Raw genomic sequence first — 144,179 nt, 5'->3', positions numbered from 1 at the left:
GAATAAAAAGATCTTCCTGCCAGAGTTGGCATAAGCATTCAAAGAGGTAAGGGATATACATCTCTGATCACACAGACTTAAATATGCTAATGTAACATGTAGAAAGTGGTAGCTAGTGTGTTTGTGCACACACACACACACAATCAGCTTAATAAAAATGTGGGGCCTGAACAGAGTTGAGTCCTGTGCTGAGAATAGAGGGGTTTATGGATTCCAAGGCTAAGATGTAAACCGAAAGAACAGTCCACTGACAACATTTGTTCCTTTACTTCTTTGGCTCCAGGAAGCTCCAGAGACACAAGAATTTCTGGAACTAAAGCTCTGCAAAGCTGAGAGTCTGCGTTTCTCCTCCCGCGCTCAGACATATGCACTGCATGCCCAGACACAACAGATGGCCGGTTCCCTGCACACAAACCAGCTCTGGAGAAAGGCTCTGGGCAGAGCAAAGGAGAAAGAGCATCTCCACACCCCTGTCCCCCTCTCCTTGAAGAAAAGGTTCCTGTTACTTCTCTTCCTTGACAACAAGGAACCAGCTAGACTCTGGGGACGCCCTCTAAACCTAATCGGTAGCACTGATATTATTCTGTTTCCTCTTGAAAATGTTCACTCCCTAGCCCCACAAGAAAGCTACAGATTAAGGAGATAGATCTAATTATTTATTTTTCCCTGGGAGAAGGATGGTGGTTGGGAGTGCTGAATTTCAGAAACCCTTTATCCATTGAAGACAGTGGGTACTTCAGCTAAGCCAGTGCTTGCGTGCATGCAGTTCAGCTCCCCAGAATCACACAGCATGCTCTAACTTACCAAAGTACAGGGAAAAAAAAAACTTTACTACCAATAAACTTGGTGAAATATATTACTAGGAGCTATATTCCATATGCTGAATGTACATATAAAATACAACTCTATTTATAAAATCTTTTTCCTGCTCCTTTTCCCAAAATATTCTACTTCTCAAACTGAGCAGATGGGGGTCTCTTTTCCCCCCTTTGGCAGCTCTGAAACCCTGAGGAATTTCAAGGTATCCGTATATAGGGTCCTTATTGTATGAGTGTTCATTACTTGAATTCAGATAGTCACGGCTGTGCAAAAGTCTCAAAAATATTCAAAAAGCTGGTTGTTAACGAATTTAGTCTCCACCAAGGTATTTACCCTGTTTCCTCCCATCTTGTGAAAATAATTTTTTGTTGTCTAGGCTATCACTGATTTTATAAAATGTTTTGAGCACGCACAATCATGGTGAGAATACAATGCTTATCACCTGCAAAACGAAACTGCAGTCTGGAGAAAGCTGCACAGTATCCTGAAGTTGATGAAACTCATGCTAAGATTCCCTGGAATCTCATTCTGAGCCATTGGCAAAGGAGGATTAGGCTGAGTTAGACCAATTAACAATTGAAAAAGAGAAAATCAACAAGGAAGATGATTAGAAGCTTCAAAAGAGAAATATTTGAATATCAAAGGATTAGGAAAAGCCTTGGGGGAAAATGATGAATCTCTCAAATATTTTTACAAAAATTACCTTCCTCCTAATCATGATATGAAAGTTAAATGCAAAGTGAAGGATTTCATTTCATTTGATCATACAATTTTGTCAGAAAAATTACTGTTAAAAAATCAAGACCTGGCTCATTTTCTGATCATTTTGTGAATTAGCATGCAGTTAAAATTATCAAATAAATTCTGACTATATAAGCTAAAATAAACTTCTATTCATACACTTTAGTTTCATTTACAAACTGAACTTTTTGCATGCTCTCCTCTGGAATTGTGTTGCTCTTTAAGGGAGATTCACTTTTGAGTGGATTTGATTTCACATTAGAATGTTGAGTGGTAGTTGAGGTACTTAGGGTTGTGTGTAGTATCTGGAGCCAGGACATCTGGGTTTTGAATCCAATTTTTGGTTTTGAATCCAAACTGTTTAACATGGGAAGGTTATTTGACGTCCTGGTGCCAGGCGTTCTTCATCTCGAAAATAGAATTATAGCAGTTCTGTTTGAGCAGAGAATTAAGAGCAAAGCAGAAGATATTATACTGAGAGGATCCAGCCCTTCCTTTGTGATGAAGTGTGTGACTTCATCCCTCGGTGTGGGGTCTACACTCTCCAAGTAGGGATGGCATGTGAAAGTGAAAGTGAGGTCGCTCAGTCGTGTCTGACTCTGCGACTCCGTGGACTGTAGCCCACCAGGCTTCTCCGTCCATGGGATTCTCCAGGCAAGAAGACTGGAGTGGCTTGCCATTTCCTTCTCCAGGGGATCTTCCTGACCCAGGGATCGAACCCAGGTCTCCTGCATTGCAGGCAGACACTTTAACCTCTGAGCCACCAGGGAAGGCCTTTTCAGAACTCCTTTCTTGAAAAAGGAACCTTGTCCTAGTGACCTTTTTCCTCTGTTCAACCATCACTTATTTCCAGAAGCCATTCTGATCATTTCTCATGCTACACAAGATGAGGTACGAAATCACTGAAATCTCTATAATATTAGTGACTGTCTCTGTAGCTTGTCTGGTTCAATCCTTTCTTTTTCTTCTCAATCAGGAAGATTTCTTTTTCTTCTTTTTCTTCTCATGTTTCTCTGAGCTATGAGGAAACACACACACACACACACACACACATGCACAGAGTCATCTGGCATAGGACATCCCTAAGCAGTATCAGTGAACCTCTGTCTCAGTAAGGCAGTCTGGGCAGCAAAAAGAACCTTGGAGTGAGAGATACCGGCCGTATTTTTCATGGACTTTGGAGTGAAGAAGTTGAATTTGCTAAACTCAGGGCTTGTTCAGCTATAATGCCCTGGAAGTTGATAACACCGATAAAATTGAAGTGCTAAACATGAAGAGACCTATGGCTAATTTTTTCTCAACTTATAACAGGAAGTTATCCTGAAATAGTGATGAGGGGTCATTTTTCTCTTCCATCTTTGCCCACTGATGAACTTCTGGGCTTGGTGGTCTCTCTGTTTAGGTCAATCTGGATACTCTCTGCTCCACTTGTAAAACTTCAGCTAAGGTTACAGTGGTCACTAATCCTTGTCTGAGGACTTGGTCCTCTGGCTGTCCACCCAAATTATTACATCCATTACTGGTTCTCTTTGCTGTGAGCTGCCATCTGCCAGAAAATACACTAAAACTCATTTTTTTTTTCATATTATACCATGTAATCCTTGCACAAACTCAGTGGAATATTAGCCACTGTCCCCCTTTTAAGACTGAGACCATTAAGACTAAGTAGGATTGGAAAACGATCATAGAAGTCTAGTAGTAAAATGCAATTCGTATTCGTACTCTGGTCTTTCTGGCTTCAGAACCCGTGCTGTTAACCATCATGTCCCACAAACTCCTACGTTATGTCTACATTTGTTGCACTGTGCCCATTGTCTGGCAATATCGTGTACTAAGAGAAAGAATATCCTTCTTCCAAGTCACAAACCATTCTCTCCTCACTTTTGTGTGTGCTACGGGTGGACCTGGATGCATGTTTAATTGATAAGTCTTCTAAAGGGCTATAAACAAGCAAAACGATTCATACGGGAGACAGGATGGTGTAAGCTATTGAGAATATGAGCTTTGAACTGCCAGCTTTGAAAACTGGTTCTGGCACTTACCAGCTATGTGGTTTGGGCATGTTAATTAGCTGCCTGATGCCTCAGTCTCCTTATCTGTAAAACTTCCTACTTCATAAGATCGTAGTGAGAATTAATGAGCCAATAAATGTGAGAAATTTAGAATGGTGTTTTACACATATTAAATATTTTATGTGTTAGATATCATTATCCTGTACACTTCTGAGAATGTGATTCAAGTGAAATTTTCTCAACAATGTTTTTCCAAAATTCTCCCTTTGAATGCCCATTCTCTGGCATCTCACTAAAAAATTACAACAAAATAAATTAAAATAACACCATCATAAGACAACAGTAACTGTACCAAAAGCTGGCTGTAGCTCTTTTAGCTTTCTAGTGTTAAAAATATCTATTAATTGAACAGACCACTCATTTTCACATGTGACTCAGACTTCAGTGGCATAAATCTTAATTTTTTGAGACTTTTCATTTATGTGCAAAATCAACATCCTTTGACTTTTTATCCTTTGACTGTTAGGGGGCTCATAGTCATATTCTGAATCAGTTTTGCTAATTGATAGGAGCACGCACGCTAGGTCGTTTCAGTCGTGTCCAATCCTTTGCAACCCTATGGACTGTAGCCCTCCAGGGGTCTCTGTCCATGGGATGCTCAGGCAAGAATACTTGAGAGGATTGCTATTTCCTCCTCCAGGAGATCTTCCTGACCCAGGGGTTGAACCCACATCTCTTATGTCTCCTGCTCTGGTAGGCAGGGTCTGTACCACTAGCACCACCTGGGAAGCCCTGGTAAGAGCATAGGAGCTGCATAATTTTAATTTTCCCTGATCTTGTATTTCCATGTAATGTTCTGACTGATTTTCTTTTTAATCAATTTATGTTTTTGCCACTTCATAGTTCATGTTTTGGTTAATCTCTTCACGTTCTCTGTCAAAGAAAATAGAATAGAAATGAATTAATATAGTAAAGGCTATATTTGTCTTTGAAATTCCATGATTTCTAGCACTGTTTTATATATAGAGAGATTTACTTATTCGTTCAAATTTTTATTGGAATATAGTTGATATAATATTTATTGGAGTGTTTGTTTCAGGTGTATAACAAAATGAATCAGTCATGTGTGTGTTCTGAGTCGCTCCAGTCGTGTCTTACTCTTTGAGATCCTATGGATTGTAGCCTGCCAGGTTCCTCTGTTCATGGGATTCTCCAGGCGTGAATATTGAACTGGGTTGACATGCTCTTCTTCAGGGGACCTTTCTGACCCAGAGATTGAACTTGCATCTTTTATGTCTTGTGCATTGGCAGGCGGGTTCTCTACCACTAGCACCACCTGGGAAGCATATATATATATATATATATACATATATATATATATATATATATATGTATATATCTCCACTTTTTTTTTTAATGCTTTTCCCATAGAAGCCATTCCGGAGTATTGAGTAGAGTTCCCTGTGCTATAGAGTAGCTTCTTATTAGTTATCTGTTTTATATATAGTAGTGTAGTGTGTATATGTCAATCAGATTGAATCACTGACTTAAGAAATTCAGAACTGGTCAGTAGTTAAAGTGATAAAAATATATTTTAATGAGAAATTATTGCAATTGAGGAAAAGAGACCTCATTGTAGAACTGGGCTCAGTTCTGAATACAAAGAAGAGTGGGTTTTTATGGCTAAGGAGCAGAGCTGGGCTGGGAGTTGGTAGGTAGAAATTTCTAAGAAGGAATGGTCATTCTTGCTAACAGATCTAACCGTGTCCTTACTGAGGGCAGGCAGGGTGATCGGATATCACCTGGTGGGTGCTGAAGGATGAGGAGGGTGAACAGACTTTAAGGATGGTGAATTCTGGCTAACTCAACTTGGCTTGACATCATTCTTCCTAAAACTGGGCTCTTAGAAGATATGCCAATAGAATATCATTGATAAAGGGTTCAGAGAAGATTGACTAGTTTTTGGTCAAGGAGAAAAATCTTTGCCTCCACACAAACACACCAGTACCCAACTATTTTTACCTTATGGTTCTTATGGTTCAACATGATACTGTCTCAATAGTGGTTTTCTGTTTTTAAAAAACGAAACTCAATTCTGAAGTATTGATAATAAAGGAAAATATATATATATATTTTCTCTCTTTGGAAATTAAAATGACATTTCCTGAATGACTGCTGCCCTCTCAACTTTGTTGGTTTAATAAATATTACACCTATTTGCCTTGGCTCTAATGTGGCATGTAGCTGATACCTTGAAGCAGTTACTTCCAACTACATTTCATAATTTATTACATAATTCTCCATAACTGATTTTATTGATGAACTGTACAGTGTAAAATTATTATTTGTTAAAGATTTCACAGTACTTTTTAAAACTCCATATTTGCCAAAAAAACAAAACAAAACAAAACAAAAATCCATTCCTCTCTAAAGGCATTTGAGAGGGAAAAAAATCCAAGATAAAGAACTTCACAGGATTAAGGATCTGTTCTGCTTGCAGTCTTCATCCTCTGTTTCACATGAACACAGTAGCCTTATTTCTCAAACAGGCTTTTATTTAGGAAACAGATAAGAGGGATTCAGTTCATTTCTACAAATACCAAGAATCCACCATTGGTGAGGCTGAGGATAAAATATTAAAAAGTAATCATATTTCCTACCTCTGGAGACAAGCCCATGGGCTGATGCTGGAGAGACATACACAGTTTTCACTGGGATGAGATATGTTTTCATTTTCTGTTTTTTTTTTGTTTTTTTTTTTTTAAATTGAGGTTCATGCTTCCTTTTGATAACAAAATGTCTTTCACTATCCATCACCATTAGTTGTAATTTAAACATGTAAATTAAATGCTGCGACTAAACTCTGAACTAACAGTGAGTTTCTTTAAACTAGCCCTACAGGGGACTCTGAGAAAGTCTCTGAGAGGCAAAGCCCTGAACCACCACCACCATCCGCCCCTGTACCATCCACTTTAGCCATCGCAGCAAAGGAGAAAAGTAGAGGGTCCTACAGAGGCCATTTCAGGAACCAGACACAAAGGTCACATTAAAACCAACCAAGATTCCTCTCACCTGCCCCGCTTCCCCCTTGGTATCCATACATTTGTTCTCTATGTAGGAGGAATTTGGAGACTGAGATTGACACATATACAGTATTAAGACTATGTATTACAAAAATCTTCCTGCAATGGAGGAGACTCAGGTTCAATTCCTGGGTGGGGAAGATTCCCTGGAGAAGGGAAGGACTGCCCACTCCAGGATTCTTGCCTGGGAAATCCCACGGAGAGAGGAGCCTGGCGGACCACAGTCCATGGTGTTGCAAAGAGTCAGACACAGCTGGGAGACTAAGAATGCCACACAACACAATAATAAAAGAGATAACCAATGAGAAAACACTCTCTAGCACAGGGAACTCAATTTAATTCACTGTGCCAACCCAAATGGGAGGGAAGTCCAAAGGGGACATGGTATCTGTGTATGTAGGTCTGATTCCTTTCTCTGTACAGTAGAAACTAATACAACGCTGGAAGACAACTATACTCCAATAAAAATAATTTAAAAGGAAAAAACTAACAAAGAAAGAATAAACTCTGGAGAAACTGGACCTGCTGCTATTTGAACCCACTTCTGTCTCTAACTATGTCACCAAAATGATGTGGGCTTTGTTCTCACTGTGGACAGAGTCATGGGATTTAAGGCTTGTATAAGATCTTAGCGACAACCTTCTATTGAACTTGGAGTTTACAGATGAAAGAGACTGAGATTCAAAGGGGTGCAGGGTTTCATCCAAGGTTTGGAGCCAGGCCTTTGGACTAAAAGTGTTCCTTGCATCGTCTCAGGGATGTTCCCTGAGCCCCTCCATCATCCTAGTTGTGACTATCATCTACATCCTACTCTACTTTTCCTTCTTGTAAAATGACTTTTAAAAGTTTTTTTTTAATTCCTTAAGAAAATTTCTCTCTATATCAGTTTGGTCCCATTAGTTCTCCTTGTGAAATGCATTATTAAGTATCATTATCCTATATACTTCTTTAAGAAGTAAGAGCTTGGGTGCTTTTGTCTGTTCTTGCGTGGCTCTTTTTCTCTCCTCACCATCTCTCCTGCTTCTGTCCTATGAAGAGGGGAGGCGGTCGATTGAATGTAACACAGGAGAAATGTCCCACTCTTGTCTCAAAGGGCATAACAGGCTATACCTGTAGAGCTGAAGGCAATGTATAGAACTGAATGACAGCAATGACATTTGTAAGTGGCTGGGGCTTTCACTGCCTGGCCAAGGGTGGATATGATCTGGGACAGTTGTGCTGGCCTGCAAACTTTCAGAACAGCCAGGTGTGCTGGTCCAAAGCAGTTCTAGAGGACAATAGCTTGAGCTGTTTCCAGAGGCGGGCCACGAGTCACGATGGCAAGGATGATGTTAGAGATGAGGAAGAAGATGAAGCCAAAGAGGAAAAAGATTCTTTGTCACTCACGCAGCTCTTCACAATTTACAGTGGCTTTTCATGGCCACTATCTTACTCAGGTTTTGCAACCAACACTTCCAACATGTACTTTTATGCCCATCTCAGGGTTGAGATAGTTCTACCAGAGAAGCCAAGAAATCATGAAGAATCTCCTTGGAAGCTGAAGAGAGTCAGAACACATACTCAACTCAATCACTCAATAAATATTTATTGGCCGCCAAGGTCTCAGCCGTGGAGAAACAGCAGTGGACCTGAGAGAGAAAAATCTCTACCCTTTTGAAAAGTACCCATCTGATTTCAAATCTAGAGCAGCCCAAGGAGAGCTGTCGAGCTTGCAATGATTAGGAAAATAAATAGCATTTTAGAAGTTGTGAGCAACTAGATTACCAAAGGGAGAACTAATTTAAAGCTAGGTATGTTTCAAGGTACTTTAAATCTTTATCTAAATAGTGTCATTAAATATAATTAGTAAGCCTAGTAAACATAATATTCCCTATGTTTAAAAAAAGAATTCTATTGTTATGAGAAAATACTATAGCTGAATAGAAAAGCTCTTCAACGCATATGACCGTGGTTTAGAAAAATAAAACTGGGACAAAAGAGACCAGCACAGGTGCCCCCATCTATGTGGAAGCAGCTTAACACAGTCTTTGTATGTAGGGTGATAAAAATAGCATCTGAAGGGCTAATCTTTCAAACCTAAACTTATAATTATGCAAACATCTCCTCAGGACATTAGTTCACTTAAAAAAAATTATTTTAAATTTGTCCTTTGACTTCTTCTGAAATGGCTTAAGGTGACTTAGCTTTTAAAACAAGTAAGAGAAATAACATTTAAGGTTATTTGAAAAGGCATTAAAAAAAAAAAAAAGCTAGAATTGGCACTTTCAGGCACTTGAGTTGAGAAGATTATAGCACAGGGACAATTAGTTTATTTTCTGGCAGCTAAGCTATAAAGAGAAACATTTTGAATTGCACAATAATAGGAAAATACAAATTCATCTATAGAGAAAAATTCTTTCTGGACCTTAACCCCTAGAAGAAATTTAGCATATATACACATATTTAAAGAAAAAAAGATGAACCATGATTCAGTGTACTTTATCTACAACCAGAGTTTTATAAAAGATTCAGAAATCTGTTCTCTTGGGTGATGCACAGACTGGCCCTCCATAAAGGCAGAGGGTGTGACATTAACTCAGGGCAGGACATTTTGTGGGATGGTGAAACAATGGTGTCTAAGCATCCACTCCACTTTCTGATGCTCTACCTTAATGCTTCCGTAGAATTTGGAGATTTGAGATGAATGGCTAGTTGGCATGTGCATTCAGCTTCCTTCCTCAGATGGAGGGTATTTCAAGCTTTGAAAAAGGACTATATTGTGTTTAGTTCTTTTTTAAAAATTGTTTCAGTTTTATTAAGGTATGCGTGTACATGCTCAGTTGCTAAGTTGTGTCTGACTCTGCGACCCCATGGACTGAAGCCTGCCAGGCTCCTCTGTCCATGGGATTTTCCAGGCAAGAATACTGAAATGGATTGTCATTTCCTTCTCCAGATGATCTTCCAACCCAGGGATGGAACCTTCGTCTCCTGCATTGGCAGGCAGATTCCTTACCACTGAGCCACCAGGGAAGTCCCTCATTAAGGTGTACTTAATAAATATAAAGCTGTGCATATTTAATGTAAACATTTTGGTGAGTTTGGATACATGCATACATCTCTTATACTATCACAACAATCAAGATAATAAACATATCCATCACCTCCAAAGGTCTCCCTGTGTCCTCTGGTTTCTGTGTATTTGTGTGTGTGTGGTAAGAACACTTAACATGCGACCTCTCCTTTCAAGTTTTTAAGTACTCAATATCCTATCATTTGGAGAAGGCAATGGCACCCCACTCCAGTACTCTTGCCTGGAAAATCCCATGGACGAGGAGCCTGGTAGGCTGCAGTCCATGGGGTCCCAGGGAGTCGGACATGACTGAGCGACTTCACTTTCACTTTTCACTTTCATGCTTTGGAGAAGGAAATGGCAACCCACTCCAGTGTTCTTGCCTGGAGAATCCCAGGGACGAGGGAGCCTGGTGGGCTGCCATCTATGGGGTCACACAGAGTCGGACACGACTGAAGTGATTGAGCAGCAGCAGCATCCTATCATTAACTTTAGGCACGATGTTGTACAGAGAATCTCCAGAGTTACTTCATCTTGTGTAACTTATACTCACTGAACAACTCCCCATCTTCCCCAGCCCCATCCCCTGGCAACCACCCCTCTCTCCTCTGCCTGGATGAGTTTGAGTGTCATAGACACCTCATAAAGTGGAATCATGCAGAAGTTGTCAACTGTGACTGACTTATTTCACTTAGCATTTATACTGTATATAAAAGAGAATGTTGCATTAACTTTTTCATTCACATCTTCCAAGCATGGTTTTAGGAATTGAAAGCCACAGGATTGCAATAATATTCATATCATAGTTCACAGTTTTGAAGGTGTGTTTTTGCCCATAAGATGGACAAGTCACAGACTATTATTTAGTCAGGATTATGTTGAGAAAGATTGGTGATCAAAAGTGATGCAATTATTTATCCACAATCTTTGCAAGATGACACTGTAGCCTCTAACACTGAGAGCTGGAGTTCATTTCCCTGCTGCTTGAAACTGGGTTGACTTTAGGACTTGTGATTGCAGCCACGAAATTAAAAGATGCTTACTCCTTGAAAGGAAAGTTATGACCAACCTAGATAGCATATTAAAAAACAGAGACATTACTTTGTCAACAAAGGTCTGTCTAGTCAAGGCTATGGTTTTTCCAATGGTCATGTATGGATGTGAGAGTTGGACTATAAAGAAAGCTGAGCACTGAAGAATTGATGCTTTTGAACTGTGACGTTGGAGGAAACTCTTGAGAGTCCCCTGGACTGCAAGGAGATCCAACTAGTCCATCTTAAAGGAGATCAGTCGTGGGTATTCACTGGAAGGACTGATGTTGAAACTGAAAGAAACTCCAATACTTTGGCCACCTGATGTTAACAGCTGACTCATTTGAAAAGACCCTGATGCTGGGAAAGATTGAGGGCAGGAGGAGAAGGGAATGACAGAGGATGAGATGGCTGGATGTCATCAGTGACTCAATAGACATGAGTTTGGGTAAACTCCAGGAGCTGGTGATAGACAGGGAGGCCTGGTGTACTGTGGTTCATGGGGCTGCAAAGAGTCGGACATGACTGAGCTACTGAACTGAACTGAACCTGACAGATATGCTCTGATTGAAGTGACACTGTGTTGGTTCTGAGCTTAGACTTCAAGTGGTCTTTCCCACTTCATCTGGGTCTCTCAGAACCCTGCTGATACTCTGTGAGAACAAACTGGATCTCACCTGCTAGATGGTGACAGACACCAATCTTAGGCATCCTTGAACCCCAAACCCAAGAGCCAGCCAACCTGCAGAAACAGAGCTGCCTAAGGGACCTGGAGATTGTTGCAAATGCTTGAGAGGGCTCAGCCAATGCTGAAACTACTCAGCTGAATCCAGCTTCATTTGCTGACCTACAGAATTGTGAACTAAATAAATGGCTACTCTTTAAAGCCGTTAGTTATGGGTAGTTTATATTCCATCAATTGCTAACTTTATATATACATTAAGAAATTCCTGGGCTTCCATGCTGGTTCATTGGTAAAGAATCCCACCTACCAATGGAGGAGACAGGAGCTCAGTCCTGGTCTAGGAAAATCCCACATGCTGTGGAACAACTAAGCCTGTGCACTGCCACTGCTGAGGCTGTGTGCCACAGCTACTGAAGCCTGCACACCATGGAGCCCGGGCTCTGCAACGAGAGCAGCCACCACAGTGGGGAAACTGGGCACCACAGCTAAAGCAGCCCTCTCTCGTTGCACCTAGAGAAAAAGCCCATGCGGTCCTGAAGATCTCGCACAGTATGAGTAAATAAAATTATCTTTAAGAAAGGAATTACCAAGAATATTCTGTTTGCATAGAATTTTATCATGCAACAGGTATTTTGCACACATGGTCTAGTCGCCTCCTATCCTGAACCTTCTTCATAAAGAAACATGACCACAGTTTCCATACAGGGTTGGGAGGATTGATGGACGCGTGAGGGCTGGAACTTCTTGTGAGCTCAGTGGGTGTTCCATCCTTTATTCTACACGGCAGGGTTTCTCAGCTTTTTTCATTATTGCCAACCACACCCCTCTACCCAGAGATTCTCTAGACTTTATTTTTCTAGCTGTTCCCCTTCATAAAATTTTAATACTATACATATACTCTGTATCCACTTCTGTACAATGTAAATCTGTGCTTTATATGTAAAGAGTAAGACTTTCTTTTTGCTCCATAGGAACCAATTTTAACCCCTCTGGGGTAGTATAACATCCTGTTATCACTGAGAATCCATGCTCTGTTGGCATCTTGATATGCATTCTTTATTGGCATTAACCCTGGAACCATGAAATGACTTGCACTAGGTCACATCACTTCAAAACTGCTGGCTTGAAAGGTTAACCTGGGGCTTTGGACTCCAAGCCAAAGCATTCTTGGTACTCCATCAGAGAGCGTAGGTTCACATGTGCATTTAATCTAAGGTTGGATAAATTGAATCATCTATCTTTACAACTCTGGGGTGAAAACCAACTAATTAAACTGCTTGTAGCTGTTATAGAGAGAGAGGGGAAAGCTCTATAAATGCTTAAGAATCACGTTGACAGAATTGGAAGATGCTGTTTGCTTCTCTGTGTATAGAGACTGATCTTTAGACGAAGAGAACTCACTCTCTGGAGCTATTCATCCAGCCTCTCGCTGAATTCACTCACACTACATTTCTTTAAGGATTTATAAGACAGAAAAGAAAATAGCAGTGAGACAGATGAAAACATTTCCTTGATACAAGCATAAAACTCTAAGGACTAAAAGCACAGAGGGGAGCCAGACCGGGAAAGGTTGCAGAAGATTAAACGTGTACATGTCACTAATCACTGTATTCAAGCTTTAGAAATGCTCTTTGTAAGGAAAGGCATTTGGAGAAAGAGAGTGCATAAAGGAACGTGAAGCCTACCTAGCCACAAAGTTTGCAGGATGGGATGTAATGGTGATTAAATCCCCGTTGGCTTGCAGCCAAATGCAAAGCGTGCCTCTGTCCAGTCAGTTTAACCTGACCTTGGTTAAAGAAGCCATTTTGCTTATGCATATGAGGAAGCGGACTCGCAAGGAACTGAAAGTATGAAGGCACCCAGAATCTCCTCAATATTTAGCTTGATTCTCAAGGATCTCAGAGTCTAACTGATGGTTAAGCAATTACCAGCACCTTGCGAAACTAGTTTCCCCCCAAAGCCCCCAGGTTCTCTGTTGGAAGTGACTCTTTTTTTCATCCAGAGAAGAGTAATTAAATGAAGAGACGTGGCTTTTCTATTCCCAGGGATGTCCCACATCAAGAAAGAATGACAAATGTTGTTGCTGTTCACGCGATAACTCGTGTCCAACTCTTTGTAACCCCATGGACTGCAGCATGTCAGGATTCTCTGTTCTTCACTATCTCCCAGAGTTTGGTAAGATTTATATCAGTTAAGTCAGTGATGCCATCCAACCATCTCATCCTCTGCCACCCCCTTCTCCTCCTGTCTTCAATCTTTCCCAGCATCAGGGTCTTTTCCAATGAGTCAGCTCTTCGCATCAGCTGGTCAAAGCATCAGAGCTTCAGCTTCAGCATCACCTCCCCCAAACATTTTGTGAATGTTTTAAATATTTGCAAAAAAAAACTTTTTTAAAGAAAAAAAAACTCAGAGTGACCTCAGAAAACATCTAAAACATATCATTATTTTATAGATGGGGAAACTGAGGCTTCAAGATATGAGGTGATTTCTCCCAAAATCGCAGATAGTGCTAAAGGCAGAGTCCATGTAGCCAATGCTCACTGCACCGCACTAGCTCTTATCTCGCATGAAACAGTGATCCACTGACTCTCAGGTATCGATTCCCTGTTATAGTTCTTTAGGGAGACAAGCACTTCTGGAATTGGCTTTTGACTCCACCACATTTAGGCTGATTTGGGAGAAGATTCCTCTTGTGGGAGAGACCATTTCAGCCCCTCCCCATTCCATCAAGATCACCTCCTCAAGCTCAGAGGTAATTCAGCAGAGGCATCAACTGTCATTGCATCAAAATGGACCAGCCCGCTGCCTACTGTCAGCCCTTTCCTTCTCATCCTCTCAGACTGGAACCCTTCTTCAAATAGCACTCTGACATCAGCTGCTTTTCCAAACACCTTCCTCCCACGAAACTTCTCACTGCTATATCAAGTGCCTTTCCTGGCCCATTGGCCATTCCTTTGTGTGCGATTTGATGATTCTGGAGGAACCCACACAATCACTCTCTGTTCTCTCGCACGTCCTCCTGCCCCACTCTTCTTGTCCTTGGCTCTTAGAAATTCAGCTTGGTGACTTCATAGGGTTGACTTTCATGAGTCTCCTTTGCTTAGCGCAGTCTACATTTCCCACCACACTCCCTGCCCCACCTCACTGCACAGGCAGTGACCTTTTTGGTTGATCCAAAGAGTCATACCCTACACTCCTTTCTGTCTCGGAGGTCTTCTTATGCCTGGATGCTCTTGATTACTTCTGAACTCACTAGCGTGAAAGGGGACTAAAAACAGATGAAGCACCGCCTTCATGGTTTATTATGACATACCTGTATTGGATGGTCCTTAACCTCTATTCCTGCCCACTGAACCAGAATCCCTTCTACTTTTGACACTGCCACTCACTTGCTGTCAAATGTTAGGAAAAATCTTTGTCCTCATGGAGGATATGTGCTTCAATATTCATTCATTCATTCATTGGCCCTAAACACGTACATCAAGCCCCAGTTTTGTGCTAGGACGCTTATTGGTGTCAGTTTAAGGGATCTCCAAGGTGCCTACACAGAGAGGTTATTTGAGGTTACCTCCTACATATTCCTGCAGAAGCCAGAGCAACTCATTCTACTCAGGAAGTGGATTGTCCTAGCCACAGCTGGTGGGGTACACAAATACCCCTTAGCTGCAGGAATAAGACAGAGTGGGTGGTTTGGTTGGCAGAAGGGGAGCCTGGGTGGGGGAAGGAAGAAATGAAGTACCAGCAGATCCACCTTTTCACAAGTCCCTCCGGCAGTCAAGGGAGGCTGCATCCTGAAGTTGAATATAGGCTGAGAGTGGGACAGAAATAGCAGCACCTGCTTACATCTGCAGGCTCACAACCTGAGCTCTGGGAACTCGGGTGCCTGAAGGCAAGCGTGGGGACCACTGGGAACTGCAGAGGAGCAGGCTGGCCCTTCACACTGCCTTAATTACCCAGGTCCTTGCCATCCCTGGGTCTCTTCTTCCCTCTTCCTCTCCATCTCAGGTGGGGTCAGCGTGTACACTGGGCAGAAGTCTGGGGTCAACTTACTAGGTGATCTAGACAGGACTTTCATTTTTTTATAGACAGGTCTCTCCATCTATAAAATCGGACAGTTGTTCTGAAAACTCGCTTACGTTTGGAGCCAGGATCTCCTTGCTGCCTTTCTGTCTGCCTCTTCACAGTACACAGCCTTGCCTTCTTTCCTCCGTCCTCACTGTGATAGGATCCCTTTCAAAAGGACTGCAGGAAAGGCAACCTGTGTTCAGAGCCCTAATATTGGCTAGAGACGGTGACACAGCTTCACGTCTCTGTGTGTATTTCTCCCTGTTGTGGGGACCATCGGCCACAGAGCCAGGAGCTCTGGCTTCTGTGGAGGGGCCAGGGCCAGGGGGATCCAAGGTCAGTGTCCAGGTAGGCCAGTTCGGTCAGGTCAGAAGGGCCTTTTCCGGCTGCCATTTGACTCCAGGGCTGTCTCAGTGCTGTCCCTTCTCCCTCCCTCTCTCATTGCCCCTTCTGTCGATTTCTTCCACTTCAGACACTCTGGATCCTCAGTCCACAGCAGTTTTCTTATGTGTGTCCTTGTCCTCCACCCCACTCTGACCCCTTCCTCGCTGCCACCATTTCTCCGGCAGGAACCTTGCACCATCCTAGGACTATCTTGGCTCCTTGTCGCATGTCCTTCCCCTTTACCCTTCCATCTGCAGGCTCCCCACTCTCCCATCCTCTGCAGATCTTCCCTCCTCGGCTTCTTCCTTCTCTTTGTTCTCTGTTTACCCCACACCCTCTCTCACCTTCTCATCCCATTCTTTCCTGCCCTCCTCTCCTCTCTTCCACACCTTCATGTAGTGAAAGACCACAGTCTTGAGGGAATTGCCTCAACTTCAAATGTGAATTCGGATGCAGAAACGTCTGCGCTGATGTGGGATGGCGTCTGGGAAGAACCTACGTCTGGAGAGGTAACAGTAGACACAAGCGCCTTGGAAATAAACACTGGCTGTTACCACAATCGCCATTGTTTTCCTCACCAACACCAACATAAACAGCAACAACAGGACTCCCCTGGTGGTCCGGTGGTTAAGAGTCAGCCTTGCAATGCTGGGAATGTGCATTCAGTCTCTGCTCAGGGAACTAAGAGCCCACACGCTGTGGAGGAACTAAGCTCCTGCACCGCAACTAGAGAGCCCGTGGGTCACAGTAAAAGATTCCGCATGCGGCAACTAAGATCGGGCATGGCCAAATAAATATTTTAAAGACCCAGGAATGACAAAATGTTAGTCTTTCTCCAACTTTCCTATCTTTTCATTTCTGCAGTTCGTCTCCTGACCCTCGGTTTCTCCTGGGTGAGTGAAGTCGCTGTCCTATTCTATGTTGTCATAACGCGTGAGAATCCCTCTCGGAGTTCACATCTCACCGCCTCATAGTGGTCTGCTTGAGCACCCTTCTGTCATCTCCCCTCAGAGCAGGGCACTGACTTGTTCAGTGCTCTGTCTTTAGGGCCAGGGACGGTGCCAGAGTGCAGTAGGCACGAGGGCCAGGACTGAGCAGGGCCCAGATGGAAACATTTCAGGAGACACTCCCTCTGAGAGTCCTGCCCCGGTAACAGGTACTCAGTAAAAACACACTGAACGGCTTTATGGGTTAGTTCTTTCCATCTTCCCTTCCCTTACGTTCTCTCAATCACAAAGTCATTCCCTTGCTCTGTCTCTCTCCTCTCTCCTGCTCCTCCATTAACTCCCATTTTTCACCCATGATTTTCGCTGCCGGGTCCTGTCCCTTTAACAGCCCCGTGATCTCCCTCCTCTATTCCTCCTTCATTCCCCACCCCAGGCACCTTCCCTTGGACCCTCCCCAGCCCTTGCTCTGTCTGCTTGCTTGAAGCTGGCAAACTTTCTTATCTCTGCCTCTTCTTTTATTGATTTCTATGTGGTTAGTTTGTCCATAGAGGGAAAGGATTTCTTTGATACTCCAAAGGATCAGACTGGGCACAAAAGCCATGGACAAGTTTTGTTTGATGTGGACAATTTTATTCCCATTCAATTCCCTGGGTTTTCAAACAGTTGTAGATCTCTGAACTCAAAACATCTGAACCAGCTCACCCCCCCCACTCCTGTAAGTGCACAGGCATTTTCTAAGTCTTTAACAACCGGTCCTGTATCTCAGTGAACAGAGGTCACCTCATTAGTAGGGCCCTGAATTCATCCTGGAAGATAAAACTGTTAAATTACGAACAGATCTAGGCACAAGTTTTTAAATAAAAGTGAAAGGTACAAGCTAAAATCTAAACTACTTCCTTCTTCCTGTCACATGTTGGTTGCGCCCTGAACTTTCTAAGGTCAGGCTCTTTTTGAACACTTACATCTACCATATGAGCCACTTTTACCATTAGCTGCACAACCTTTCTTTAATTAGGATGTAAAATTGCCTTAGGGAATTTTTAAGGTAAAGAATTTATCAAATAGGGCACAGGTAGCTTTATAGGCTCTAAAAATTGATTGTTGTTGATACTCAGGTGCTCCGTCATGTCTGGCTCTTTGCAACCCCATGGACTGCAGCATGCCAGGCTTCCCTGTTCTTCACTGTCTCCCATGGTTTGCTCAGCTCACGTCCACTGAGTTGATGATGCCATCCAACCATCTCATCCTCTTTGCCTCACGCTCTTCTCCTCATGCCCTCAATCTTTCCCAGCATCAAGGGTTTACCAATGAGTCGGCTCAGATGAACTGAACAGACACGTGTTGGGGGGGAGATTATATGTTCCCTTTGGTGCCATCTCATTACTAAGTTTCTGTGGCTCCGGTGGTACACCGTGTATTAGTTAGCATGCCTGAGTGGTAAAGTACAATACTGGACTCAATATTTGCTCTAAAGTACTCATGGAGGAGTTGAGTTTAAGAAAGTTTAACTTACTAATAGATTCATGGAAACGCTGATCATCTCTCCCTGGAAAAGAAGAGGGAAGCACTGAGCTGGGTGAGTTCTATTTCAAGGCCAGATAGCATAAGGATAGCAAGAGACACACAAGCAAAGGAAAGCACAACAGAAAAGTTCAGGCTCCTGCTGATCCTCTGTGTCAGAAGTCACACAAGCTAACGAAGCTGGTGTCATTCAAAACAGATGTCCTCTTGGTGAACAGTTTCAGAGTCGGTCTATGAATTGTGTATGTGTACCCACACATACACAAGCAGATATGTTATTTTGTCTATTCTATTTAAAATACTTAAAAAAAGGGTACTTTTTACTGAGATATAGTTGATGTACAGTATCACATATATTACAGGGTACAACACAGTGATTCACAATTTTGAAGGTCACACTGTTTATAGTTATTATAAAGCATTGGTTTCTCTTCCTGTATTATGTATCAGCACCTTGTAGCTTACTTATTTTACACATAATGAATGGTTTGTAACTCCTGATTCCCTCCCCTTCCACTGCCTTTCTCTCTCCCCACTGGTGACCGCTGGTTTGTTTTCTACATCTGTGCATCTGTTTCCTTTTTGTCATATTCACTAGTTTGTCTTATTTTTTAGATTCCACACAGAGGTGATAGCATACAGTCTTTCTCTGCCTGACCTATGACCCAGCAATTTCACTCCTGGGTATATATCCCCAAAAAAAGAAAGAAAACAGTAATTCAAAAAGCTCCATTCACCCCAATGTTCATAGCAGCATTATTTATAATTACCAAAATATGGAAGCATCCTGTGTCCATCAGCGATTGACTGGACAAAGACTATGTTATGATGGAGCACTACTCAGCCAGAAAGAAGAATGTAGTTAGGCCGTATGCAACAGCATGGATGAACTTGGAGAATATTAAGCTAAGTGAAATAAGTCTGACAAACATATCATTTTGGAGCCTCCTCCTTCCACGTCTACTCTAGGATCACTTTGTTTCTCTATTTCCTGGCTCATCTTGTATGGTTACCAATAAATATTAAAGAAATGGCATTATAAGATTATAAGTAATATGGGTTTGGTATTCTAGAAGACCTGGGTTAAAAGAACACTCCATGGGGAAGTTACTAATCTTTAGTAGTTAGAGTCCTTACCTATAAATGATAAATTATCATGAGATATAAACCTTCTGAGGTTGTTGTGATGATGAAATGAGAAAAAAAGAAATGATTAGTATCATACTTGGCACGCAGTAAGTGTTTAACAAACAGGTGCTGTGATTGAGTTTTTAGCAAATGATCCAAAAGCAGTCTGAAAATTAAGCCAAGAGATTCCTCTAAAATAACTGCTTTGTAAAACATCACTCCATTGTATGGATGAATTCGGGTATATATATTAAATACTAAGCCTCGTTTCTTTAAAATTGTACATTATAACGTGAACAATATTTGGGCTGTCTTAATTTGGGATAATAGCGAAGGAAGTTTGGTTCATGTAATTCTCTTATACTTTCGGTGAGAAAGTAGTCTAGCGAAAGCAATGATCCATTGGCAAACTCTGAGCCGAGTGACAAATCTGAACTAGTCCAAGTTTTCTCCAAACCCAGGGAGTGGCACAGTCTGGATTTCACCTCATCAGACCCTGGAAATTCAGCACTGACAAGTTTAATCCTATCTTCCATAAGCCACACCACACCTCCCAGCTGTGGGCATTGTATTTCTTTGACCTTCTTGCTCAATCACTGATGCGGAAGGGGGCTGTGAATTTGTCAGTGGATGGTTTCTGAATTAGGGATGAGGATCATACATCCACATACAAATCAACTCTGTCTTCCTAGCAATTTCCTTCCTGCCTTCCCCTCCCAGATGTGAGCTGGAGTCTGTAAGTTGCTTGAACATTACGGCTGTTATAGAACCAAGCTATAATTTTCAGCCTAATGGAAGACGTATTGGCAAAAGTTGACATTAAGTGGAACTAATTGCACTGTAACTGCTAAATAACTAAGAAATAACTATCCTATAATTTATGGTTCAGTGTGGACGATTCAGTAACTTTGGAGCTCCTCATATAGCAAGGAGCTCAGTGAGGCATGAACTGCCAAACTTTCCACCATTCAGGGGGCCCTAGAAATTGGAGATGCTGCGTTGCACAAACATGCAAGGCTGCAGTTTATAAAGGCCACCTGCTCTGCTTACAGACCCTGGCTTCACTCCTGCCTTGGTGGATGACTGCTGTGCCTGGTAGAGTCTTAGCTTTCCATCCATTATAGGTCAAAATCCCAAACCTAGTACATACTTCAGGAGTATGTCTTTTATGCTGTAATTTTACTAGTAGATGGACATTCTGCCATGGATGAAATAAATTAAAAGGAGAAAGAGCAGGAGATGAGGAATAAAGTGGATTGCTCTCATCTGGATGAATACCCTCAAGTCTGGTTAGGCTATGAATTCCAGTCATTCCAAACCATCCACTGAGCCACAACCTTGACACAGGACCTTGACCATTTTCCATTAACGATTGTGATAATCTGCTAACTAGAATCCCTGTTGCCCATTTCTCTTTCCCACCCCTGTTGCCCACAGTAACCACTTAGCCTCCAAAACTAAATATGTGCTCAGACTATTTCCCCTGGTTAACTCCTAAAATGAACTTCTGTTATCTAAAACAGTGTTTTTCAAAGCTGTGGTCCATGCAACACCAATCCCAAGAGATGCATTTCTTAAAAAAAAAAAAAAATTGTCTGGTAAGATTCAGTTTGGAAATGTACAATTGTGTATCTCCTTTTTAAAAAGTCACATCTTAAGGCTCTAAGAAGTCTTACAGCAAAGGATTCTGTTTGACTTTGGTTAAGTTAGCTTTGCTCAGTCTTTGATCACAGAAATTCATGCGTGTATTTGTGTGTGTGTGTGATGCTTCTCTTTATACTGTTGGTCCCCCACATACCCTAGGAGTCTCTGAAAGTGCTTTTGAGAAACACTGACCCCCAAATTACGTTTGAGCTCTTTAGTATGCATGCTCCTCTGAGGTCTTCATTTTCAACCATTCTTTTAGACCGTCCACAGACATTGTCCTCATGAAACTTTCCCTAACTTGCCCAATCAGATTTATTTATTTACTTAGGTTCTTATAGTGGTCCATAGCAGAGTAATTATAGTAGTCTGTTATGGACGACTATAAGACCACATTGTTTTGTAACTCTTTCCCCTTCTGATCTAAGCCAGGATTTCTAAACTTGGGAACTTTTCATATTTGGGACCTAATAATCCACTGTTGTGGAGGAAGCGGGGGCTGTCCTCTGCCATTTATGAGGTTTAAGAGCCCTAGCCTATAGATACCAAATGTATCTATTTTTTCCACTATCCCACCACCTTGTCATGACAATCAAAAGTATCTCCAGATATTGCCAAATTTCCCATAGGTCCTAAAACCATCCCTATTTAGAACCATGGATTTGAGCTTTGCAGTACTAGAGGCTAGAACTTTTGTCTTGTTCGTGTGTATATCTTCATACCTAATACCCATGGTTGATTGTCTATATTTAATGAACAGATATTTCTACCTCCCAAATCTTTTCTGAACTAAACAAAAACAAAAACAAAATTCATTCAAAATAATTATTTGCAATGTACTATTACAATGATTTAATCATTTAATTGTTGCCATCCAACCACATTTCCAAAGGCTTATTGGCACTGGAGAGAGAGAAAAAGTTAGACTAGGTTATTGATATTGTCAGTAGTAGTCTGGGCAAAAATTAGATGATAACAGCTCCCATGTGTAAAGGAGCTACACACCCTCGGTTTCTTCGTCAGTAAAAAGAATACATTTTTATCTATTATGTTAATCACAAATGATTCTTCTGATGATAAAATATGTATTGAAGAAAGACTTTGAAAATTCTGGAGTGCTCAAGAAAGATGATGGCCTTATACTTAAGATGTCTAAAGATGAGGATTTGCTACTTATTAGTTTATTTTTCTCCAAGTAACTAAAATACAAGCATCTAAAGATCAAAACTGGTTTTTAAATTTTAATTTGACATTTTAGAGAGTAGCTTATGTGAGTTATTTTACTAATTTCCTTAAAAAAAAAAACTAATTGCATAGTATTTGCACATAATTGAACTATCACTTCCTGAGACAGAGTCATCATTATGAACACTCACATGCATGCTGAATCACTTCAGTTTCCCTCTAGAAGGTTCCGAATGGTGTCTGTTTTGCTCTCATTGCCTGGGTCTGTTTGTTTTGTGTGATTTCTGAGTTTCTCCCTTCAGTCGCGCCATCTGAGCCGCCCCTCTTACTGCTTCCTTGAGTCTTTGCCTGAAGCTGCCTTTAAAATCTGCTGACCTTACTTATCATTTGTAACAACAAAAAAACTGGAAACACGGGTATGTTCAATTTACTTAAAAGCAAAGTAAGAATAAATAGGTCCGGAGGAATTTCTTTCTTATGAAGAAAATATGTGGACATCACTACATAGATACTAAGATATCAGGTTTTGACTGTTCAGAAATCTTTTCTTCTCCTTTTAAAGTTTCAGACTCTATTATTATGGAGAAATGGCACTGATGTTTGGCTGGGCACCAGACAAGGGAAGAGTGATGTAACATTCTGTGCACAGACAGGGGTATGAAGAGTGAATGTGGTGGGGGAAAATGCAGAAGAAAACAAGGAAGAAAAGAATAACAGTATAGTGATGGCAAAAGAAGTAGATTCCGGTTATGAATCTTTTCCTCTAGATGATTTATTCTATCTGTATGATTTTCAAGTAGTAGAAAAACATTCTTCAGAGGAGCATTCTCCCTGAATGTGTAAGAATGCTCCCCATTTGAAAGAGTTCTCTCTGTTTCAACCATTTTGAGTCAAGCTAATGTTAAGTATATGGAATAAAGGCTATTTCAAAAAGCGAATGTCGGCTAGTATACATGTGTATCCTCTGGATCTGGGGCTAGGAAGCTATGGCTGTAGGGTCAAATCTCCTGTTTTTGTAAATAAAGTTTTATTGAAACACAGCCGTGTTCATTTATTTACATGTTATCTATGGCTGCTTTCACACTGCTTCAGTAGAACTGAGGAGCCAAGTCTACGGTAGTGACTGTTTGGCACTTTACAGAAAAAAGCTTGTTGAAATCTTCCTTAGCAGAAAGTAAATCTAACATCTGTTAATGGCCTACTATATGCTCTGTATTTCACCCATGTTATTTTAATCAAAACCATTTTACACACATTTCTTCAGTGACTCTCATCTGCCAGGAAGTGTCGCAGAGGCAGCAGTAATCAGTAAGACCCAGTCATGGGTGAATTATATTATAGAAGTCAGTAAATGTGATGATGCTTATTGCTGTGGGTTGTGAAATGCTATGGGCTTACACATGTATGCTGCCTAACTGATGTGGGCATGGAACAAAACACAACTTTGAGATAAAAATTATTACCCCACTTTAACAACAAAGAAACTAAGACTCAGAGAAGTTGAGAAACTTGCCCAAAGCCAAATACCTAATATGCATCAAAGCTGTATTAAAATATACATATTTCCAACTAGAAACCCATGCTTATGGCCCAATAAACACTGTGCTTCTAAAGTTGTTCAGAATTGTGTCTCCCTAGCATCTTAATAATTTTCTTGAAGAGATCTCTAGCCTTTTCCATTCAATTATTTTCCCCTACTTCTTTGGCTATTCATTTAAGAAGGTCTTCTTACCTCTCCTTGCTATTCTCTGGAATTCTGCATTCAATTGGTATGTCTTTCCCTTTATCCCTTGCTTTTTGCTTCTCTTCTTTCCTCAGCTGTTTGTAAACCCTCCTCAGACAACCACTTTACTTTCTTGGCATTTCTTTTTATTTGAGATGGTTTGGTCACCACATCTTACACAATGTTACGAACCTCTGTCCATAGTTCTTAAGATACTCTACCTACCAGATTGAATCCCTTGAATCTATTTGTCACTTCCACTGTATAATCATAAGGGATTTGATTTAGGTCATATCTGAATGGCCTAGTGATTTTCTCTACTTTCTTCAATTTAAATCTGAATTTTACAATAAGGAGCTGATAATCTGAGCCACAGTCAGCTCCAGGTCTTGTTTTTGCTAAGTGAATAGAGCTTCTCCATCTTTGGCTGCAAAGAACATAATCAATCTGATTTCAGTGATGTCCATGTGTAGAGTTTTCTCTTGTGTTGTTGGAAAAGGGTGTTTGCTATGACCCATATGTTCTTTTGACAAAACTCTCTCAGCCTTTGCCCTGCTTCATTTTGTACCTCAAGGCTAAATGCCTGTTACTCCAGGTATCTCTTGACTTCCTATTTTTGAATTCCAATCCCCTATCATGAAAAGGACAAAGGACATCCTTTTTTTTTTTTTTTTTCTCTTGGGTTCTAGAATCACTGTGGATGGTGACTGCCGCCATGAAATTAAAAGATGCCTGCTACTTGGAAGGAAATGTGTGACAAACCTAGACAGTGTATTAAAAAACAAAGACATCACTTTGCTGACAAAGGTCCGTCTAGTCAAAGCTATGGTTTTTCCAGCAGTCATGTGGATGTGAGAGTGGACCATAAAGAAAACTGAGCACCTAAGAATTGATGCTTTCGAATTTAGGTGTTGGAGAAGACTCTTGAAAGTCCCTTGAACTGCAAGCAGATCAAACTAATCAATCCTAAAGGAAATCAACCCTGGATATTCATTAGAAGGACTGATACTAAAGTTGAAACTCCTATACTTCGGCCACCTGATGTGAAGAGCTGACTCATTGGAAAAAACCCTGATGCTGGGAAAGATTGAAAGCAGGAGGAGAAGGGGACGACAGAGGATGAGATGGTTGGATGGCATCACTGACTCAATAGACATGAGTTTGAGCAAACTTTGGGAAATAGTTTGGGAAAAACTTTGGGAAATAGGACAGGGAAGCCTGGTGGGCTACAGTCCATGGGGTCACAGAGTCGGACATGATTAGCAACTGAACAACAAGTATCTTATCTCTCATCTTTACTGCCTTGTCTGGCTTCAAGAAGGTTTCTATAATTCAACCATCTTTCTGACATTTTACCATTTCTTAACTCCATATTCACTCTGAATCTGTGCCTCCCAAGAGCTTTGTCCACCTGCCTTAATGTTCCTACCAATGTCTGGTTTATGTGCCTCAATGTGAAGTTTCTTGTGATCCCTGGCTCTGCTCTGATTACATCATTTTTTGCTCTTAGAATTTCTCTCAGTATTTCTGAACTAAAGAATCCATTGTTTTCCATCAGTCAATCACTTTCAATCTAAAGATAAACAAACACTGAACCATGTCAGCCTATTTATCTTTGGGATGTAGAAGGATACTGCTGATTATCAGTCTTCCTTTCTCTTTAGCAATTCCATATGGAATAGTACACCAAAAGCCCTACAAGGAAGATCCCTGGGCATACCTACCACTGAGTGTTATTTTCCCATCTGTAAAACCAACGTACTGTGAAGTTAAAGTGAACCAAGTTATGTGATGGCACTTTATGTAAATATAGGTAATTGCATATACATAGGGTGATGGTATTAATGTTAATTTTAATATTAGGCACTGTATAAACACATTTAGGGCTTCCCTTGTGGCTTAGTTGGTAAAGAATCTGCCTGCAATGCAGGATACCAGGGCTCGATCCCTGGGTTGGGAAAATTCCCTGGAGAAGGGAAAGGCTACCCACTCCAGTGTTCTGGCCTGGAGAATTGGGTTTGGGTGAACTCCGGGAGTTAGTGATGGACAGGGAGGCCTGACTTGCTGCGGTTCATGGGGTTGCAAAGAGTCAGACATGACTGAGTGACTGAACTAAACTGATGAGTATGAAGTACTGTTTTAAGGGAAAACAGAAGCAGAGCATAACTTGGAAAAGCCAAAAGACACAGTGGCAGCAGACTTCTTCTATGGAAAATAAGGCACAAAGGAGAACACACTTCTTCATGCCCAACTCTCTACTGAGGATCACGAAGTTGCTTCTCTAACTCAAGGAAATAAATGCTTCCTCTTAGTTAATATGTATTATATTGTGTGTAAAAATTAAAGTGTTTTGAATTTAGCAAATAATGTTTCATTTATCAGTTTTCTGATCAGTTTTATTAAATCAATAATGAATAGATTGATGAATAATGAGTATGGGTTTCTTTTTGGGGTGATGAAAATAGTCTAGTATTGATTGTGGTAAGATTAAGTAATTCTGTGAATACACTGAAAAGCACTGAATTTGACATCAATTCAGATGGCAATCTCTCTGCTGATCACCAAACATATGCAGTAGTTTATTTTCTAGGCAAGCAAGGGGATTGCATTCTTTCACCCACTTTAGAATTAGGCAGGCCAAGTGACTTGCTCTAGCTAATGAACTAAGAATGGGAGTTCCATGTGTCACTTAAAGATGGAAACTTTATGAGCCAGTATGTGATGTGACACATTTCATTTTTCTGCTTTGACAATTATAGTAGAAAATGTTGTGATTAAGTCTATATTAGGCAGGGCTTCTGCTCACACTTATTATACAAATGTAAACAGAAATGAAACCTTTTCTTTAGTCTGCTGAAGTGTTGGTGGTGTTTGTTACCCAGCATAGCCTAGCCAATCCTGACTGATAAATCCTAGCCGTTATAAACTAAACTGAAAAACTCCAAGCTGTTCCAAAGAATGCTTGGCAATGGCGATCTAACCAATAAGAGCAAGCCACAGGCAGATATAGTAGTAATTTTAGGAAGAACTGAAAGCATTCACAATTCTTCTCCAAAGTTCACCAATTAAATAAAGCACTCCTTACAGATAGAGAAAGGCCATGAGTCATTCAAGAGAAAGTTCCATCTTAGACACATGATTCCATAAGAATGGAGATTCCTCTTGAACAAGGAGGCCATTCACTTAAACTCATGGAAAGAATTTTAGTTCTCAAATGAAAAATATATACAGTTCTCCACCCCCTCCTTCCTCTCATCTTTTCTTCTCTCTGCTTCTTCTTCTCTTTATATTGTGACAATTAATTGAAGTGATACGTGTGAACAGGTTTTTTTTTTTTTTTTTTAAACAGCTCACACAGACCATGTGAGCTGACTGACTTCCCCGGTCCAAATCCAGTTAGACCAGCCCTGCGGCCTCTCCTTGGACTCTGAACAGGTTTTTAAAACTGTAAAGTTCTACAGTAATATTAGTTATGATCGCCTCTGCTATGAAATGAATACAACATTCCTTGCCCTGTTCATCATCCAGAGTCCCATTCAGATGGGAGGCTACAAGTAAAATCACTTCATCAAATTTAAATGTCTGCACTTTATTCACCAATGGCTGAGAGATGATCCAATTACTGGAGATAAGGCAGGGTTAAATGTGGAAAAGACTACTGTGAATACACATTTAATCTCCATACTTTAATGCTGCTCCTGTAGGTTATAACAGTGACATGTTGATCTCCCTCTATTGAATGTTATTTCCACCTATCAACTTGTTTCATATTTCAACATTGGTGGGGCCTGTGAGGATCTACTATGTGCAGAGCCCTTCTGCCATCCACTGTTGTTTTAGGCCGCATAGCATGTGAGGTCTTAGGTCCCCAACCAGGGATCAAACTTGCACCTCCTGCAGTGGAAGCTTGGAGTTTTACCTCCCAGACTGCTGGAGAAGTACCCTGCTGTCCATTGTGGAAAACGCCATACAAGCTGGAATTAAACTGTGTCTTTAGTCCATTTAAATGCTGGTGTTGTTTGTTACACAGCATAACCTAGCCTGTTCTGACTAATAAATCTAGCTGGTCATAAATCAAGCTGTACAATTCAAAGTTTCCCCTGCAGAGAAGTTTGCTTTGGCAAGAGTAGAAGAAAAGAGTGTTGTTTATTGATTCTATACATTCAAAAACTGGTAAATAAAGATGATTGCCATGACTCAGCATTTATGCTTAGGTCTTCTGAATTAGTACATTTTCATTTGTATCACAAAACCCTAGTTAGACATCTTAGTAAAGACAATGATAAGATAGAGAAAATAAGTTAACGGGGGAGATTTTGAGGCTGATCACTACAAGAGGTCATTTTCAGTTCTGTGTGTCATTTTTGGAAGCCACAGGTAGCACTGAAACTGAAGCTTCATTTCTTTGCAACAAAGGGAAATAAAACCAATGCTACAATAATGTACCTGCCCCTCTCACCACGAAACAAAAATAAATTGGACTGACTAATCCAAAGTTGTTTTAGGATTTAATATCACTAGTCTGGCTTTTAATTTAAATTGGGACAAGGATCAAGAAGAACATTTCATTTTCAACTGCTTTTGAAGTTCTCCTGAGAAAAACCTGCAGTTTTAAAGGTGGATAACACACACACACACACACACAAACACACACACACACTCTCTCTCTTTCTCTCTCTCTCTCTCTCTCTGTCACAAACCTAAGACATGAAGAGAGACTCATTACATAGACAGGGTTGAGAAAACAGAGTTTGAGCATTAAAACCAGAAAGGCAAAGAAACTACTCTCACCTGAATGCATTTTCTAGATGTGAAAAGTAAACACAGCCCTGGGAGCTTTCAGAAATGAGAGCCAATCTATCAAAATGATTTGCGAAGACAGAAGTCTAACATATTTTGAAAACCTACTACGCAGCAAGAACTGTACTACCTGCCTTACAAGCCTCACTTTTGCAGAATTTTTTTTACAAAATACTTATTACTTGATTGACATCTGTTAGGAATTTTACATATATCATCTCATTTAATCTCAACTTCAACTCTTGAGTAGATCATTTCTATTTTTAGGTGAGGAAAAATGAGGCTCAGAAAGTTAAGGGAGCCTTAATGTCCATCCAGCCAGGAAATTGGTAATGTTAAGATTCGAATCCAAATCTGGTTGACATCAAAATACAGATAGTTTCCATGATGCCAAACTGTTCCCTGGAGGGTTTCTGGTTTTCTGGCCCTCACCACATATAAAACTGTTACAGCATCTCTCTGCCAACACATCACCAATTTCTAACAATTTCTCATGAAAAGCTGATTTTCCCAGGATGTCTCTCTTTGAGCTGAAACAGAATCATCTTCCTTACAACTTCCACTCATTGATACTAATGGAGTCTTCTAAAACAACACAGAACAATGGTCATTTCCAGACTGGAAATAACAATTTAGTTGCTATTCAATCTTCACTAGGATATTTCCTGAACCCTTTAATCATTAGTTCAATGTTCCTTTAAATGTGACGGCTGTAAAGGGACCACTCTGTGTTTTGTGTCGAGAAATATGCCCATTTAGTTCTCAATCATTCCCTGAGTACAGCATTCAGATTTTAAAGTTCCACTATAAGATTCATAAAACAAATTCTTCACCACTTAAGACTTCTCTGTTTATAATCATTTGCATTTTCCAGTTGCTGGAGAAGTGATATAAGCTGCAGTGAAAAAATGACATTTCATTGACACACAGTGGACAATAAAATGACATAATTATGTCCAACATGCACGAATATTTTAGAAGTATGTCCATAGAATGTTAAATAACTCCCTTAAAATTCTGCAACTGCGGCAAGCTTTCCATTCTCCTATTTCACTCTACTTTCAGTTCATAGGCTTTTTAAAGAAATTTTGTCAGGAAAATCATGAGGGCTACTTCTTATATTTTGTCATCTGTTCTGTTTCAATCATTCTCTAAGGAACTTATTGCATTTACCCCTTTGACTCCTATGAATTATTTATTAAACACATTTTTTAACTTGTGAATTTTAAAATTCACAATTTTGCTTTCTCCCACTTAGAGAAAAATTATTGTTTAAGGGGTGCGTACAAATATAAGAATTTTACTTTTCTTTTATTTTTTAAATTCTTACTCTTGATGGCAGAAAGTGAAGAGGAACTAAAAAGCCTCTCAATGAAAGTGAAAGAGGAGAGTGAAAAAGTTGGCTTAAAGCTCAACATTCAGAAAACTAAGATCATGGCACCCGGGTCCCATCACTTCATGGGACATAGATGGGGAAACAGTGGAAACAGTGTCAGACTTTATTTTTTGGGGCTCCAAAATCACTGCAGATGGTGATTGCAGTCATGAAATTAAAAGACGCTTACCCCTTGGAAGGAAAGTTATGACCAACTTAGATAGCATATTCAAAAACAGAGACATTACTTTGCCAACAAAGGTCTGTCTAGTCAAGGCTATGGTTTTTCCAGAGGTCATGTATGGATGTGAGAGTTGGACTGTGAAGAAAACTGAGAGCCGAAGAATTGATGCTTTTGAACCGTGGTGTTGGAGAAGACTCTTGAGAATCTCTTGGACTGCAAGGAGATCCAACCAGTCCATTCTAAAGGAGATCAGTGCTGGGATTTCTTTGTAAGGAATGATGCTAAAGCTGAAACTCCAGTACTTTGGCCACCTCATGCGAAGAGTTGACTCATTGGAAAAAAGTCTGATGCTGGGAGGGATTGGGGACTGGAGGAGAAGGGGACGACAGAGGATGAGATGGCTGGATGGCATCACCGACTCGATGGACATGAGTCTGAGTGAACTCCGGGAGTTGGTGATGGACAGGGAGGCCTGGTGTGCTGCGATTCATGGGGTCGCAGAGTCAGACACGACTGAGCGACTGAACTGAACTCATTGGGTACCACTTGACCACTGTAAATTAAAGGGCCTATGTATACCTCCAGCTTTTTTGCAGAGTGCCTGACATGTAGAAGACCCTCAATAAATCTGGTCACTAAGTTTTATTGGGAATTCCAATTTGCTGCAGAAAATATTCTTGCATGACAGGCAGGGTAGGGCATAGGCCAAGCCTCTGAATTTCTAAGATTCCATAATTTTCAAAAGAATGGAACTGTAAGAGTATCAATAACTCCTGAATGGTATCTTGTCCTAATACAATTTATTTATTTATTTATTTATGTTTTTGGTCAACATTTACAATGTCTGGGATAAACTGACCTCTGCTTGTGTCTTCACCCAAGTCGCTTTCACACTTGTTCCTGTCACATCATCCCCACCAGCCTTATTTCAAATTCCCTAATTAACTGAAATTTGCATACTATACATAGACTTTGAAAAGGCTATTCTCTTGGAAGGTTCTCCCCTCCACTCCACCCCTCTGATGCTTGGTTAGCTTCATCACTTATAATCTTTCACTTAAATATCACTCTCCTAGACAGACATTCCCTGTGAATCCCCAGCACAAGACCATGTGCATAGCAGGTCCTTAATAGCAACATGCTGATGACACCACCTGTATGGCAGAAAGTGAAGCAGAACTAAAAAGCCTCTTCATGAAAGTGAAAGAGGAGACTGGAAAAGTTGGCTTAAAGCTCAACATTCAGAAAACGAAGATCATGGCATGTGGTCCCATCACTTCATGGCAAATAGATGGGAAAACAGTGGAAACAGTGTCAGACTTTATTTTTGGGGGTTCCAAAATCACTGCAGATGGTGACTGCAGCCATGAAATTAAAAGACACTTACTCCTTGGAAGGAAAGTTATGACCAACCTAGATAGCATATTGAAAAGCAGAGACATTACTTTGCCAACAAAGGTCCGTCTAGTCAAGGCTATGGTTTTCCAGTGGTCATGTATGGATGTGAGAGTTGGCCTGTGAAGAAGGCTGAGCACCGAAGAATTGATGCTTTTGAACTGTGGTGTTTGAGAAGACTCTTGAGAGTCCCATGAACTGCAAGGAGATCCAACCAGTCTATCCTAAAGGAGATCAGTCCTGGGTGTTCATTGGAAGGACTGATGCTGAAGCTGAAATTTCAATACTTTGGCCACCTCATTCAAAGAGTTGACTCATTGGAAAAGACTCTGATGCTGGGAGGGATTGGGGGCAGGAGGAGAAGGGGACGACAGAAGATGAGATGGCTGGATGGCATCACCAACTCGATGGACATGAGTTTGAGTGAACTCCAGGAGTTGGTGATGGACAGGGAGGCCTGGCATGCTGCAATTCATGTGGTCTCAAAGAGTTAGACACAACTGAGCAAATGAACTGAACTGACTGAACTGAACTGAATAGCAATAGACTGAATTATTAAACAATTACCAACCACAATGTGCATTATCTTTACTTGATTAAGTGAGAGGTAAGAAAATATGCCATGCTATTGAAGAACTTTTCCATTAAGGCTAAAATCATAAAAGATCTTAGCTTGCTTTGATGAAATAATTTTTCCTATTGGGTGTATTCATAGAACATGTTTTTGTGGGGAGGAGTTAACTTCTCCTTTCATGAAATCTTAGGGTCACAGATTCGGTTGTGTACATGGCAAGAAGCATGAGACTATATATCCCCTCATGCAAGAGATCAACAGTACATTTGAGCCTATGACTAAGTTTATACCCAACTGCAGCTGGTATTCAGAACATCACCATGGTGAGATGGTCAGGTCTACTTTCATTATTCCAGTTAATGGATGAGGAAACCAAGAAGTAATGATGCAGATTTGCTTGCATTTCATCAAAGTGATAGGATGTGGAGGAGCCAGATAGGATGCAATTCTGCTGAATTTTTCATCTCCGGCCTTTTCTTTATTACTTTTAATCACTCAAGAGGAAGGACAGTGCTGGTTTCCCACTGTGACAAGGAAGGAGATAAGTGTTTTGCAATCATTGTAGTCTTCATGATAGAAATGTCCATAATTTCAAAGAATAGCTGGCTGCCAGTCCAGGGTTTGGGGTCAAGTGATACATCGTATTGATGGTGATGGCCATTCTACAATTGTAGGAGAATGTGTGTAGTTACATGGCCTGAAATCATGCCCATGATCAAGTCAGGTTAGGTATGTTACACTGCTCAACAAATAGCCACCAGCTTTCAGAGTCTGAAAATAACAGAGGTTTAATCCTTTCACACCACACGTCTATCTCAGATCAGCAGGATGCTCTGCTCATTATGGTCAGTTAGGGACCCCGGCTGATGGAGGACACAGCCCTACATATGTTTCCAGGATTACCACAACATGGCAGGGTCTGATGCTGGCTTGATAATTAAATGCTTCCACCTCAAAATGACGTATAATATATCTGTTCACAATTTTTTGGGTCAAATCCAGTTACACAACAATGCCTAACCTAAAAGCATGGGAAAGGAAGATTCTTCCATGTGCCAAGAAGGGAGAAAATCTGGAATACTTTTGAACAGAGTTAAAATCTACTTTTAAGTCTACTTTTCTAATGGCAAATGTTTCTTCTTTTTCCTCCTTATAAAACATATTCATTCCCAAATCACCAAGAGAAGTAACTCAAGAGCTCAGCTCAAGAACTCTAGACAACTCATCCACTTACTGTGATCAGCTTGAAGTGCCAGTAACTAAGTTGTTCCCTGTTGCTTCTTCAAGTCCAGAGGTAGTTCCTTTTGGCCCAGAGATCTGAATTAAAAAAACAGAAATCAAAGGTTATGTAATCAGCCAATATGCAATAAAAGAACATGCACAGAATTACCACAATAAACACTCAAAGTCATAAATGGAAGAGACACAATAGTTAGGCTATCACAGTCCTGAAATCAGCTGGAGAGATCTGATAAGGTCTCCTCTGAAAGTAGAAGATGTTGCCAGATTAGTCTCCTATTCTGCTCCCTGGGTGGCTCCCCACTTCCATTTTCTGTGGTCCATGGTCCTCTCATGGTCCACTTCCTGCTGGTGGAAATGAGCTTCTCCCATTTCCCTTAGCATCCTTTGGCCACATCTGAAAGTGGACACTGGAGAACATGTCCTATTTGGTGGCTGTTCATCTTTCTCAGCTTCTTTCTTGCTTAGGAGTTTGACAGAACCAGTGTTATTTTAAACCTCAAACAGTCAGAGTCTGTTTGTAGCTTGTTTGCAGTGCCACTCACTGAAAGTGTTAATAGCCTTCATGTCTCTCTGACTTCAAACATTGCTGTGTGCCAGTACCCCTCTCACTGTTCCCTTCTGGATACATTTCTCAGATTTGCTGCCTTTGTTTGCTTGCCTCCTCTCCGCACCTCCACCCCCTGCAACCTTAATTACAACAAGTTCAACTTACAAGGCTTCCATGGACTAGTAAAGACTGTCATCTCTTTTTTCCCTCTGAGCCATTTTGTGCAATTGAATGCATTTACTGGATACTGAACTCTTAATTACACCTTTCCTCTAGAACACCTTAATCGACTCAGAGGTTTTAACAGTGGTTGTGATGGCCATTTCTTTCATTTGCTGCAATTCTAAGTTTTCTCTGGCCTTTGTTATATTCAATGACGCTCTCAATGATACCTCTTTATTAATTTTGTTGGAAAAAGTTTCCTCTTTTAAATTCTACAATTCCCTGTACTTCCTGACTCTTTCTATTCCCTTCTACTTAGTATCTTGCCGAATGTTATCAAAAGCACTAACACTTTCCGAATCACATTACATAAGCATGATGAGGAAAAATCTAAACTCTCAATGCTGGAACAAAAGTCCAGTGTGAATGCTCTACACTAGTCTCTCAATGTAGGTGATAGCAGATGCAACCCAGAAAAAGCTTCTACTACACTGAAGAAATGGGAAGAGACTGTAATAAAAGATGGGCCATCTTGTAAAAATTTCCATGCAGGGAAAATACAGAATGTTTCTGTTCACATTCCATTGGCATGTCCCATGACATGTTCAAGTTTATGGAAGCAAGGAAGCATGATAATTAAGATGTGACTCTCAGATACTCTATGTTGTTAAAGGATATTCAGGAATATCCTCTTCTTTTGGTTCTTTCACCCAATTGAGAAAATTGTGGACATATTGTCCACTCTGTTGGAAGGCACAGGCTCTCTATTCAAGGGAAGACTGGGATTTGGCCACTAAATGTCTCTACTCCTGTCCCAAACCTGGACTTGGTGGGCAATGAGATGTGGCAAATCAAAGTGTTAATGTGCACATCCTGTCACAAGGCATAATATAAAATGAAGATGCTGAGACAGATCTATAACCACAGCTCTGAACTGAGTAATGGTTTTTCTGGCCATGACCATGATGGTGGCATTTGTAGTTATGTGATCTTGAATACACTATTAAATCATCCCATGCCTCAGTGTCTTCATCTTTAAAAGGTTACAATCAATTATATTTACTCATAGAGGTTTTATCTCTATGAATGTCTTTAAGATGTTTATGGGATACCAGTTGTGTCAACTGCTGTATTTATATTAACAATCATCACTGCTTTCAATGATAATACTAACAATGGTGCCATTGTTATTTTTTGTTGACTGTGCAGAATAAGGAAAATTATTATGGGTAAACAGAAGGATAGATTAATATCACCCTCAAATTATCCCTCTCCCTTCACTTATGAATCAGCAGAAAAACTGTTCCTAGAATCAGCAATCTTTTTTTTTTAAGTAATTAATTTATTTTAATTGGAGAATAATTACTTTACAATATCGTGATGGGTTTTGCCATCATCAACATGAGACGGCCACAGGTTGCATGTGTCCCCTCATCCTTGAATCCCCCTCCCACTTCCTTCCCCACCCTACCCCTCTGGGCTGTCCCAGAGCTTTGGGTACCCTGCTTCATGTATTGAAATTGCACTGGTCATCTGTTCAACACGTGGAAATGTACACATTTCAATGCTATTTTCTCAAATCACCCCACGCTCACCTTCTCGTGCTGAGTCCAAAAGTCTGTTCTTTACACGCATGTCTCCTTTGCTGTCCTGGATGTAGGATAGGATCAGCAATCTTGACTGGGGAGGTGGGTATGTTTGCTTGCATAGACAGCTAGAATTTACCTTTACATTACTGGTGGGGGGTGGTATTCACTTCTTCTGGCCCTAATTCCAACATAAATATTTAATACTATATAGAAGGATTTTGTAGCAATAATGGATACTGTTATAATGTATAACAGATTCATAAAAAGGCATTCTAGCTCCGGGTAAAGTTGGGGGTAGTTTTCTATCTGGGATGGTTTAAGTCAAAGCTTTCCTGGACACAAAGTGAGAAGCTCATCTGTCAGGGTCTTGCACAGACATTGCATCCTCTTGAAAACCTCCCATGATTTGAAAATGATCTCTCCCTTATTTATAAAGTGGGGCATAGTCAACTTGTGGTTTAGAGCGTGCAGCTCTGTTGTACTAGCTCAGCTCACATACCACTCTGCAGTCACTCTCTGTGTGGCTGTGGGCACGTTAATTAACCTGTGCTCCTCTATTTCCTCATCTTTAGACCATTTGGTGTTATGTTATTGGCTTCATACAGTTTTTGTAAGTATTAAATGCTATTACACTCAGAAAAAGTACCTAACAAATATATTGAGTGTATATTGATATACATTCAGTAACTATTTTTAACAGCATGCTGCGACCCTGTTGAGGTCCTTTAATGGACTGGAACCTAGTGGTCCAGAGTTGACCAATAAGAAAGTAAAGGAGAGAGAAAGAGGCTGATATTCCTTGGTTTATGCAGAAAGCCAATAAAGCCCCTGGCACAGGGCTTACTCTGTTCACGGAGGCATCAGGCGCACTCTTGATGGGGTGAAAGTGCAGAGTGCCTTCTCTAGAGGGTCTTAGAAGCCTGGGCAGGAAAGTGAACTCAGAGAGCCTCTGCGCTCCAAAGAAATAGCCTGAGAGAGAGAGAAACAGAGAAAGAAAGACACAGGGACCAGAGCTCTGATGGAGCAACATGGCATGGGAATATATACTGTAGTTTTTCTCAGCAAAGATAAAGATTAAAATTCCAGACTTAGAAAACACAGGCGATCCATATTAAAGAGAAAGAGAGTTGTAAACAATCACTTTTACCATATGGTTCACAAGAAGGAAGAGGGTACTTATCATCGTACTGAAAAACTAATGAAGGAACTGCCTGGATTCCTTAGTCCCGGGAGAGGCTTGCCTCTCCTCTTAATTCCTGAATATTCAGGAATTAATAAGGAACAGAGAATTCCTGACAGATCCAAAACAGCACACAGGAAGCCTCCTGTTAAATGCTTCCTGACACGACCCTATGGACTGTAGCCCACCAGGCTCCTCTTTCCATGGGGATTCTCCAGGCAAGAATACTGGAGTGGGTTGCCATGCCCTCCTTCAAGGGATCTCCCCAACTCAGGGATCAAACCCACATCTCTTATGTCTCCTGCATTAGCAGGCAGGTCCGTTACCACTAGTGCTACCTGGGATGCCCTTTTTTAATAACATGGTAACTCAAATACAATGTAATTTACATGCCTACATATCTGCTTTCTTTATTCAGACTGTGAGCACCTTGGTATTGGAGAAGGGTGTCATTTAGCACTGTTAGAAAATAATATCAACAGTGATAATTGTAATAATGATAACTAGCATTAATTGAAAATGTACATGTGTTCACGTGTTCATGTGTTCATGTTGATGTATGGCAAAACCAATACAATATTGTAAAGCAATTAGCCTCCAATTAAAATGAATAAATTTATATTTAAAAAATTGAAAATGTACCACGCCCTAAGAGTTTTTAAGTGATTTTTATATAGTCTCTGGACTCCCCAGGTGGCTCAGGGGTAAAGAATCTGCCTGCCAGTGCAGAAGATGTGCATTTGATCCGTGGGTTGGGAAGATCCCCTGGAGGAGGAAATGGCAACCCATTCCTAATATTCTTGCCTGGAGAATCCCATGGACAGAGGAGCCTGGTGGGCTGCAGTCTGTGGGGTCAGAAAGAGTCTGACATGAACGAGTGACTGAGCACTAACACTATCAGATCAGATCAGATCAGATCAGTCGCTCAGTCGTGTTCGACTTTTTGCGACCCCATGAATCGCAGCACACCAGGCCTCCCTGTCCATCACCAACTCCCGGAGTTCACTCAGACTCACGTCCATCCAGTCAGTGATGCCATCCAGTCATCTCATCCTCTGTCATCCCCTTCTCCTCCTGCCCCCAATCCCTCCCAGCATCAGACTCTTTTCCAATGAGTCAACTGTTCGCATGAGGTGGCCAAAGTACTGGAGTTTCAGCTTTAGCATCATTCCTTCCAAAGACATCCCAGGGCTGATCTCCTTCAGAATGGACTGGTTGGATCTCCTTGCAGTCCAAGGGACTCTCAAGAGTCTTCTCCAACACCACAGTTCAAAAGCATCAATTCTTCAGTGCTCAGCCTTCTTCACAGTCCAACTCTCACATCCATACATGACCACAGGAAAAACCATAGCCTTAACTAGACTAACCTTTATTGGCAAAGTAATGTCTCTGCTTTTGAATATGCTATCTAGGTTGGTCATAACTTTCCTTCCAAGGAGTAAGCGTCTTTTAATTTCATGGCTGCAATCACCATCTGCAGTGATTTTGGAGCCCATAAAAATAAAGTCTGACACTGTTTCCACTGTTTCCCCATCTATTTGCCATGAAGTGATGGGACCACATGCCATGATCTTTGTTTTCTGAATGTTGAGCTTTAAGCCAATTTTTTCACTCTCCGCTTTCACTTTCATCAAGAGGCTTTTTAGTTCCTCTTCACTTTCTGCCATAAGGAAGGTGTCATCTGCATATCTGAGGTTATTGATATTTCTCCTGGCAATCTTGATTCCAGCTTGTGTTTCTTCCAGTCCAGTGTTTCTCATGATGTACTCTGCATAGAAGTTAAATAAACAGGGTGACAATATACAGCCTTGACGTACTCCTTTTCCTATTTGGAACCAGTCTGTTGTTCCATGTCCAGTTCTAACTGTTGCTTCCTGACCTGCATACAAATTTCTCAAGAGGCATATCAGGTACAGTACCTTATTTAGTCATTTTAATTAATCTTCTAAATTTTGAAAAAAAAACTGAAGCTTAGATATTTTAAGAGCTTTGTTCAGATGGGACAGCCTAGTGCTTGATGATGAGCTTATGTATGCTGCTGCTGCTAAGTTACTTCAGTGGTGTCCAACTCTGTGTGACCCCATAGACAGCAGCCCACCAAGCTCCCCTGTCCCTGGGATTCTCCAGGCAAGAACGCTGGAGTGGGTTGCCATTTCCTTCTCCAATACATGAAAGTGAAAAGTGAAAGTGAAGATGCTCAGTCGTGTCTGGAGCTTAGGTCCACGTGGTTGTAAATCCAAAGCTCTTAACCACTAGATTATTTTGTAGTAGCAAACTGCCTCTTTGAATTTGCAGCCCACAGTTCAGCACCCCACCATTAGTGAACATTCCCTAAATATTTGTAAAATTAAATGAGCTCTTAGTTTTGGGGAATGGTGATTAAATGTGATTGCTTAAAATTGAATCATTTGACTATATTGAACATGTTTTAACACTTGCGTCTCATCCTGGATTCTTTTTTTTTTTTCCTTCTATTTTCTAAAACTTGTATCTGACCCTGTCTCTCCTCCCTGAAAGTTGCAGTAGTTCTCCAACTTACTAGCTAAAGTCCAGTCTCTTAGTTTGGTGTCTTAGATGTTCATAGTTTCTTTTCATTCTATTTCAGTTTGAGAACAAAGCTGGTTGAAGAGAATGAAAAGCTGAAGCCTAGTTTCAGCTTGTTAAATAAATTGCCTCATTCAATTCTCAAATAAATAATACCTCATTTGCAAGGGTAGGTATTAGTACTATTTCTGTTTTACAGATGGGACAACTGAATTAATGTGAACAAAGTCCCAATACCAGAAAGTAGTGGAGTGAAATGTAAACTATGCGAACTTTTGTAAAATCAATTGTAAACTCTGGCTTTAGAGTTTGCAACCTGGATATTAAGCAGTCCTCTGCTGGTTAGATGGGAGTGCATACAAAGAAACCAGTTCTTAGTTTAGGAGTCAGGAATACTTCCCTAGTGAAGCGTGTTCAAAGAAGAATTTGGTCATGAATAGGAATTCATCTGGTGGAGAAGACAGGAAATAGAATTTTAGTCAGAGACAACAACAGGTGTGAAAGCTTGAAAGAAGGAGGAGAGAGAGAGAGAAGAGAGAGAGGTGTATTCCAAGACTTTAGAACAATGACTATGTTAATGAAACCACCCAATATGCATTGTAATATTTTAATTGAAGCTTTTTTCTCCCTAATATTTATCTCTTGATTGAAATGTGTACATGCACAGGGAAAATACATGCCCATATAGACAATACTCTATTTAACAATCTCAGTGTGGCCTCAAAATTGTTTGTTAAATTCATATCACTTTTAAGTGGAAGCCAGCTGTGATGGTTCACAGAGGGGATGCTGTTACTCCTTTTTATTTGATGAAATAATCTGAGTCATCTTTCTCTGTATCTTTCCAACACTCTGGCCTCTGTGATCTCACAGCCACCGCTTCACCCCTTGTCCCTTTTAGATCTGGCTCCCTTCCTGACATCCCCTAACATTTATGCTCCACTGAGACAGAAAGATACAAATTCAGCTCCAGCAGAAAGCACCAATATGGAACTAGAACAACATTTCCGTTAAACAGATTGAGTGTTGCATGGTCTGGGACTTGCGAACGCATCTGTTCAACCAGGCTTTTTGTTGAATTAAAATTTACTGAAGCCAAGTCAGCAAAATTTGGTGATGTTGGGCCTTCCACAGGGATGACGAAACTGCATTGCTAAACAGAAGCTTTCACTGGGTGATTTTCATTGAAAGGTTTATTTGTGCCTTCATATACAAAAAAAAAAATGCTCATCATATAGATATATTTAGTATCACTAATTATATTTCGATGATGGTCAGTCAAAACTTACTCAAAGCAGCTATGAACTCATTACAAGTAGCACTCAATCAGTTGCTTACTGAACAACATCATTCTGGTAGGTTTTATTTTTATTTATTTATTTATTTTTCTGGTAGGTTTTAAAAGAAAGCTGTGTCCCTGAACTTGCTTGGCTTCGCACATAGAGGAATCTCTTCTCCAGGAACACTCTTGGCTTCTTGAAAGAAACTTTATTCTAAGACTCTCTCACAGAGGATAAGTGAGTCATTGACTGTTGGATAGCAGAGGTTCACCTATGTTTCTCAAATATTTAGAAATGATTTATTACAAGTTAGTAAATACCAAGAATTCGCTCTGCTCTTTCCTCTCCACCCAGGGATCTTTAAGGCAGTGACAGTGGGTCGCGTGCCCTCTAGATAGCATTCCAGGACCTGGGGAGGCTGGTGAAGTATAGCAATGGGCTTTAGCAAGTTCATTTAGCCTCACGTTTAAACTAAACCATGCTGTTCACAAACTTTAAGAGTAATAAATGTAGTATTTTATCTTAAACCAAATGATTCCTGGATCTATTTTTGCCTCATGCCAGAATTAGGCAAATCTCATAGAATATACATGTATCACAAAATACTATGCATATATAATATACACACATATAGTATATATAATATAAACATACAATATATAGATAAACATGCATCTTAAAGTTATGATAAGGATCAAATTATATATATATATGTATGTATGCATGCATGTGTATTGTTATACATAGTATATAGCTGTATAATGAATATAACTTTGAATATGCACTTATGCATATAAATTTTAATATGCATTTTGACCTTAAGATTGAATAAATTATAACTATAAGATAATACAGATTGTCATCCTTTTATGAAGATCACTGCTTAAACTAAGGTACCCAAAGGAACTAACTTGCAGTTGTGCAGTCAGTCAGCTAACATTCAAATCCGCATTTGTCTACATTCAAAGTTTATGCTCATAACCAATCAAATCACTTCTTAGCAATTACTTGGCATCTTTCGAAAGTTTGACTGAACATATAGGTATGGGAAACTGGATCTAAATTTTGACTCTTCTACCAACTGTCTATGTGACTTTTAAACCATGAGATCTTGGGTAAGTTCTATGTAAAAGAAAGCGAAGGAACAGAAAAACAACCATGGAGGCCCTCAGGAATTACCATGCATAATGTTCATACAACATTGAGGAGTTTAGTTCAGCTTAATAAAGAATTTTGAAGGGATGATAATAGAGGCACTCTAGAGAATGTATTAGGATATAAGACTAGAAGCCAAGACTACAACTTGACTATGAAGAGTTTTGAATTCCAGGCAAAGAAATTTAGATATTGTATTTGCTTATGAGTAGTTAGTAATAACAAAACAAATATTATTCATTATTATTTGTCAAATACTCTTAGGGCTTTTACATATAGTCCCTAATTTTTAAAACCACCCTAAAATATAACTGTAATTATTCTCACATTATTGGGAGGGACGGTGAGAGGGGATCGGGGCTTCTCTAAGAATTTCTGAAGATCTAACAAAAGAGCAATCATATGATTTGAGGATATGAAATGGCTTTGTGAAAACTGAGAACTTTGAGGTCAACCTTGAAAAACTGGAAGCATTTGCATGTGAGAATATGAAAAGAATATGCTCTCCAGGCTAAGGGAACAACCTCAAAGGAAGCATGGGAATAAAAAATTAATAAGGCACCTGAGAGTTTGGGGAGGGCAGCAACCTAATGCATAACTCTGAAATTTCTTTGTAAGGTGAACTATAAGAAGAAAACTTGCACAAGCATATTATTCTAAGTCGATATGCATCTCTTCTCCCCCTCCCGAAGTCTAGGCTCCATGGAGGAATTTGGAGAAGGTTTCCTGTTACTGAATTGGATGAACATCTTACAAAACAGCTGTATCTTTATCAAAAGACAACATAACATTAATTTCTCATCAGTCTTGGGAACTCATGTAAAATGTATGGGCTGATTTTTAATTTTCTCTAGTGCAGGTGGCATGCTGTGGTGGGGGTGGGGGTGTGGAGCAGAGGGAGTCTGCAGCAGAATCAGTTAAGTCACGCAGACCTATGCATCGAATGACCTTGCTTGCATGCCAAACTTCAGGTGGAACAATAATGAGAAGGTAGCAGAACTAATCAATTTGGAACAGGGCCCATTCTCTCCACCACCAGGGCCACTTAGAATGCAGGCAGTGTCCTGAAACCTTCCTCAAGCTTGCCCTTTGAACGCAAACACAAGCTTTCTCTTACATAACTCAACAGAAAATGTAGGTTTACCATCCAAAATAGAAGCAGAATTGGCCTCCATGCTGATGTAACCATTTTTCTCTCTTTGATAACCTTTTTCTTCTTCAACATCTCCCCTGTTTCCCCCCAGATATTATGAAATATTTAGGGCATCCTACTAAGCCTGCTTCTATCCCCTTGATGATCCCCAGAATCCAAGAAAACTTCATGGGTTCTTCTAGTAGAACATTTGTATGATCTCTCTGAACAATTACCAAGTTTCCCTGAGCTTTATTTTACTCATCTGTGAAACAGAGACAACACAGTCAAGGTTTTTGTAATATTAAAGGGGTAAATGTGCAGAAAACCCATTGAAGACAAACCTTTAACCTTTTGGTACAGACATACTTGCTATGAAACATAACTTTAGTACTAATTTGTTAATCCTAGGCAACTTTCTTAATCTTTTTGAGCTTGATTTTGCCTTTTAGAAGATAAAAATAAATATGTCTATCTCTTGAAATTGCTGTGGAGATTAACTGATGTCATTCATGATATAAATATTTAGTTAGTTGTTATTCATCTCTGTAATGTCCATAGCTCTTTACAGAGTACATATTACTTACATAGTATTGGAATTAGGGAATGAAAATAAAATAATTCAATAACCATAAATGCAGGTCAAAGGTCTGGCATCTGGCAGTTTCTTTTAATATATGCTGTTTCATCTGTGTTATAGATAAATGTATTTCTCACCCATATGGATGCTTTTATAATCCATTCCATGGGAAGAAACCCAGGAGACCCTGTCTCTCTTGAACTTCTGGAACCAGGAGGCTTAGGTTGCTAATACCTCATAGTTAGATGGCGTCTGTGGCTCAGTCAAAGACACGGCTCAACCATGCCCAGAGAGCTACTGAGCATAGCGTGACTCTTCCCAAGATCTGCTCGGAATACGAAGCAGATTTTAAATAGAGACGCTTCTCTGCTTCAGGACTTTCAAACCATGACATTTCTAGATAGAGACCAAATAAAAACACATAATGCCTTTGTCTGCCACTAACAGTTGGCAGCCTACACAGTGTCAGACAGGGCTGGGAACAAAAGAATCTAACAATGGTAACATTTTCAAACATCACAGTGTTAGACAGAGGAGGTTTAGCACTTGTAAATTCTCTGGCACACACACAGACATACAGATTGGTGTCACACTCTGGATTTGTGTCAGAATAGTCATGTCTCCATCATGAACAACCAGCCACTACATATGCTTTTTCAGTTGCATTTTTTGGAACTATTTTGTACTCTTGTTAATTCAAGGAATAACAATGAGTTTTAAGAGGCTGAGAGGCCTCCTAAACACTAACACAGTTAGGAGCTGTGAGACAAAAGAAACACCTAATCCAATCGCTTGAGGAGAAAGAGACCAGTATACCCTGAGCATCTCCTAAGCCACTCTGAGGTGGGTTATGTTTCAGGTTTTTTTTCACAGTTATTTCCTGTGATCCTTGCAAAAGCTCCATGAGGTCAGAGTCTTTATTTATATTTTATAAATGAATATTCAGATGCTCAAAACTTAGATTACTAATGATTCAACGTTTTGGGATTTGCTGACCATGCTTAAGTTGCAATGCCCATAAAGATACATTTGTCTAAGGATGGCGGTTCTGCTAGTTGGAAGACCCTTTGCTTAGCTGGACGACCTCAATAACTTTGGGTAAGCACTGTTGAAAGTAGGCACTAGTTCAGAGCCAAATTATGATGTCTCATAAAGAAAAAGATAATTTAAAATGCTTAGAGAAAAATACTCTAGAGAAGAGCTCTAAGTCAATTAGAACAATCTTCACATACATTAAGAGGAGGAAGAAGAGACTCCCGTGATAAAATGGGTAAAGGATTTTAGAGAATTTATATCTTTACATGAGGGAATTGCTAAATTGTTTGCTTAGAGATATGTGATGTAATCTCCTCCCTGCCCATTTTTCCCTGTGATATTTTTAATAAAATATGTGTTGCTCACCAAAGCTCCAGTGCAAGTGAGTTAGTCAAATGATTTTAAAGAGGGGCAGGTTTCTGTATCTAGCTGGGATGCAAGATGAACCAGACAAAAACACATGTCATAAAACTGACATGTGGCCTCAACTGGGTGGAAGAGGCAGACATAGTGATATGGCAAATGGTTTAGAAAATAAAAATTAAAATATGCTGAGTTTAACTGAATTAAACAGGTGAAAGAAACTGTAGAATGGGAAGAAGTCAAGAATTCAATCCTAGAACAGAGAGGATATTACTTAACCACCAGATTTCTTGTTTTCACTGTCAGTGAAATGAGATTCTTGAATGATATGCTTTCAAAGATTCCTCTTGGTGTTTGCATCCTCTATTTCTACAGCCACTTCCGTTTGTCTTTAGACAAAGACAAAACCACTAATCTTAAGGTCTTTTCACTACTAAGAGACATCAGACTCTCCTCGTCTGAGGAAGTCACTATGCTTAATATTTCCAGTGTGAGTCAGAATTCTTGACTCTGTAGACCAGTTCCTTGGTGCCCAAGGCTATTGGCAAAGGTTGACCAGAAGGACCTGATTATACTCTATGACATCAGGATCTGAAGATGAGCTGTGTGCCCTCAACTTTCTGCCACATTTCGTCTCAGTTTTCAGCTCTGTTGCCACAGAGTAGCAAGACTCACAAAGAGAGCTTTGGCATGAGAAATAATACCCACTATTCTGTCTGGAAATAAACTCTTACTATTTTTAATTGACTCTACATTTTATCCAATCATTCAACAAATATATTTTGAGCAAGTACTATGAGCCAGACCTTATGCGAAATGCCTGAAGTAAAAGAATGAAGGAGAGAGAAATTATTTTTGCCCTGTTATGGCTTAAGTCTAGTGGAAGAGACAGGCAAGAAATCAAACAATTGCAATTCACTCTGTGGAAAGTAATGTGATGGTCAAGAGCAAGATGCTGTGAGGTCACAGAGAAGAGTTACCTCGTCCAGACTTAGGGATCAGAGAGTCTTGGTCAGAGGATGTGAAGCTGAAGCAGAGATTTAAAAGATGGCTATGATTTAGCTATGGCTATGACACAGAGAGCAGAGAAGACATTGCTGAACAGAGAAATTATCTCCTAGTGGTCCAAAGGGAAGATAGTAGGTTTGGGCATTTAGGAAACTTGAAAAAAAAATCAGTCTGGACAGACCAGAGAGCTGGTGAGGAGTCCTGAGAGGGCAAGCTAGAGAAGCAGACCGTGGCCAGCCCTTGAAGTCTCTGGAAGTCACTCGAACATTTTGAACCCCTATCCTATGATCAATAGGGAGTAATTGAAGTGCTCAAGACATGGGAAGACATAACCAAACACTTTAAAGGCTCATCTTTCCTGGACTTTGAAAAAAAAAAAAATTCATGTAGCAGTAAGAGTGCAAGCAGTAAAATAAGAAACGATGGCATTTGGACCAGAGTGGTGGCAATGAGAATGGAGAAAAATAGACAGACTTGCGATATATAAAGTAAGTATAATTTGTAGGCGATTTAAGTATCTTACTTAGCTCTTGATAGTATTTTCCTGTCTTATTTCCTGGACTGTGTTGCTTAACCATATGCCAGGCTATGAAAAGGACAAGATGATAATGTCTGCTAATGATTTCTCAAGGCCAAGTGTTACTCACCTGTCTTGTCCTATAAAGGCCAACTGAATGTGTTGATACCGTCATTCGTTCCTTCATTCTTTCATCCAAGCATATGTTTGTTGAGTACCTACTGTATGCTAGGCAGCACTCTCAACACAGCAGCCACGATAGTAGAGTGATGAAGACACCGGTTTCACAGAATTTACAGTCCATGGGTTTCAGACAGAATAAAGTAAATGAATAAATGAAAAATGTAACCTCAGATAGTTCCATCACAGAAGGTGGTGAGATAGTGACGAGAAGTAGCCAGTTCATGTGGAAGGATCAGACAAGGTGTCTCTGAAAGGGGACATTTGAGCTGACACCTGAGTTTTGAGAAACCCACAAAAATATCCGGGTGGAGGGGTCCTAGGAGAGGGAGCAGTAAGAGAAAAGGTCTTAAAGCGAGACACCCACCCTGGCCACTGTATTCAGTGTCGCAACCTAGTTCTCCTCGCTGCTTAACCTTGAACCTGCCCCACTTTTTTTTTTTCTTTTTTTAAAATTTATTTTATTTTTAAACTTTACATAATTGTATTAGTTTTGCCAAATATCAAAATGAATCCGCCACAGATATACATGTGTTCCCCATCCTGAACCCTCCTCCCTCCTCCCTCCCCATACCATCCCTCTGGGTTATCCCAGTGCACTAGCCCCAAGCATCCAGTATTGTGCATCGAACCTGGACTGGCAACTCGTTTCATACATGATATTTTACATGTTTCAATGCCATTCTCCCAAATCTTCCCACCCTCTCCCTCTCCCACAGAGTCCATAAGACTGTTCTATACATCAGTGTCTCTTCTGCTGTCTCGTACACAAGGTTATTGTTACCACCTTTCTAAATTCCATATATATGCATTAGTATACTGTATTGGTGTTTTTCTTTCTGGCTTACTTCACTCTGTATAATAGGCTCCAGTTTCATCCACCTCATTAGAACTGATTCAAATGTATTCTTTTTAATGGCTGAGTAATACTCCATTGTGTATATGTACCATAGCTTTCTTATCCATTCATCTGCTGATGGACATCTAGGTTGCTTCCATGTCCTGGCTATTATAAACAGTGCTGCGATGAGCATTGGGGTACACCAGTCAGAATGGCTGCAATCCAAAAGTCTACAAATAATAAATGCTGGAGAGGGTGTGGAGAAAAGGGAACCCTCTTACACTGTTGGTGGGAATGCAAACTAGTACAGCCACTATGGAGAACATTGTGGAGATTCCTTAAAAAACTGGAAATAGAACTGCCTTATGATCCAGCAATCCCACTACTGGGCATATACACTGAGGAAACCAGAAGGGAAAGAGACACGTGTACCCACTTGTTTTTTTTTTTTTTTCTTTTTCTTTTTTTATAAAGGATTTTGGAATGAGAGTGTGCTCAGTCATGTCCAACTCTTTGTGATCTCATGGACCATAGCCCGCCAGGCTCCTCTGTCCATGAAATTTTCCAGGCAAGAATACTGGAGTGGATTGCCATTTCCTCCACCAGGGGATCTTCCCGACCCAGGATCGAACCTATGTCTCTGCGTTTCCTGCATCTCCTGCATTGTTGGAAGCCCCTTATCATGTTCTAGCTGCTATACACTTTACATTTTCATCTTCTTTATTGTCTGGTGTCTATCTTCTTTGACTGGAACATAAGTTTCAAGAGGGCAAGGAGATTTCTCTGTTCTGTCCACTGCTCTCTTCCCAGCAGGTAGGGAGTTCCTGGAACACACCTGGTGCTCAAACATTTTTCGAGTTAATGCATTCAAGAGTGAATAATAAGTGCTTTGAAACAGAAATCATGGCCATGTGACTTGAGCTCAGGAATGTAGGTAAGTGGTATATAACATGAAATAGGGATGAGGAAATCGATCATGCAGAGCTGTGCAGACCACAGAAAAATGGTCTAGTTTTTATTTTTAAAAACCCTCTACTAGAGAGGTTTGAGTGAAGGCATGAAGAAATTGGATTTACATTTTGAGCAGACCTCGCTGAGTGCCGTGTGGAGAATGTATTTTAGAGTGTGAGGATGGAGTAGAAGCAAAGAGGTCTGCTGGAGAGTGAAGTCTTCGGTGGCTCCTAAGCCCATTTCCTCAGGCTTGATGGGCTGCTCCACGCACACTATCCTTCAAGTACAATTTGCATTATCTTCACCATAATGCATTATGGGGAATCTGCCAACTTCCTTTCTCCTGGCATGGCCAAAGGTAACAACAGCCTGGACCTGGTGCAGATCTCATTTGCAGAAGCATCTTTTATGTCAAGGAAGCATAAACATCCTTCAGAGATGCAGCCTTGATTAAAAATACATGGACACTCTGTGGATCTAAGCAGAAGACATATGGTCTTTGATTGTCTGGCTTTTTCACTTCATATGAGAACATTATGGGGCTGCATTAGGGGTGAGGAGACACATTTCACTCTCTTAAACAGAGGGACTGCATGTGCTTTTCCTTCCCCTCCCGGTCCCCCATCATCCCCCACCCCTTAGGAGACTAAACAGTTCAATTAATTCCTGATTAACTCAACTTTTGATTTTGTCACAGGAGTGTTTTCCTTTGCCTTTTCTTCTGCCCTTCCTTATGGAGATGAGGGCTTGCTATACCCCAAAGATGAGGACAGCTTTCATGCCATTACTCCAGTCTTGCACAGGTGAATTAACTAATTTTTCTATGAAGCATCCACCCCACACACTTTCTGTTTTCACTTAAGCTGCACTGACCCATTCTGATGCCTTGTTCAGTTTGAGGAATGAGCCAACATGATAGTTGGTTAGGTTAGGTCTGAATCCTGAGTTTATCATAAGCTACCTGTGAGATCCTGGGTCAAGGTCATTGGTAGCTTTGACCAACAAGTCTCTTCTGTGATGAGGCTAGGATAGTTCTTGTATTCTGTTGGGTGGTTATTGTGAAACCATACCCTGAGGTTATACTGTATCAAGGGCTTAACACACTGCCAGAGGCATAGCAACTCCCATAGAAACTCTGGCTTCTCTTATTGCTTCAATATTTCTATATGTGCTCTACATGTATTAGATTCTTAATTAATGTTTCCCTTAAATGAACCGCTTAAGGGAAGTTATGATGCATTATGAACTGAAGGTGCCAGTTCAATGCCCCCTCTTTCTCTGTGATGACTTTGTGAATTGCACCAGGCTGATGTATTGTTCCTCTGTCCTTCTCTAACTTGTACAGCTGAAACCCTTCTGCTTTCATTCAGCATGGTACAGGAATGAATACCAACCAGTGGAGAAAACCGCCTGGGTTTACACTTGCAACTAGGCACAAACTAGCTTTAAGAAGTTTGCAGAAGTTACATAAGCTGCTTGAATCCAAGTTTCTCATTTAGAAAATTAGGATAATAATGTCACTTCGTATATAGAGTTGCTATGTGTATTAAATGAATAATACATATAAAACCCTTAGCATAGAAACTAGATTAATGTAAGTGATCAGTAAGTATTCTCATCATCATTATCATCCTTATTATTATCATTATCATCATTATTATTTTTTTCTTTCTGATAGCTGTTGTGTAGACACGAAGACACGTGTTGTGTTTTATATGTTTGCATTCACTCTTAGAGATCATTGCATTTCTAATATGTGTAATATTCTTGGGGAAACACTAGTCATGTTCTGCTATCCAATGACTGATTGAAGCAGCCCTAGAGTGATTAGCCATGGGGCTTTCCCTGGGATGGTCCTAGAATTAACAGTGGATGTGCTGTATTCTGGATAATTCCTAAATTCTGAGCAAACTAGGATTGTTAGTCACTCTGGCAGACTGGAAAAGATTAGCACTTACAGTTCAGTTCAGTTCAGTCACTCAGTCGTGTCCGACTCTTTGTGACCCCATGAATCGCAGCACGCCAGGCCTCCCTGTCCATCACCAACTCCCGGAGTTCACCCAGACTCATGTCCATCGAGTCAGTGATGCCATCCAGCCATCTCATCCTCTGTTGTCCCCTTCTCCTCCTGCCCCAAATCCCTCCCAGCATCAGAGTCTTTTCCAATGAGTCAACTCTTCGCATGAGGTGGCCAAAGTACTGGAGTTTCAGCTTTAGCATCATTCCACTTACAACTGACCTGTAAAGGAAGTGGCTTAGGAGGATGGTGGCAATTAAAGACTCAAATGTGTAAGAGTTAATAAGCACTGGTCTATTGAGAAAGCAGAAGGTATAAGGGTTATGGTAACAGAAAACCATATACTAGGTAAAACCCTGACTTCACCAGGAAGTGAAGTGAAAGTCACTCAGTCGTGTCCAACTCTTTGCGACCCCATGAACTGTACAGTCCATGGAATTCTCCAGGCCAGAATCCTGAAGTGGGTAGCTGTTTCCTTCTCCAGGGGATCTTCCCAACACAGGGATTGAATTCAGGTCTTCCACATTGCAGGCAGATTCTTTACCAGCTGAGTCACCAGGGAAGCCCTGACACTAGGAACATAAAGCAGATAATTGGGTTTGTCCTGGAAAGGGCAGAGGAGTAAGGGGACCTTTGCTTGCTGAACACTGCATCCTTACATATGTGAAATTATGTCCTTATTTTATAAACCCATCACGCCAAACCAATCAATAAGAAAATATTAATTGAGTAGATATTATATGCCAGGCTTTTGTTCTGCACTTCATGTGATCTCATTCTCTTTCCTTAACAATCCAGTAAAACACATTTTAAAATACTGATTTTGTAGATCAGAGTCTCCAGAGGTTAGACCCAAGCATCAGTCTCTTTTCAAGCTCCCTGAGGCCTCTAGAAATTCTAATGTAATTGATCTGGTGTGCACCATGGGCTTTGGGCTTTTAAAATATTCCCAAGTACAACAGGTTGAATAGCATTCCCCTAAATTTATATTTTCCTGGAGTCCCAAAATGTGACCTTATTTGACAATAAAGTCTTTGCAATGGCTTTTCTTTTGCTAAGATGCAGATGTTTACTTTGCAAATGGAAAGATAAGGTCATATTGGATTGTTCTCTAGTTGCTAAGCCATGTTTGACTCTTTGGGACCCTGTGGACTGTAGCCTGTTAGGCTCCTTTGTCCATGGGATTTCCCAGGCAAGAACACGAGCAGGTTGCCATTTCCTTTTCCTGGGAATCTTCCTGACTCAGGAATCAAACCCACATCTCCTGCTTGGCAGGCATATCCTTTACCTCTGAGTCACATGGGAAGCCCCTCCTATTGGACTGGGGGCTCTAAATCTAATGACTAGCGTCTCTTTGCAAGGAGAGAGGACACACATGATACATATACATGAAGAGGGCCATGGAACGATGGAAGCAGAGATTGGGCTCAATGCACCTATAAGACAAAAGAAGTCAAGAATTTTCAGGCATCACCAGAAGTTAGAAAGAGGCCAGAAGGATTCTACTCTAGAGCTGTCAGAGGGAGCATGGTCTTGCCAACAGTTTGAATTTAAACTTCTAGACTACAGAAGTGCAAGAGAATCAATTTTCACTGTTTTAAGACACCCAGTTTGTGGGAATTGGTTATAGCAGCCACAGGGAACTCATATAACAGGTAATTCTGTTTTGCAGCCAAATTTGAGAACTGTTCTAGTTAGCTTACCCCCAATCATAATAGGTCATCTTGACTTCAACTTCTTCATTCAGGTCATTAATCCCCTCTACAATGCCTCTCACAGCTGTCCTCAAAAGAGTAGAATTCTTACACAATTGTGAAAGGGAATTTATGGGTTTCTAGGTTGGACCCTCCCACACTAGCTACTTTTTAAAGATTTCATATGACCCTCTGAGGGCACCAGGGACACTCACCCTTCAGGTACCATGTACCCAATTCAGGTCTGTCATTATAATTTGTTCACCTTCCTGTTAAAATATTCCCTCTATGAGAATTCCAAAGGAAGATTTTCAAAGAGAAAAGCACAATCATTACAGTTGAGAAACTGCTCTTGAAACTTATTAGCTCGTGACTCATACTCCTGAAAGGAGCTAATACCTTAATTTCATATTTCTCTGCTCAAATGCAGACCAAGGCGTAAACTGAAATGAAACTTTACACTAATGGCGTCTTAATTATACCCATCTAAAAGCAATTACCTGAGTTTTAGCAGATACAAAGTTAGGGTTGATGGGACCAGCAGATGAGAAATAAGATGAAAGGTCATCTGCGAAAAAAGATCAACGGAGAGAAGATAAAACACGGCGAGGAGAGAGGAGAAAGACATCCAGAGATAAGTAAAGGTTGATAAATTTCTAATAATAGTACTGCCTGATTTCTAAAACAGGCTTGCCCCTTTCTCCCCTAACTGTTAGAAATGAGGCTAAAGAAGAAACACTTTATTTCAAGGTAGAAACTGACTAGATGTGAGACTTTGATACCTGGACTACAATTACTTTGTGCCATGCTTTGAGCCAAAATTTGCTAAGTTGTAGAAGCAGGATTCTAAGGCAAAAGCAACTGAATATTCTTTGTATGTTTTCCATTAAATAGGAGCACGCATAGCATGAGCTCAGTTTGCAGGGCCACACAGAGCCTTGTGTGTGCACATGTGCATGTAACACATGTGTGCACGTGTGTGCACTGGCACAGAAGGTCATTCAGCAGACTGTTCAGATGTTGTCTTTTGCGTGGGAGACCCTGACGGCACTTTGCTTTATGCCACATGCTTTTCTATTCTGTTTAGATTATTTGCAATTATCTTATATTCATTATAGATAAAAGAGAAACACTAAAAATAAGAATCAGATATGAATAAGCCAATCTAGTCAAAAAAACAAGTCAAGTTGATTGTGTTTCTCTCCATTAAAAACTGAGCTGGCATGGATTCTAGAAGCAGGAGTCATACATCAGGTCTCAAACTGAGACCCATGGTTTGGAATCCGTCCCATGAAGGGTGTTTATTTGGGTCTATATTTTAAAATTTGAATGCCTTGGGATACAATCTTCAAATTAATCAGCCACATTCTTCTTCCTCTCTCTCTGTCTTTGTCTCTTTCTCTTTTTCTCTCTCAGATACACAGAGTCTGTTTCACTTATTCCCTTTAATTTGTCCAACACTTCAAACATGAGTTTGCAACCCTCTTCACAGAAGAAAGCTCACTGTCTATTCTCCTCTTGGAGGGAAAAGCTAACATAAACATAAATGAAGCTGTTTTTGAGTAGAGTGAGTGACAGGCCTCTGAGTCTCAAAGATTTTCCTGCCTTTTGTCTCACAGTTCAATCATTCAAGTCACTTCTTGGTTTGGAATCTCCATTTTTTTTTTAAATGCTGACATGTTTTTAAATCATATACTCTCTGTGGCCAGAAAAAAACTACAGATTAAGCCTCATGAACTCAAGGCCAACTTCCAGTCATTGACGTCCACTCAAACACCTGCCTTTTGCAATGATCCTAGAGTCAAACTCAGTAGAAAATGTGGATTCCCCCTCAGACAAGTTCCATGTTCTAGCACAGCATTTAGATTCATTTTCATTTTTGCAACCAAATTCAAGAGATAAGAAACCTTTCCTATCAACAACAACAAAATTGAGACAAAGCTAACATGTTATTAGTTTTTGTTACCCTCTACTCTGTTGGTTGCCTTATCAGTGATAATTCACTTTAATTTTCACAAAAATCCTCTGTAGCAAGTATTACTCTTATTTTATAGATGTGTGTGTGTGTGTGTGTGTGTTAGTCCCTCATTTGGGTCTGACTCTTTGTGACCCCATGGAATGTACTCTGCCAGACTCCTCTGTCCATGGAATTCTCCAAGCAAGAATACTGGAATGTGTAGCCATTCCCTTCTCCAGGGGACCTTCCTGAGCCAGGGATCAAACCCTGGTTTCCTGCATTGCAGGCAGATTCTTTTCCATCTGAGTCACCAGAGAAGCCCCATAGATGAGGATATTAACACTCAACTAAGATCGAAGTTCAGTTCTGAGACATTACTTTGCCAACAAAGGTCTGTCTAGTCAAGGCTATGGTTTTTCCAGTAAATCATGTGTGGATGTGAGAGTTGGACTATAAAGAAAGCTGAGCGCCGAAGAAGTGATGCTTTTGAACTGTGGTGTTGGAGAAGACTCTTGAGAGTTCCTTGGACTACAAGGAGATCCAACCAGTCCATCCTAAAGGAAATCAGTCCTGAATATTCATTGGAAGGACTGATGTTGAAGCTGAAACTCCAATACTTTGGCCACCTGATGCAAAGAACTGACTCGTTTGAAAAGACCCTGATGCTGGGAAAGATAGAAGGCAGGAGGAGAAGGGGTCAACAGAGGATGAGATGGTTGGACTGCATCAACGACTCAATGGGCATGAATTTGAGTAAACTCTGGGAGCTGGCGATGGACAGGGAGGCCTGGCGTGCTGCAGTCCAGGGAGTTGCAAAGAGTTGGACACGACTGAGTGACTGAACTGAGATGAATTTCTGAAGATTGCACAGCTTTCAGTGCTAGCAACAAATCTACAACCTAAGTTAGTCTGATAACAAAGTGTGACCCATTTCCCAAAATAGATTTCTGAAATAGATCTCCCCGTCATGGTGAGCTGGTGCTGGCTGGTGAAAGGCAACTGTGTGCATTCGTCAGCTCGTGATGTCATTTAGTAGCTTGAAATCAGTAACGGTGGGAATATTTACACCCTGGAAATCGGCACCTGCTAAAAATCAGGGTGTTTTGGGGTGTGGGAGGGCAGATTAGCCTCTTGATCGACTTATACTGGCACCTGACTGCTCCTAAACTAGACTGAAATTTCTTTCATTTATTCAGTTTCTGTTGAGGCCCTCATATTTGACAAGCTTATGGTTGTCACCAGAGAGAAAAATAGTACTACAATGATCCCCAACTTGAGAAATATACAACTAGCAAAACTGACATGGAATAAAACCAAGGATCACAATATCTGACAAGTATCAAAGCAAGATGTAGAAATTCATCTCACTGTGCAATAAAGAAAACAAGGACTAGGGCTTTTATAAGTAAATTATCGTTAGTAAATTCCTAATAGGACTTATTCAGATAGACTCTACTTAACTCCTTAACTTTCAAATTATAGAAAATATAACAACGTGTATACCTGTGGTGGATTCAGGTTGATATATGGCAAAACCAATACAGTATTGTAAAGTTAAAAAATTAAAAAATTAAAAAAAAAGAAAATATAACTCAAATGGACATAAGAAATAAAGGTCTTTTTTTTTTTTTTTAAATCATTGCTCTTTGGTCTGTGTTTTTTTTTTTTTTTTTGGTAGCTTGGTTATTAAAAACTATCTACTAGATTTTCCATCTGCCCCAAATAATTTTTTCCTCCTCAGATAATCAGATCTACTCATTCAGTTACATCTTACATTTTAATTCTCAGAGTAAATGGCATCTCCCCAGAAATGCATGATCACCCATACAAAATGGCTCAGTGGTAAAGAATCCACTGTCAAGTAGGAGACAGGTTTGATCCCTGGGTCAGGAAGATGACCCAGGGAAGGAAACGGCAACCCACTCCAGTATTCTTGCCTGGAAGATTCCATGGACAGAGGAGCCTTGCGGGGTATAGTTCATGGGGTCACAAAGAGTCAGACACAATTGTGTACACACATACCATAAGATTAGAGTGTCTCCTAATCACATTATTCTGTGTTATGAGTTGAATTGCATCCCCTCCCACCCCAGAATGATAATTTGTTGAAGTCTAAACCCCCGTTGCCTCAGAATGTGATTTAATTTGGAAATAGAGTTTGTTTGCAGATATAATTAGTTCAGATGGGCATAAGAGTAGCATAAGAGTGTGCCCTAACCCAGCATGATTGGTGTCCTTATGAAAAGGGTGACTTTTGACACGGAGGCATATATACACAGGGAGACGACAGTGTGAAGATAAAGGAGAAAACATCATGCAAGGCTGAAGGCAGAAAGCGTGGTAATGTAACTGTAGCCAAGCAATGCCAAGATTGCCAGCCCATCGCCAGGAGCTGGCAGAGAGGCCTGGGGCAGATTCTTTCCCGCAGCCCTCAGAAGGACCCGGTCTGCCAACACGTAGATCTAGGACTTCTAATGTTGAGAATCGTGAGGCAAAAATGTCTGTGGTTTAAGACCTCTGGCTGGTGGTTCTTGATTATGGTAGCCCTGGGAAATGACTATGCTTTATTTCAGCTTTATCATTCTACCTCTCTTTTTGTTTGCTTCATTGTTAGTTTTGATCCTTTTCTTCTTACACTGGAGTATAGGAACCTCTAATTTGATGCTATTGCTGGTTTTAGACAATTGGCCCCCATATACTAAATGCTCAACAAATGTTTTTGGAAATAATAGAGTTTATTGACTCACCCAGCTTAAGAAAAAGCTGCACATATAATTTTAGGCAAGGTTTGATCAAACAACTTGATGAAGTCATCAAGATCTATAGCCTCTCTCTTTCTTTCTGTCTCACTGAGGTGTCAGCTTCATCCTAGGTCCAAGTTCTCTAGAACAAGTCAGATGGCTCCTGTTCATCTCAGACTCCATTAATCAGCATTTTCAACTTCAAGCAAAATAAGTCTCCAAAAATTAGAAAAAAATTCAAATGATTCTGGATGGTAACAGATGTGATGGGTATTTTCTCCTTGGGGTTTCATGGTCCACATTTAAAACAGCAGAAGAGAAAGAAGGCACTTCTCTGTTGCACAAAGGAAGATATTGACCCAGTTCTCACTTGTCCTCATTGACCCAAACTGTGCAAGTCTCCTGGGCGTATCCCTGCTGCACTGACCACACTAGTACGGCCAGGAGCTTGGGATGGGCAAGGTTACACTGATAAACTAAAGCCATGACACTGGGGTGGGGTCGTGCCTGTGCGTGCTCGTGTCCAACTCTCTGTGGCCCCACGGACTGTAGCCCGCCAGGCTCCTCTGTCCATGGAATTTTCCAAGCAAGAATGCTGGAGTGGGTTGACATTTCCTTCTACAGGGGATCTTCCTGCCTCAGGGATCAAATCCACATCTCTTGTATCTCCTCCATTCGCAGGCAGGTTCTTTACCACTGTGCCATCTGGGAAGCCTGGGAGTGGGGTCTCTGGCACCCAAAACTGAAGGACTTCATAGGGAGGGAAAAAGGGAAGTTGGAGGCTGAGACACAACCCAAAACAGTCACCACATTGTCCAAATATAGAAAGATATTTTAAACTTTTAGAGCCACTGGCCTCCACCGGCATTACCTAACAGGGACACACAGGCACTATGTCTGAATTAATGTCTTTGCTCTGTTGTTCTTCCAAAAATCTTTCAGACTCATTGCTTTGTTTGTTCTACATAACTCACATTCACATTAAACTGACATTTGCATTACTCACATTCTCTTTTTTTTTTTCCCAAAATGATGACTCACTAAATGGAGCTGAGTGGCTTCAAAAGATTTTCCATACCTCAAAAGCACCCAACTGACCCTTTAAAGATAGAGAGCCTATTTAAAAATAGACAGATTCCTGAATATGGGTCTTAGTATATAAACCAATCATTAAACATGGCACTATCTATAATTCAGAAAGAGAGAAGGCAGAACATTTCTACAAATTTATTTTTGTTATTGTTGTGGAGGGAGGATTATTCCCTTCACCAATTGGTTTCAATTTTTTTTTTTTTTTTCCTTTTAGTTTTCTTGATTGATGCTCTGGGTAAAAGCTTCAAATGAACCAAATTTCTGCTAAAAGCTGTACTTATGTGATTCTCTCAAACCACTAGCATTTAAAGGCAAGAACGCACTGGTTTCTAGGGTATAAAATAAAAGGATTTAAGAACACAATTAGTTACTTGTTCCAGCAATTAGAGCTGAGTTTAATTACAAACTAACCTCTTGATAGACCATTTGACAGTCAGCGCAAAGTGAGAGAAAGACATCAGAAAACTGCTAGGAGCAGCAGCAAAAGAACTTTTCCACGTATTGTTTTTTTTTTTTTGTTTCCACGTATTTTGTTTCCATGCTCTTAGGCCTGGCCTTGCTTGTATCAGGGTAAGGTAACAGAGTTCCTTCTTGAGAATGGATTATCTTTTAACTTAGCAACAGGGTTGCTTTCTCTGCCACCTATCTGAGAGCCAAGTTGGGATCCTGGATTCATTACTCATCTCACACTAATGTACCCAGTGTGTTTCCTCTCCAGCCCCAGAGATATGTCTGTTTTCCTAGTGGTGAGGAGGGCACCCAGGGCATTCACAACTGAAAGTGTTAAAGCACAGTGGGGTTTAAAGATCATCTGATCCAGCTCAGAAGTATTACAGACACACACACCTGAGTTCTGGAGAGGTTGTGACTCACCCGAGGGTAACAGGCTGGGACCTATCTGAGACCTCAACCTGGGATTCTAGAGGTTGAGTGGAGCATGCGCCAGGCTTTGGAACAAAGGAAAGGTTTATGCTTCCGGTAGTTGCACTGGAGTAATTAATTGTCTTCCTGTTAGCATTTCCAAAAATGGAGCCCTCAGAAAGATAAATCAGAGGCCATTCTTTCAACACTGCATTTTCCCCCTTAAGTACCAGGACTCAGATCCATGTACTGGGTGTGCTCACTGATGTGGCTTTATGCACAGCCGTGCTGGCCCTGTGCTCAGAGCCAATTACATTAGAGGCAGAGCTGAGCTAAGTGGGAGAAAGCGTGTGGTTAAGAATTAGGAGAATTGGCACCAAGCCCTATTCTGCTATTTACTAGCCGTAAGTGAGCCTTCTCACCTGAATCATTTTACAGTCCCTTCCTTCTGAATGGGAAACATAATTTTTTTTTTACCCAATATTGCTCCTATTCAGCAAATATTATTGAGTACCTACTATGTGCCAGAAACTATACCAGGTTCCATCATAGCAATATAGTAGAAACCAAAGCCCCTGGTCTCACAGAGCTTATGTTACAACCTGGAAAGGCCTCTGACAAGATGGATGTTTAAACAGAGAAATGAAAAAAGTAAAGGAATCTGTCATGTGACAGCCCAGAAGAGAAGCACGCAAAACTGAGGCATGAGCAAATTTCCTGAGCCACGTCTGACCTAGTGCAAGAAAGCCACACTTTTTATAAGGATCAAATGTTTAGCATCTGAAATAATAAGGAGAAAGCTGTAAATTTCTGTGCTAATATACTGTGCTACTTTTATCAGTAGGAACCAAATTCTTGTTAAGAGGACAAGTGAATGATTTACAGTTTTCAGAATTTTTCCTGATTTTCTAAAATCAACGCATAATACTATCAAATTTATTTCTTTAAAAAGTTATTAAATTATAAAATTTGGATCCAATAAACACTGTATGAGACAGTAGATTCTTAAGTCTGATAGGCTGGGTGGGAATATTGACTCTGCCATTTGCTAGCTTTGTGATTTTAAACTACTTTTTAATTTAAATCCTGCAAATCTCAGTTTCCTCCTCTGTGAAAGAGAGGCTGGAAAATATGTCCCTGGAGGGGGTTTGTAAGAATATAACAATATCTGGAAGGTCAAGGATACAGCCTAGTGGAGGGTCCTGGGAAGTGCTCTGTCAAGGTTAACTCTTTCAACAGTATAATTAGGGAGGTCGGGGTGCTCATTGGTCCCCATTTCTTTTATAACAATGTACTCCACTCCCAGAGAAAAAAGTGCCACTAAGCCAAGAAACCTGCTAGAATTACCACCACCCACAATCTGTTTTCTAAAAAATATTGCAGAAGCAGTTTCAATTCTGAACGCTGGTGTGAAGCCATCTACTGTCAAGTCCCTGATTCTGTTGTCAAAGAGGGCGAGAAAGAAGTGTCCTCTGCCACACTCCCCACTCCAGCGAGAGACGGCTTGTTCCTCTAGCCCCTATGGGGTACCTCACTGCGTGCGTTGTGGAGTGGTGAAGGTCAATGACACTGGTCCACTGAGTTGCAGGGCTGAGGTCAGAGTAGGATGCAGACACTGTGACCTCTACTTCAGTGCTCTTTGCCCTCACCTGCAATGTCAAAATCCATCATGAAATGACGGTATCTCATGGACACTGGCCCTATTTCATTAAAATATACCATTGTCTCCTTAAAAAAATACTATCTCAATCAACTCATAAAGAGTACATCACATACCTTATTCCTAGATTATGCTTTCTGATACAAATAAGACATGCATAGAGATGGAAATACCAGACCACCTTACCTACCTTCTGTATGCAAGTTCAAGAAGCAACAGTTAGAACCACACATGGAACAATGGACTGGTTCAAAATTGGGAAAGGAGTACGTCAAGGCTGTATATTGTCACCCTGCTTATTTAACTTATACACAGATTACATCATGCAAAATGCCAGGCTGAATGAGTCACAAACTGGAATCAAGATTGCCGGGAGAAATATCAACAACCTCAGATACGCAGATGACACCACACTAACAACAGAAAGTAAAGAGGAACTAAAGAGCCACTTGATGAAGGTGAAAGAGAAGAGTGAAAAAGCTGGCTTAAAACTCAACATTCAAAAGACTAAGATCACGGCATCCAGTCCCATCACTTCATGGCAAATAGATGGGAAAAAAGGAAACAGTGACAGACTTTATTTTCTTGGGCTCCAAAATCAATGCAGACAGTGACTGCTGCCATGAAACTAAATACGCATGCTCCTTGGAAGAAAAGCTATGACAAATCCAGACGGCATACTAAAAAACAGAGACAACACTTTGCCAATAAAGGTCTATATAGTCAAAGCTCTGGCTTTTCCAGTATTCATGTATGGATATGGGAGTTGGACCATAAAGAAGGCTGAGTGCCAAAGAATTGATGTTTTTGAACTGTGGTGTTGGAGAAGACTCTTGAGAGTCTCTTGGACTGCCAGGAGATCAAACCAATGAATCCTAAAGGAAATCAACCTGGATATTCTTTGGAAAGACTGATGTTGAAGCTGAAGCTCCAATAATTTGGCCACCTCATGCAAAGAGTTGACTCACTGGAAAAGATCCTGATGCTTGGGAAGATTGAAGGCAGGAGAAGAAGGGGATGACAGAGGACGAGATGGCTGGACGCATCATTGAGTCAATGGACATGAGTTTGAGCAGACTCTGGGAAATAGTGAAGGGCAGGGAAGCCTGGCTTGCGTAGTCGATGGTGTCACAAAGAGTAGAACATGACGGAGGGCACAGCAGCAAGAACAACAAAGAGCCCTGGGAGTTTCCTGTTATTTATCAGGAACTTACCCTTTTTAGAAGCAGAGCTTTTAGATACTGAGTCACAAATACCTTTGAGAATCCAATGAAAGCCATGAATGCTGGACAGTTATCCAAAATGCTCTTTCAGATGAACAGTAATTCACATGACTGCCTGAGACCATAGTTATTCTGAAAACAAACTGGTCCCCTGTTGTAATAATTTCGTGCTTGTAGTTTCTTGGTTTCCCGTTGTCTTGACTATTTTACAATTTATAGGGTGACTGACTAATCTTCCAAGGGTGTGGTTATCTCTTTTCTAAGTAAATTTTTATTAGGATATAGTTGATTTATAATGATTTACAATGTTGTGTTAGTTTCAGGTCTATAATAAAGTGAATCTATTATACATACAGCCACTCTTTTGTAGATACTTTTCCCATATAGGCCATTACAGAGCGCTGAGTAGAGTTCCCTGTTGTATACAGTGGGTCCTTATTAGTTATCTATTTCATATATAATAGTGTGTATACATCAATCTCAGTCTTCCAGTTTATCCCTCCCCCATACACCCCAGCAACCATAAGTTTATTTTCTACATCTGTAGCTCTATTGCTGTCTTGTAAATAAGTTCATTTGTAGCCTTGTTTTAGATTCCACATACAAGCAGTACCGCATGGTATCTGTCTTTATCTGACTCACCTCACTCAGTATGAGAACCCACCCATGATTCTCATGATGTGAGGTGTATCCATGCTGCCACAAATGGATGGATTTTGTTCTTTTTATTGCTGAATAATATCACATTGTATATAGGTACCACACGTCCTTATCCATACCGCTGTTGATGGACATTTAGGTTGCTCCCACGTTTGGCTCGGAGAAGGCGATGGCACCCCACTCCGGTACTCTTGCCTGGAGAACGTCATGGATGGAGGAGCCTGGTGGGCTGCAGTCCATGGGGTTGCAGGGAGTCGGACACGGCTGAGCGACTACACTTTCACTTTTCACTTCCATGCATTGGAGAAGGAAATGACAACCCACTCCAGTGTTCTTGCCTGGAGAATCCCAGGGACGGGGGAGCCTGGTGGGCTGCCGTCTCTGGGGTCGCACAGAGTCGGACACGACTGAAGTGACTTAGCAGCAGCAGCATGTTTGGCTACTGTAAATAGTGCTGCAATGAACACTGGGGTGCCTGTATCTCATAGTCATGTACGGATATAAGAGTTGGACTATAAAGAAGGCTGAGTGCTGAAGAATTGATGCTTTTGAACTGTGGTGTTGGAGAAGACTTTTGAGAGTCCTTTGGACTCCTCTCAAAAGGAGAGTCAAAACAGTCCATCCTAAAGGAAATCAATCCTGACTATTCATTGGAGGGACTGATGCTGAGGCTAAGACACCAATACTTTGGCCACCTGATGTGAAGAGCTGACTCATTGGAAAAGACCCTGATCTTGGGAAACATCGAAGGCAGGAGGAGAAGGGGGCGACAGAGGATGAGATGGTTGGATTGCGTCACTGACTCAATGGACATGAGTTTGAGCAAGCTCTGGGAGATGGTGAAGGACAGAGAAGCCTGACTTGCTGCAGTTCATAGGGCTGCGAAGAGTCAGATGTGACTGAGAGACTGAACAGCCACAATCTTTTGGAATTATGGGGAGATTCCTGAAGCAGAGACGTATCTTCTGTCACTTCTCACCATCACTGTCCGTTCAGCAGTGTTTGCCAAGGCTCCTGAGTTCACAGAGCTTCCCCTAAGTCAGGCAGCCTGGGGAGACCATTTGGGTGGAGCCTGGAGGCATTTATCTGGAAGAAGGGAACTGCACAGTTTCTTCCCCCTCATTATGAGATCGTGTGGAAGAACCCTCTTGCCAATGCAGGAGACATCAGAGACATAGGTTCAATCCCTGGGTCAGGAATATGCCCTGGAGAAGGAAATAGCAACCCACTCCAGTATTCTTGCCTGGGAAATCCCATGGACAGAGAAGCGTGGCAGGCTACAGCCCATGGGGTTGCAAAGAGTCGGACACGAGTGGAACGTCTTAGCACATGGAGTGACACATACCACTTTCATCAAATATTTGCTTGTTTAATCTGCTTCACAGTGTGCTCATTCTAATTAATTTATCAAGTTTATATATCATCTGGTAGATGCAAAATTAAAAGTTTAGTCCCTGTATTCAGTGAGTCGACAATCAAATCAAATTACTCATATCACTAGGAATATTATTCTTTGCATTTAGTTAATACATTGATAATTCACAGTCAGTGATGGCGAACATCTATAGAGTAACCAGGATATGCAGACATCATTTAATCAAATCCTCAAAGCAATCCTGTGCAATGGGATTTGCCATTCTTTGATCACAGATGAGAAAAATGAGGCAGAAACAGGGTAAATAACTTGCTCAAAGTTATACATCTTCTAAATGGCAGGATAGCCATTTGTTTGACTCTAGTCTTTTCCTTTGCTTGCCATTCATTTGTGTTAGGATAGTTTTCTAGGCATGATTAAGTTCTCTATTTTTACCACAATTGGGCTGTAGGTTTTCTTATAAGTGACTCTTTTTACCAAATGGAGAAACTGTGCCTTGAGCATAGTTAAATGACTTAAACACAAATTTGCCCATCAATACAAAAACTTGGGATCCAAATAGCAAAATCTTGGTTTTAATTTGAGTGTGCACACATGCACACACACCCCATCTAGGGGAAAATGTGCAAATAAAAACATAAATTAGGAAATTCGAATCAAAGGCGAGGAACTGAATGATAATACACTTACCGGGTAGACAAGGGAGTCCAGGAAATATTTAGGATGCTAGAAATCTGAATGCTCACATCACTACTTTCTTAAGCAGAGTGTTTTAGATGTAACTATACCTTATCTTAGCATCTGATGGTCCTGAGTGCTGATGTGATTCAGTAAAGATCTCAAGATTCACCAGTTTGTGAAAAAGTGTTTATTCCTACAATGACTAACTTCAGACTGATCTATTTCCTATTATTTTTTAATCAATCTTGGCTTTGTTTGCCTTAGTTTCCATCCTTGTTGACAAACTTGCCACATTACCTTCTCAGGGTCAAAAGGGGGATAGAGGGGAGATATTCCCCAGAGGAGGGGATTTTGTGTCTGTGTGTGTCTGTGTGTGTGTGTGTGAGAGAGAGAGAGAGAGAGAGAGAGGGAGGACTGTGTGTATAGTTTGAAAAGGGGTATACCAAACTTCCATTTTTATGGTCTATTTACAATCTCTCTGTTAAATTTTCCCTTTCATTTTTTCCTACAGGTGGAATTATTTGCTTTGAAACTTGAAATGATACAATTGAAGATGACAAGGTTTTCATTTTTACCCAATGGGAGCAGGGAGCACAGGATGATTGAGAGACACCATATAGACAGCATCCCCATCTTTGTCCCAAATCCTCAGACTGACTTGACTGTGTGCTTCTCCCCTCCTCCTCCGCCCTCAGGGAACTGTCTCCCAGGATGCGCCACTAGAACCCTAGAAAACAAACTGCTTGTGCTAGCACCAAGTTCTTCAGGGCTATCTGAGTTTATGTCTTGACTCCTGACTGCTTCATGAGCTAGTGTTCGGAGTGAATGAGGGTGGCACAAGCAGAGGCAATGACAATCCTGTTAATGTGTGCCCCTTGCTGGGCCTGTATTGTCTAAGCAAACACACCGTCAGCCATCTCACCTGAAGCTCACTAAGAACCTGGAATTTTGCAACTATCAGACTTATTTCACGAGACCTGTTATCCCTTTGTGCACGTGTGCTAAGTCGCTTCAGTTGTGTCCAACTCTTTGTAACCCCATGGACTGCAGCCCACCAGACTCCTCTGCCCATTGGATTCTCCAGGCAAGAATACTGGAGTGGGCTACCATGCCTTCCTCCAGGAGATCTTCCTGACCCAGGGATTGAACCCACGTCTCTTAGGTCTCCTGCAACAGTGGGCTGGTTCTTCACCACTATCACTGCCTGGAAAGTGCCATTATCCCTTTGGACAGATATTTTTATTCAAGAACTGGTTTAAGATTCAGTTCTCGGGTTGGTGGAGCAGTTTGCCTGACTTCCACTTTGTTTTTCATCATCTATGTAAATGCATTACGTGGGCTAATAAGACTTTAGATGTGGTATTTACATAACTGGCTAGGATGAGTTGCAGATATTTTCTTCCACCTGCGTAAAATGTAAATGCATACACATGTCCTAAGATGATCTCTTCCCAGCACTTTCATTCATTTTCAAGTGGGGAGTGGGCTAGGAATGGGAAATATGAGAGAACAGATTCTGTGTATATTTTCTCATAGAGCTTAAGTCGTCTCTGCTTGCAGCAGTTTTCTATGATCATCATACATTTCCTGCCCTATGGAAATAAACATCATTTCTCCTAGGTCGATAGCACTTCTTAAGGTTCGTCTGTGAAGATGCACTGTATCACTGGTAATGACATGCATGCCAATTCTTTACTAGATTTAAAGTCCTTTGAGGGCAAAGAGCTGACTGCCACCTTCTCCTACCCCCTTTTCCTTATCTCAAGCCTTACACAGCAGAGGGGCTCAATGATGATAACTATATTCACCTTATTCACACCTTGCAATGTTCTATTAATTTGACTTGTATCCTCCCCTTGCTTTGCTCAATGTGCAGCGGCCATATTTGCTTCCTAGACCAGGGAGGGAGGGATGTAAAAGGGTGAAAGAAATTAATATTACCAATCTTCTAGGCCTAGTGAACCATGCAAAATGCTTGCAGTCAAACTATTTCTTGGCACAAGTGTAACAGGATGATGAAAACAAGCTCTGGAACCTCACTGCCTGGGTTTGAATGGGAATCCGAGCTGTGTGGCCCTGTAACATTACTTAACCTGTCTGTACCTTACTCCTCTCACCTGTAAAATGAGGACAATAATATTGCCTCTTTCGTAAATAGCTAAAACTGTTAAAGAAAATGAACCACTTAAACTGCTTGAAATTGGTGCTGGACATATTAGAACAGACACACACACACACACACACAAAATAAGTATCAGCTAGTGTTACTTTGTCCCGATGCAATGTTGGGAGTTAAGTGTTTACATATGAATACCATTTACAAATAATGGAAGCAAAACTCAGATACCTCAAGGAATACAGTTAATTAGTGGTAGGAACCAGTGTTTGCACTCAGTTCTAGAGGCTGATAAGAAGTATGATGCAAAAAGAATAACCGCATGATTTGCCGAGTGCTCAGTGTGTGCCCAGCTACGTGCTAAAAGCTCTGCAGACACCATCTCGGATAAGCTGCAACAACAAAATGAGGAAATTTCTAATCACTGGCCAGATTTTACAGATGATGACCTCCTGCCTCAGAGAGACACACCCCGTGAAGTTAGCGGTGGAGTGAGGAACTAAAGCCAGTGTGCCTGATCCCAAAGCACACGTACAATACTAAGGGGTCGGAAGTGCATCTCCTCTAAAAGGCCCGGGGTTCACATCCGTAGCTCGGCAGCAGTGGGGTGGAGGAGGAGCTGGTGAAGGAATGAATGTAAACAGCATTTTGAAGGAGAGTCATTTATAAGCGAGATTATGGAGTCTGTTTGAAGATTCCCCCCGAGGACACGTTAAAAAGATGGCTCACATGCAACTTAACGGGAGGTTAGATGAAACGCACCGGGCTGTGTGGAGGCGGGATGCACACGGAAAATTAAATCCACATTGGAAATGTTAATAAATGCATACACATGTTCTTGTTTGTAATGTGCTCCTTGTTTTTCTCATTTTCTCCATGTTAGAACAGTGAGGGCATCTTTGCTGGATCTCCAGGGACTTGCTTTTTCCCTTTGGTTGTTTTGCTTTCTCTCTCTCTCCTTCCCCGCTCCACCATCATGCCCTCTAAACGTGATTTCATAGCTTGAGATATTCAGGACCCAGAAGTGTGACTATGCACAAAGAATGAAGAAGGAGGAGAGATGACTCTCTTGGGGCTTCCAGACCATGCATCACACGGTAGCCATAGTGATGTTAAAACCAAAAGCATCTCATCACTTCCTCACTTAAAGACTTCTCAGGGCTTCCTTTGGGGCTTCATGCAATGAAGTCCAGACACTTATGCAGGATGTTTAAGTCTCCAGTGTACTGGCCACTCTCCAGACCCCTGGCCATTGTGACTTTTCATGCTCTCATGCTCTTTTCCACTGGAGACCTCCTTCATTCATTCTTCATATCTAATTCAAGCATAATCTTTTTTAGTGAAGCCTTCCCTCTAATACCCCAGGGAACAGGGGCCCTGGGCTCTTAGTTGCTCTAGCACTTTACGTCACCCTTTCTGTCCATTAATACTCCCAATAACAAACAGTCACCGTTTTATTGAATGCTTAACATATAAAGAACTAGGCTAAATATCTTACATGAGCTTTCTAACTTAATTAACTTTTCAAGTTAATTTCTAACTTTCTAACTCAGACTCATTTTATCCCAATCTAAAGATGAGAACTCTGAGACTCTGAGACATTTACAAAATGTCTTAGTATGTGCCAAAAGGTGGCAGAGCTAGAATTAATGCCCTGATCCTTTTGGCTTCAACACCTGTACAATTAACAACTATCCTTGACCATCATTTTACATTCATGGATAATGGATGCTCACATAAGTAGAGTCGCTTTACTATTCTATCTCTGTGTGTGCATGCTCAATCATGTCTGATTCTTTGCAACCCCATGGACTGTAGCCAGCCAGGCTACTCTGTCCATGGAATTTCCCAGGCAAGAATACTGGAGCAGGTTGCCATTTCCTTCTCCAAGTGATCTTCCTGACCCAGGGATCGAACTCACATCTCTTGCAGCTCCTGAATTGCAGGCAGATTCTTTACCCATTGAGCTATTGGGAAACACTAGGCTTGGGTATATTTAAAGGCGGACATATTTGTCTTAGTCTTCTGAAGAAGGTAGGGTAGTGTAGTGGAGAAAGCACTTATTCCAGAGTTCAGTTCAGTTGCTCAGTTATGTCTGACTCTTTGCGACCCCATGGACTGCAGCACGCCAGGCTGCCCTGTCCATCACCAACTGCCGGAGCTTGCTCAAACTCATGTCCATTGAGTCGGTGATGCCTCTGTCATCCCCTTCTCCTCCTGCCCCCAATCCCTCCCAGCATCATGGTCTTTTCCAATGAGTCAACTCTTCATATCAGGTGGCCAAAGTATTGGAGTTTCAGCTTCAGCATCAGTCCTTCCAATGAACACCCAAAACTGATCTCCTTTAGGACGGACTGGTTGGACCTCCTTGCAGTCTAAGGGACTCTCAAGGGTCTTTTCCAACACCACAGTTCAAAAGCATCAATTCTTTGGAGCTCAGCTTTCTTCACAGTCCAACTCTCACATCCATACATGACCACTGGAAAAACCATAGCCTTGACTAGCCGGACCTTTGTTGGCAAAGTAATGTCTCTGCTTTTCAATATGCTATCTAGGTTGGTCATAACTTTTCTTCCAAGGAGTAAGTGTCTTGTAATTTCATGGCAGCAATCACCATCTGCAGTGATTTTGGAGCCCCCAAAAATAAAGTCTGACACTGTTTCCCCATCTATTTCTCATGAAGTGATGGGACCAGATGCCATGATCTTTGTTTTCTGAATGTTGAGCTTTAAGCCAACTTTTTCACTCTCCTCTTTTACTTTCATCAAGAGGCTTTTTAGTTCCTCTTCACTTTCTGCCATAAGGGCGGTGTCATCTGCATATCTGTGGTTATTGATATTTCTCCTGGCAATCTTGATTCCAGCTTGTGCTTTTCTCATGATATACTCTGCATAGAAGTTAAATAAGCAGGGTGACAACGTACAGCCTTGACATACTCCTTTTCCTATTTGGAACCAGTCTGTTGTTCCATGTCCAGTTCTAACTGTTGCTTCCTGACCTGCATATAGCTTTCTCAAGAGGCAGGTCAGGTGGTCTGGTATTCCCATGTCTTTCAGAATTTTCCACAGTTTATTGTGATCCACACAGTCATGTGAAGATTACATGAAATAAATCTCAAGAATTTGACACTGCTGCTGGCACGTAGAAATACTTAGTGAATGAAGGTTGAAATGCCAATGCTGATGACAGCAGCAAGAGCAATAAAAGTAATTGTTTTAGTGGTAAAATAGATAATCATTATCATTCTTCCCCTTTTCTATTACTAATTTCCCTGAGTCCTCTTCTCTGGAAGTAGTAGGGAGGGAAGTGGCCTACTGTTTAATGACATCACAGAAGAGACTGGCAAGGGAGGTACCAGTAGGGAAGCCATCCCTTGAGAAAATAGAAGCCATCAGAAAGGAGCCTCTTCATGTCTCAGTAATAAATCCACAGCCCACCTCCTTTGGTACTCATCTTCTATCGAAAGTTAGACCCTCTGTGGGGACTCTAGATATTACCAGTCTTATTGGTTCAAGGACTTTTCCTCTGTACATATTCCCTTTTCCCTAACTTCTGCAACGTCACGCTCACTCTCTACTGAATCATTTTACATCAGTGTACATAATACAGCATCACCCGTTAGGTAAAAGAAACTCTCTTCTGACCTTGTATTCTCATCCAGATACAGTTTCATTTCTCTATTCCACTCCTTAACGTTGCTTACTTGCTACCTCAACTCCCTCATCCTACAGTCATTCTTCAACCCACTCCATTTAGGTTTCTATCACTATCATACTGGAATATAAGTAGTGAAAATCACCAGTAACCTCCAAGTTCAAAACCAATGGATACATTTTGTCCTTGCCCTCCACAGCCCCTTTTAACACAGTCAGTGACTCTCTCCTTTAAACAAATTTCCTCACTCTATTTCCACAGGCACTTCAAGTTTAAGGTGAATAGAATTTAACTGAATAAGCTTGGGAGGAAAGCTAAATAATTCTTTTCCTTAACTATCCTCTTTTTGATAAATGAATCCAATATAGACCTGGATTTTCAAGCCAGAAACAGAATCTCTTTGATTCTAATTCTCTTCTCATTCTTGCTTTTCATTTATATTTCCATTTCTTTCTTATCACTCATATCCAATCCACTATTAATCCATCAGTAAAAGCAGAATCTCTTCCAAATGAATCCTGAGTTTATTAATTTTGTTTTCACCTTCCCTGCCACTATCCTCATGAACTCTCACTGGAATATCACAACACCTCTAACTGTTCTACTTCGTAACCATATTCTTTCCATCCATCGTCTCAGTTCAGTTCAGTTCAGTTCAGTTGCTCAATCGTATCTGACTCTTTGTGACTCCATGGACTGCAGCACACCAGGGTTCCCTGTCCATCACCAACTCCCGAAGCTTGCTCAAATTCATGTCCATCGAGTCGGTGAAGCCATCCAATCATCTCATCCTCTGTCATCCCCTTCTCCTGCCTTCAATCTTTTCCAGCACCATAGTCTTTTCCAATAATTTGGTTCTTTGCATGAGGTAGCCAGAATATTGGAGCTTCAGCTTGAGCATTGGTCCTTCCAATAAATATTCAGGATCAATTTCCTTGAGGATTGACTGGTTTGATCTCCTTGCTGTCCAAGGGACTGTCAAGAGTCTTCTCCATCACCACAGTTCAAAAGCATCAATTCTTCATTGTTCATCTTTCTTTGTCTTTTTTTTAACGAATATGAAAATAATTTTATTTATGAAAATACTGTTATTTATTTTAATTTAGAAATTATTAGCAAGTTTTACTAATTTTATTTATTTTTTAATTAATTTTTAAATTAATTTTAAGCTTTAATTGGAGGCTAATGCTTTACAATATTGTGGTGGTTTTTGCCATACAGCGACATGAATCAGCCGTGGGTGTACATGTGTCCCCCATCCAGAAGCCCCTCCTACCTCCCTCCCCATCCCATCCCTCTGGGCTGTCCTAGTGCACCGGCTTTGAGTGCTCTGCTTCATGCAACAACCTTGGACTTGTCATCTATTTCACATATGGTAATATACATGTTTCAGTGCTATTCTCTCAAATCACCCCACTCTTGCCTTCTCCCCTAGAGTCCAAAAGTCTGTTCTTTATATCAGTGTTTCTTTTGCTGTCTTGCATATAGGGTCACCATTACCATCTTTCTAAATTCCATATATATGCATTAATATACTATATTGGTGTTTTTTGTTCTGACTTACTTCACTCTGTATAATAGGCTCCAGTTTCTTCCACCTCATTAGAACTGATTCAAATGCACTCTTTTTAATAGCTCACTAATATTTCATTGTGTATATGTACCACAGCTTTCTTATCCATTTGTCTGCCAATGGACATCTAGGTTGCTTCCATGTTCTAGCTATTTTAAACAGTGCTGTGGTGAACATTGGGGTACACGTGTCTCTTTCAGTTCTGGTTTACTCAGTGTGTATGCCCAGTAGTGGGATTGCTGGGTCATATGACAGTTCTATTTCCAGTTTTTTAAGGAATCTCCACACTGTTCTCCATAGTGGCGGTACTAGTTTGCATTACTACCAACAGAGTAAGAGGGTTCCCTTTTCTCCATGCCCTCTCCAGCATTTATTGTTTGTAGACTTTAGGATCACAGCCATTCTGACTGGCGTGAAATGGTACCTCATTGTGGTTTTGGTTTGTATTTCTCTGATAATGAGTGATGTTGAGCATGTTTTCATGTGTTTGTTAGCCATCTGTATGTCTTCTTTAGAGAAATGTCTGTTTATTTCTTTGGCCCATTTTTTGATTGGGTCATTTATTTTTCTAGTATTGAGTTGCATGAGCTGCCTGTATATTTTTGAGATTAATTATTTGTCAGTTGCTTCATTTGTTATTATTTTCTCCCATTCTGAAGGCTGTCTTTTCACCTTGCTTATAGTTTCCTTCTTTGTACAAAAGCTTTTAAGTTTAATTAGGTCCCATTTGTTTATTTTTGCTTTTATTTTTATTACTCTGGGAGGTGAGTCATAGAGGATCATGCTGTGATTTATGTCAGAGAGTGTTCTGCCTATGTTTTCCTCTTGGAGTTTTATAGTTTCTGGTCTTAATTTAGATCTTCAATACATTTTGAGTTTATTTTTGTATATGGTGTTAGAAAGTGGTCTAGTTTCATTCTTTTACAGGTGGTTGACCAGTTTTCCCAGAACCACTTGTTAAAGAGATTGTCTTTAATCCATTGTATATGTTTGCCTCCTTTGTCAAAGATAAGGTGTCCATAGGTGCATGGGTTTATCTCTGGGCTTTCTATTTTGTTCCATTGATCTGTTTCTGTCTTTGGGCCAGTACCATACTGTCTTGATGACTGTAGCTTTGTAGTATAGTCTGAAGTCAGGCAGGTTGATTCCTCCAGTTCCTTCTTCTTTCTCAAGATTGCATTGGCTATTTGAGGTTTTTTGTATTTCCATACAAATTGTGAAATTATTTGTTCTAGTTCTGTGAAAAATACCATTGGTAGCTTGATGGGGATTGCATTGAATCTATAGATTGCTTTGTGTAGTATGCTTATCTTACTATATTGATTCTTCAATCCATAAACATGGTATATTTCTCCACCTGTTTGTGTCATCTTTAATTTCTTTTATCAGTGTTTTATAGTTTTCTAAATATAGATCTTTTGTGTTTCTTTATGTAGATTTATTCCTAAGTATCTTATTCTTTTCACTACAATGGTGAATGGAATTGTTTCCTTCATTTCTTTTTCTGTTTTCTCATTGTTAGTGTATAGGAATGTAAGGGATTTCTGTGTATTAATTTTATATCCTGCAACTTTACTATATTCATTAATTAGCTCTAGTAATTTTCTGGTGGTGTCTTTAAGGTTTTCTATGTAGAAGATCATGCCATCTGCAAACAGTGAGAGTTTTAATTCTTCTTTTCCAATCTGGATTCCTTTTATTTCTTTTTCTTCTCCGAATGCTGTGGCTAAAACCTCCAAAACTAAGTTGAATAGTAGCGGTGAGAGTGGGCATCCTTGTCTTGTTCCTGACTTTAGAGGAAATGCTTTCAATTTTTCACCATTTTCACCAAGTTTGCTGTGGGTTTATCATATATGGCTTTTATTATGCTGAGATATGTTTCTTCTATGCCTGCTTTCTGGAGAGTTTTTTTTTTTTTAATCATAAATGGGTGTTGAAATTTGTCAAAGGCTTTCTCTGCATCTGTTGAGATAATCATTGGCTTTTATCTTTCAATTTGTTAATGTGGTGTATTACATTGATTGATTTGCAAATATTGGAGAATCTTTGCATCCCTGGGATAAAGCCCACTTGGTCATGATGATGATCTTTTTAATATGTTGTTGGATTCTGTTTGCTAGAATTTTGTTGAGGAATTTTGAATCTATGTCCATTAGTGATATTGGCCTGTAGTTTTCTTTTTTGTGACATCTTTGTCTGGTTTTGGTTTTAGGCTGATGGTGGCCTTATGGAATGAGTTTGGGTGTTTACCTTCCTCTGCAATTTTCTGGAAGAGTTTGAGTAGCATGGGTGTTAGCTCTTCTCTAAATTTTTGGTAGAATTCAACTGTGAAGCCATGTGGTCCTGGGGTTTTGTTTGTTGGAAGATTTTTTATTACAGTTTCAATTTCCATGCTTGTGATGGGTCTGTTAAGATTTTCTGTTTCTTCCTGGTTCAGTTTTGAAAGGTTATACTTTTCTAAGAATTCATCCATTTCTTCCAAGTTGTCCATTTTATTGGCATATAGTTGCTGATAGTAGTCTCTTATGATCCTTTGTATTTCTGTGTTGTCTGTTGTGATTTCTCCATTTTCATGTCTAATTTTGTTGATTTGGTTCTTCTCCCTTTGTTTCTTGATGAGTCTGGCTAAATAGTTTGTCAATGTTATTTATCTTCTCAAAGAACTAGCTTTTAGTTTTGTTGATTTTTGCTGTAGTCTCCTTTGTTTCTTTTTCATTTATTTCTGCTCTAATTTTTATGATTTCTTTCCTTCTACTAACTCTGGGGTTCTTCATTTCTTCTTTTTCTAGTTGATTTAGGTGTAAAGTTAAGTTATTTATTTGATTTCTGTCTTGTTTCTTGAGGTAAGCTTGTATTACTATGAACCTTTCCCTTAGCACTGCTTTTACTGAATTCCATAAGTTTTGGGTTGTTGAGTTTTCATTTTCATTTGTATCTATGCATGTTCTGATTTACTTTTTTATTTCTTCCATGGTGTGCTGGTTATTCAGAACCATGTTGTTTAGCCTCCATATGTTTGTATTTTAAATAAGTTTTTTTTTTCCTGTAGCTGACATCTAATCTTATTGCATTGTGATCAGAAAAGATGCTTGAAGTGGTTTGATTTCTTTTGAATTTACCAAGGCTAGATTTATGGCCCAGGATGTGATCTATCCTGGAGAATGTTCCATGTGCACTTGAGAAAAAAGGTGAAATTCATTGTTTTGAAGTGAAATGTCCTATAGTTATCAATTAGGTCTAACTGGTCCATTGTATCACTTAAAGTTTGTGTTTCCTTGCTAATTTTCTGTTCAGTTGATCTAGCCATAGGTGTGAGTGGGTATTAAAGTCTCCCACTATTACTGTATTACTGTTAATTTCCCCTTTCATACTTGTTAGCATTTGCCTTATGTATTGAGGTGCTCCTATGTTGGGTGCATATATATTTGTAATTGTTATGTCTTCTTGGGTTGATCCTTTGATCATTATGTAGTGTCCTTCTTTGTCTCTTTTCATGGTCTTTATTTCAAAGTATATTTTCTCTCATATGAGTATTGATACTCCTGCTTTCTTTTGGTCTCTGTTTGCATGAAATATCTTTTTTCCAGTCCTTCACTTTCAGTCTGTATGTGTCCCTTGGTTTGAGGTGGGTCTCTCTTGTAGACAGCATATATAAGGGTCTTGTTTTTGTATCCATTCAGCCAGTCTGTGTCTTTTTGTTGGGTCATTCAACCCATTTACATTAAGGTAATTATTGATAGGTATGATCCCATTGCCATTTACTTTGTTGGTTTGGGTTTGAGTTTATGAACCTTTTCTGTATTTCCTGTCTAGAGAAGATCCTTTAGCATTTGTTGAAGAGCTGGTTTGGTGGTGCTGAATTCTCCCATCTTCTGTTTGTCTATAAATCTTTTGATTTTTCCTTCATATTTGAATGAGATCCTTGCTGGGCATAATAATCTGTGTGTAGATTTTTCTCTTTTCTCACTTTAAGTATGTCCTGCCATTCCCTTCTGGCCTGAAGAGTTTCTATTGAAAGATCAGCTGTTATCCTATGGGGATCCCCTTGTGTGTTATTTGTTGCTTTTCCCTCGCTGCTTTTAATATTTGCTTTTTGTGTTTCATCTTTGTCAGTTTGATTAGTATGTTTCTCGGGGTATTCTGCCTTGGGTTTATCCTGTTTGGGACTCTCTGGGTTTCTTGGACTTGGGTGGCTGTTTCCTTCCCCATTTTAGGGATGTTTTCAACTGTTGTCTCCTCAAGTATTCTCTCCTGCCCTTTCTTTTTGTCATCATCTTCTGGGACCCCTATGATTTGAATGTTGGGGCATTTAACATTGTCCCAGAGGTCTCTAAGGTTGTCCTCATTTCTTTTTAATTCTTTTTTCTTTTTTCCTCTCTGCTTCATTTATTTCCACCATTCTATCTTCCACCTCACTTATCCTATCTTCAGTTATTCTACTGTTGGTTCCCTCCAGAGTGCTTTTGATCTCAGTTGTTGCATTATTCATTATTGATTGATGCTTTTTTATTTCTTCTAGGTCCTTGTTAAACATTTCTTGCATCTTCTCAATCCTTGTTTCTAGTCTATTTATCTGTGCCTCCATTTTGTTTTGAAGATTTTGGGTCATCTTTACTATCATTATTCTGAATTCTTTTTCAGGTAGACTCCATATCTCCTTTTCTTTTGTTTGGTTTGGCAGGCATGTATCATGTTCCTTTACCTGAAGATTATTTCTTTGCCTTTTCATTTTGTTTAGATTGTTGTGTTTGTAGTGCCCTTTCTGTAGGATGAAAGTTTGTTGTTCCTCTTTATTGTGGAGCCTGCTCCCTGTGGGTGGGGTTGGACTAGTGGCTTGTCAGGGTTTCCTGGTTAGGGGAGCTTGCATCTGCGTTATGGTGGGTGGAGCTGGATTTCTTGTCTCTGACGTGCAATGAAGAGTCTAGTATTGAGTTTTGGGGTGTTGATGGGTTTGGCATGGCTTTGGGCAGCCTGTCTTTTAATGCTTAGGGCTGTGTTCCTGTTTCGCTGGAGAATTAGTGTGGTATGTCTTCCTTTGGAACTTGTTGGCTCTTGGGTGGAGCTTGGTTTCAGTGTAGGTATGGAGGCTTTTGGGTGAGCTTTTGTCTATTAATGTCCCCTGAAATCAGGAGTTCTCTGATGTTCTCAAGTTTTGGAGTTAAGCCTCCTGCCTCTAGTTTTCAGTCTTATTCTTAAAATAGCCTCAAGACTTCTCCATCCATACAGCACAGATGATAAAACATCTAGGTTAATGGTGAAACAATTCTCCACAGTGAGGGACACTCAGAGAGATTCACAGAGTTACATGGAGAAGAGAAGAGGGAGGCAGGAGATAGAGGTGACTAGGAGGAGAAGAGGGGGAGTCAAAAGGGGAGAGATCAATCTAGCCAGTAATCAATTCCCTAAGTGCTCTCCACAGTCTGGAACACCCAGATAGATTCACAGAGTTACATAGAGAAGAGAAGAGAATAGGAAGAAGGGAGATAGAGGTGATCAGGAGGAGAAGAAGGGGAGTCAAAAGGGGAGACCAATCTAGCCAGTAATCAGTTCTGTAAGTGTTTTCCACAGCCAGGAACACCCAGAGAGATTCACAGAGTTAGGTAGAGAAGAAAAGGGGAAGGGAGGAGATAAAGGTGACCTGGTTGAGAAAAAGGAGAGTCAAAAGGGGAGAGAGAAATTAAGCCAGTAATCACATCCCTAAGTGAAAATGGATACTGAAGATTAGATTCTTAAAGGTACAAAATTGATAACAAATACCAAAAAGCAAAGATTAAAAATCTAGAGTAAACATTAGGCTCTCAAAAATACAATATTAAAAATACAAAACAAAATCAATCACAAAAATTATAAAAAATATATGAAATTTGCTTTAAAAATAGGGTCTTTCTTTGCAAGGTAATAGCAGTTATAAAAAGAAAATAAAGGAGTAATAAAGAACTTAAATTAAAAAAAAATTCAAACGTGATAATAGTAAAAACATATCCAGGAATTTCTCTGGAGATGTTATGGGCAGTGTGGGGTCAGTTCAGTCTCAGATAGTTCCTTGTTCCAGCTTGTACTTGTTCTCAAGGTCTATAGGCCTCCTCCAATGCTTAGTCAATGTTTATTACAGGGTTTTAATCTGTTGCACCTGTCATTTCCAGAGCCGTTGCCTCTTCTTTGTTTATTTTGGCTTCCTCTGTTTGCAAGTCTCTTCAGTAACTAATTTCCACCCTGATACAAGGGGGCAAAGGTGGTCACTTATTTAGACTCACTTGTTCAGTTGTATTGTGAGGAGGGAGGGACACTGCAAACAAATATCACTGACATTGTGGGGAGTGCTCGCAGTGGATGGACCATATTGGGTTTGACCCACTCATGGCAGCGTGTACTTTCCAGGTCTACACTGCGTAGGCTCCAGGGTGCTCTGCAGGGACACTGTCCAAAGCAGACCCTGCATTTCTTTCACTTCCCAAGTCTAAGCCACTCAGGTTCAGGTTCTTGGGTACAGTCTTGGGCACAGACTCGGTTGGATGTGCGTTTTGTGCCCATCCCAGGTCTGAGCAGCTCAGGTGACCAGGTGCTTGGCGAGCACACGGTCCTTAGTGGGTTGTGCGTGTTAATCACCTCCCAGTCCTGGCTGATCAGTTTCCTGGGTGTGCCCCGTATCTCCTCTGGGGAGCTGATCTCAGGCTGCAGCCCTCCTGGCAGATGTCAACCGTCCAGGATCCCAGGAAGACATGGTTAGCAATTAGGAGCCTCCTCACAGTTAGGTGGAGTATGCTGGTCTCTGGGGCTGAGATTGTCCCTTGCCTTCTGGCTCTGGTTGTTGCATGCTTGCCTCTCTGCCTCCAGTGGTGGGGAGGGGCAGGTGTGCAGCCAGCTAGCTCTCCTTTGGTATTCGCTCAATCCTTTGTTCTGTGAGCTGGCCAGGCTGCGTGTTAGAGCCTTTCGCAGAAAAGTTCTCTCTCTCTCTCTCTTTATTTTTTTTTTTCATCTGGAGATCCCGCTGTTTGGATTGCTATTGCATGTTTGCTCCCTCAGATTGTCCTCAGGGCATTCAGGTCCAGGCCTTCCCCTAAGGACCGATGACGCAGCCTGTGGATTCCTGTCCAGCCCCTGCTTACTGGTGGCCGACACAAGCATCTGGGCTGCTTAGCCACTGGCAGTTGGGGTTAGGCTCGCATTCTGTGTTGTTGTTTTTCCTCCCAGTTATGTTGCCCTCTGTGATTCCAAAACTCTATATGGACCTGCCTATGAGAGGGTTTCCTACTGTTTGGAAACTTCTCCTCCTTGATGACTCCCTTCCCAGGATGGTTCTCCATCCCTCTCTTTTGTCTTTATTTTTGTCTTTTATATTTTGTCCTGCTGCTGCTGCTGCTAAGTCGCTTCAGTCGTGTCCGCCTCTGTGCGACCCCATAAACAGCAGCCCACCAGGCTCCCCCGTCCCTGGGATTCTCCAGGCAAGAACACTGGAGTGGGTTGCCATTTCCTTCTCCAATGCATGAAAGTGAAAAGTGTCCTACCTCCTTTCAAAGAGAATGAGCTGTCTTTCTGGGTACCTGGTGTCCTCCACCAGCATTCAGAAGTCATTTTGTGGAAGTGCTCAGCATTTAACTGATCTTTTGATGAATTTGGTGGGGGGCGGTGGCGGGGGGGGAGTGGAATCCCCGTCCTATTCCTTTGCCATCTTGGGACCGACCCCTGCTCAGCTTTCTTTATGGTCCAACTCTTCAGTTCAGTTCAGTTCAGTCACTCAGTCACGTCTGACTCTTTGTGATCCCATGGACTGCAGCACACCAGGCCTACGTGTCCATCACTCCCGGAGTTTACCCAAACTCGTGTCCTTTGAATTGGTGATGCCGTCCAACCATCTCACCCGCTGTCACCCCCTTCTCTCACCTTCAATCTTTGCCAGAATCAGGGTCTTTTCAAACTCTTACATCCATACATGACTACTGGCAAAATCATACATAGCTTTGACCATACGAACTTTTGTTGGCAAAGTAATGTCTCTGCTTTTTAATATGCTATCTAGGTTGGTCATAGCTTTTGTTCTAAGGAGTAAGCATCTTTTAATTTCATGGCTGTAGTAACAGTCTGCAGTGATTTTGGAGCCCAAGAAAATACAGTGTCTCACTCTTTCCATTTATTGTCCATCTATTTGCCATGGAATGATGGGACCAGATGCCATGATCTTAGTTTTCTGAATGTTGAGTTTTAAGCCAACTTTTGCATTCTCCTCTTGCACTTTCATCAAGAGGCTCTTTAGTCCCTCTTTGGTTTCTGCCATAAGGGTGGTGTCATCTGCATATTTGAGGTTATTGATATTTCTCCCATCAATCTTAATTCCAGCTTGTGCTTCATCCAGCCTGGCATTTCATATGATCTACTCTGTATATAAGTTAAATAAGTAAGGTGACAACAAACAGCCTTGATGTACTCCTTTCCTTATTCGAAACCATCTGTTGTTCCATGTCTGGTTCTAATTGTTGCTTCTTGACCTGCATACAGATTTCTCAGAAGGTAAGTAAGGTGGTCTGGGATTCCCATCTCCTTAAGAATTTCCACAATTCGTTGTGATCCATACAGTCAAAGGCTTTAGCATAGTCAGTGAAGCAGAAGTAGACATCTTTTTGGAATCCTCTCGCCTTTTTTATGACCCAAAGGATGTTGGCGACTTGATCTCTGGTTCCTCTGCGTTTTCTAAATACAGTTTGAAGATCTGGAAGTTCTCAGTTCACATACTGTTGAAGCCTACCTTGGAGAATTCTACTCAATCTAAGTGTGACTGGGTCTTCCCTTTGCTTGATGTCATTTAAAGGCCACCCATTACCCAGAACACAGGTTCAAGCTCCTTAAAATGACACCAGTGGGAATTCATAACCTCCCATCTTGACTATCTCTTCACTTTCCTCTCCTGACCCCTCCTATCCTCTACTTTCAGACAGCATGGTTTGCTTAGTATTCTTGAGAGGTTCTCCAACTTCTTCTTACTAAATCAAACTTTACTCCTCTCCCAACAAATCCTCTGACACTCTCTTCAAAAAGCTGAGTTAATCATTACTCTGCCTCTGATAGTGTTCCGTGTTGTGTACATTTCTTTTTAAAATCATTTCTTTATATATTAATACTCGTGTCCTTTAATATAAAGGTTCTCCAACTTGGCTGCACATTAGACTCACTTGGAACGTTTAAAAATAAGAAAACACTGGAAGCCTGGTGTATAGCACAGAGAGCTCAGCTCTGTGTTCTGTGATGACCTAGATGGGTGGGATGGGGATGTATGAGGAAGGGGATAAATGTATACATATAGCTAATTTACTTTGTTGTACAACATTGTAAAGAAACAATACCCCAACAAAAAATAAATTAAAAAAAAGAAAAACAAGAAAATGAATGCCTGTGTCCTTTACTCAGAAATTCTGATTGGTATGGAGTATAACCTGGGCACCAGAAAAATCTCCCAATGACTCTAATGTGCAGTCAAGTTGGTTACTTACTCGAGGCTCAGAATGTTCTATTTTTATTTTTAATACTTTTATCTCAGGAATTCTACATTCTGTCTGGCATGGAGTTGGAATTCAATTCATGTTGTTTAAAAATGCACTTACCAATCGATGAAAAGCTTAGGATACAATATAAAATTTCCAAATGGAACAGGTAAATCTAAGTTAAAGGAGGTGAATTTTCAGCAGGATTGGGAAAATGCTAAATAGCTGGGATAGACTTGCAACAGCCCTCTAGTGTTAAAATCTGAAAGCAGCAAATAAAAGCAAATGGAATGTGTAAATAGGGATATTCATTGTTGAGAATGGAGAACCCTGAGGCCATTTGCAAAGTGAATAGAAGGAAATGGAGAGTGAGAATCTGATGTGAGACTTGAAAAGGATGCGAATATTAACAAGTGGTTGAGTTAGGTATCCATAGTAATTTTATTAGAGAAAGCAGCACTGAATTGACATGAGGATTTAGGAGAAAAACACAAATTTGACAGCCCACATTTCTAACTTCCAACAGTTAGTGAGAATTTGCATTCAAGGGAACAGAGTATTTTTTCTTACTATGACCTGTTGTAATGGTAATAATCAGAGCTGAAGAAAGGGGGATTGTGTCTTGGTAAAAAATAGGAACTATGGAAAATGATTACATGTTTTTTGTCAGTTAACAGCTGTGTGACTTTTGTCAAGTCATTTAACCTCTGTGACTCAGTTTCTATATAGGTAAAATGCAGTCAATACCTATGCTTTTCTCATAAAACAACTGTGACAAATGTGTTAATTTACGTAAAGTACTTAGAAGAATTCAGCATAGAATAAAAAACAATAAATATTTGTTCTGTTATTATAGATGTAGGGGATTGCCTGCTATTTGGACAAACCCAAGCCTCCATATGAAAGTGTCAAAAAGAAGTGAGATTGTGTACATTTAAGTTATAAGTACAAAACCTGATTTCCATTTTAAAACTAAATCTATAGCTATGTATAAAGATGTGTTTGATCTCTCAGACACACACACGCACACACACCACCTTACAATTGCAATAAAATTACCAAATTAGGGAACATTTAAAATGAGTCTCTTTAAACCCTTAATTATTATCAAATTTATGTATAATCTCTATATAGGCTAACCTACTGTTGCCTAGGAGAGGTCATTAAGGCTCCACTGATTAGATAAGAATAATCTGCAATTAGCTTAGAAATTGTAAGCATGAAAACGGGCCCATCTAAATTTCTTGAAGTGTTCTTTAAACTACTGTTCTTTTAGATAGTCTAAACACTCATGTAACCCTATTGATATGGCTAATTAATTTGATTAGAAAAATTTAAATTTTCCCAAGTTTTTTTTTTTTAATCAGAACTTCTATTGAAATGATCATGAATTATTCCTGAAATAGGCCAAAATTAGGTTTAAACTTTCCCATAAGCCTCCACATTCCACCAAGTACATCAGATTATCAGAGGCAACATATGTACTTATTGTTACCAAAGTCTCTATTGTTGACTCTTACTCTTTTTCTGAAGCTCTGCAAATCTGCTTCAAGGCTGCCAAATGTCTGTTTCTCTGTGATGCTCATGAAGGGTTTTTCTTCTTTGGAGCCATGGAAGCATTCGTCGTCTGAATCATACAGCTTAGTTTACAGAAAGAAGTGATGGATCCTGCTCTAGTCCTAAGTCAGACCTTTGGTGAAATCCCTTTTGGTCATATACTACCTGCTTGACCTTAAGCAAGCTAATGAAACTCTCTCAGAATCAGTGACCCCATCTTAAAATGGAAATAATAAGAGTTCTTCTCTAGAAGCTTCTTGTGAGAGCCACCAGAAACCATGCATGGCAGATAACACAGTATCAATATATGATAATCATTACTAGCTCTTATGAGGTACTTGTTGATCTTCTGTAGTATAGATTTTTTGTTGTTGTTCTGAATATACTGTAGACTCTTGGAAGGAAGAATAAGTTTCTTCTGATTGGGGATCTTCTTTCATTTCTGCAGTTCCTGCCTGAAAAACATAGTTAACAAATATTCCATGACTGTGCTCTAGTTCATTTTCTATAGGTTATGCACTTTCCTGATGTAATAAACATTATATATTTTATGTAGGATATGTAGGAAATGTGTGCATATATGTGATACTGTTATATCTAAATCAATCATATGTATATACAGTAAGTTATCTATAAATTACAATTATGTACTAATTGAAATACATATTTGTACCTGTCATACATATATCGATACACTTACATACCAGATTTTGTAAACAGATATGCAAATGGAATATATAGAGAGATGCTTTAACTTGGCTATGTGTTGTTAAGATCTAAGCTTTTGTTATTGTTCCGTTGCCAAGTTGTGTCCAACTCTTTGTGACCTCAGGGACTGTAGCACAGCAGGCTTTCCTGTCCCTTCACTGTTTCCCAGATTTTGCTCAAATTCATGTTCACTGAATTGGTGATGCTATCCAATCTCCATTTATCTTTTTAGACTACCATACTTATGAGTTTGTCCCTCTTTTTTGCCCACCAAAGTAGTGAGCCAACACACACCCTCGCCTGAACATCCTGAAGAGAGAAAGGACAAGGACCCAATAGTCGGCTGCAATCAGCTTGAACCAACTCATAAACAAAAATCATAAATTTTCCAGAATTTTGCAAGCCAGTTGTTAAACAGAGCTTTTAGGAAAAAATAAATTATATAAACATACAAATAAATAAATTATATTAAAAACAAAGCTAATAAAGCCTCAACACTTCCTAATTAATAATTTTTCTACAGTTTGCTATCATCTATATTCTTGATATTATTTATGTCTATTGTATCTGTATGGTGTGGTGTCCATACTACATAACGTCATGCTATCATGCATCCCTTCTCACTTCTGCATTCCATGATGTCTTTTTGGTAGCCGATTAAGAGAGTATTTATAGCATAGAAATCGGCCAATGCTTAAGTCAGTGCCCTTTCTTTTCTTGGAGAGTCAGCCAGTTGTTAAACATTTGCCATCACACCCTGAGAAGATCTTTCTCTCCCGTGTGCTTCATGTTCTTGGAAACTTGAGGACCAGTAGCTAGGTAAGGTAGTTGTGAAAGAAAAGTAGCATTGGTGTATAGATACATATGGAAAAAATGACCCACATAAACCTAGCTAAATTACATCCAATAAAGAAAGTATAGAGAGTGGAAGGGGAGATTTCCCTGGAAACTGTCACCGGACTCACACACATGCTTTTGAATAATGAATTTAATTTCCAAGCTTCACAGAAAGCTCTTTCCTGCCTCTGCTCTCCTGTCACCTTCTGCTGCCTTTCTTTAACCCCTTTACCTGAGCTTCTTAAAGCGCTGCAGTGTATCCCCTACCCTCCCTCTCAACTACTCCACTAATCAGCCTCCGCCCACATAATTAAGGCAATCACCTCCTCTGCCTCCTGCACAGCCACATTAATCACCCTTTCTGCACTCCAGCGTAGCAACCTTCAGCCTACATGATCTGGGTAACAATCTCAGGGGCCCTTCCCACACTGTCCCTAAGCCCACCTCTCTTCCCTCGTGCTCGTGGCCAGCCCAGGCCTGCTGCTTAGAAACCATTTTCCAACCTCTTAGCTGTTATCCACACACTAAGATGTTTACCACTTTTGGCCAGAAAAATCAAATCTGTTTCCTCCTATTTTTTTCTTGAAATATTTTCTCCAGTCCCCTTACAGGCTCCAAGGAGACTAGTGTAATCTCATCAAAAATCATCCAAGGAACCCTTGTAGAAGCTGTGGGTGTTAGCGCATGCTAATCCAACCCCAGTTCTTCAATATCCCTATAAAGGAAGACCAAGGGTACTCTATGAAGTCTGCAAAGAAAGAACCAGAAACTGTAAATAAAAAAGCCAAAAGTATGGTTGCAGATCCAAGTAAGAATAGACACCTGACTCTGAACTAACCATGAATAGAGGCTGATACCTAAGTACTGAACTCTAAGACTAAAGCTCACTTAAGAGCCATCACAAAAATGATGCTAGGCTGGAGTAGGAGGTGGGATTAAAGGTTTTGTAAAATCCACCCCACTTTAAAATCTTCTTGTTCCATGAATCTCTGAGGGCTAGCCTGAAACTCCAATCATGGGGCCAATATTTTTGACTAGCATTCATCTCTCACTTCTCACCCACCGTGCCTTGTATAATTTATCGTGTAATTTCCTATCCCTGCTTGAAAACAAAGTGAGGTTTCTTCATTACCAGATCCCCATTGGATTTTGGTTGGTTCTTCTTTGAAGTAACCCTGCATTATTTTCTCTCTTCGAATGGAACAAAAGGGTAAATTGTCCCCAGTGATAAAGTGAAGTATTTCTCAAAGCAAGGGGGAAAGACAAAGTAAAATAAACTGTAGAAGAGCCTTAATCAAGCATTTCAGACACAGAGGATAAAACAGAGGGGGAAGGATGGGGACTTGAATATGCAGAGATAATAGCAGTTCTTACAATGCCTTTCATCCCTGGCTCTTAAATATCATGTGAAGCAATGTTATTGCCCTCGTCTTTCATCTTATTATTCTTTAGCATTTATATTTGCAAGAAATTTAGGGTTCATTTTTATTGGCAATCCCTCATAATCTCATGGTGAGAAAGGCATAGACAGGGACCTCCTCTGGTTCTAATGACATGAATGAAAGTGAAAGTGTTAGTCGCTTAGTCATGTCCGACTCTTTGTGACCCCATGGACTGTAGCTCATCAGGCCCCTCTGTCCATGGAATTTTCCAGGAAAGAATACTGGAGTGAGTTGCCATACCCTTCTGCAGGGGATCCTTCTGACCCAGGGATCGAACCAAGGACTCCTGCAATGCAGGCAGATTCTTTACCATCTGAGCTACCTGGGAAGCAATGAGATGATGGGCCCAGACAAGTTAAAGTCTGTGACCCAGTTTCTGTCAGTAGACTAGGGGCCAGGATGATATTCTAGCACTTGACCAGAGCAGGGACATTTGAGCTATTCTCGTGGGAAGAAACGTTATGTGTTGAAAAGAGCACTGCTTTGGGAATCTATTGCTTTGATTGACTTTGAGAACTTTTTTTTCTCAGTGCACCTTGGTTGTGTCTTAAGCAATATACAGGAGAAATAAAACCTCTGTCACTAAATTGAGTCATTTTGAGAATATGCTAAGGTTGGACATTTGAATTAAGAGCTGGTATACTGGTTCCAAATAGGAAAAGGAGTACGTCAAGGCTGTATATTGTCACCCTGCTTATTTAACTTCTATGCAGAGTACATCATGAGAAATGCTGGACTGGAAGAAGCACAACCTGGAATCAAGATTGCCAGAAGAAATATCATATACGCAGATGACACCACCCTTATGGCAGAAAGTGAAGAGGAACTAAAAAGCCTCTTGATGAAAGTGAAAGTGGAGAGTGAAAAAGTTGGCTTAAAGCTCAGCATTCAGAAAACAAAGATCATGGCATCTGGTCCCATCACTTCATGGGAAACAAATGGGGAAACAGTGGAAAGTTTCAGACTTTATTTTTTTGGGCTCCAAAATCACTGCAGATGGTGACTGCAGCCATGAAATTAAAAGACGCTTACTCCTTGGAAGGAAAGTTATGACCAACCTAGATAGCATATTGGAAAGCAGAGACATTACTTTGCCAACAAAGGTCCGGCTAGTCAAGGCTATGGTTTTTCCAGTGGTCATGTATGGATGCGAGAGTTGGACTGTGAAGAAAGCTGAGTGCCGAAGAATTGATGCTTTTGAACTGTGGTGTTGGAGAAGACTCTTGAGAGTCCCTTGGACTGCAAGGAGATCCAACCAGTCCATTCTGAAGGAGATCAGCCCTGGGATTTCTTTGGAGGGAATTATACTGAAGCTGAAACTCCAGTACTTTGGCCACCCCATGTGAAGAGTTGACTCATTGGAAAAGACTCTGAGGCTGGGAGGGATTGGGGGCAGGAGGAGAAGGGGATGACAGAGGATGAGATGGCTGGATGGCATCACTGACTCGATGGACGTGAGTCTGAATGAACTCCGGGAGTTGGTGATGGACAGGGAGGCCTGGCGTGCTGCAATTCATGGGGTCGCGAAGAGTTGCACACAACTCAGAGACTGAACTGAAGTGAACTGATTCTGTAAAATTTAGTTTCCTTTTCCATCTCTTTTGATGTATGCTTAGGGTGTGATTGCAGAGTGCAGGTGGCTGTGACGGTGCAAAGAGAGCAGCTGAGAGGAGCTACCCCATGTCGCAGGTCAGGGGAGTCAGCTGAGGGGAGCTACCCCGCCTCCGAGGTCAGGGGAGGCGGCCGAGAGTGCCAGGCTGCGACAGCGTAGGAGCAGCTCAGAGGAGCTACCCCCACCTGAGGCCAGGGGCAGCGGCCGGGAGAAGCAACCCTACATCCAAGGAGTGGTGGCTGCACCGGCACAGGAGGGCCTAGAGGATCTATTCCAGTTCAAGGTCAGGAGGGGCAGTGGTGAGGAGATACCCCTTGCCCAAGGTAAGGAGCAGGCTGCACTTTGCTGGAGCAGCCATGAAAAGATACCCCACATCCAAGGTAAGAGAAACCCAAGTAAGATGGTAGGTGTTGCAAGAGGGCATAAGAGGGCAGACACACTGAAACCACAATCACAAAAAACTAGTCAATCTAATCACACTAGGACCACAGCCTTGTCTAACTCAATGAAACTAAGACATGCCCATGGGGCCACCCAAGACGGGCGGGTCATGGTGGAGAGGTCTGACACAATGTGGTCCACTGGAGAAGGGAATGGCAAACCACTTCAGTATTCTTGCCTTGAGAACCCCATGAACAGTATGAAAAGGCAAAATGATAGGATACTGAAAGAGAAACTCCCCAGGTCAGTAGGCACCCAATATGCTACCGGAGATCAGTGGAGAAATAACTCCAGAAAGAATGAAGAGATGGAGTCAGAGCAAAAACAATACCCAGCTGTGGATGTGACTGGTGATAGAAGCAAGGTCCAATGCTGTAAAGAGCAATATTGCATAGGAACCTGGAATGTCAGGTCCATGAATCAAGGCAAATTGGAAGTGGTCAAACAAGAGATGGCAAGAGTGAACGTCGACATTCTAGGAATCAGTGAACTAAAATGGACTGGAATGGGTGAATTTAACTCATATGACCATTGTATCTACTACTGCGGGCAGGAATCTCTTAGAAGAAATGCAGTAGTCATCATGGTCAACAAAAGAGTCCGAAATGCAGTACTTGGATGCAATATCAAAAATGACAGAATGATCCCTGTTCATTTCCAAGGCAAACCATTCAATATCACAGTAATCCAAGTCTATGCCCCAACCAGTAACGCTGAAGAAGCTGAAGTTGAACGGTTCTATGAAGACCTACAAGACCTTTTAGAACTAACACCCAAAAAAGATGTCCTTTTCATTATAGGGGACTGGAATGCAAAAGTAGGAAGTCAAGAAACACCTGGAGTAACAGGCAAATTTGGCCTTTGAATATGGAATGAAGCAGGGCAAAGACTAATAGAGTTTTGCCAAGAAAATGCACTGGTCATAACAAACACCCTCTTCCAACAACACCAGAGAAGACTCTACACATGGACATCACCAGATGGCCAACACCAAAATCAGATTGATTATGTTCTTTGCAGCCAAAGATGGAGAAGCTCTATACAGTCAACAAAAACAAGACCAAGAGCTGACTGTGGCTCATACCATGAACTCCTTATTGCCAAATTCAGACTTAAATTGAAGAAAGTAGGGAAAACCACTAGACCATTCAGGTATGACCTAAATCAAATCCCTTATGATTATACAGTGGAAGTGAGAAATAGATTTAAGGGACTAGATCTGATAGATAGAGTGCCTGATGAACTATGGAATGAGGTTCATGACATTGTACAGGAGACAGGGATCAAGACCATTCCCACAGAAAAGAAATGCAAGAAAGCAAAATGGCTGTCTGAGGAGGGCTTAACTAATAGCTGTGAAAAGAAGAGAAGTGAAAAGCAAAGGAGAAAAGGAAAGATATAAGCATCTGAATGCAGAGTTCCAAAGAATAGCAAGAAGATATAAGAAAGCCTTCCTCAGCGATCAATACAAAGAAATAGAGGAAAACAACAGAATGGGAAAGACTAGAGATCTCTTCAAGATAATTAGAGACACGAAGGGAATATTTCATGAAAAGATAGGCTCAATAAAGGACAGAAATATTATGGACCTAACAGAAGCAGAAGATATTAAGAAGAGGTGGCAAGAATACACAGAAGAACTGTACAAAATAGAGCTTCACGACCCAGATAATCACCATGGTGTAATCACTCACACTCACCTAAAGCCAGACATCCTGGAATGTGAAGTCAAGTGGGCCTTAGAAAGCATCACTTTGAACAAAGCTAGTGGAGGTGATGGAATTCCAGTTGAGCTATTTCAAATCCTGAAAGATGATGCTGTGTAAATGCTGCACTCAATATGCCAGCAAATTTGGAAACTGATTATTGGCCACAGGACTGGAAAAGGTCAGTTTTCTTTCCAATACCAAAGAAAGGCAGTGCCAATGAATGCTCAAACTACCACACAATTGCACTCATCTCACATGTTAGTAAAGTAATACTCAAAATTCTCCAAGCCAGGCTTCAGCAATACGTGAGCCGTGAACTTCCAGATGTTCAAGCTGGTTTTAGAAAAGGCAGAGGAACCAGAGATCAAATTGCCAACATCTGTTGGATCATGGAAAAAGCAAGAGAGTTCCAGAAAAACATCTATTTCTGCTTTATTGACTATGCCAAAGCCTTTGACTGTGTGGATCACAATAAACTGTGGAAAATTCTGAGAGAGATGGGATACCAGACCACCTGACCTGCCTCTTGAGAAATGTATATGCAGGTCAAGAAGCAATAGTTGGAACTGGACATGAAACAACAGACTGGTTCCAAATAGGAAAAGGAGTATGTCAAGGCTGTACGTTGTCACCCTGCTTATTTAACTTCTATGCAGAGTACATCATGAGAAATGCTGGACTGGAAGAAGCACAAGCTGGAATCAAGATTGCCAGGAGAAATATCAATAACCTCAGATATGCAGAAGACATCACTCTCATGGCAGAAAGTGAAGAGGAACTAAAAAGCTTCTTGATGAAACTGAAAGAGGAGAGTGAAAAAGTTGGCTTAAAGCTCAACATTCAGAAAACGAAGATCATGGCATCTGGTCCAATCACTTCATGGGAAATAGATGGGGAAACAGTGGAAACAGTGTCAGACTTTATTTTTCTGGGCTCCAAAATCACTGCAGATGGTGACTGCAGCCATGAAATTAAAGACGCTTACTCCTTGGAAGAAAAGTTATGACCAACCTAGATAGCCTATTGAAAAGCAGAGACATTACTTTGCCAACAAAGGTCCATCTATTCAAGGCTATGGTTTTTCCAGTGGTCATGTATGGATGTGAGAGTTTGTGAAGAAATCTGATCGCCAATGAATTGATGCTTTTGAACTGTGGTATTGGAGAAGACTCTTGAGAGTCCCTTGGACTGCAAAGACATCCAACCAGTCCATTCTAAAGGAGATCAGTCCTGGGTGTTCTTTGGAAGGAGTGATTTTGAAGCTGAAACTCCAGTACTTTGACCACCTAATGCGAAGAGTTGACTCATTGGAAAAGACTGATGCTGGGAGGGATTGGGGGCAGGAGGAGAAGGGGATGACAGAGGATGAGATGGCTGGATGGCATCACTGACTCGATGGACGTGAGTCTGAGTGAACTCCGGGAGTTGGTGATGGACAGGGAGGCCTGACATGCTGCGATTCATGGGGTCGCGAAGAGTTGGACAGGACTGAGTGACTGAACTAGGGTGTGATTGTAATTCTACCAGTGTGTAGATTGAACCCCAGGCAGTATGGTCAGCAACAAGTTCTTGAGAAGCTGTAGTGCATACAGCTGGCTCCCTGCCTCTGGGGACCTGACTCCACAGCTCCCAGAGAGAGTATATCAAAGATTGCTACAAATCTTTGCCCCTTATCCCACTGCAAGTTGGAGCTTTATAGCTTTAATGAAGTGCTTGACCAACTGAAAATGAAGGAAGTAATATTTCATCAGATCCTGGGCTTGGGTTAAGAGGACTGCAACTTCCACCATGGCTCTTAGAATTCTGAGCTTAGAGACATCCTGTGTACACACTCCAGTTGACAGTCCCAGCTGAGCCCATACTTACAACTGATGTAAGAGTAAAGGTGTCTTGGATCTTTCATGACAACTCATCTGCCAACCAACTAAAGCCAAGTAACCTTTGTTGATCCCATATAGGACAGATGACTCAACCAAATGAGCCCTAATCTAATTCCTGGCCCACAAAAACATGTGACATGATGGCTGAAGCCATTCTGTTCGAGTACTTTGTAATACAGGGATGGGTAACTGGAACACCAGTTAAATCCCTAGTGTCATTGTGGGAGTCACAGGAATTGAAAATTGGCACTCCAATGTTAGCCACTATCTATTTAAAATACACTTTCCAACTTAATTTATCTGAATACTCTGCAAGCTTTGTGCTTCTTCAGAAAATGGTTTTCTATCTGGAAGGTCCATCTGCAAGTTTCTTGCCCCAGGGAAAGCACATTTCTTCACTGAGTAATTTTTCATACCCTCTGTCAGTCAGGATGAGAAATGTTGTCTTTTCTAACATACAACAAACTTATGTGGACCTAACTTTCGTCTGAAGTGCCTCCCCTCGAAGAGGTGTAACAAGGCTCCAAGCTCCTTGCCTCTTAGGTGTCCACTGGGCCATCTTGGCATTTCCCCTGGGAACCTCTATATCAGTTCAGAAGAAAGGAAGCGTGCCTGAGCCAAGAATCTCACAGGAAATGGTAGAGGCCATTTCTCAATGGCATATATGCCATTGAAAGTGACAGTTGTTTACTCTGAATGCCATATTTTAGAATCAGTCCTGATCCAACTGCAATGGAGACTACAAAATATAGTCTGGTGAAGGACAGGGAAGCCTGTTGTGCTGCAGTCCATGGGGATGCAAAGAGTTGGACATGACTGAGTGAACAAACAACAAGAATAAATGGGCCTAGGAAAATTAAAGGCACTCTTAAGTATCTACACAGTCCGCTACAGCACTTTTGCCAGGGGTAATCCATTCTTCATCCTGCAGGCAGTACTGAATTAGAGATAGTGAGAGGGTTTAAATAAGTCTTTACCAGACTTGTGCCAAGTCACTTTTCTAGCTGTGTGACCTGGACAGATTACTTAACTTCTCTGAGTTTCAGTTGTAATGAGGATAGCAATATCCATGCCATATATTGAGTAACACAAGTAAAATATAGGTCTCATAAAAAGAACTCAGAAATACTTTTCACTCTTTCACCACTGCCTCCTAAAACACACTCTATACCAAAGATGGACAACCTCTGCCTCTATCCTTGGCAGACATTGCCAATCAGTTATGACACTTTATTTTCTACTTGCTGTGTTATTGGCCTCAGAATTCTTCTTACTTACAGACAGACAAAACCAATATATTAGAGTTAGCTTTTAAAACACAACCTTATTTGTGATCTTTCATCTAGCACATTCACTTGACAGAAAGTCTTGCTCTACGGTTTCCATTATGGTTCTGTTTCTTTATAGGCGTGCTTGCTTCTCCAATGAACTGTTAACACTTTCAGGATAGATATCCTGCCTTTTTTATCTGCCCATCCTGTATGGTGCCCAACACAGTGCTTGGCACTTCCCAGAATAACTATCTCTGAATGGAATAGATAGTACAGTAAATAATAAATAGTGTTTATGGTTGAATGCTTCACAAGCATACTTTTTTTTAACAGAAATCTTATGAAGAAAGAAATATTACACTGACTTTCTTGATTAAAAAAAGGGGGGCATTATAAAGGTAAAGTAACTTTAACATAGTTATTTGGCGAATAAATGAGATAACCTGGATTGAAACCCAGAGGTTGCTGACTCCAACCCTGATTCTGGGGGCTTTATCATCATCAGGTCTAACCATACACGTGCCAATGTCTTTCGAGATAACTCCTGATTATGGAGAGAGAAGAACTGGTTCAGGACACAGGAAAGGAAACGAGGTACATGGTGGGCATAGATCCATCAGGGAAAATAAGGAAGTGAATGAAGGCGAGGTACACAGATCATCCTGAAGGAAGGGAAGGGGAAGTTTTTGAGGCACAAAGACAGATCAGCAGAGAAGGCTATGAAAGATAGAAATTCTTCTTTTAACTTGAGCAAGTTGTAATAATGGTAAGAACATAGTATCCATGGTAGTGGGCCAGTGCTGATTAAAGAGGCAAACCTTACCTCACTTTCTCCCTGCTCTGCTAGACCTGTGTGTGGCCAGGAGGAGGGACGGTGGTGACAGTCTCTGATGGGGAGGCCTAGTCCTAGATATGGGGGGTAAATCTGAAGATTTGATTCGGCTTTCTGTGCCTCTTCTTCCTCAGGTCATCACTCAGCCTCTGCTTCCAAACAGTTGACTACTGGAGAGTTAGTGCTTCAAGCTAACGGTTCCCAGACCACAGTTGAGCTGCAGAAAGCCTCGCTCAGGGTCTGAATTAGTTTTCTAGGGCCGCCATAACAAGGTACCCCAGACTGGGTGTCTTCAACCACAGAAGCTTATTTCCTCAAGGCTCTGGAGGCTTGAAGTCCAAGATCAAGGTGTCAGGAGGGTAGATTTCATTTTAAAGCCTTTCTCCTTGGCTTGGAGATAGCCATCTTCCTTCAGGATGACAGAGATTTTGATTAAAGTGTGGGGGTTGTATAATTTGCCTTCAGACTAATAAAAATTAATTCCTTTTTAAAAAAAGGTAGAAAACATTACAAAGAAATTTTTATTAACAAACTCAGACTCGGGTACCCTATTTGGAAAAGGCTTCCTGCCACTGTGATTTCTTGACTTAGTATTTCTTCTTTGCACTTGCAAAACAAAGAGAAGAAACTAGTGTCCGTTTTTTTTTTTTTTTTTTTTGAGGACCTAGTGTCAGACACAGAGCTAGATGCTTCTTTTTGTGTGTTCACTTATTTAATTTTCAATCGAGCCCTGAAGGGTTGTTGGTAGCATCCAGTCCCACAAATGATAAAACTGAAGCTTAAAGAAAGGATTCAGTCATGCAGGAAGTGTGAGATCCATGTTCTGTCTGAGACTAAAGGCTGTTTGTTTTTTCCATACATGACAGTTTTCTCTAATATCTATATCGATAGCCATTGTCTTATTATACTTTACTTTTTCACTAGCTTATTCAGTATTCATAGAAAGAGGACTTCATCCAGAATGCTCTCTGTCTACAGAAAAATTCCTGGCAAACAGTAGGCACTTAATATTGAATCGAGTATAACAACTGGACATAAATGGCTAACTGTTCTGTATGCATGGAGGAAGGAATAATTGCAAAATACCCTCTGCTGTTGGGCCTGAACGTGGCGGAGATGTCGTATAGTAGTAGTCAGTGGAGTGAAATTTCCTGGAACTGAAGTTTCTCGGTGCCTGCATACGTTCACACTATTCTTTACTAGTTGGTCTGTAGTAAGTTCTTGCTATTTCCACACATTATTGGAGGACTTACTTTTTGTGCCCTGCGCCTCTGCACTGTTCAGAAACGGAAGGGCAGTGCAGCAGGAAATAATTAAAGGATTGGAAAAGGGAACTTGGGATTGGAGATTAAAGGAACTCAGCCTGGAGAAGAGAAAGATGACGAGCTGGCTTCACGGTCTTCAAGTACCTAAGAAGATTGCATAAGAAGGAAGGTGACCAAGTTCACTTCAGAAAAGAAAAACTGGACTTAGATTATAGCTCTGTGGACTTAGAGGGGAATTAATGAAGAACTGCCTGGCTACAGGTCCTCAGGCACAAAAGCAATCTGTATTGAGGAGGCTGTCTTTCTTCCCTCCTAGACAGTCACTAAGTGAACAGATGTCTTTATGCCTGGAGTTGGGGGCGCTGGTGTTTCATAACACTTCATGAGTTACTTGTGCCTCTATTCTGTGCCAATCACTGGGACACACTGTGGCAGGCATTTCTCTTGCTATTTACTCAGAAAGGAAGTATTACCTCCATTTTTAAAAATGAAGAAGTTGAGATGCATAAGTATAAACTAATTTTCCTAAGTCAGACCTGCTGATAAGTGACAAGGTCAGGACTGAAAACCGAGTCTGTCTGGCTCCAAGGAGCAGTGACAGCGGTGATGACACTGATAAGAGTTCACATTCTTAGGTGGCTTTCTGTGTGGTAGGCACACCGTGTTAGGGCTTCTGTGCATTATGTCACTGTAATCTCCCTACAGGGCTTCTCAGGTGGCACCAGTGGTAAAGAACGTGCCTGCCAATGTGGGAAACATAAGAGACTCTGGTTTAATCCCTGGGTGGGGAATATCCCCTGGAGGAGGGCATGGCCACTCATTCTGGTATTCTTACCTGAAAAATCCCATGGACAGAGGAGTCTGGTGGGCTATAGCCCATAAGGTCACAAAGAGTTGGACGTGACTGAAGCAACTTAGCGTGCATGCATGCTGTCTCCCTACAACCTTACTTGGAAAGGTTTTAAATCCACAATTTTCTAGTGAGGAAGTGCTGTAGAGTGGCAATGGGACCTGACCAAGGTAATGCACGTGGTCAGTGAAAAACCTGGATTCAGACTCAGATCTGTCTTGCTCTTAACATCCTGCTCTTCTTTGTACAACATGACATCCTCCGGATTATATACGAATGAAGAGTCTCCAATACATACTAATCAATATCTGATATATAATAGAGTGAGCATATTATACAGGAAGGAGAGAATACTGCTTTCTGGAACAGACCAGACAGAACATTATGGAAGAAGTGACATTATAGAGCATTTTAGGGTGGGTGGGATTTCCTTTCAGACACAGGAAAGGAAAGAAAGGAAGAGAGATTAAGAAAGAGATAAAAACTACAAAATCAACAACACTGAACTTCAAGGGACTAAGAGGTTGATAGAACATAAAATGATGTTGAGTTACAGCATGACAAGTGATTTATGGGGACAAAGAACAGAGAACTTCAGAGTGGCTAGTATGGATGACATAGCAGCACATGTGTTTACCTTTTCTCCTAAGTGTGAAGAAAGACCACACTTCCCAGCCCTCTTTGTGTCTGGGTAGAGCAACACGACAGTGTTCTGGCCAGTGGGGTGTGGGGAGAAGTGCCACGTGCCCCTTCCAGGCCCATTCATGGGATGGCTCTGGTGCTTCTCTAAGCCGTGGTCTCTCTCTCCCCTAGGCTAGAAGTGAAGGCCTTTGAGATAGTAGAGCCACTGGATAAAAGGAACTTGATTCCTTGAGCTCACAGACTATTGGTAATCTCACTGGGAGAGCCCACCAAACAAGGATTTTCATGCACAAGAAATCAACCATTGAGGTATCATGTTAGTAATGAAGGAAGTATGCCTAGCTTGAGACCTTATGTTTTAAATCGGCATTCTCAAAAGTGCCTTTGCCATAACACTCATCATAAAAATGTTCCACCCTAAATGACCTTTTTTTATCGTTGTTGAAGTGAAGTCGCTCAGTCATGTCTGACTCTTTGCGACCCGTGGACTGTAGCCCATCAGGCTCCTCCACCCATGGGATTCTCCAGGCAAGAATACTGGAGTGGGTAGACATGTCTGAATATCCTTTATATTACATCCCCTCTTAGACACTCATAATTTATACCAGTATATCAAGGACTCTGTGAAATTCCTGCAATAAAGAAATATGGTAAACTCTGACTCAGTGTTCTGCAGACACATTTTTCCCCTACAGAATTATTTTCCAGTAACAATTAGAATAGCTTGTGAAGTTCATGCTCTATGGAGCAAAGCATGGGGAATCTTGCTCTGGTCAACGTAGACTCACTGAAAGTGTTTTACCAGGTATGGAAAACCCTCAAATGTTACAGAGAAGCAAACATTTCACCACATTTCTTAAACCATGTAACTTCAACCTATGATCACTTTCTCTTAACTCACCAACATCTCTCTAAGGAAGGGGGGAGTTGCTAATCTGATTCAGAGTTCAAAACTTTGAGCCATGCTTACTTGTAAGAAGAATCATTCTGCATTCATATAACGGTCTTGTGCAGTATAGTTCTTGTTTTCTGCATTACACATGAACAGCTCCAGAAGAGCTTGGCTTTTGAGTCAAGTGGTCAATTGTTTGCCCCCTTCTCTCTTAAACTACGTAAGATTTACAATAATTTCTGGCAATTTCAATTCCAAGATTTGTGTTTTGAAGGGAGGGGAACAGGTAAGAGTAAGAATTATTTCCTAGGTGAGGTCCAAATATGTAAAAAGATTTCACTTAAGGCATCGGTAAGCTAAGACACTGAGTTTCGTATCCCAACCCTTGTCTCCAAAACTTTTCTCCGAGGCAACCACTGAACTTTGCACATGGCCGCAGTGACACGGCTTTCCCCTCAAGGACTGAGCAAGCTGTCAATTCTCTCTTTTTATCAATACTGATTTCCCTGAGGGTACAGTAAGAATCAAACCTGAATTTTATTATTTTGTCTTTATTATTAACATTTGCAGATATTTAACTGTGTTTTGCCTGCTTTGAAATAAAGCAGTTTTCCCTCTAAGTATATGTCCAATGATAATTAAAGCAAATTGGAGGAGTCACAGCTTACACATCTGTCCTCTTGGTTACACTTTCACATGAGGTGATATAACATTGTCAGTTTCATTCTTTTTAAATATAAATGATTATGAGATACATTAAGCCCAATTATGGAGAAGATTCATGTATTAGCAGAAGCTGGACTACATAATGATAATAGCTTACATTTGCAAATCATTTTTTGCATACATTGTCTCCTCTGAACCTCAGATTAACTTGTGAAACAGGAAGGGCAGGGAATCATCCCCTTATCTGCAGACAGAAAGGTCATTACACGGGAGATGCAATGACTTTCCCAAGGTCACAAAGCCAGTAATAGGCTGAGCAAAGCCTACACTCAGGTTTCTACTCAGATACATTCTCCTCCTTCAACATCATAGCATTGATGTGATGAGAACAGTGGAGAAGAGCCCAGCCTTTGGTGTATAATCAGGTCTGAAGATAGATTCTCTAGCTTCCTCTCTACTATCTTTGTGCCCTGGGGGAAGTTGTTTTACCTCGCCGAGCCTCTATTCATCCATCTCTAAAATCAGGAAAAAAGGAATACTCACTTTCATTTATTCTACCATTAAATGAGACATTATGTGGTCAAATATTTGGCATAGAGAAAGTTCTCAGCACATATTAGTTCTCTTGAAATGCTATGAGACTAAGATGGTCTTTGGGAGAATTCTGATTTTAATTTTAAGAGGAAACAAGCCTCATTCCAGTTGGTTTGAGAAGGAGAAAGGCACTGTGTTGCCTAAAATTTTTATCCTGGATGGATAAAGAAGACATGGTGTAAAAATACAATAGAATCCTATCCAACATAAAAAAGAATGAGGTAAAGACATTTTCAGCACCATGGATAGACCTAGAGATTATCATACTAAGTGAAGTAAGTCAGAAAGAGAAAACAATTACAATATGATGTCACTCATGTGTGGAGTCTAAAATGTGATAGAAATGAACGACCTATAAAACAGAAACATATTCACAGACAGAACAGACTTGTAGTTGCCAAGTTGGAGGATGGAGGAGGGATGGATTCGCAGTTTAGAATTTGCAGGTGCAAACTGTTATATACAGAATTGATAAGCAACAAGATCTTATGGTATAGCACAGGAAACAATAGTCAATAGTCAATACCTTGTGATAAACCATAATGGAAAAGAATATTAATATATATATATATGTATGTATGTATGTATGCTGCTGCTGCTGCTAAGTCGCTTCAGTCGTGTCCGACTCTGTGCGACCCCATAGATGGCAGCCCAGGCTCTGCCATCCCTGGGATTCTCCAGGCAAGAACACTGGAGTGGGTTGCCATTTCCTTCTCCAATGCATGAAAGTGAAAAGTGAAAGTGAAGTCGCTCAGTCATGTCCGACTCTTCGCAACCCCATGGATTGTAGCCTGCCAGGCTCCTCCATCCATGGGATTTTCCAGGCAGGAGTACTGGAGTGGGGTGCCATTGCCTTCTCTGATATATATGTACAATATATTAATATATACATATATTGTATATATTGCATATATTGTAATATACATATTGTACAATATATTGTAATATACACATTGTACATATATTAATATGTACAATATACATATTAATGTATATTATAATGTAATATACATTACAATGTATAATGTAATGTAATAATGTAATACAATAATTACAATATATTGTAATATATATATTGTACATGTATTAATATATATGTACATCTAAATCACTTTGTTGTACAGTAGGAATTAACACAATACTATAAATCAACTATATTTCAATAAAATAAAATTTTAAAACAGCTTTGTTGCCTGGTACTGAGCATGGCATACAGAGGGGGCTTAGCACATAGTATTTTTGAAAACTGAATGGGTACATGGTGGTAACGTCCTCAGTGTTTGTTTAGTCTTCATATTATGATTCACTGTCCAAAGAGCTATTTGGATAAAAATGAAAAGGTCCCAAACAAGGTCCTTGAACTCAGATCACTCCCTGGGAGCATATGATGCATTGAAGGTATGATTATATCAGTACTTAAAGGCATATGCCAAAGGAATGGCCCGACAAGAACCCAGAACATGGCAATTCAGCCACATCTGTTCTTGAAAGCGCCTGCAGAATGAACTTTTTAAGAGGTATCATCTGTCAAGATTCCTCGACTGTCCCTCTGGAAGCTGTCTCTCTGGAAACTTATTCCAAAGGCAAGCCCAAGGACCTCCGCATTCCAGTCTTTGATAAATAAGCCCCTCTCTCTGATAGCCTCAGCAACAGATAAATCTGTCCACCCAAGGACATTTCCCAAGCGGGACGGGCTGTTTAAACTCCTTACCAGATTGCAGCTGGCACCCGCCACGTTGATTTTTCCCTCTCCTTATAATCATAATGGGATCTCAGCAATAAAGATGGATTTGTTAATTTCCATCCCCTTCTCACTTTCTCTTTTAATCACTGTCGAGCATAAATTAATTTCAGCTTAAAGAGCTTTCAACAAGATTCCATCATTGTCTAGGGCAGTAAAGGTCAAAAAACAGGAGCCTCTGAAAATACTCATCAGCTGTTTGCCAGGAATAAACTTTAGTTATTGACACTTAATTATTTCTATTTTGTCCAAGGCAAGCTGGAGTCAGCAAGAGAGACAGAAAGGGAAGGAGAGAGGGAGGTGGGAAGGAGAGAAAGAGAGAGAAGCACGCTACCCAATTTGATCACCCACCTGCTCAAATGTTGAGTGTTATATTTTCTCCTGAATCTTTGATGAAGCAGACTAAACTTCCAATATCAGGCTTGATATTGTCAGTCTCCTCAGAGTGAAATATAGAGTCAAGTGTTAGGTCACTAGATTTGTTTAAATCCCAATTCCGCTACATATCAGCTGGGCTGGGATGTCTGGGAAAAAAACATTTAAGTTCTGGAATTTTACCAGTTAAAATGCACTAATTGTACCCATCTTGCAGAATCATCCTGTGGAACATATGAGAGAAAGGATGTAAAATACTAACTGCAGAGCCTGGAATGGCATAAATATCCCTCAAAGTACAGCTACAATTAGAGGTATTTCCTTTGTAGGTCTGGCACTTGAGAGTCTGCTATGAGTCACAGACTGTGATACAGACAGAAACATATGCAAACGCATAGGATCATGAAGTAATGCTTCTTTTATTCCCCAGCACAACTGAAGGAGGGTTAGGAATGTAGTATAGAAACCTTCTCATGTGACCTGCAAATGTACACAATATTCCATGCTCTTTCATGGGTTATTGGTGTGAAGTTTGGAATTACTCAGATCAGTTACTTAATCCCCATCTCTGCCACATACTAATTATGTGGGATCTTGACAGGTTGATTATATGTGTGAACCTTAATTTCCTCAACTCTATAAGAGGAAAAATTTCTCCCACATTTAATAGTTGATGAGGATGATAAATGACATGATATATGTAATCAATGAACAAGATATATTTAGATATACTGACAGATATATTTTATAATCTGGTATTAATCAATAAAATAAGAAAATTGTTAATAGTAGTGTTTAATGCATACATTGTGTTCCTTGTGCCAGAGACTTCCCTAAGCATTTGTATATAGTAACATTTGAACTTCACTAAACCCTACAGTGAGAGTGTCACTACTGTCTTCATTTTATACATGGTTAAACAGAGGAGGTCAGGGGAGTATTTAACTTGCCCAACATGATACATACAGTAAGTAGTGGAGCCAGGGTTGAAAATGATGCATTCTGCATCCAAGGTCTAAGCCCTTAATCATTCTGCTACCCTCCCTTGATGGGGCAGAAGAAAGAGATGGCATGCTACTTATCTAATGAAGTGATATGTAATTCCCATATATTAATATAAACACTGATATCCAGTGCATGACCAGGAAGTACGGGGTTTAATTATAATTTTAAAAAGCATAAATTGGGAAGTTCTGGGACCTGACCACATAGCAATGCAACATTCTCAAATTTCTATGCAAACCTCTAAGAACTGCAGGGGAGGAACTGCTTGATTTAATCCTCGTGACAACCCTGGGAGGTGGGTATTAATAATACCCACATTTTTGCCTCTAAGAAAGCTGCTACTTAGGGGACTGAGTCACTTGAATAAGAATATGCACAGGAAGTGTTGAAGCCAGACTTGGGACTCAGGTCTGTCTAATGCAGCACCTGGGGATTTTCAAGGCTGGGTTATATAGCATCTTCCTTAATTGCAGCATTTATTCAAACAAAAGCAACAGAGGAGGATACTTAGAATAGTTGTTCTTAATTCTTTAAAAAATAAACTCTGTCTTTCTAATGCTTTGTCTCCTTTCTCTCCTCAATCTTAGCACCATTCTAACCCCTGCACATGCCTACAATTTGGAGATTCCAGAATAAGCAGTTTCAAACTATTTCTAGTTGCGCTCCCAACTTAAAAGTGTCGGGCATATGCATAATTTCTCTCAAGGACCTGCAAATAAAGATGTATGGAATGGAACATATTTCTCTGAAACTGGTTGGGCTGAGGAGGTCTGTGGGAGGTGGAGATAAGACTTTCAAAAAGGGAATTTTAAGGAGTATTTGGTGGTATGGGGCTGATTTGTTTTGGACATATCTAGCCTTGACTGGTTTTATTGAACCAGAGTCCACAGGAGAGGCCATTAACGTCTTTAATGAATATTTCAGCAATTACCTTTGACTCAGACCAGTTAAGTTCAAGATTTTAGACCAGCTTTTGAAGGTGTGTTTGGATGATGGCCATATTCTACATTTTTGTATACAGTAAAGGTTGGTAACAGTTTTTAGAATTTAAAACCTTACATTGTTCTTGCTGTTGTTGTTTAGTTGCTAAGTCAGGCATGACTCTTGTGACCGTGTGGACTGTAGCCCACCAGGCTCCTCTGTCCATGGGATTTCAAAGGCAAGAATACTGAAGTGGGTTTGACATTTCCTTCTCCAGGAGATCTTCCTGACCTAGGGATCAAACCTGTATCATCTCCTGTATTGGCATGTGGGTTCTTTACCACTGAGTCACCAGGGAAGCTCATGTTATTCATAGTTCATTCTCAGTTTTGCTGGTTGCTCAGTATCTTCCTCCAGAGAAGGCAATGGCACCCCACTACGGTACTCCTGCCTGGAAAATCCCATGGACGGAGGAGCCTGGTAGGCTGCAGTCCATGGGGTCATGAAGAGTCAGACACGACTGAGCAACTTCACTTTCACTTTTCACTTTCATGCATTGGAGAAGGAAATGGCAACCCACTCCAGTGTTCTTCCCTGGAGAGTCCCAGGGACGAGGGAGCCTGGTGGGCTGCCATCTATGGGGTCGCACAGAGTCGGACACGACTGAAGTGACTTGGCAGCAGCAGCAGTATCTTCTTCACTTTGCCAATGAGAAATGAGAAAACTGAGAACACAGGCTTTCTTTTCCCCAAAATACACTCTGTCCAACATTGGACACTGTGCTAAGCCACTCTGGGAGCCAGTGGAGAAAGAAAAGCCAGCTGCAGTTTATTTTTTGTTTGTTTCACAAATCATTTTATTCACTCACTGAACTCTGTTTGTCCCCAATATTTGTGACACTGACAGGTTTATGGGCAATGGGCTAAGCATTTTTTTTCTGCTTGTTTTTTTATTAATATGTTTTTTATTGAAGGATAATTTCTTTACAGAATTTTGCTGTTTTCTGTCAAACCTCAACATGAATCAGTGGCAGCAGTTTTTGAGTTCAATCTCAACCACAGTCAACCCGCTTTCAGCTTGAAGCACTGTGGATTAAGTATTTACTCAATGACGGGTACTATGTGGAATATTAAGGACAGAATTTTGACCAAGATAAAATGATGAGTTCTTTCCTCTCAGAGTTTCTTTATAATGGGGGTCAGAGAAATGTACTAACCATTATGTAATTATATTTATAATAAGTGCTATTATGAAAAGATAATAGGAGCTGATCTGTTTAGGATAAGGGTGTGTATCATCAGTGAGATTTTATTGTATCTTCAAAAAGGGCTTTAAGTTTTTAATCACTTTGAAAGCAAGTAGATCAAAAAGTTAACTCTATATTCAATGTGGCATCCTGGATAACTCAACAAAACAAAAGAAAACAAAACAGCCTTTTTGAATCTTCACTTTAGTTTCCAACTAGAATCCTCTCAAGTGTTTTTAATTAACTTTCCAAGATCCCCACCTTCAACCTCTATATATTATTTCCAAGCTGGCTGATCAATTCATTGTCACTCAGAACTGTCTGGGCATCATCCCCTCTTCTGACTGCACAGTATCCACTGTCTAAAGTCCTATTTCTATCTCTTTTCTTGTCTATATTTGATCATTTTTTCATGATCCATTCTTGGGAAATTTTTTATTACTGCATCTATCCATGTCATTCCTCATTTCTATGAATTCCTATTGTACTTACTATCCATGCTACTCATTTAGACATTTTCATATGCTTCCTTCAGTTTCTGCTGCTTCTTATTTTTTTCTATCTTATAGATGCCCTGTCTCCCAAACTCATAAGTAGTCTTAATATTTGATGACATTCAAAGCCCATGACATTGGATTGGATTAATAACTCTTTCATCTCATCTTATCAAATTCCATCTCATCCTATTCCATTGTATTTCTCTCCAATTAATGGCTCCTGACTTAATGCTGGGCGCTATGCTGGTTACTGCACCTTAACTTGGAGGAACTTAAATTCTGAAGTAAAGGTGGGAGTTGGGATGCAGGTGGGGAGGGAGCAAAGAAAGAGGACTCTTCAAGAAACAAAAAGCCTTTTGAGTGTATATTTTTTGAAATAGAGAAATATATAGAAGAAGGGATGAGTCTGTCCAGAATGTTTGCATAGAGGTTTGGAATATTCTTCCAACTCTTTGAGAGACTGATGAGGGGTGTGAGATGTGTAGGAGAACATTTGAGGCAGGAAAATAAGGCTCAGCAGAGATACCAAGGCAGACATGGGAAACAGTATAGAGGGGACGAGAATGTGGGTTGGATAGAGATTTGGGACTTTACTGGAAAATGAAACATTATTAACTCTTTCACGAAGTTAAATGACTTATGAGAATCCATTTTAAAAATATTTGAACAAAATGTTTAATTTAATGATAAATATCTTGTGGATCATTTATATGTTCATCGTATGGTGGCTCAGATCGTAAAGAATCCTCCTGCAATGCCAGAGACTTGGGTTTGATCCCTGGGTTGGGAAGATCCCCTGGAGGAGGGCATGGCAACCCACTCCAGTATTCTTGCCTGGAGAATCCCAATGGACAGAGGAACCTGGTGGGCTATAGCCCGTGGGGTCACAAAGAGTTGGACACAACCGAGCAACTAAGCACACCCACATATAATCAAACATCCCCATACTATTTTAATCCCTTTATTTTATCATCATGTTTGTGCAAATTTGTAGGTGGGTGATGATGTGACATGCTATAGAAAATAGGGATTTTTGACATTTAAGAAAAAAAAAAAACAGGCAAGGTAAAACTGAATTATCCAATTCAATTATATTGTGCAAGTATAATCATATTGAACTGAAATGTTTAGTGAGAATGATGGTCACATTTTAAATATACGTATAATCAAAACCTCTTTACATGTATCAGTATTTCATTATAAAGAAATTAAATATTAAAAGTGAATCAAGATTTTTCCTTAAGCATGATTAATTTATTTTTGATTTTGTGGGAATTTTATCATATTGATTTGATCCTTCTATATGACTGGTTATTAAAAATAATATTATAGGCTACTGAAGATGGCAGAGTAGGAGGATATGGTACTCATCTTCTCCCATGAAAAACACACCCAAAATTCATCTAAATGCATAAAAGTCTCAGTGAAAACTTACTAGAACCTGGAAAAAGACTCCTCTACAATCGAATCCATAAGAAAGGTACACCAAAATACGGCAGGAACATAAGAGAAGTGATCAGGTAAGGACATATGCCCCTGGGAAGAGTCTCAGGGGAAAGAGGAGATTACATGGTTGGAGGTTTCCCTGGGGAATGAGAGGTTCAAGCCACATCCTGGGTGCCCCAGTCCTGGTGTCCAACACAGGGAATGCAAGGAGGGCTGCTGGGACTAAAGGGAGGGCTGTAGGAAGCCTGGGTTCCACTCATGAGGAGCACAAGGGTTGGCTTGCTTCCAAGGCCGCGGGGAGAGGTGGATAGAGTACTGCTCTAGTGGCTGCCCTCTTCCCCATGACCAATTCAGTATGTGACCCAGCCTGAGCAGAGCAAACACTCCAATCCAACCTACTCACGACAGAGCTCTGCAAAGAGTGAGGGCTGCAGTCATCAGGGAAAGGATGTGAAGAAAGGGGAACACTTTTACACCATTAGTGGGGTGTAAATTGGTGTAGCTACTCCAATTTCCACTCCATAGAAAACACTATGGAGGTTGCTTAAAAAAATGAAAACAGAACTATCATATGATCCAGCAAACCTACTTTTGCCCATACATCCCTCAAGCCCCCAAAACACTAACTCAGAAAGATACATGGACCCCAATATTCAGAGCAGCATTATTTGTAATAGCCAAGATATAAAATCAGTCAAAATGTCCATTACCAGATGACTGAGTGGATAAAGAAAATGTGACAGGTAGACAGATGGGTCCATACAATACACACACACACACACACACACACACAGGCACACAGGCACACGGGCACACATACACATGCATGCGCATGCATACACAAGAATATTACTTAACCGTAAAAAGAATGAAATTCTGCCATTTTCAACAACACAGATAGACTCAGACAGTATTGTGTGTGTGTTTGCTCAGTCACTCAGTTGTGTCTGATTCTTTGTGACCCTATGGACTGCAGCCCAACAGGTTCCTCTGTCCACGGAATTATCCAGGGAAGAATACTGGAGTGGGTTGCCATTTCCTACTCCAGATCTTCCTGTCCCATTATCAAACCAGCGTCTCCTGCCTCTCCTGTGCTGATAGGCAGATTCTTTACCACTGAGCCACCTGGGAAGCCTAGAGAATACTATGCTTGGTGAAATAAGTCACACAGAGAAGGATAAATACTATATGTTACTACTTATACGTGGAATTTGAAAAATAAAACAAATGAATGTATACAACAAAACAGAAACAGACTCACCCATTTAGAAAACAAACTAGTGATTACCCGCAGAGAAAGAGAAAGGGGCGGGGCAAGACAGGAGTATGTGGTTAAGAAACACAAACAGCTATGTCGGCAACAAAGACATGTTGCAGCACGCACGGAAACATAGCCATTATTTTGTAATGGCTCTAAATGAAGTAAACCTATAAAAATATTGACCACTATACTATATACCTATACTACACTATACTATATATATGCTATACTATATATATACACTATACTATATATACTACACTAAATATACTACATACTACACTATATATATATACTCTATACACTATATATACTACATACATTTTCTATATACATACATGTAGTATACTATATATACTGCTGCTGCTGCTAAGTTGCTTCAGTCGTGTCCGACTCTGTGCAACCCCATAGATGGCAGCCCACTAGGCTCCCCCGTCCCTGGGATTCTCCAAGCAAGAACACTGGAGTGGGTTGCCATTTCCTTCTCCAATGCATGAAAGTGAAAAGTGAAAGTGAAGTCGCTCAGTCGTGTCTGACTCTTCATGACCCCATGGACTGCAGCCCACCAGGCTCCTCCACCCATGGGATTTTCCAGGCAAGAGTACTGGAGTGGGGTGCCGTTGCCTTCTCCGACTATATATACTACACTATACTATATACCTAAAACTGATATAATAGTGCAAACCAACCATATATCAATAAAGTATAATAATAGTAGTTAAAAAAAAACTAACAGTGACAAGGGGTCAAGTGATGACCTATCATTGCAAAAATTTTTTAAACTTTGCATGATGAAGTAAGGATTTATAACACCAACACTTCTTTCTACTGTTAAATCCTATGTTGATAGCTGGTTTCTGAAGGAAAAATGATCATAGGGACTTCTTCTTTCCCTTTTAGTTTTACTATGTTGTTTGTGCTTTATATATAAACATGATTTGGTAGTAAATATGTAAAAGCATTATTATTTTAAAAAGTATATGCCTAGATTTATGCTTGAGTAGTACTATGGTGAAAATTTAGCATTTTTACTTTGTAATTAATGGGTGCTACACAAAAATATTCTTTACTCTTTAAATAAGAGCTTCATTATTAATTTACATTTAATAAAGGAAAAAGAAGCAAGAACTGCAACTCTATGTCCTCCAGAATGTAAACCACAATCACAGAAAACTAACCAAAATGATCATATGTGCCACAGCCTTGTATAACTCAGAGAAAGTATGAGCCATGGCATGCAGGGCCACCGAAGACAGACAGGTCATGGAGAAGAGTTCTGACAAAACACGATCTACTGGTGAAAAGGATGGCAACCTAATTCTGTATTCTTGCCTTGAGAACCCCACGAACAGTATGAAAAGGGAAAAAGATATGAAACTGGAAGATGAGCCCACCAGGTCAGTAGGTGTTCAATATGCTACTGGGGAAGAGCAGAGAAATGGCTCCGGGAAGAATGAAGAGGCTAAGCCAAAGTAGAAACAAAATCCGGTAGTGGATGCCTGTGGTGGTGAAATTAAAGTCTGATGTTGTAAAGAACCACATTGCATAGGAACTTGGAATGTTAGGTCCATGAATCAAGGTAAATCACCACGTTGTCAAACAGCAGATGGCAAGAGTGAACATTGACATCTTAGGAATTTAATTCAGATGACCATTATATCTACTAACATGGGAAAGTATCCCTTTGAAGAAATGGAGTAGCCCTCATAGTCAACAAGAGTCTGAAATGCAGTACTTGGTTGCAGTCTCAACAACAACAGAATGATATCGGTTTGTTTCCAAGGCAAACTAATCAAGATCAAAGTAATCCCAGTCTATGCCCCAACCACTGATGCTGAAGGAGCTGAAGTTGAAAGGTTCTATGAACCCTCACAAGGCCTTCTAGAACTAATACCAAAAAAAGATGTCCTTTTCATCATAGGAGATTGGAATGCAAAAGTAGGAAGTCAAGAGACACCTGGAGTAACAGGAAAATTTGGCTTTGGGGTATAAAATGAAGCACAGCAAAGGCTAACAGAATTTTACCAAGAGAACACACTAGTTATAGCCAACACCCTCTTCCAACAACACAAGAGACGACTCTGCACATGGACACACATGAACATCACCAGATGGTCAATACCAAAGTCAGATTGATTATGTTCTTTGCAGCCAAAGACGGTCAAGTTCTATACAGTCAACAAAAACAAGACTGGGAGCTGACTGTGGCTTAGATCATGAGCTCCTTATTGAAAAATTCAGACTTAAATTGAAGAAAGTAGGGGAAACTATTAGGCCATTCAGGTATGACCTAAATCAAATCCATTATGATTATACAGTGGAAGTGACAAGTAGATTCAAGGGATTAGATCTGATAGAGTGCCTGAAGAACAATGGACAGAGGTTCATAACGTTGTTCAGGAGGCAGTGACCAAAACCATCCCAGAGAAAAAGAAATGCAAGAAGGCGAAATGGTTTTCTGAGGAGGTTTTAAAAATTGCTGAGAAAAGAAGAGGAGTGAAAGGCAAAGGAGAAAGGGAAAGATATACCCAAATGAATGCAGAGGTCTAAATAGCAAGGAGAAATAAGAAAGCCTTCTTAAGAGAACAATTAAAAAAATGCATGCATGCTAACTTGCTTCAGCCATGTCCAACTCTTTGGGACCTTATGGGCTATAGTCTGCCAGGCTCCTCTGTCCATGGGATTCTCCAGGCAAGAATACTGGAGTGGTTTGCCCTCCTCTAGGGGATCTTCCCAAGGACTGAACCTATGTCTCCTATATCTCCTGCATTGGCAGGTGGGTTCTTCACCACTAGAGCCACAAGGGAAGACCATGCAGAGAAATAGAGGAAAACAATAGAATGGGAAAGACTAGAGATCTCTTCAAGAAAATTAGAGATACCAAGGGAATATGTCATGCAAAGATGGGCACAATAAAGGACAGAAATGTTATAAACAGAAGTAGAAGACATTAAGAAGAGATGGCAAGAATACACAGAAGAACTGTACAAAAAAGGTCTTAATGACGTGGATAACCATGATGGTGTGGTCACTAACCTAGAGCCAGACACTCTGGAGTGTGAAGTCAAGTGAGCCTTAGAAAGCATTCAGTTCAGTTCAGTTCAGTCACTCAGTCATGTCCGACTCTTTGTGACCCCATGAACGGCAGCATGTCAGGCCTCCCTGTCCATCACCAATTCCCAGAGTTTACCCAAACTCATGTCCATTGAGTCGGTGATGCCATCCAACCATCTCATCCTCTGTCATCCCCTTCTCCTCCCGCCTTTAATCTTTCCCAGCATCAGAGTCTTTTCAAATGAGTCAGCTCTTCGCATCAGGTGGCCAAAGTATTGGAGTTTCAGCTTCAACATCAGTCCTTCCAATGAACACCCAGGACTGATCTCCTTTAGGATGGACTGGTTGGATCTCCTTGCAGTCCAAGGGACTCTCAAGAGTCTTCTCCAACACCACAGTTCAAAAGCATCAATTCTTCGGTGCTCAGCTTTCTTCACAGTCCAACTCTCACATCTATACATGACCACAGGAAAAACCATAGCCTTAACTAGACAGACCTTTGTTGGCAAAGTAATGTCTCTGCTATTTAATATGCTATCTAGGTTGGTCACAGCTTTCCTTCCAATGAGTAAGCGTCTTTTAATTTCATGGTTGCAGTCACCATCTGCAGTGGTTTTGGAGCCCCAAAAATAAAGTCTGCCACTGTTTTCACTGTTTCCCCATCTATTTGTCATGAAGGGATGGGACCGGATGCCATGATCTTATTTTTCTGAATGTTGAGTTTTAAACCAACTTTTTCACTCTCCTCTTTCTCTTTCATCAAGAGGCTTTTTAGTTCTTCTTCACTATATGCCATAAGGGTGGTGTTATCTGCATATCTGAAGTTATTGATATTTGTCCCAGCAATTTTGATTCCAGCTTGTGCTTCTTCCACCCCAGCGTTTCTCATGATGTACTCTGCATATAAGTTAAATAAACAGGGTGACAATATATAGCCTTGTTGTACTCCTTTTCCTATTTGGAACCAGTCTGTTGTTTCATGTCCAGTTCTAACTATTGCTTCCTGACTTGCATACAGATTTCTCAAGAGGCAGGTCAGGTGGTCTGGTATTCCCATCTCTTTCAGAATTTTCCACAGTTGATTGTGATCCACACAGTCAAAGGCTTTGGCATAGTCAATAAAGCAGAAATAGATGTTTTTCTGGAACTCTCTTGCTTTTTCAATGATCCAGCAGATGTTGACAATTTTGTCTCTGGTTCCTCTGCCTAGGAAGCATTACTATGAGGAAAGCTAGTGAAGGTGATGGCCTTCCATATAAGCTATTTCAAATCCTAAAAGATGATGCTGTTAATGTGCTGCACTCACTATGCTAGCAAATTTGGAAATCTTAGCAATGGCTAAAGGACTGGAAAATTCAGTTTTCTTTCCAATCCCACAGAAGGGCAATGCCAAAGAATGTTCAAACTACTGCACAATTGTGCTCATTTCACATCTAGCAATGTAATGCTCAAAATCCTTTAAGCTAGGCTTCAATAGTACATGAACTGAGAAATTCCAGGGGTACAAGCTGGATTTAGAAAAGGCAGAACCAGAGATCAAATTGCCAACATCCATTAGATCATAGAAAAAGCAAAAGAATTCCAGGAAAAAAAAAAATCTATTTCTCCTTCATTGACTAGACTGAAGCCTTTGACTGTGTGGATCACAACAAACTGGAAAATTCTTAAAGAGATGGGAATGCCAGACCACTTTACCTGCCTCCTAGAGAAACCTGTATGCAGGGCCAGAAGCAAGAGTTAGTACCAGACATAGAACAGCCTGGTTCAAAATTGGGAAAGGAGTCTATCAAGGCTGAATCCCAATCAAGATTGCTGGGAGAAATAACAACCTCAGATACACATATGATATCACTCGAATGGCAGAAAGTGAAGAGGAACTAAAAGGCCTCTTGATGAAAGCAAAAGAGGAGAGTAAAAAAAGCTGGCTTAAAACTCAAGATTCAAAAAACTAAGATCATGGCATCTGGTCCCATCACTTCATGGCAAAATGATGGGCAATAAATGGAAAGAGTGACAGACTTTATTTTCTTGGGCTCAAAAATCACTGTGGATGGTGACTGCAGCCATGAAATTAAAAGACACTTGTTCCTTGGAAGAAAAGTATGAGAAACCTGGACAGCGTATTAAAAAGCAGAGATACCACTTTGCTGACAAAGTTCCACATAGTCAAAGCTATGCTTTTTCCAGTAATCATGCATGGATATGAGAGTTGGATGATAAAGAAGGCTGAGCACTGAAAAATTGATGCTTTTGAACTGTAGTGCTGGAAAAGACTCTTGAGAGTACGTTGGACAGCAAGGAGACCAAACCAGTTAATCCTAAGTTAAATCAACTCTGAATATTCATTGAAAGGACTAATGTTGAAGCTAAAGCTCCAATACTTTGGCCACTTGATGTGAAGAGCCAACTCACTGGACAAGACCCTGATGCTAGAAGATTGAAGGAAGGAGGAGAAGGGCGAGACAGGGGATGAGATGGTTGGATGGCATCACTGACTCAGTGGACATGACTTTGAGAAAACTCTGGGAGATGGTAAAGGACAGGGAAGCCTGGCATGCTGCAGTCCATGGGGTTGCAAAATGTTGGACATGACATAGCAACTGAACAGCAACAAGGGAACCACTGAACAGTTGTTGGTGGAGAATAGGGCAAAATAAAGTCTGCACTTAAAAATAAATATTTCAACTAGCATTGAAGGAGAACTACTAGGGGCAGGGAGGCCAGATAGAAGTAATATTACCTGGGCCAGATAATATGGGCTTGCATCAAGATAGCAGCAGTTGAAATAAAGATGTAGACTAAAAAAAACATTTCGGTTCGATAATAAGCTCTTGTTACTGGTAATGTTGATGATCATTTAGCAGCAGAGAAGTTGCACTCCTGTGCCAAATGCTTCTAGGGTCTGTAAAATTCAGACAGAAATTAGTGAAGGGGTATTTTGTCAAGCTCTTTGCCTTGTAATAGCTGTCCTCAATGGGTATTTGCTGATTTGATTACTTTTTGTGGAGCATTTCCTAGTTACATCGAAGCCAGGTCTCTGTAGACAATACAACAAAGAAAAACCTCAAAATATTTCTGCTTCATCTTCCTAATTCAGGGCAAGAAGTCTGACTTAGAAGATTGTGGTTAGGGATGTAGAAGACAGAACTGATGAACGATGAAAAGAGGACCAGCCAGAATTTTATTTCTCCTTATACTGTCAAGTCTGAGAACTTCAGAGAGAGAGAGAGAAATCACCAAAGGGAGAGGTTGCTCCCTTTTCAGAAATATGAGTGAGTAAATGGCAATTCTTGTTCATTAAAGTTCTATGGAGATAAAGAATGAAAATTTGTGGATAATTAGCCAATTTCTCTATCTGCAGAACTCAGCTGAGCATAAATACAGAATAATCTTGCTATGGATGCATGTGGTCATCACCTTCAAATGGAAGAATCTGCTCATCACCATTAAAGAGGGCTTTTCATGTCATTCGCTTTGAAGCATTAACAAAAAGAAATGTACAATTAGAAGCAAAGATGTTGCTTCTCTATTCACTGCCCCGACTTCTGCCTCAGATAAAGTACAATCAGAAATGATGCCATTTTCTCCAATTCTGAAAACAGAGTGTCAGTAGTACACAGATCCCCTCCATGATCACTTCCAAACACCATGTCCTTATTAGTAGGTCTCAGGGCCAGGATGACCCCAGAATGAAAAGGTAGTGCCTCATTAATTTCCATCTAATCTCAAAATTGTAAAATGCCATGTACTTTCCCAGCCATGTCATAATTGTGCCATGTATCATAATCAAATCTTCACAAGCAAGGGGGAGTCCTGGCTAATTCTGTGAGAGTGTGCACTATTGATATCTTGCTTTTGTTCTTTGGCTACGAAGGACTCACAGATCTAAACAGGGCTCGTCCTTAGTTTTCAACCTTGGCCACATCAAGATGACGTGTTTTATCTGAAGCCATCTCTGCCATACCTGTTAATGTTAATCGTTGCCTTTTCTTCACTCGCAAAATTCACAAGTTATTCCAGATACCTTCTAATTTATTGTTATTTCTATTAATCTTGGCTGCCAAGAAATTGAAGGCAGTGATGGTACCTTGTCATTTTTGATTCTTTGCTTGGACTTTTCCAGGGCATTGAACAAAACCTGGCGGTACAAGCTCAACAGCTTTCCTGCTAACAGAAGTCTTTGGTATATCTTTCGCTTCATTTGATTCTTTCAGAGACACACCAGGTCAGCTATGATTTATTCCAGTTTAAAAATTAAGATATAGGCTTTTCAAAGTAGCGTTATAAAAGCCCCAAATTGCATAGTTCATGGGCAATATGATAAAATGACAATTACGTTGGTTTGATGCCAGGACGCTAATACTCTCTCCTCTTCTCTTTGTGGGAAGTTGGAAACACGACTACTAATGACACCACAGATTCGGGCCTCAGCTTATCTGTCTTCGAGTCTTTTCCAGTTCCATTAATTCAGAAAGTTCAAGGGGTCTTTTGTTATTGTTATGTAATAGAGCACATTTCATCTTTTGTATGTTTGGAATGATTCCATTGCATTTATTTAAGAACAGAAGGTAATTTCGTGGTAAAATTAAGATAGATCATTTAAGATAAGTGAAGACATCTCAAACATTTAGAATGAGGTCAAAGAACCTCCGTTCTAATGTTCTAATATCGACTGTACAGTTTAGGATTATTCAGAAGCCAAGATATTTCAATACAGAGGTTTACGTTGCTATTTCATTTTCACAGAACATTCAGAGGTTAACAGATGCTATGGCATGTTTCCAGTTTTCAATTTACATTTCCAAATGTTGCGACTTTCCTTGCCATGATACCATACTAGACGCGTGGGACCATGTAAGTCCTCATCTATACAGGGGAGCATCCCTCACTCTAAAGGCAGCATCTTGAGAATCACTGGGATAACATTGGTAAAATAATTTTTGGTGCTTGACACACAGTGGGCACTTGATAAAGCTTATCACTTCGTTTCAATGATTTTATTTTTTATAGTAATGATGGTGCTTGTTGTTCCCTATCTCCTTTTACTTCTTTTGTTCCTTCTCTATTTTTATACTTTTTTTTTTTTAACCCAGCTAGATAATATACTTAACTGGTTAAGGATTGTAGCATCAAAGAAAATGGCATTCAATTAGATATTTAAGAAACTCTTAGTCAACTTTTATGTGGGTTTCCCTCCCACCTCATCTCATAATAGGCACTATCCAATATGTTTAGAGCTTTAGTAACTAATGGCCAGTTGTTTAGATTCTGCCACTTTTACTAAAAATCATTCTTACAGCCATTTTTCAATGTTTAAAACATTTGTTTTTTTAAAAAGCATTCAAAGTCAGCAAGGTTCAAGGTGCAGAAGGAGAAAGGCACACATCCTTTGATTAAATACTGCTTGTTCATTCAATGTATAATCGTGTTGGGTTCTTCTTTCTTCCCATATAAACCCATCACACAAAAAGACTTTTTTTTAATGTTTAAAATTAACTTAGTATCTCTTGTGTAGTTTTGTCTGTTTTCCCTAAGAATGAACACACTGACCTTTGTCTATACCATTTTCTCTGGACTTTTAGTCCCTTCTATTTAAGACTAATGACATGCTTTCTTGAAAAGAGCCACTTCTCTCTGTTTATTTTTTTCATAGTAACTGTCAACTTTATACAGTAACTGCAGTGTCATGGAACCCTGAGCAAAGTTTAGGTTAGAATAAAGAGGATTGGAATCTTACTCTGATATTTGTTGGGACCCATGAATTTCAAGGCACTCTATAAGTGGTTTCTTTTGAGAACAACCCATTTGTGAGTATCCACTTCTAACTGGCTTACCTTGTGCCAAAATGTCAGATGTCAATTACCCAGACTCTAAGACACAGAGGTTGAGAGTCTGCAATGTGATACTTAAAATAGTTTTGTTCCATGGACCCCATACGCCAAATGAAGGCATTTTCCTAATTAATGTTTACCTCTAATAATCTATAGCAAATAACTGATAAATAGTAGGCAGATAATAAAAGTCTCATAATGAAAGTATATATAAATTACAAACATAATAATCAACAGCTGAAGGTTCTCAGGGTTCTCTAGCTGCGGTACAGGTAACTCCATGCTTTAATGATCTCCCATGAGGAAGTGCTCAAATTAAGATTACAGAACAATTTCCCAAAAAACCTATATAATCCCATTATATATATATATCATTCTATATATCTATTATGATGATCTATCTGTCATTCTACTGTATCTGTCAAATGATGGTACCCAACTCACTGGTGGAGGTTTCCCAGATAACTTAGTTGGTAAAATTCATTGGTGGGCTACAGAAGTACAGGTGGGTTGTAAACTAAGAAAAAAAGTAATTTTCATTCAGAATGTCAAGGGGAAGAGTTAACAATTTCATATTTTTCAAGGTTTTTGAAATATGAACTATCTAAGAAGTACAATGAGGGTCACCAATATTTGATGTTAGTAAATTAAACATTAGTACCAAACTGAAATTGGCAGAGGACTCTAACTGCTCTGTAAAACTGTCCGGTGTCATGTGCCCCCTGGCGGTATTGAAATTCTCCCGTGCACCTGAGCACACCTGGAGAACTAGAGTCTCCAGAGTTTTGGAAAGAGGTATCCTTGTGTCATTTGTGATGTCTTAGGTCAGCTGTAGTTTTCAACTGCTGCTATATTTACTATTCAATTTAGGTCATTTTGAGTTCAGCTTACTGTTTGTTGTTGTGTAGCTATCCTTCCACACTGTGGTCCACCCACTCCAGTGCTCCTGCCGGGAGGATCCCATGGGCAGAGGCCACAGTGCAAGGGATAGCAAAGAGTCGAACGAGACTGAAGCGACAGCGCGGCACGGCATGGTGGGTATTGCAGCCGCACACATTTGGTCTAGTCAAGACTATGGTTTTTCCTGTGGTCATGTATGGATGTGAGAGTTGGACTGTGAAGAAGGCTGAGCGCCGAAGAATTGATGCTTTTGAACTGTGGTGTTGGAGAAGACTCTTGAGAGTCCCTTGGACTGCAAGGAGATCCAACCAGTCCATTCTGAAGGAGATCAGCCCTGGGATTTCTTTGGAAGGAATGATGCTAAAGCTGAAACTCCAGTACTTGGGCCACCTCATGCGAAGAGTTGACTCATTGGAAAAGACTCTGATGCTGGGAGGGATTGGGGGCAGAGGGAGAAGGGGACGTCAGAGGATGAGATGGCTGGATGGCATCACTGTATCGATGGACGTGAGTTTGAGTGAACTCCGGGAGTTGGTGGTGGACAGGGAGGCCTGGCGTGCTGCGATTCATGGGGTTGCAAAGAGTCGGACACGACTGAGCGACTGATCTGATCTGATCTGATTTCGCCACCATATATTTAGTCATGCATTAACTGTGGTTGGAATAAGATGATCTACTTACCTTGGAATATTTGGCTTCTAATAATCTGTCTTTCATAGTCCTTGATTGCCTGCCTATTCTCTTTGCAAATGCCTTTCCAGGGGGTTCCTGCCTGGAGTTGATTTTTCTAAGAAAAAGGAAAAAAAGTGATTTGGCTAAACAAAAATAGACCATAGTCAGTATCTGTGAGACACCTTATCCTCCTTTAGATGTTCTGCTTTCTTGGAGCACTCACTTCATTTCTTCTTGCTTCTCTAGTGCTAGAATAGTTCTGAGCCTGTAGCAGACTTCCCCCAACGTGTATCAAACAGATTAATAAATACCGAATTGTAGGAAGAAATACAGGTACATATTAAAATATATATTTAAAATCTGTATATTATTAACTAATTTTCACACTAAGAAAATTCTTCTAATCCTTGCAACAGTGTTAGGTATTCACAAAGCAGCTAATGTTATGATTATGCACATTTGCAGATGTAAAGTCGAGAGCTCAAAATAATTCCCTAAGGTTAAGAATCTATTTAATGACAGAGCTGGAGCTCAAACTCAGATTTTCCTAGTCTTCTTTTGGTAGCCCTTTTTACTAGCTTCCTCCCACCTCTCAGACTTAGTGGTTCAAAGTGGAACCTGAAATGCCTTCCTGGATTCCCTTGGCTCTACTTCCTCTCTCTGGTCCCCTCCAGAGACATCCTGAGCCACTGCTGAGCTTACTCCACCCAGAGCATCCTTAAGTGCTGAAAAACACAGCACTGCTGAGCCTACTCATCAGCCAGTTGGCACTTTTTCAAATGAGCCCACTGAATGGCAAATGCACAGATAACACTGGGATAAAATGAGCTCCTCTTATTGATTTTTCCAAACCAATATGGCACGGGTGCTCCCTCTTTGTGCCATCTCCTCCCTCTGCCTGGAGGCATTCTCCACCCGTCCATCATTTTAATTAGACATTACACCTGGCACAAATGCTGAGTTGATTAACCTTAAAGGAGCTGAATAGGTTCTCTGATCGTTAACACAGGGCCCCTGACATATTATAACTCATGTTAACATGTGCTGTTGCACAAACTCACAGCTTCTTCAGCCCACTTTCCAAAGCTGCCGTTCGGGGTAATAGCATCTACAGAGAGCTCTTCATGGAGCGTGCTCCCATAATAACACCATGAAAAGCAAGATTTAAAAGATGGATTGGCGTGGACTCTACAGATACTACTTTTTACTGTTTATATAAATGCATCTTCTGTGTCAAGGGGGTTCTGAGGAATGGTCCTTTGTGTTGGAGTGTTGGAAAGGAGGGAACACTGTTTTGCAGGGTGGAAAACATGGAGTTTCATCCTGTGTGGCCTGTGGTCTTTGAGTCATTTCTTAATTTCCTTGAATCTCGAAGTCTTTATATGGAGAATGGAGATTGAAAGCAGTGTGAGGATATCCTTGTGTTGTCCATAACTGGGGGCCATCAGCATGCCTCTTTGCTAGGGTGGACAGGGCATTGAGACTATCACATCCTTATTCCTTATTCCTGGTTAAGTAGTGGCTGCTTCAAATAATTTATCCTTTGCTGATGAGATAATATGCCATAAACAAATAATTTTTAAAAAACTTTCTTCCTGCTGTGATGTATGTCAGAGAGTGTTTTGCCTATGTTCTCCTCTAGGAGTTTTATAGTTTCTGGTCTTACGTTTAGATCTTTAATCCATTTTGAGTTTATTTTTGTGTATGGTGTACAGCAGGATCCTCTATGACCCACCTCCCAAAATATTGGAAATAAAAGCAAAAATAAACAAATGGGACCTAATTAACCTTAAAAGCTTCTGCACATCAAAGGAAACTATTAGCAAGGTGAAAAGACAGCCTTCAGAATGGGAGAAAATAATAGCAAATGAAGCAACCGACAAACAACTAATCTCAAAAATATACAAGCAACTCCTACAGCTCAACTCCAGAAAAATAAACGACCCAATCAAAAAATGGGCCAAAGAACTAAATAGACATTTCTCCAAAAAAGACATACAGATGGCTAACAAACACATGAAAAGATGCTCAACATCACTCATTATCAGAGAAATGCAAATCAAAACCACTATGAGGTACCATTTCACACCAGTCAGAATGGCTGCGATCCAAAAGTCTACAAATAATAAATGCTGGAGAGGGTGTGGAGAAAAGGGAACCCTCTTACACTGTTGGTGGGAATGCAAACTAGTACAGCCACTATGGAGAACAGTGTGGAGATTCCTTAAAAAACTGGAAATAGAACTGCCTTATGATCCAGCAACCCCACTGCTGGGCATACATACTGAGGAAACCAGAAGGGAAAGAGACACGTGTACCCCAATGTTCATCGCAGCACTGTTTATAATAGCCAAGACATGGAAGCAACCTAGATGTCCATCAGCAGATGAATGGATAAGAAAGCTGTGGTACATATACACAATGGAGTATTACTCAGCCATTAAAAAGAATACATTTGAATCAGTTCTAATGAGGTGGATGAAACTGGAGCCTATTATACAGAGTGAAGTAAGCCAGAAGGAAAAACATAAATACAGTATACTAACGCACATATATGGAATTTAGAAAGATGGTAACAATAACCCGGTGTACGAGACAGCAAAAGAGACACTGATGTATAGAACAGTCTTATGGACTCTGTGGGAGAGGGAGAGGGTGGGAAGATTTGGGAGAATGGCAATGAAACATGTAAAATATCATGTAGGAAACGAGTTGCCAGTCCAGGTTCGATGCATGATGCTGGATGCTTGGGGCTGGTGCACTGGGACGGCCCAGAGGGATGGTATGGGGAGGGAGGAGGGAGGAGGGTTCGGGATGGGGAACACATGTATACCTGTGGCGGATTCATTTTGATATTTGGCAAAACTAATACAATTATGTAAAGTTTAAAAATAAAATAAAATTGGAAGAATAAAAAAAAAAAAAGTGAAAGAAAAAAAAAAAAAACTTTCTTCCTTTTCTTCTCCCAGATAAACTGCACGAATAAATTCTTATATGTTCTTCCTGTGGGGTTAACTAAATGCTTTAACCTCAGCAAAGCTAAAACATTGCCCTAATAAAATCGTACCTGCATGAGTGCTAACTTGCTTCAGTCGTGTCTGACTCTTTGTGACCCCATGGACTATAGCCTGCCAGGCTCCTCTGTCCATGGGATTCTCCAGGCAAGAACACTGGAGTGGGTTGCCATGCCCTCCTCTAGGGGATCTTCCTGACTTAGGGATCAGACTCACGTCTCCTACATCTCCTGCATTGGCAGACGGGTTCTTTACCACTAGCATCAGCTGGGAAGCCCACCCCTGTGCCTGTTCTCCTGTTGTATCAGGATGGAGAGACAGGAAACTAGGCCCACGAGGAAGAAGGAAAAATTTTAAGACCTTTTCCTTTTATTATTAAAGTTTGACCCTTTTAGTCTAACAAAAGGGTTATTTTTCAATGGCAGGTCTGGGATTCAAGTCATGGACCCATCCCTCTGATTTGCTCTGAGGTCAAAATGACTGTTAAGTTAGACTGTGAGTTTCATAATAACAGGGATTGGATTTAACTGTTTTATTTGGTACCTCTAATGCTAAGAACAAAGCCGCATAGACAATAGACACAAAGTATATGCTGATTGAATTATTTAAAATTATTGGAACTTCAAGAACAAGCAAAGACTGATGGAAAACATATCTGTGTCTGAATATTTTTATTCCTCAAATGGCATTATTTTGGTGGCAAACTATTCACAATTGTCTTGCAGATAGGAAAAGCAATTCATTTCAGTGAGAGCAGTTTATCCCACTCTTAGGCTTGACCTGTGTTTTCTTAGCTGTGTGACTTTGGTCAACTTACTTGTTTTCTCTGATCCTTATTTTCTTTCTTATTGCACTTTGAGAATAAATGAGCTAATATGTATAAAGTTGGGCTTCCCAGGTAGCACTAGTGGTAAAGAACCTACCTGCCAATGCAGGAGGCACAAGAGATGTGGGTTCGATCCTTGGGTCGAGAAGATGCCCTAGAGGAAGGACTGGCAACTCACTCCAGTATTTTTGCCTGGAGAATCCCATGGACAGGGGAGCCTGGAAGGGTATGGTCCACAGGGTTGAAAAGAATCAGACAGGAATGAAGTGACTTAGCACACATGCATCCATATATAACATTCTTGGCAAAGAATCTCATGTAGCCAGTATTAAGTAAATAGCACTTCATTTTAACACATCAAAGTGAAAATAGAGAAAAAAATAATTGAGACAGTCCTTTGAATTGTTGTCAATCAACACTATAAATAAGCAGAGGATAGAAAAAGGTTAAGTTCTCTTGCTTTGCCTTAAAATATAGGGAGAAATCAGTCTCTTTGGAATTTCCTGGAAATAAGAATTTGTGTTCTGACACAATGATCTTATTTCTTATATACTTGTCTGGGAATCAAAGGCAAGGCCCTGAAGATAGGCCTCTGAGCACCTCTTTTCATCTCCTGAAACTTAAGGACTTCAAAGGTGTCCCACTTAAACAAAATCCCTGACCTCTAATCCTTGTCCATTTCTGTAGAAAGGTCAACTCTCTCGGGCTTGTGGCAAATGAAGTAACATCCACTCTTGCAGGAAAGCTTCATAGATTGGCGCCTGCACTGTGCTGAGTTAATCGGCTTCATCTTTGAAGTATACAGGAACTGGGAGTTCTTTAAGAGCTGTGATCATGCTACCAATCTTCTAAAGAAGTGCCCACTTTCCCTCAACTGCCACAGTGCACAACGAGGACAATAGCAATGGTGTCACCAAGTCAAGCTGTTCTCCTTGGCATCTACCCTGACCTTTCTAGATAAAGTACCCTGGCATCCACCATAGCATACTCTATACCTGCCATTTGGCTATGACCATCTAGTTACTTTCTGCATTCCTGATCCTACAAGCCAGGGCGCTTCCATTTGATATTAGACTTTGCCATTCTAGCAGCAAGCACAGTGCTTGACACCAGGAAGACTCAAGAATGGAATTTTTAAAAATAATAATAGAAATGAAAAACTTAATCAATTATACAAGATTGTGCATTGGGAAAGACATACTTTCCATTAAGATGTATTGAATTCATACACTGACTTTTCCATCAACTGACTGTGTTACCTATGGAGCTATCCAGTCTCTTCAGATCTTAGTTTTAGTATTTGTAAAATAAGAATAAAGTTACAAACTATTCTAGTTTTTAACTTATTTCAACCTTTTATTCTGTATTGTGCAAAACATGTGTTTTGTTTAGATTTTTGCCTTCTATTGTCACCCTGCTTATTTAACTTATTTGCAGAGTACATCATGTGAAATGCCGGGCTGAATAAAGCTCAAGCTGGAATCCAGATTGCCAGATGAAATATCAACAAACTCAGATATGCAGATGATACCACTCTAATAGCAGAAAGTAAAGAGGAACTAAAGAGCCTCTTGATTAGGGTAAAAGAAGAGGGAAAAAGCTGGCCTAAATCTCAACATTTAAAAACTAAGATCATAGCATCTGGTCCCATTACTTCATGGCAAATAGATGGGAAAAAAAGTGGAAACAGTGGCAGCTTTTATTTTCTTGGGCTCCAAAATCACCACGGATGGTGACTACAGGCACAGAATTAAAAGACATTTGCTCCTTGGAAGAAAAGCTATGAAAAACCTAGACAGTATATTAAAAAGCAGAGATATCATTTTGCTGACAAAGGTTGGTCTAGTCAAAGCTATGGTTTTTCCAGTAGTCATGTACAGATATGAAAGTTGGACCTTAAATATGGCTGAGTGCTGAAGAATTGATGCTTTTGAACTGTGGGGCTGGAGAAGATTCTAGAGGGTCCCTCAGGCAGCAAGGAGATCAAACCAGTCAATCCTAAAGGAAATCAACCCTGAATGTTCATTGGAAGGGTTGATGCTGAAACTGAAGCTCCAATACTTTGGCCACCTGATGCAAAGAGCCACTCATTGGCAAAGACCCTGATGCTGGGAAAGATTGAGGGCAGTAGGAGAAGGGAGTAACAAAGGACGAGATGGTTGGATGGTATCACCGACTCAATGGATATGATTTTGAGCAAACTCCAGGTGATAGTGAAGGACAGGGAAGCCTGGTGTGCTGCAGCCATGAGATTGCAAAGAGCTGGACATGACTGAGTGACTGAACTAGGGGTGGGGTGCTGGAGGGAGGCACCATGACAAGCGATGGAAGAAAAGACAAAATCCATCCTATTTTGTTCTTTTAGTGTAACTCAGCAAAATTACTTGCCCTGGCTGGAGAGTTTGTTCACATAACAGCAGCTGATTGCAGTTTCCCACATGTTCTTAGAAATAGTCTTACATACACTCTCAGAGATTCCATCCACTGCTGGTCAATGGTACCTAATCAAAGGCCTGGATCCCAGTTCTGTGGAGCCTATAACACAAGCTTCTCCACTTTAATAATTCTAACCTCCTTCCTTTGGCCATTGGCCTAGGAGAGATACCGCAATCATACTTTTTTTTTTAATCCTCTTTTCTCCTTTTTAGTTCTCCATATTATGACTAACAATTTTTCATATTAAATTTTCTGATTCTAAGTAGCTGGGGTAACTTTTGTCTCTTGATTGTACCATGGCTGGCTGATATATCCCCTTGTTGGATTGTGGTATGTGTGAGATGTCATATTCATAAGGCATCATATTCATAAGGCACTGAATGCTGAATGCAATGCTCATCTTGTATGAGTGACTTACCAAACAGGTCACGTTATTATTTTTGTTAGTTTGATTTCTTATTATAATAAAAGATACAGAACATAAGTTTCACCATTTGAACCACTTCTGAGTGTACAGTATGTGGAAATAATGCACTGACACTGCTATATAGCCATCATCAGCATCCGTCTCAAAAACCTTTGATCTTTCCAAACTAAAATGTTATACCCACTCAACAATAACTCTTTATTCTCCCCTTTCCTCAATCCCTGGTAACTATTATACATTATTTTTCCATGGACTTGAATGCTCTAGGTACCATCAGAACAAGATGCAGTTTCCCCCTCAGTAAGTCTGCAAACCACTTCAGTATTCTTGCCTTGAGAACCCCATGAACAGCATGAAAAGGCAAAAAGATAGGATACTGAAAGATGAACTCCCTGGTCAATAGGTGCCCAATATGCTACTGGAGAACAGTGAAGAAATAACTCCAGAAAGAAAGAAGAGATGGAGCCAAACCAAAAGCAACACCCAGTTGTGGATATGGTAATGGAAGCAAAGTCCAATACTGTAAAGAGCAATATTGCACAGGAACCTGGAATGTTAGGTCCATGAATCAAGGCAAATTGGATGTGGTCAAACAGGACATGGCAACAGTGAACGTCGACATTCTAGGAATCAGTGAACTAAAATGGACTGGAATGGGTGAATTTAACTCAGATGACCATTATATTTACTGCTGTGGGCAAGAATCCCTTAGAAGAAATGGAGTAGCCATCATAGTAAACAGGAGTCCAAAATGCAGTATTTGGATACAATATCAAAAATGACAGAATAATCCCTGTTCATTTCCAAGGCAAATCATTCAGTATCACAGTAATCCAAGTCTATGCCCTCATCAGTAATGCTGAAGAACTGAAGTTGAACGGTTCTATGCAGACCTATAAGACTTTTTAGAACTAACACCCCAAAAAGATGTCCTTTTCATTATAAGGGACTGAAATGTAAATGAAGCAGGGCAAACTATAACAGAGTTTTGCCAAGAGAATGCACTGGTCATAGAAAACACCCTTTTCCAACAACACAAGAGAAGACCACACATGGACATCATAGATGGTCAACACTGAAAACAGATTGATTATATTCTTTTCAGTCAAAGATTGAGAAGCTCTATACAGTCAGCAAAAACAAGACCAGGAGCTGACTGAGGCTTAGATCATGAACTCCTCATTGCCAAATTCAGACTTAAATTGAGGAAAGTAGGAGAAACCACTAGACCATTCAGGTATGACCTAAATCAAATCCCTTAGGATTATACAGTGGAAGTGACAAATAGATTCAAAGGATTAGATCTGATAGATTGGGTACCTGAAGAACTATGGGTGGAGGTTCATAACATTGTACAGGAAGCAATGATCAAGACAATCCCCAAGAAAAAGAAATGCAAAAGGCAAAATTGTTGTCTGAAGAGGCCTTACAACTAGCTATGAAAAGAAGAGAAGCAGAAGGCAAAGGAGAAAAGGAAAGGTATACCCATTTGAATGCAGAGTTCCAAAGAATAGCAAGAAGAGATAAGAAAGCCTTCTTCAGTGATCAATGCAAATAAATAAAGGAAAACAGCAGAACGGAAAAACTAGAGATCTCTTCAAGAAAATTAGAGATGCCAAGGGAACATTTCATGCAAAGATGGGCACAATAAAGGACAGAAGTGGTATGGACCTAACAGAAGCAAAAGATATTAAGAAGTGGCAAGAATACACAGAAGAACTATATAAAAAAGATCTTCATGATCCAGATAATCACAATGGTGTGATCAATCACCTAGAGCCAAACACCTGGAATTCGAAGTCAAGTGGGCCTTAGGAAGCATCACTATGAACAAAGCTAGTGGAGGTGATGGAATTCCAGTTGAGCTATTTCAACTCCTAAAAGATGATGTTGTGAAAGTGCTGCACTAAATATGCTAACGAATTTGGAAAACTCAGCAGTGGCCACAGGAATGGAAAAGGTCAGTTTTCATTCTAAATTCTAAGAAAGGCAATGCCAAAGAATGTTCATACTACCACACACTTGCACTCATCTCACATGCAAGCCAAGTAATGCTCAAAGTTCTCCAAGCCAGGCTTCAGCAGTAAGTGAACCATGAACTTCCAGATGTTCAAGCTGGATTTAGAAAACCCAGAGGAACCAGAGATCAAATTGCCAACATCTGTTGGATCATCAGAAAAGCAAGAGAGTTCCAGAAAAACATCTACTTCTGCTTTATTGGCTATGGCAAAGCTTTTGACTGTATGGATCACAACAAACTGTGGAAAATTCTGAAATGATGGGAATACCATCTTGACCTGCCTCTTGAGAAACCTATATGCAGGTCAGGAAACAACAGTTAGAACTGAACATGGAACAACAGACTGGTTCCAAATTAGGAAAGGAGTACACCAAGGGTGTATATTGTCACCCTGATTGTTTAACTTTTATGCAGAGTACATTATGCAAAATGCTGGGCTGGATGAAGCAGAAGCTGGAATCAAGGATTGCCAGGAGAAATATCAACAACCTCATATATGTGGCAGAAAGTGAAGAACTAAAGAGCCTCTTGATGAAGTGAAAGAGGAGAGTGAAAAAGCTGGCTTAAAACTCAACATTCAGAAAACTAAGATCATGGCATCCAGTCCCATCACTTCATGGCAAATAGATGGGGAGATGATGGAAACTGTCTCAGGCTTTATTTTTTTGGCCTCCAAAATCACTGTAGATGGAAACTGCAGCTATGAAATTAAAAGACATTTGCCCCTTGGAAGAAAAGCTATGAGCAACCTAGATGGCATATTAAAAAGCAGAGACATTACTTTGCCAACAGTGGTCTGTCTAGTCAAAGCTCTGGTTTTCCAGTAGTCATATATAGATGTGAGAGTTGGACTATAGAGAAAGCTGAGCTCTGAAGTGTTGATGCTTTTGAACTGTGGTGTTGGAGAAGACTCTTGAGAGTTCCTTGGATAGCAAGGAAATCCAACCAGTCAATCCTAAATGAAATCAGTCCTAAATATTCATTGGAAATGCTCCTGCTGAAGCTGAAACTCTAATACTTTGGCCACCTGATGCGAAAAACTGACTCCTTTGAAAAGTCCTTGATGCTGGGAAAGATTGACGGTGTGAGGAGATGGGGATGACAGAGGATGAAACATTTGGATGGCATCACCAACTCATTAGACATGAATTTGAGTAAGCTCCAGGAGTTGGTGAGGGACAGGGAAGCCTGGCCTAATGAAGTCCATGGGGTCACAGAGTCAGACATGACTGAGTGACTGAACTGAAACCTCACCTAAATAGAATTATATATTATTTGTACTTTTGCATGTGGCTTATTTCAATTAGCATAATGTTTTTGAAGTCTCTTCACAGTGTAGAATGTGTCAGAATTTATTAATTTTAAGGCCAAATAATATTCTGATATTCTGTTTGTTCATTCATACATTGGGAACATTTCAGTTGTTTCCACCCTTTGGCTGCTGTGAATAACATCGTTATGAACACGAGTGTACAAAACTGTGACATGGAAAACAAAAAGCAGGGGTTGGAGTGAAAACTACAGAGCTTTGAGAATGTGTTTGAACTCAAATGACTATCTACTTGTTTAGAACAAGTAGATATAGGTCAGCCTTTATGAACTCCATGGGAAACACAAATCAAAAACCTCCAAGATATACACAAAAACTAAAGAGAAAGAAACACAAATACAACCCAAAGAAAATCATCAAGCCACAAAGGAAGAGTCTAAAGGAACAGCAAAAGAATAGAGAAGAACTACAAAACCAATCAGAAACAAATAATAAAATGGCAATAAGTACATACCTCTCAATAATTAGTTTAAATATCAAAGGAGTGAAATATTTCATCAAAGATATGCAGTGGCTGACTGGATTAATGAGACCCATCTCAATGGTGCCTACAACAGACTCATTTCAAACCTGCAGACATACACAGATTGAAAATGAGGGGTTGGAAAAAGGTATCCCATGTAAACGGAAATGAACAGTAAGGTAGCAATACTCATATCAGACAAAATAGATTTTAAAGCAGAGTCTATAATAAAAGACAAAGTAGGACATTACATTGTGTTGGCCAAAAAGTTCACGGGAAAACCCAAATGAACTTTTTGGCAAACTCAAAATAATGATAAATGAATCAATACAAGAAGAGGACATAAAATTTGTCAGCATATATTTCTCTAATATAGGAGCACCTAAATATGTAAAATAAATATTAACAGACAAAAAGCTGACAATATTAATAATAAAATAGTATTATGGAACTTTAACACCTCACTTACATCAATGGACTCATTATCCAGACAGAAAGTCAATAAGGAAACAACAAAAATCTCAAATAAACAATCCAAACTTCCATCTAAAGGAATTAGAAATAGAGGCACAAATAAGGCCCAAGTTAGCCTAAACAAGAAGGAAATAATAAAGATCCAAGAGAAAATAAATAAAATGGTGACAAAAAGAAAAACAGAAAAGATCAAGAAATCAACAGCTTGCTTTCTGAAAAGATAAACAAAATTGTTGAACTTTTACCCAAGCCCATTAAAGAGAGAGAGCTGCTCACATAACCAAAGTAAGATATGGAAGTGTAGAAATTTCAACAGGTGTCAAAAACACACAAAAATAAGAGACAACTGGAAACATATGTCAACAAATTGAATAACATAGGCTAAACGGATACATTTGTGAAAACATTCTATTGCTCATGAATGAATCAGGAAGAAATGGATAATGTAAACAAACCAATTACTTGTATTAAAATTTAACCAGTGATGAAAAAATTCCTAACAAAGAAAAGTCCAGGACCAGACAGCTTCACAAGGGAATTCTACCAAAGAAGAAGAGTTAATAATTATATTTCTCAAAGTATTTCATGAAATTGAAAGAGAGGGAACACTTCAAAACTCATTCTACAAGGCTAATATTACCATGATACCAAAACCAGAAAAACACAGTACAGAAAAAAATACAGGCTAATAACTCTGATGAATATAATGAAAAAAAATCACCAACTAAATATTAACAAAGACTATTCAATAATATATGAAAAGCATCATACACCATGATCAAGTGGGTTTCATTAAAGCCATGCAAGAATGAATCAATATCTGCAAATCAATCAATGTGACACATCACTTTAACAAACCAAAGGATAAAAATCATATGATTATCTTGATAGATTCAGAAAAAAAATTTGACAACATTCAATATCCATTCATCATAAAAACTTTCATCAAAGTTGGTCTAGAGAGAATATATATCAGCATGATGAAGTTCATTTATGACAAACCTATAGCTAACATTCTACTCAGTGTTTAAAACTGTACACTTTTCCTCTATAATCAGAAAAAAAGACAACGATGCCCACTCTCTCCATTTCTATTTAACATACACAGTATTAAACTCCCTAGCCACAACAAGCCAACATGAAAGAGATAAAAGTCACTCAAGCTAGAAAGGAAGAGGTAGAACTGTCGCTGTCTGCAGTTGACGTGATATTATAGACGGGAAACCGGAAATCACGTGCGCAGTGTGCTGCTGTGTCCAACTCTTTGTAGTCCGCCAGACTTCTCTGTCCATGGAATTTTCCAGGCAAAGAATATTGTAGTAGGTGGCCATTTCCTCCTCCAAAAGATCTTCCCGATCCAGGCATCAAATCCACATCTCTTGCATTGGCAGGTGGATTAAAGTCTCCACCAAAAAATCATTAAAACTAATCAATGAATTCAGTAAAGTTTCAGGATACAATGTAATAGACCTCTGTTGGTTTTCTATACACTAGTAATTAACTATTAGAAAGAGAAAGCAAAAAATATCTCATTTAAAGTTGCATCATAAAGAATAAAATAACTGAGTAAATCTAAACAAGGAAGTGAAAAACCAATACTCTGAAAACTATAAAACACTGAAGAAGGACACAGAAGATGATACAAAGAAATGAAAAGATATCCAATGTTCATGGATTGAAAGAATTAATACTGTTAAAAGTCAAAACTACCCAAAGCAATCTCCAAATTTAATGCAATATTTACCTAAATACTCACGACGTTTTTCATGGAAGTAGAAAAGTAACTTTAAAATTTGTATGGAACCACAGACTGTATATGAGAAAAATGAGAAAAAAAAAAAAAAGATGAAAATGTCACATTTCCTGACTTCAGATTATATTACAAAGCTATACTATGGTACTGGCACAAGAACATATGCATAGATGAATGGAACAGAATAAAGAGTCCAGAGATAAACCCATGCATATAAGGTCAGTTAGTCTACAACAGTGTAAGCAAAAATATAAAATGAGGAGAACACATTCTTTTCAATAAGTGGTGTTGGGAAACCTGGACAACTGCATGTAAAAGAATGAAATTAGAACGTTTTATAATACCACATACAAAAGTAAATTTAAAGTGGATTAAAAGCCTAAAGACTGGAAACCCCTAGAAGAAAACATAGGCAGTACACTCTTCGATATAAGTTTTAGCAATATTTTTGGATACGTCTTCTCCGGCAAGGAAAACAAAGCCAAATAAACAAATGAGACCTAACTAAACTGAGAAGTTTTTCACAGTGAAAGAAGCAGTCATCCAAACAAAAAGGCAACCTGCTGAATGGGAGAGGACATTTGCAAATGTTATGTCTGATAAACGGTTAATATCAAAATATAAAGAGCTCTTATGACTCAATATCACGAAAACAAACAACCCAATTAAAAATGAGCAAAATACCCGAATATACCTTTTCCAAAGATGACATACTGAAGGTCAGCAGCACGTGAAAAGATGTTCAGCATCACTAATCATTAGAGAAACGCAAATCAAAACCACAGTGAGATGTCACCTCACAGCTGTCAGAATGGCAGTAGTCAAAAAGACAGGAGAAGGGGTCTCCTGTCCTTACACAAAAAGGAGCAGAGATGTGGAGAAATGGAAATTTTGTTCACTTTTGTTGGGAATGTAAGCCACTAAGGTAAATGGTATAGAGTCTCCTCAAACAATTAAAAATAGAACTTCCGTATAATCCAACAATTCCATGACTGGATATATATCCCCCCAAAAATAGAAAACCCTAATTAAAAAAAATGCATGTGCCCCAGTGATTGTAGTCGTATTATTTACAATAACCAAGATGTGGAAGCAACCTAAGTGTTCATCAACAGATACATAGATAAAGAAGATGTATGTATATATATATATATATATATATATATATATATATATACACACACACACAATCGCACACTGATGGAGCTGGAGGGTTTTATGCTTACTGAAGCAAATCAGAGAAAGACAAATGCTGTATATTTTCACTTATATGTGAAATACAAAAAAAAAAAAAATACAAGCAAATATAACAGAACGGAAACAGACTCACAGATAGAAGCTAGTTTGCCAAGAAGAAGGGGAACAGGAAGATTGGCAAAATAGGGCAAGGGTAATAACATGTACAGAAGAGGTATAAAGTAAATTAAGATGCAACAATCTAATGTTCATCACAGAGAATATACCAATATTTTATAATGACTTTAAATGGTATGTGATCTACAAAAAATCAAATCACTCTGTTGTACACCTGAAACTAATACAACATTGTAAATCACACTTCAATAAAATAAATAATTTAAAATTTTTAAATAAAAAATTGTTAGAAATCATTGAAAAGGATATAATGTTCTAACTCAAAAAAAAAAGCAAGAAAAGAAACCAAAAAACTCCAGAAGTTATTTAATAAATTTGGAGAGAGAACATAAGAAATCAATAAAAAATGTAAGAAAAAGAGTTATTTAGCTTACATTTCATGTAATAATTGTATCTTACTTCATTAAATTAAGTTTGATCTGATAAAAGTTACTGAACACTGTAAACTGCACTAGATTATTTGTTAGTGTTAGAGGTGCAGACTCAGTTAGACACGGACTTGCCTGCACCTTCTGCAGGACATCACCACCAGATAACATCCGAAAGATGAGTTGGGTCTACTGAAGTGCATCTAGGGGAAGTGTTTCCGAGGCTCACAGAAAATGCCTCGTTTCAGTGACTTTATGGAGTTTCCCCTCACAACCTGTCTCAGTACACCAAGCCATCACTTCCCACACTGCCTCCGTATGTCAGGTGTCATGTTATTAATCTGAGCCTGGGGGAGATAAGTGGGATGAAAAATTATTTTTTAAATTGTCATCAGAAATCCTTTTAGAGAGAAGACTGTCTTTGTTTAGGAAAATACCTTGTGGAGCTTTCTGGAGGGTTGATGTCATCTTGAAGATATGGGCTTATAAGAGCCTAGGAAACAAAGAATCAGCCAAACTCATTTGGACAGAAACTACAGAGTGAAGGTAAAAAATGGGAAATAAAGAAGATAGGCAGATAGAGAATAAATGGGACAAAGGGAGACCAAGAAACCTGCAAGGTGGATGAAGTCTGTGTGTGTGTGTGTGTGTGTGTGTGCATGCAAAAAAAATATCGCTTTTATTACCTGATTCTTCAACAAAGTCATTTACCCATATACAAGGTGTCGTTAGACTATTTTTTGTTTCATTATCCTTTTTAGAAATCCAGATGGAAAAAGAAAATTAGCTTCCACATCAAAGTTGATCCACTGCAGAACAAGCAGGTAACATAGGATAGGGTGAAAAAATTATTCCCTGAAACTGGTCCAGTGGAAACAGAAATTTATAGCCCAAATGGGTCATAAGAAAAGAATAACCAGCAACTTCATCCCAACACAAAAATAATGGAGAAACCATTAGAAAAGCTATAACATATGGCACAGATATTTGAAGTATTAATGCCTTATTTTTTTAAGGCCAGGTGACTATGTATTACTGGAATACCTGTGAAAATCTGAGATTCCAATATAAAGTGGTATTTAAGGTTGTGATTGGAATCATATGCTTTATATTCAGTCAGAATTAATTTCTTATTTTTGCCTCAGTGTTTTGAGGCATGTTACTTCACTTCCCTGAGCTTCCATTTCCTCACCAGCTACCCTGATAATAATGTCAACCTCATGAGGTATTTGGAAATTCGGTAAAATGATGCAAATCAAGCCAAGAGGTGAATCTTAACTTCATCAATCAATCATAGACATTGTCTCTGATATTTTGGGGGCACATTCGCCATAAATTTATGTTACAGTCCCATTGACTCTTACCCTTCCCAGAATATAAACAGAATACAATCACACACAAAAAACTCTGCACTTTTGCTAATTATTGCAAACTCTCTGTTAAGTGTTTATTTCTCTACTGGGCTGCGAGTTCCTACCATCAGTTGTTGTTGCTAAGTCATGTCTGACTCTTTTGCGATCCCATGGACATCTGTGGGATTTCCCAAGCAGGAAAAGGGCTGCCATTTCCATCTCTAGGGATTTTCCTGACTCAGGGATTGAACCCACATTTCCTGCTTGGCAGGCAAATCCTTTAATGCTGAGTCACCTGGAAAGCTGGTACCATGAGGACATCGGTCTGTTGGCTGCAACAGGTACACACAACAACAGGTATGCTAGCTGGACAGATGGATGAAGAAATGGATGAAGGCCGACAGAGGATGAACTATAATCCATGCTCACCTGGTGTTGGCATTTCAAAGGAATTGTAGGAATGTATAGACTAACTCAGGGAATTCTAAGTATGGACTTTAAAGTCCTTCAGGCTTTAACACTCCTTGTTCCAGAACTTCATTTCTTATCCTCTTTTCCTGGGTTTTATTCCCCAGCGATTCTGACTGTAGTGGAAACAATTAGCACATTCATCTGACTTGTCAGTTTCCATTTCTCCACTCCCCATCAGTCCAAGTTTCCATTTGTGGTTCCCCCTGTGATTCTGGACCACAGTCATTGTTTTCTAGTTAGCTTTATGATTTAAACCTGTCACTGAAGACTGAATCAGGATATTTGCTTGCAAGGCTAGTAGACAAAATTGATCCTGTCTCTTTCTCTGGATTCTGTAACTCAGAGATGTGAAGCTGGGAGGTGCTCTGGTCAGTCTTGCTATTATGAGGAATGTCAGGTTAAAGACAAAAGAGGAGGAAAAACACCAGCATCATGGGGAGAAATGGGGCCAAACACCACAGTACCGTGAAACTGACGGACTTTTCTAAAGTCAGCACTGAGTCTCTTTTACAGCCATGCCTAGAAGATACTTTGGGTTTGGTTCTAGACCACTGCAATAGAGTGACTATCCCAATAAAGCAAGTGACACAACTTTTTTTGTTATTTCCCAGTGCACATAAAAATTATGTTTACATTATACCACAGTTTATTAAGTTGAAACAGCATTATGTCTAAAAAAATAACCAGTGTAGATAGATACTTTAAAACATGCTAACCATTACTTCAGCCTTCAGTGAGTCGCAGAGGTAACATTGGAGATAACTGTTTGCAGATCACCATAACAAATATAATAATGATGCAAGGTTTGAAATATTGTGAGAATTACCAAAATATGACACACAGATAGGAAGTGAGGAGATGCTGTTGGAAAGAATGGTGCTGATAAACTTGCTATAAACAGGGTTGCCACAAATTTTCAATCTGTAAAAACTGCACTATCTGCAAAGCACAATAAAAAAAAAAAAACTAGAAACGACTGTACTATTATATGATACAACAAACTTCGTGTATAGTTCACTTATTATATCAATCAGCTGGAGATGGGCATTCTAATTGCCTGACGTTGAAAAACTATGAGCTAAGAGGAAGGCTGCTATTTTTAATTCCTCAGTCTTTCTTCCAAACTTCTTTTCTGGTGATAGAATACATCTTTTCATTTTGGAAACTCTTCCTCCTCCCTGTGGTCTTGTGAATTTTGCCCCACCTCCTCTGCAGCCAGAGCAAATCAGAGCCCTGTTAGAAGTCCAGTATGCACACTGAGGGTGGGAGGGTCATACTGGAACTAACAGGGGGTAGTGGAAGCCTGAAGCTCCCTATGGTCCTCTTCTCACTACAGGAAGAGAATATAGTAACCATTTGGTTGTCAAGATGAAAATAGCACTGGGTCTGGATGAATAGGGTCTTGATGGCATCATTTGGAAATGCAGATCCAATTATTTCTAAAGCTGGTTCCATCCCTTGCAATTCCCAGCTATGAGAACCGATACATTTCCTTATTGCCTCAAACTGGCTTGAATTGGATTCCCATCATTTGTAGCTTGAACGGTGCTAATGAGGACATTGACCTTCTCATAGACATGAAGTTCTCTTCATAATTCCTGCCTCTGTGCTCCTGCTTACCTTATTTCTACCCTCTGGTGGGTGATGTTTAATTATTAAGTTTTCACAGCATTGCAATCCCTTTCCAAAATTAGTGGCTTGAAACAACACTCATTTATTTGTTTCATGATTCTCTGTGTTAGAAATTTGGAATGAACTGACCTGGATGGCTCTTCTGGTCTCAGTTGGGATTACTGACTCATTTTATAGCTAGTCTCTCTGCTTCTGGAGCTGGGTGGCTATTATCAGGAGTGACTGAGCCACATAGCTTTCATCATCCTGTGGACAGGCATATATACTTGTTTGTATGGTTATCTTGGGGCTTCCCAGGAGGCACTAGTGGTAAGGAACCCACCTGCCAATCCAGGAGTCATAAGAGATGCGGCTTCAATTCCTGGGTCAGGAAGATGCCATGGGGTAGGAAATGGCAACCCACTCCAGTGTTCTTGACTGGAGAATCCCGTGGACAGAGGAGCCTGGCTGACTACAATCCATAGGGTTGCTAAGAGTCGGATATCACTGAAGCGACTTGGCATGCATGCATGCCTGGATGGGTTGTCTCAGGATTACCTAGAGAGAATAGAAGCAAGCAAGTTCCTCTTGAGATTGAAACTTAGAACTGACACAGCATTATTCTTCTGTATTCAGTTTGTTAAAGCAAGGTCAAGTGGCCATCCCAAGTCCATGGTTGGGAAGGACAAGACAGGAGAGAAAGTGGACTTTAGGATCAATTGCAGGCCACATTTTGTCAATTATCTGCCACAGAGTCCAACAATTAAAATTCTCTTCACCTTTTGAAATAATGCTCAGCTGCACTTCTGTCTTCAAAATCTTTCCTGATCTCACATCTGGACAAAACATCATTTTGTTTGACACATAGCCCTCTTGAGATATTTGGCAAATGGACAAATGAATGAATGAGTGAGTGGATTTCTTCTCTGCAAATCCTGCCTCATACTGCTGTTGGTGTCTAGTTGCTAAGTCGTGACTGGCTCTTTCGTGATCCAATGGACTGTAGCCCACCAAGCTCCTCTGTCTATGGGATTTCCCAGGCAAGAATACTGAAACAGGTTGTCGTTTCCTTCTCCAGGAGATCTTCCTGACCCAGGGATCAAACCTGCATCTCCTGCTTTGGCAGACATTCTTTGTAGCTGAGCCACTTGTACACATTACCTGCCTGCATTCATCTGTCTTCCCTTTGGAATGGAGAGTTCCTTACAGAAAAAGGCCGCATCTTTCTCATCTTTCTATTCCCAGTGCCTGGTACTGTTGTGTGCAGAGTAGGTATACAAGTGTGCCAATGAAGTCGACTCTGCCTAAAGCAAACTTTCCTTTTCTTTCCTTACCAAAAATGACCTGCTGATGTGGCCGGAAGCTCTATTCACTGACAAATTGGATTGCAGTTGTTCAGAATCACAAAAAGTACAAAACTCAGATAGTTAATCATAACGAAATTAGCTCAGTGAGTCTCCATCTAAATCAAATCAAATATCTGTTTTATAGACTTATGAACAGATACAATCATTCTTGCAACTGAAAGAGAGCTAGGGAAAAAGCAAGTGCCAGCGAGGATGTGAAAGGGCTAATGTATCTTTATGTGTCACCAGGGACTGAGAGGTAAAAAAAAAATAAATAAAGGCCCACATAAATTAATTGCAGTGGTTTGGTATAACCTAATCAATTTGTGACTGGGTAGATGATGGAATTCAGTAGACTGTGCCAGAGAGTGGACAGAAATAAATAAAGTCTTTCATTTCAGATGAAGAAATTATCAGAGATAAATGAAATCTGATGAGAGACTTGGCCAACAATTTATTGCAATGAATTTTCAGTTAGCTTATTCTTTGTCAAATATACATGTATGTATAAACACACACACATAATTTTTAAACATATAGTTAACTGCTTTTTAATTAGGTCCCCATGTTGGCAATTATCCAACATGAAAAGGATTCTTCAAATAGTTCTGACATCTTTTTTCCTGTGTGTAGGAAAATGGGAGAGTGGAAATTGTGAGTGGGGCAAAGTGAAGGGAAGTCATAAGGTTGAGGAATTCTTGGACAAGAAGAGAGAGGGGGATTTCAGATATCAGTGGCCTCAGTAAAGAGAATTTATTTAGCATTCACTCTGTGCTGCATGCTGTTCAGCCTCAAGGATAACAAATCAATCTTAGCTCTTTTCTTCCAGACTTGAAGATGATGACCTCCATTTTTCTGGCAGACTGCCAACACAGAAATCTGGGGTACCAGTGCTAATGTTAGTTGTCCCCCAACTTTAACACCCACACTGGCGTTTATATTAATGATAGTAATTATAGTGACAATAACTAAAATCATCACTCCATAGCTTATCAATTATTTTCGTAAGTGCTATTGAACTTCAGTGCTCACTACTTTGCCATGTTGAGATCATTATACCCATTTTACAGATCATAAGACAAATGAAGCTAATGGACACAGTCAAGATCATAGCACTACATTTATCGAAATAACTGATCCACGTGACAAGCCGCTTTAGTTACTCTAGGCGGTCCAATTAAGTATGAGAAAAAAAGAGCTTACTGGAACATTAGACTATAAGTCCTAAAAGTAGTGTTTTTCTTTGATTTGTTTTTTTATCATTTCAATTCAATGAAAGGCAATTAAACTACAATTTTATACATAGAGACTGACTGACTTGCTGTTGGGAGCTCCTCTGTAGTCTAGTGTTTAGAACTTAGTGCTTCCACTGCCATGGCCTCAGGCTCAGTCCCTGGTCGGGGAACTAAGATCCCATAAGCCATGCAGCATGCCAAAAAAAAAAAAAGTCTGCTGAGATCTGCTACCATCTCTTTACCTTCCCTTCCATTCATTCTGAACTGCCACAGTGATCTTTCAAAAATACTTATCTGATGATTTCTCTCCACTGGTTAAAAATATTCAGTGGCTTCCCATTAATATTCTAGAGTTTAACGGTTCAATTTTCCTAGCAAAAATATCTAAGCTTCTTTCAAGTTTCTACTTGAAAATTATATTCATGTACTCACTCAGTCACATTCATTTCCCTATTTATCCCTTCATTCATTAAACTAATGTTTACTGAACACCAACTATGTGCCAGGCACACGTGGGCACCAGGGATGTAGTGAAAAGTAGAAGGGCTCAGTCAGATATTGTAGAACTCCACCCTGAAGCTATTCTTGGCCCAGTTACTTCAATCTCTCTGCTCTTGTAACGCCCTCTTTTGAGTACCATCACCCTAACAATTTTTGGGGCTCCAAAATCACTGCAGATGGTGATTGCAGCCATGAAATTAAAAGACTCTTACTGCTTGGAAGGAAACTTATGACCAACCTAGACAGCATATTAAAAAGCAGAGACATTACTTTGTCAACAAAGGTCTGTCTAGTCAAGGCTATGGTTTTTCCAGTGGTCATGTATAGATATGAGAGTTGGACTATAGAGAGAGCTGAGCTGTGAATAATTGATGCTTTTGAACTGTGGTGTTGGAGCAGGCTCTTAAGAGTCCCTTGGACTATAAGGAGACCCAACCAGCTATCCTAAGGGAGATTGGTCCTGGGTGTTCAGAGAAGGCACTGGCGACCCACTCCAGTACTCTTGCCTGAAAAATCCCATGGGTGGAGGAGCCTGGTATGCTGCAGTCCATGGGGTTGCTAAGAGTCAGACATGACTGAGTGACTTCACTTTCACTTTTCACTTTCATGCACTGGAGAAGGAAATGGCAACCCACTCCAGTATTCTTGCCTGGGAAAGTCCTATGGACAGAGGAGCCTGGCTGCTACAGTCCATGGGGTCACACAAGAACTAGACACAACTTAGCGACTAAACAACAACATTACCAAGGGGGGTCGGGATCATTTATGCATTATCACAAGACAGATTTTAAAATAGTAGTTGCTAAATATCAAGCATGTGGGTGAGGAGTAGAAAAATCCAGATTTTAGTTTTTCACACAAGCAAGGTTTTGTTTTTTCTCTCCACATATGTGTTCTAGCTTTGTTTATCTACTTCTGAAGACTGAGAAGTCTTAATGTACGTGGGAGTCCTCCATACAGCCCTCCTCCTGTCCCACCCTCATTTTCATAACCCAGTTTTAGGACACCCATCTTAAATGCCATGAGACAGTCAGCAGAGTGATGGAAGTAGGTCTCATTAGCAGAATGTTCCAATTATGTCCAGCCTTCCCCATACCATAAAAGCAGCCTGTTTCATGGACTATACAGAGATGTAGGGGTTTTCAGGATTACAAAGAAAAAAAAAAAAAGATATTTAGGTTCAGGGTCATTGGAAGAGGTTTTATGTGGGAAATATCAAAAGAAGGGAGATCTGTGAAACCCTTTTTTTTAGCAGTATCCTTCGGCTCCTGCTAAATCAAGAGTCTGTATAATTAAAATTAACAAAGTATGTGACAATGTTCCATCTTCGCAATCACAGCACTTTCTCTCCCCCTTTGTTTCACTGCTTTGTTCATTCGAAACTGGTGTAAAAAATAACAGAAATAGAAGTTGAACATATTCCTACAGGGCTGTATTTTTAGTAGATCATCACTTTTCAGGAGAGGCCTGGAGGTTGCAGAGTCTAATTATGAACCAAGGAAGAGGGTGTTCAGGAGAAAAGGGGCACTGGAGTGAGGGTGGAAAGGAACAGGCTAGGGTAGGCTTCAGTGGGTGGTCTGCTTCCTGCCAAACTCCCACCGGAACTAACCATGAGCTCCCTGGTGCTCGGAGGGTTAGCTATCAGGAAACAGGAAGACACACTGGGTTTGCACGTCACTAGCATAAATTTTGATGATACACACATTTTCTAACTGGTTGTATGTGTGTGTGTGTGTGTGTGTGTGTGTGTGTGGAGGGGGTGGGAGAAGCTTCTCCTCTACACCAGCCTCAAAATGATATTCCATAGTAAAACGCTTCCGGAAGGAGATGAAGCAAACTAGAGCAGTCTATCAGGGAGAGAGCAAACAGAATTATGACTAACTGTGCAGACAGCTGTTTGGAGGGGCTGAGAGGGTAACCACAGAGAAGGTGTTGAGGATGAACTTTTTATATCTTTATTGATGATCACAAAGAATTAAATAGCACTTGAATGCAATTTATTATTGGTATTGATTTATGAGTTAGCATGTATATTTATAGCTCTTTTATATCTGCCAAGTTCCTCGCCATCATCATTTTTAGTGTTTTATGTCTCAAAGACACTACAAGGAAAGTATTCTGGCAGGCGGTGAGAGGTGGATGCTATTTATCATGTTATAACTTTGTGGGTAAACTGAGGCATTTAAGTAGTGATAAGACAGGTCACAGGGAGATTCTGAGTTAAGAACTAGGTCAAAATAAAGTAGGTCAAATGGAAGAGAAGTTAAAAAAAAAGAAGTTCTCTGTATTGATCGAAGTCTAAGAGGACAGAAGTAGGCAGTAGGAAATGTGCAAGAGATGCAACTAAACAAACCAAGTTACAGCTGGACCAGTGACGAAGAAACACAGGTATTGAATCGTAGAGCAGGGTTTTGGTCTGACCAGCCAAGGCTTGATAAAGTCAGCAAGTCTTTTTTAATGCCAGATGACAAAGGCGCTTTATGTTAAAGAAAGCACCACCATGCCCTGATTTCTCTAGCTGGCTCTAAAGTAAACAGAGGCCTCGTTATAATAGACCGTATTTGAAGTCCCGGACTACCACTTCTTGCTTGGTCTACTGTAGATGCAGACTCAGAGTAGGCCTGTGTCAGATGATTATCGAATGAGTGAATGATGCAAAAGTGAAATAGACAATGTGAAAAAAAAAGTGCAGTTCCTGTTCCTCTCTTGATGTCTAACTTATCTATTGTTGCACAAAAAGCCCTTCTAAGAAAACTGATCACAGAAAACAACCAACAACTATGTCATATTGCTGATGACTTTATGGAATTAATTAGGCAGCTGTTTGAACTAGTTAAGTTTGACTGATGTCAGCTGGGTTTCCTCGTGTCTCTGTGGTCAACTGGCAGCTTGGGCAGAGAGGCGCTGATCTAAGGCCCACACTCATTTGATAGTGGTTGACTATTGGCTTGTGCTACAAGGATGATGAGGCTACACAGCTCTTATCCTGCAGACAAGACCAGTTGTTCCTGGGTCAGAGGCAGAAGACTAAAAGAAAATGGAAGTGTATGAGGTCTCTTGGTACTTAGACTCAGAACTGGTGCAACATAATTTCTGTTACGTTAATTGCCCACATAAAGTCACAAAGCCAGCTCAAATTCAAGAAGAGTGCAAACAGACCCTACTTCTTGATGAAAAATGCTGCAAAATCATCTGGCAAAGAAGTGGGTAAGAAAAATTACTGTCTTTTTACAAACAACCTACCACACCCAGATTGAGTTCCTGACTCTTAAATAAGAGCTCATAAAGATCACTCTGGCAAAACACTTATATGTGGCACAAACAGAATGTTAGATTGAGCCAAATTATGCATCAACTGAATGATACAGTAAGTGAATGCATACCTTAATGTGTGCACTCTGGTGTGAACTATATAATTAAGTACAATTGAAACACAAAGAAAGCTGAGCATCAAAGACTTGATGCTTTTGAACTGTAGTGTTGGAGAAGACTCTTGAGAGTCCCTTGGACTGCTAAGAGATCAAAGAGTCAGTCCTAAAGGAAATCAGTCCTGAATATTCATTGGAAGGACTGATGTTGTAGCTGAAACTCCAATACTTTGGCCACCTGATGCAAAGAACTGACTTACTTGAAAAAATCCTGATGTTGGGAAATACTGAAGGCAGGAGGAGAAGGTTATAACAGAGGATGAGATGGTTGGATGGCATCACCAACTCAATGGACATGAGTCTGAGCAATTTCCAGGAGCTGGCGATAGACAAGGAAGCCTGGCATGCTGCAGTCCATGGGGTTGCAATGAGCCAGTCATGACTGAGTGACTGAACTGAACAGCTGAATCAGAATATGCCTGGTTACAAGCACAGTATTTACCGAATTCCAGCTTAAATTGGTTTTCTTCAGACTCATAGACATAGAGAACAGACTTGTGATTGCCAAGGAAGAGGGAAATAGGGAAAGGATTGGGAGCTTGGGATTAGCTAGCAGATATAAATTATTATATGTAGAATGGATAACAACAAGGACCTATTGTATAGCACTGGGAACTATATTCAATATCCTGTGATAAACCATAATGGAAAATAACATGTAAAAGAATATATACATATGTGTGTGTGTGTGTGTGTGTGTGTGTGTGTGTGTGTGTATAACAGAATCACTTTGCTCTACAGCAGAAATTAACATTGTAATCAACTATACTTCATTAAAACAAATTTTTTGTGTTTTTTTAATTGGTTTTCTTTACCACTTACTAGCACTTACTTATCCTTTCAAATTCTTAATTTCCTAGTCTAAAACTGGTAGTCATATTAGTACCAATCATATGGAGCTAACTATGGAGCACTACCTGAGATAATGTGAAATGAATTATACTTTTAATCCCAGTGAATTGGCCAGGATAAGTGACCAATGAGTATTGGTTCTCATTAGTATCTATAAGGATCATACTTTAACAAGGATATGACAATGATGTTCTTATGGACATTGATGGGATATGGTGCTGTGATTTCTTATTGCAATTTTATTCACTATAATGACTTATACACCTAACAAGACGAAGTTCCTCTAGGTGTTTCTGAAGTAAATATCATTAATCAGTTCAGTCGCTTAATCCTGTCTGACTCTTTGAGACCCCATGGACTGCAGCACGCCAGGCCATCCTGTCCATCACCAACTCCCAGACCATGCTCAAATTCATGTCCATTGAGTCAGTGATGCCATCCAAACATCTCATCCTCTGTCTTCCCCTTCTCCTGCTTGCAGTCATCATCAATGTCCATCTTAAATTAATAAAGCCTGTGACCACTCTATGCGTCTAGCCAAATTGATAAGGTCCTAGAATCAGCAAATTTGTCCTTTTTAAAGATTGGGATGGTGTTTTCCCATTGCAGACTGGAGATTAACTTGATTGTAGGAAAGAATGACAATGTGAAACTTCACAGACCTTAAATTGCATGTGCTTCTATTTATCTTCTTTATGTGATGTAACTTCCTGGCTCCACAAGAGCAGGCACATTAAGGAGGTTCAGATCCCATCTGCCCACAAGGCCGTAGACAAACAACGACAATAAAAACAGAAGGGAAGGAGGAACCAGAGGGAATCATCAAGGATTGGAACCATAATAAGAGTGATTGTGTTTTATAGTTTGTTGCCATGTCATCCATGATTCCAAGATACACAGGCATTCTAAAATAAAATGTAAACTTTCTGTCTCATAAGTAATTATTTAACAGAAATAGAATCTGTGGCTCTGTGATTTTAAGTGACTTGTCAAAGAAAATATACCAAATCTGTGGCAGAATCATGTTCCTACAAATTCAGAGTCTCAAATTCAATCAGTGTAAACAAAAATTACTTTAAAAATCAGTGTTAAAAAGTTTGCCCTTTTATTTCCTTATCAATGAAACGTTTTTATCAATGCTTTGGATTTTTCTCCTTTACTGTATATATGTACTCATCCACGGGTGTGATGTGTGATGTGTGTGTGCTTTAGAGAGAGGAAGGGAGAGAGAAGACTCTCTAACCACTTGACTGTGAAATATGATTGAAACGACACGACTTGAAAATCTAAAGATCTAGCTCTACAACTTACTAGATTTACAAC

This window comes from Bos grunniens, chromosome 8, assembly GCF_055505025.1.
Source record: "Bos grunniens cultivar Pamir isolate PY7600 chromosome 8, Bosgru_T2T1.0, whole genome shotgun sequence".
In the NCBI taxonomy this organism is placed as follows: domain Eukaryota; kingdom Metazoa; phylum Chordata; class Mammalia; order Artiodactyla; family Bovidae; genus Bos; species Bos grunniens.
This window is presented reverse-complemented; position numbering follows the sequence as displayed.